We start from the raw sequence: 144,179 nt of genomic DNA, 5'->3' as shown, positions 1-144,179 counted from the left end.
AGTACCAACCAGGGCAGAAAGTGTGGGTCTTGGAGCCTGTGGCCCCAAGAGCACTCCAAGATAAATGGAGTGGACCCCACATAATTGTTGAAAAGAAGGGTGAAGTCACCTACTTAGTTGACTTAGGTACTGCCAGGAGTCCCCTTAGGGTGCTCCATGTCAATCGCCTGAAACCATACTATGACAGGGCTGATCTCACCCTGCTCATGGCAACTGATGAGGGACAGGAAGAAGACAGTGATCCTCTACCTGATCTCTTCTCTTCCACAGAACAAGATGCTCTAGTGGAAGGTGAAGTTTTGGCTGATTGTCTTACTGCTGAGCAGAAAGACCATTGCATAAATCTCCTGGGTCACTTTTCTGAACTCTTCTCTACTGTGCCAGGTACCACTTCTTGTGAGCACACTATAGATACTGGAGACAGCTTGCCTGTCAAAAGTAAGATCTATAGGCAGCCTGACCATGTCAGAGACTGCATAAAGCAAGAGATGCAGAAAATGTTAGAACTGGGAGTGGTTGAGCACTCTGAAAGTCCATGGGCCTCTCCTGTGGTACTTGTACCAAAACCTCATTCCAAGGATGGAAAGAAGGACATGCGGTTTTGTGTAGATTATAGAGGTCTCAACCAAGTAACCAAAACTGATGCTCACCCTATACCCAGGGCAGATGAGCTCATAGATACACTGGCATCTGCCAAGTATCCAAGCACTTTTGATTTGACTGCAGGGTATTGGCAGATCAAATTATCAGAAGATGCTAAACCTAAAACCGCATTTTCAACCATTGGAGGCCATTACCAGTTCACAGTAATGCCTTTTGGATTGAAAAATGCACCTGCCACTTTTCAGAGGTTGGTGAACACAGTCCTGCAAGGGCTGGAAGCTTTTAGTGCAGCATATTTGGACGATATAGCTGTCTTTAGCTCCAGTTGGGATGATCACCTGGTCCACCTATGGAAAGTGTTGGTGGCCCTGCAAAAGGCAGGCCTCACTATCAAGGCTTCAAAGTGCCAGATAGGGCAGGGGAAGGTGGTTTATCTGGGACACCTTGTTGGTGGGGAACAGATTGCACCACTTCAGGGGAAAATCCAAACTATTATAGATTGGGTTCCCCTTACTACTCAGACTCAGGTGAGAGCCTTCCTAGGCCTCACTGGGTATTACAGGAGGTTCATTTAGAACTATGGCTCCATTGCAGCCCCTCTTAATGACCTCACATCCAAAAAGATGCCTAAAAAGGTATTGAGGACAGCTAGCTGTCAGAAAGCTTTTGAGGAACTGAAGCAGGCCATGTGCTCTGCACCTGTCCTGAAAAGCCCTTGTTACTCTAGAAAATTCTATGTCCAAACTGATGCATCTGAATTAGGAGTAGGGGCAGTCCTAACACAACTTAATTCTGAGGGCCAGGATCAACCTGTTGCTTTTATTAGTAGGAGGTTGACCCCTAGAGAAAAGTGTTGGTCTGCCATAGAGAGGGAGGCCTTTGCTGTGGTCTGGGCACTGAAGAAGTTGAGGCCATACTTGTTTGGCACTCACTTCATTGTTCAGACAGACCACAAACCTCTACTTTGCCTAAAACAAATGAAAGGTGAAAATCCTAAATTATTGAGGTGGTCCATATCCCTACAGGGAATGGACTATACAGTGGAACATAGACCTGGGAGTAGCCACTCCAATGCAGATGGACTCTCCAGATATTTCCACTTAGACAATGAAGACTCATCAGGTCATGGCTAGTCTTATTGTCCTTCGTTTGGGGGGGGGGGGTTGTGTAGGAAAGTACCATCTTGCCTGGCATGTTACCCCCATTTTTCACTGTATATATGTTGTTTTAGTTGTATGTGTCACTGGGACCCTGCTAGTCAGGGCCCCAGTGCTCATAAGTGTGCCTGAATGTGTTACCTGTGTTATGACTAACTGTCTCACTGAGGCTCTGCTAACCAGAACCTCAGTGGTTATGCTCTCTCATTACTTTCAAATTGTCACTAACAGGCTAGTGACCAATTTTACCAATTTACATTGGCTTACTGGAACACCCTTATAATTCCCTAGTATATGGTACTGAGGTACCCAGGGTATTGGGGTTCCAGGAGATCCCTATGGGCTGCAGCATTTCTTTTGCCACCCATAGGGAGCTCTGACAATTCTTACACAGGCCTGCCACTGCAGCCTCAGTGAAATAACGTCCACGTTATTTCACAGCCATTTTACACTGCACTTAAGAAACTTATAAGTCACCTATATGTCTAACCTTTACCTAGTAAAGGTTGGGTGCTAAGTTACTTAGTGTGAGGGCACCCTGGCACTAGCCAAGGTGCCCCCACATTGTTCAGGGCCAATTCCCCAGACTTTGTGAGTGCGGAGACACCATTACACGAGTGCACTACATATAGGTCACTACCTATATGTAGCTTCACAATGGTAACTCCGAATATGGCCATGTAATATGTCTATGATCATGGAATTGCCCCCTCTATACCATCCTGGCATAGTTGGCACAATCCCATGATCCCAGTGGTCTGTAGCACAGACCCTGGTACTGCCAAACTGCCTTTCCCGGGGTTTCACTGCAGCTGCTGCTGCTGACAACCCCTCAGACAGGCATCTGCCCTCCTGGGGTCCAGCCAGGCCTGGCCCAGGATGGCAGAACAAAGGACTTCCTCTGAGAGAGGGTGTTACACCCTCTCCCTTTGGAAAATGGTGTGAAGGCAGGGGAGGAGTAGCCTCCCCCAGCCTCTGGAAATGCTTTCATGGGCACATTTGGTGCCCATTTCTGCATAAGCCAGTCTACACCGGTTCAGGGACCCCTTAGCCCTGCTCTGGCGCGAAACTGGACAAAGGAAAGGGGAGTGACCACTCCCCTGACCTGTACCTCCCCTGGGAGGTGCCCAGAGCTCCTCCAGTGTGCTCCAGACCTCTGCCATCTTGGAAACAGAGGTGCTGCTGGCACACTGGACTCCTCTGAGTGGCCAGGGCCAGCAGGTGACGTCAGAGACTCCTTCTGATAGGCTCCTTCAGGTGTTGCTAGCCTATCCTCTCTCTTAAGTAGCCAAACCCTCTTTTCTGGCTATTTAGGGTCTCTGCTCTGGGGAATTCCTTAGATAACGAATGCAAGAGCTCATCAGAGTTCCTCTGCATCTCTCTCTTCACCTTCTGCCAAGGAATCGACTGCTGACCGCGCTGGAAACCTGCAAAACTGCAACAAAGTAGCAAAGACGACTACTGCGACACTGTAACGCTGATCCTGCCGCCTTCTCGACTGTTTTCCTGGTGGTGCATGCTGTGGGGGTAGTCTGCCTCCTCTCTGCACTAGAAGCTCCGAAGAAATCTCCTGTGGGTCGACGGAATCTTCCCCCTGCAACCGCAGGCACCAAAGAACTGCATCACCGGTCCTCTGGGTCTCCTCTCAACACAACGAGCGAGGTCCCTTGAACTCAGCAACTCTGTCCAAGTGACTCCCACAGTCCAGTGACTCTTCAGTCCAAGTTTTGTGGAGGTAAGTCCTTGCCTCCCCACGCCAGACTGCATTGCTGGGAACCGCGTCTTTTTCAGCTACTCCGGCTCCTGTGCACTTTTCCAGGATTTCCTTGGTGCACAACTGTAGGAGGCTGGACTGGCTTGTAGTGAGTACCAAGGGGTACTTGCACCTTGCACCAGGCCCAGTTATCCCTTATTAGTGTATAGGGTGTCTAGCAGCTTAGGCTGATAGATAATGGTAGCTTAGCAGAGCAGCTTAGGCTGAACTAGGAGACGTGTGAAGCTACTACAGTACCACTTAGTGTCATATGCACAATATCATAAGAAAACACAATACACAGTTATACTAAAAATAAAGGTACTTTATTTTTATGACAATATGCCAAAGTATCTTAGAGTGTACCCTCAGTGAGAGGATAGGAAATATACACAAGATATATATACACAATAGCAAAAATATGCAGTATAGTCTTAGAAAACAGTGCAAACAATGTATAGTTACAATAGGATGCAATGGGGAAACATAGGGATAGGGGCAACACAAACCATATACTCCAGAAGTGGAATGCGAACCACGAATGGACCCCAAACCTATGTGACCTTGTAGAGGGTCGCTGGGACTATTAGAAAATAGTGAGAGTTAGCAAAATAACCCTCCCCAAGACCCTAAAAAGTGAGTGCAAAGTGCACTAAAGTTTCCCTAAGGACAAAATAGTCGTGTTAGAGGGAAAATGCAAGGAAAACACAAATCAGCAATGCAACAACGATGGATTCCTTACTGAGGGTACCTGTGGAACAAGGGGACCAAGTCCAAAAGTCACAAGCAACTCGGAGATGGGCAGATGCCCAAGAAATGCCAGCGGTTGGTGCAAAGAAGCTCTTACTAGGCTGAAGAACTGTGAATACTGCAGGAACGACAAGGGCTAGAGACTTCCCCTTTGGAGGATGGATCCCCCACGACTTGAAGAGTCGTGCAGAAGTGTTTTCCCGCCGGATGGACGCCAACAAGCCTTGCTACACGCAAATCGTATGTTTGGCGTTTTTGGACGCTGCTGGGGCCCAGGAGGGACCAGGAGGTCTCAAATTGGACCTGCAGAGAGAAGGGACGTCGAGCAAGACAAAGAGCCCTCACTGAAGCAGGTAGCTCCCGGAGAAGTGCCAGAAAAAGGCACTATGAGGATGCGAGAAACGGTGCTCGCCGAAGTTGCACAAAGGAGTCCCACGTCGCCGGAGACCAACTTAGAAAGTCGTGCAATGCAGGTTAGAGTGCCGTGGACCCAGGCTTGGCTGTGCATGAAGGATTTCCGCCGGAAGTGCACAGGGGCCGGAGTAGCTTGCAAAGTCGCGGTTCCCAGCCATGCAGCCCAGCGAGGTGAGGCAAGGACTTACCTCCACCAAACTTGGGCTGAAGAGTCACTGGACTGTGCGGGTCACTTGGACAGCGTCGCTGGATTCGAGGGACCTCGCTCGTAGTGCTGAGAGGAGACCCAAGGGACCGGTAATGCAGTTTTTTGGTGCCTGCGGTTGCAGGGGGAAGATTCCGTCGACCCACGGGAGATTTCTTCGGAGCTTCTGGTGCAGAGAGGAGGCAGACTACCCCCACAGCGTGCACAAGCAGGAAAACAGTCGAGAAGGCGGCAGGATCAGCGTTACAGAGTTGCAGTAGTCGTCTTTGCTACTATGTTGCAGGTTTGCAGGCTTCCAGCGCGGTCAGCGGTCGATTCCTTATCAGAAGGTGAAGAGAGAGATGCAGAGGAACTCGGCTGAGCTCATGCATTCGTTATCTAAAGTTTCCCCAGAGACAGAGACCCTAAATAGCCAGAAAAGAGGGTTTGGCTACCTAGGAGAGAGGATAGGCTACTAACACCTGAAGGAGCCTATCAGCAGGAGTCTCTGACGTCACCTGGTGGCACTGGCCACTCAGAGCAGTCCAGTGTGCCAGCAGCACCTCTGTTTCCAAGATGGCAGAGGTCTGGAGCACACTGGAGGAGCTCTGGACATCTCCCAGGGGAGGTGCAGGTCAGGGGAGTGGTCACTCCCCTTTCCTTTGTCCAGTTTCGCGCCAGAGCAGGGGCTAAGGGGTCCCTGAACCGGTGTAGACTGGCTTATGCAGAATTGGGCACATCTGTGCCCAACAAAGCATTTCCAGAGGCTGGGGGAGGCTACTCCTCCCCTGCCTTCACACCATTTGCCAAAGGGAGAGGGTGTCACACCCTCTCTCAGAGGAAGTTCTTTGTTCTGCCATCCTGGGCCAGGCCTGGCTGGACCCCAGGAGGGCAGCTGCCTGTCTGAGGGGTTGGCAGCAGCAGCAGCTGCAGAGAAACCCCAGGAAGGGCAGTCTGGCAGTACCAGGGTCTGTGCTACAGACCACTGGGATCATGGAATTGTACCAACAATGCCAGGATGGCATAGAGGGGGCAATTCCATGATCATAGACATGTTACATGGCCATATTCGGAGTTACCATGGTGAAGCTACATATAGGTAGTGACCTATATGTAGTGCACGCGTGTAATGGTGTCCCCGCACTCACAAAGTTCAGTGAATTGGCTCTGAACAATGTGGGGGCACCTTGGCTAGTGCCAGGGTGCCCTCACACTAAGTAACTTTGCACCTAACCTTTACCAGGTAATGGTTAGACATATAGGTGACTTATAAGTTACTTAAGTGCAGTGTAAAATGGCTGTGAAAGAACGTGGACGTTATTTCACTCAGGCTGCAGTGGCAGGCCTGTGTAAGAATTGTCAGAGCTCCCTATGGGTGGCAAAAGAAATGCTGCAGCCCATAGGGATCTCCTGGAACCCCAATACCCTGGGTACCTCAGTACCATATACTAGGGAATTATAAGGGTGTTCCAGTAAGCCAATGTAAATTGGTAAAAATGGTCACTAGCCAGTCAGTGACAATTTGGAAAGAAATGAGAGAGCATAACCACTGAGGTTCTGATTAGCAGAGCCTCAGTGAGACAGTTAGTCACTACACAGGTAACACATTCAGGCACACTTATGAGCACTGGGGCCCTGGGTTACCAGGGTCCCAGTGACACATACAACTAAAACAACATATATACAGTGAAAAATGGGGGTAACATGCCAGGCAAGATGGTACTTTCATACACAACCCCCCCCCAAACGAAGGACAATAAGACTAGCCATTACCTGATGAGTCTTCATTGTCTAAGTGGAAATATCTGGAGAGTCCATCTGCATTGGAGTGGCTACTCCCAGGTCTATGTTCCACTGTATAGTCCATTCCCTGTAGGGATATGGACCACCTCAACAATTTAGGATTTTCACCTTTCATTTGTTTTAGCCAAAGTAGAGGTTTGTGGTCTGTCTGAACAATGAAGTGAGTGCCAAACAGGTATGGCCTCAACTTCTTCAGAGCCCAGACCACAGCAAAGGCCTCCCTCTCAATGGCAGACCAACGCTTTTCTCTAGGGGTCAACCTTCTACTAATAAAAGCAACAGGTTGATCCTGGCCCTCAGAATTAAGTTGTGATAGGACTGCCCCTACTCCTAATTCAGATGCATCAGTTTGGACATAGAATTTTTTAGAGTAACAAGGGCTTTTCAGGACAGGTGCAGAGCACATGGCCTGCTTTAGCTCCTCAAAAGCTTTCTGACAGCTTGCTGTCCATAATACCTTTTTAGGCATTTTCTTGGATGTGAGATCATTAAGAGGGGCTGCAATGGAGCCATAGTTCTTAATGAACCTCCTGTAATACCCAGTGAGGCCTAGGAAGGCTCTCACCTGAGTCTGAGTGGTAGGGGGAACCCAATCAATAATAGTTTGGATTTTCCCCTGAAGTGGTGCAATCTGTTCCCCACCAACAAGGTGTCCCAGATAAACCACCTTACTCTGCCCTATCTGGCACTTTGAAGCCTTGATAGTGAGGCCTGCCTTTTGCAGGGCCTCCAAAACTTTCCAAAGGTGGACCAGGTGATCATCCCAGCTGGAGCTAAAGACAGCTATATCATCCAAATATGCTGCACTGAAAGCTTCCAGCCCTTGCAGGACTGTGTTCACCAACCTCTGAAAAGTGGCAGGTGCATTTTTCAAACCAAAAGGCATTACAGTAAACTGGTAATGTCCTCCAATGGTAGAAAATGCAGTCTTAGGTTTAGCATCTTCTGACAATTTGATCTGCCAATACCCCGCAGTCAAATCAAAAGTGCTTAGATACTTGGCAGATGCCAGTGTATCTATAAGCTCATCTGCCCTGGGTATAGGGTGAGCATCAGTTTTGGTTACCAAGTTGAGACCTCTATAGTCTACACAAAACCTCATTTCCTTCTTTCCATCTTTAGAATTGGGTTTTGGTACCAGTACCACAGGAGAAGCCCATGGACTGTCAGAGTGCTCAACTACTCCTAGTTCCAACATTTTCTGAACTTCTTGCTTTATGCAGTCCCTGACATGGTCAGGCTGCCTATAGATCTTACTTTTGACAGGTAAACTGTCTCCAGTATCTATAGTGTGCTCACACCAAGAAGTGGTGCCTGGCACAATGGAGAAGAGTTCTGAAAATTGTCCTAGGAGATTTATGCAATTATCTTTCTGCTCAGCAGTAAGACAATCAGCCAAAACTACACCTTCCACAAGAGCATCTTGTTCTGTGGAAGAGAAGAGATCAGGTAGAGGATCACTGTCTTCTTCCTGTCCCTCATCTGTTGCCATGAGCAGGGTGAGATCAGCCCTGTCATAGTAGGGTTTCAGGCGGTTGACATGGAGCACCCTAAGGGGACTCCTGGCAGTGCCTAAGTCAACCAAGTAGGTGACTTCACCCTTCTTTTCAACAATTGTGTGGGGTCCACTCCATTTATCTTGGAGTGCTCTTGGGGCCACAGGCTCCAAAACCCACACTTTCTGCCCTGGTTGGTACTGAACCAAAACAGCCTTCTGATCATGCCATTGCTTCTGGAGCTCTTGGCTGGCCTGAAGGTTTTTACTGGCCTTTTTCATGTACTCAGCCATCCTTGATCTGAGGCCAAGTACATAATCCACAATATCCTGCTTAGGAGCTTTTAAAGGTTGTTCCCAACCCTCCTTTACAAGTGTGAGTGGACCCCTAACAGGGTGTCCAAAAAGTAGTTCAAAGGGGCTGAAGCCCACTCCTTTCTGGGGTACCTCCCTGTAGGCAAAAAGGAGGCATGGTAGAAGGATATCTGTGAGAAGGTAGCCTCTTTCTAGCCTTGTTACCCCCACTTTTGGCCTGTTTGTGAGTGTATGTCAGGGTGTTTGTCACTGTTTTCACTGTCTCACTGGGATCCTGATAGCCAGGCCTCAGTGCTCATAGTGAAAACACCATGTTTTCAGTATGGTTGTTATGTGTCACTGGGATCCTGCTGGTCAGGACCCCAGTGCTCATAGGTTTGTGGCCTATATGTATGTGTCACTGGGACCCTGTCACACAGGGCCCCAGTGCTCATAGGTGTGCATGTATATGTTCCCTGTGTGGTGCCTAACTGTCTCACTGAGGCTCTGCTAACCAGAACCTCGGTGGTTATGCTCTCTCATTACTTTCAAATTGTCACTGACAGGCTAGTGACCATTTTTACCAATTTACATTGGCTTACTGGAACACCCTTATAATTCCCTAGTATATGGTACAGAGGTACCCAGGGTATTGGGGTTCCAGGAGATCCCTATGGGCTGCAGCATTTATTTTTGCCACCCATAGGGAGCTCTGACAATTCTTACACAGGCCTGCCACTGCAGCCTGAGTGAAATAACGTCCACGTTATTTCACAGCCATTTTACACTGCACTTAAGTAACTTATAAGTCACCTATATGTCTAACCTTTACCTGGTAAAGGTTAGGTGCAAAGTTACTTAGTGTGAGGGCACCCTGGCACTAGCCAAGGTGCCCCCACATTGTTCAGAGCCAATTCACTGAACTTTGTGAGTGCGGGGACACCATTACACGCATGCCCTACATATAGGTCAGTACCTATATGTGGCTTCACCATGGTAACTCCGAATATGGCCATGTAACATGTCTATGATCATGGAATTGCCCCCTCTATGCCATCCTGGCATTGTTGGTACAATTCCATGATCCCAGTGGTCTGTAGCACAGACCCTGGTACTGCCAGACTGCCCTTCCTGGGGTTTCACTGCAGCTGCTGCTGCTGCCAACCCCTCAGACAGGCAGCTGCCCTCCTGGGGTCCAGCCAGGCCTGGCCCAGGATGGCAGAACAAAGAACTTCCTCTGAGAGAGGGTGTGACACCCTCTCCCTTTGGAAAATGGTGTGAAGGCAGGGGAGGAGTAGCCTCCCCCAGCCTCTGGAAATGCTTTGTTGGGCACAGATGTGCCCAATTCTGCATAAGCCAGTCTACACCGGTTCAGGGACCCCTTAGCCCCTGCTCTGGCGCGAAACTGGACAAAGGAAAGGGGAGTGACCACTCCCCTGACCTGCACCTCCCCTGGGAGGTGTCCAGAGCTCCTCCAGTGTGCTCCAGACCTCTGCCATCTTGGAAACAGAGGTGCTGCTGGCACACTGGACTGCTCTGAGTGGCCAGTGCCACCAGGTGACGTCAGAGACTCCTGCTGATAGGCTCCTTCAGGTGTTAGTAGCCTTTCCTCTCTCCTAGGTAGCCAAACCCTCTTTTCTGGCTATTTAGGGTCTCTGTCTCTGGGGAAACTTTAGATAACGAATGCATGAGCTCAGCCGAGTTCCTCTGCATCTCTCTCTTCACCTTCTGATAAGGAAACGACCGCTGACCGCGCTGGAAGCCTGCAAACCTGCAACATAGTAGCAAAGACGACTACTGCAACTCTGTAACGCTGATCCTGCCGCCTTCTCGACTGTTTTCCTGCTTGTGCATGCTGTGGGGGTAGTCTGCCTCCTCTCTGCACCAGAAGCTTCGAAGAAATCTCCCGTGGGTCGACGGAATCTTCCCCCTGCAACCGCAGGCACCAAAAGCTGCATTACCGGTCCCTTGGGTCTCCTCTCAGCACGACGAGCGAGGTCCCTCGAATCCAGCGACACCGTCCAAGTGACCCCCACAGTCCAGTGACTCTTCAGCCCAAGTTTGGTGGAGGTAAGTCCTTGCCTCACCTCGCTGGGCTGCATTGCTGGGAACCGCGACTTTGCAAGCTTCTCCGGCCCCGGTGCACTTCCGGCGGAAATCCTGTGTGCACATCCAAGCCTGGGTCCACGGCACTCTAACCTGCATTGCACGACTTTCTAAGTTGGTCTCCGGCGACGTGGGACTCCTTTGTGCAACTTCGGCGAGCACCGTTTCACGCATCCTCGTAGTGCCTGTTTCTGGCACTTCTCCGGGAGCTACCTGCTTCAGTGAGGGCTCTTTGTCTTGCACGATGTCCCCTCTCTCTGCAGGTCCAATTTGCGACCTTCTGGTCCCTCCTGGGCCCCAGCAGCGTCCAAAAACGCCAAACGCACGATTTGCGTGTAGCAAGGCTTGTTGGCGTCCTTCCGGCGGGAAAACACTTCTGCACGACTCTCCAAGGCGTGGGGGATCCATCCTCCAAAGGGGAAGTCTCTAGCCCTTGTCGTTCCTGCAGTATTCACAGTTCTTCAGCCTAGTAAGAGCTTCTTTGCACCAACCGCTGGCATTTCTTGGGCATCTGCCCATCTCCGAGCTGCTTGTGACTTTTGGACTTGGTCCCCTTGTTCCACAGGTACCCTCAGTCAGGAATCCATCGTTGTTGCATTGCTGATTTGTGTTTTCCTTGCATTTTCCCTCTAACACGACTATTTGGTCCTTAGGGGAACTTTGGTGCACTTTGCACTCACTTTTCAGGGTCTTGGGGAGGGTTATTTTTCTAACTCTCACTATTTTCTAATAGTCCCAGCGACCCTCTACAAGGTCACATAGGTTTGGGGTCCATTCGTGGTTCGCATTCCACTTCTGGAGTATATGGTTTGTGTTGCCCCTATCCCTATGTTTCCACATTGCATCCTATTGTAACTATACACTGTTTGCACTGTTTTCTAAGACTATACTGCATATTTTTGCTATTGTGTATATATATCTTGTGTATATTTCCTATCCTCTCACTGAGGGTACACTCTAAGATACTTTGGCATATTGTCATAAAATAAAGTACCTTTATTTTTAGTATAACTGTGTATTGTGTTTTCTTATGATATTGTGCATATGACACTAAGTGGTACTGTAGTAGCTTCACACGTCTCCTAGTTCAGCCTGAGCTGCTTTGCTAAGCTACCATTATCTATCAGCCTAAGCTGCTAGACACCCTATACACTAATAAGGGATAACTGGGCCAGGTGCAAGGTGCAAGTACCCCTTGGTACTCACTACAAGCCAGTCCAGCCTCCTACAATATCCCATCTCCTGCGGAGTTTTTCAGGGAGTCCCATAATCATGCCTTTGAGAGTTTTATTAAATCTCTCCACCAGTCCATTTGTTTGTGGATGATAGGGTGTTGTGAACTTGTAAGTTACACCACACTCCTTCCACATGGCCTTTAAGTATGCAGACATGAAATTGCTTCCTCTGTCTGATACTACTTCCTTTGGGAAGCCCACCCTGGAAAATATTCCCAGGAGGGCCTTTGCCACTGCAGGAGCTGTAGTGGTCCTTAAAGGAATAGCTTCAGGATATCTTGTGGCATGGTCCACTACCACTAAGATAAACCTATTGCCTGAAGCAGTAGGAGGGTCAAGGGGGCCAACTATGTCAACCCCTACCCTTTCAAAGGGAACCCCAACCACAGGCAGTGGGATAAGGGGTGCCTTTGGAGTGCCACCTGTCTTGCCACTGGCTTGACAGGTTTCACAGGACTTACAAAATTCCTTTGTGTCCTCAGACATCCTAGGCCAATGAAACAATGGTACCAATCTGTCCCAAGTTTTCATTTGACCCAGGTGTCCAGCTAAGGGAATGTCATGTGCCAGTGTTAGGAGGAACTTTCTGTACTCCTGAGGAATCACTAGTCTCCTGGCAGCTCCAGGTTTAGGATCCCTATGCTCAGTGTACAAGAGGTTGTCCTCCCAGTAAACTCTGTGAGAGTCACTGGCATCCCCATTAGCCTGTTTGACAGCTTGCTGTCTGAGACCCTCTAATGTGGGACAGGTTTGCTGTGCCACACTCAGCTCCTCTCTGGCAGCCCCCCCTTCACCCAAAAGCTCAGCAGTGTCTGCTTCCAGCTCCTCTGGTGTAGGTTCTGCACAGGGAGGGAATTCTTCTTCCTCAGAATTAGAATCCACTGTAGAGGGAGGGATAGTAGGAAGTGGTTTGCTTCTACTAGCCCTAGCTTTAGGGAGCACTTGGTCCATTGTTCCAGGATCCAAGCTTCCCTGTCCTTTTTGCTTTTTGGCCTGAGCCCTTGTCATAGCAAAAATATGCCCTGGGATGCCCAGCATTGCTGCATGGGCCTCCAACTCCACATCTGACCAAGCTGATGTCTCCAAATCATTCCCTAATAGACAGTCTACAGGTAAATCTGAAGCTACCACAACTTTCTTTGGACCAGTTACCCCCCCCCAGTTGAGATTTACAACAGCCATGGGGTGGCTTTGTGTTATGTTGTGAGCATTGGTTACTTGGTACTGGTGTCCAAGTATGTGTTGTTCAGGGTGCACCAGTTTCTCAATCACCATTGTGACACTGGCACCTGTGTCCCTGTAGGCCTGGACCTCAACACCATTTATTAGGGTTAGTTGCTTGTACTTCTCCAAGTTATGGGGGCAAGCAACCAAAGTGGCTAAATCAATAGCCCCTTCAGAGACTAAAGTAGCCTCTGTGGTCTCCCTAATCAGACCAACCCCAACTAAATTACCAAAAGTGAGCCCAGCTACTCCCTTGGATTGGCTATTAGTAGGTTTGCTCCCACCACCACTGCTATTAGTAGGGACACTAGGTGTAGCAGTAGGGGTTGTAGTGGTAGGAGCTGTGGTGCCTTTCTTTGGACAACTGGGATCTGTTGTCCAATGGCCTTTTATTTTACATAAATAGCACCATGGTTTCTTTTCCTTGTTCTGATTGAAGGAGGATTTGGACCCACCACCCCCACCAGAGTGTTTTTGTGGGCCTGATGAAGACTAATTTTTAGATTTGTCCCCACCCTTGTCAGAAGACTTACCATCCTTCTTTTTGTTGCCATCTTTGTCACCCCCTGTATGAACTTTTCTGTTCACTCTTGTTCTGACCCATTTGTCTGCCTTCTTTCCCAATTCTTGGGGAGAGGTCAGATCAGAGTCCACCAAGTACTGGTGCAACAAATCAGACACACAATTGTTAAGAATATGCTCTCTCAGGATTAAGTTATACAGGCTGTCATAATCAGTAACTTTACTGCCATGTAACCACCCCTCCAAGGCCTTCACTGCCTGGTCAATGAAATCAACCCAGTCTTGTGAAGACTCCTTTTTGGTCTCTCTGAACTTTATCCTGTACTGTTCAGTGGTTAAGCCATAACCATCCAGGAGTGCATTCTTAAGAACTTGGAAATTATTGGCATCATTTTCTTTCACTGTAAGGAGCCTATCCCTACCTTTTCCACTAAATGATAGCCATAGGATAGCAGCCCACTGCTTTTGAGGGACATCCTGTACAGCACAGGCCCTCTCAAGTGCAGCAAACCACTTGTTAATGTCATCCCCCTCCTTATAAGGGGGAACTATCTTGTGCAGATTCCTGGAATCATGCTCTTTTGCAGGATGACTATGGGGAATACTGCTGCTGCCACCATGGGTATCTAAACCCAACTTCTGTCTTTCCCTCTCTATTTCTAAAGACTGTCTATCCAAATCCAGCTGTTGCTTCTTGAGCTTCAGTCTGGTTTGTTCCACTCTCAATCTATTGAGCTCCCTTTCTAACAATCTGTCATCAGGGTGGGTGGGAGGGACATTTCTAGATACAGAGGAATGATGGGAATGAACAGAAGGAGACCTGTCCCTTACAGAGGGCACCCTAACAGCTTGGCTACCAGCATAATGTGAGATCACATCATCAGTATGGTGTGATTCAACCTCTGTACCAACTATGCTAGACTGTCTAGTAATGGGCAGGCTGAGAAGTTTCTTTCCTGAACCTTTTCCTGGGGGAGTCCCTGGATCAGATTGAGAACCATTAGCTACTTTTTCTACAGATTGGGCACTTATGGCCTTATCCTGTACTCTAAGCATATTAATTAACAGTTCTAAGGAAGGATTCTTCCCTACACTCAAACCTCTCTCTATGCAGAGACTCCTTGCTCCTTTCCAGCTAAGGTGATCATATGCAAGTTTGGACAGTTCAACATTTTTTCCTGTACCAGACATTTTTTTTTTTTTTTTTTGAGAGAGTTGAAGTGATAAAAAAAGAGAAAAAAGTTTTCAGAACTTTTTGGAAAGACAGAAAAAACTTTTTAAACTTTTAAGAACTTTTTGAAAGTTTAGAAGTACTTTTCAGCACTTAGAAAAGAGTGAAAAGAGGAAATGCAAAACTTTTTGGCTATGTGTATATACACTGACCTTGTTTTGTATATTTTTCTCTTATGAAAAGTACAATGACAAGAGTGGTAAGTAGTCTCAAGCACTTATCCCACCACTGCACAACCAATGTAGGAGGCTGGACTGGCTTGTAGTGAGTACCAAGGGGTACTTGCACCTTGCACCAGGCCCAGTTATCCCTTATTAGTGTATAGGGTGTCTAGCAGCTTAGGCTGATAGATAATGGTAGGAGACGTGTGAAGCTACTACAGTACCACTTAGTGTCATATGCACAATATCATAAGAAAACACAATACACAGTTATACTAAAAATAAAGGTACTTTATTTTTATGACAATATGCCAAAGTATCTTAGAGTGTACCCTCAGTGAGAGGATAGGAAATATACACAAGATATATATACACAATAGCAAAAATATGCAGTATAGTCTTAGAAAACAGTGCAAACAATGTATAGTTACTATAGGATGCAATGGGGAAACATAGGGATAGGGGCAACACAAACCATATACTCCAGAAGTGGAATGCGAACCACGAATGGACCCCAAACCTATGTGACCTTGTAGAGGGTCGCTGGGACTATTAGAAAATAGTGAGAGTTAGCAAAATAACCCTCCCCAAGACCCTAAAAAGTGAGTGCAAAGTGCACTAAAGTTTCCCTAAGGACAAAATAGTCGTGTTAGAGGGAAAATGCAAGGAAAACACAAATCAGCAATGCAACAACGATGGATTCCTGACTGAGGGTACCTGTGGAACAAGGGGACCAAGTCCAAAAGTCACAAGCAACTCGGAGATGGGCAGATGCCCAAGAAATGCCAGCTGTTGGTGCAAAGAAGCTCTTACTAGGCTGAAGAACTGTGAATACTGCAGGAACGACAAGGGATAGAGACTTCCCCTTTGGAGGATGGATCCCTCACGCCTTGGAGAGTCGTGCAGAAGTGTTTTCCCGCCGGATGGATGCCAACAAGCCTTGCTACACGCAAATCGTGCGTTTGGCATTTGTGGACGCTTCTGGGGCCCAGGAGGGACCAGGAGGTCGCAAATTGGACCTGCAGAGAGAGGGGACGTCGTGCAAGACAAAGAGCCCTCACTGAAGCAGGTAGCACCCGGAGAAGTGCCAGAAACAGGCACTACGAGGATGCGTGAAACGGTGCTCGCCAAAGTTGCACAAAGGAGTCCCACGTCGCCGGAGACCAACTTAGAAAGTCGTGCAATGCAGGTTAGAGTGCCGTGGACCCAGGCTTGGCTGTGCACGAAGGATTTCCGCCGGAAGTGCACAGGGGCCGGAGTAGCTTGCAAAGTCGCGGTTCCCAGCCATGCAGCCCAGCGAGGTGAGGCAAGGACTTACCTCCACCAAACTTGGGCTGAAGAGTCACTGGACTGGGGGGTAACTGGGACAGCATCGCTGGATTCGAGGGACCTCGCTCGTAGTGCTGAGAGGAGACCCAAGGGACCGGTAATGCAGCTTTTTGGTGCCTGCGGTTGCAGGGGGAAGATTCCGTCGACCCACAGGAGATTTCTTCGGAGCTTCTGGTGCAGAGAGGAGGCAGACTACCCCCACAGCATGCACAAGCAGGAAAACAGTCGAGAAGGCGGCAGGATCAGCGTTACAGAGTTGCAGTAGTCGTCTTTGCTACTATGTTGCAGGTTTGCAGGCTTCCAGCGCGGTCAGCGGTCGATTCCTTATCAGAAGGTGAAGAGAGAGATGCAGAGGAACTCGGCTGAGCTCATGCATTCGTTATCTAAAGTTTCCCCAGAGACAGAGACCCTAAATAGCCAGAAAAGAGGGTTTGGCTACCTAGGAGAGAGGATAGGCTACTAACACCTGAAGGAGCCTATCAGCAGGAGTCTCTGACATCACCTGGTGGCACTGGCCACTCAGAGCAGTCCAGTGTGCCAGCAGCACCTCTGTTTCCAAGATGGCAGAGGTCTGGAGCACACTGGAGGAGCTCTGGACACCTCCCAGGGGAGGTGCAGGTCAGGGGAGTGGTCACTCCCCTTTCCTTTGTCCAGTTTCGCGCCAGAGCAGGGGCTAAGGGGTCCCTGAACCGGTGTAGACTGGCTTATGCAGAATTGGGCACATCTGTGCCCAACAAAGCATTTCCAGAGGCTGGGGGAGGCTACTCCTCCCCTGCCTTCACACCATTTTCCAAAGGGAGAGGGTGTCACACCCTCTCTCAGAGGAAGTTCTTTGTTCTGCCATCCTGGGCCAGGCCTGGCTGGACCCCAGGAGGGCAGCTGCCTGTCTGAGGGGTTGGCAGCAGCAGCAGCTGCAGAGAAACCCCAGGAAGGGCAGTCTGGCAGTACCAGGGTCTGTGCTACAGACCACTGGGATCATGGAATTGTACCAACAATGCCAGGATGGCATAGAGGGGGCAATTCCATGATCATAGACATGTTACATGGCCATATTCGGAGTTACCATGGTGAAGCTACATATAGGTAGTGACCTATATGTAGTGCACGCGTGTAATGGTGTCCCCGCACTCACAAAGTTCAGTGAATTGGCTCTGAACAATGTGGGGGCACCTTGGCTAGTGCCAGGGTGCCCTCACACTAAGTAACTTTGCACCTAACCTTTACCAGGTAAAGGTTAGACATATAGGTGACTTATAAGTTACTTAAGTGCAGTGTAAAATGGCTGTGAAATAACGTGGACGTTATTTCTCTCAGGCTGCAGTGGCAGGCCTGTGTAAGAATTGTCAGAGCTCCCTATGGGTGGCAAAAGAAATGCTGCAGCCCATAGGGATCTCCTGGAACCCCAATACCCTGGGTACCTCAGTACCATATACTAGGGAATTATAAGGGTGTTCCAGTAAGCCAATGTAAATTGGTAAAAATGGTCACTAGCCTGTCAGTGACAATTTGGAAAGAAATGAGAGAGCATAACCACTGAGGTTCTGATTAGCAGAGCCTCAGTGAGACAGTTAGTCACTACACAGGTAACACATTCAGGCACACTTATGAGCACTGGGGCCCTGGGTTACCAGGGTCCCAGTGACACATACAACTAAAACAACATATATACAGTGAAAAATGGGGGTAACATGCCAGGCAAGATGGTACTTTCCTACAACAACCAAGCCTGGGTCCACGGCACTCTAACCTGCATTGCACGACCTCCTGAGTTGTCCTCCGGCGGCGTGGGATTCTCTTGTGCAACTTCGGGTGAGCACTGTTTCACTCCACTTCGTAGTGCCTGTTCCGGCACTTCTGCGGGTGCTGCTTGCTTCTGATAGGGCTCCTTGTCTTGCTGGACGCCCCCTCTGTCCCCTCACGCAATTGGCGACAGCCTGGTCCCTCCTGGGCCACAGCAGCATCCAAAAACCCTAACTGCGAGCTTTGCAGCTAGCAAGGCTTGTTTGCGGTCTTTCTGCGGGAAAACACGTCTGCACGACTCTTCATGACGTAGGACATCCATCCTCCAAAGGGGAACTTTCTAGCCCTTGTCGTTCTTGCAGAACCCTCAGCTTCTACCATCCGGTGGCAGCTTCTTCGCACCCACAGCTGGCATTTCCTGGGCATCTGCCCACTCCCGACTTGATCGTGACTTTTGGACTTGGTCCCCTGTAGGAGGCTGGACTTGCTTGTAGTGAGTACCTAGGGGTACTTACACCTTGCACCAGGCCCAATTATCCCTTATTAGTGTGTAGGGTGTCTAGCAGCTTAGGCTGATAGATAATGGTAGCTTAGCAGAGCAGCTTAGGCTGAACTAGGAGACGAGTGAAGCTCCTACAGTACCACTAGTGTCATATGCACAATATCATAAGAAAACACAATACACAGATATACTAAAAATAAAGGTACTTTATTTTTATGACAATATGCCAAAAGTATCTAAGTGAGTACCCTCAGTATGAGGATAGCAAATATACACAAGATATATGTACACAATACCAAAATATGCAGTAACAGTATTAGAAAACAGTGCAAACAATGTATAGTTACAATAGGAGGCAATGGGGACACATAGGGATAGGGGCAACACAAACCATATACTCCAAAAGTGGAATGCGAACCACGAATGGACCCCAAACCTATGTGACCTTGTAGAGGGTCGCTGGGACTATTAGAAAATAGTAAGGGTTAGAAAAATAGCCCAACCCAAGACCATGAAAAGTGAGTGCAAAGTGCACTAAAGTTTTCCAAAGGACATAGAAGTCGTGATAGGGGAATTCTGCAGGAAAGACACAAACCAGCAATGCAACAACGATGGATTTCCAGTCGAGGGTACCTGTGGAACAAGGGGACCAAGTCCAAAAGTCACAAGCAAGTCGGAGATGGGCAGATGCCCAGGAAATGCCAGATGTGGGTGCAAAGAAGCTGCTACTGGACAGTAGTAGCTGAGGTTTCTGCAGGAAAAACAAGGGCTAGGAACTTCCCCTTTGGAGGACGGATCCCTCACGCCATGGAGAGTCGTGCAGATGTGTTTTCCTGAAGAAAGACCACCAACAAGCCTTGCTAGCTGCAAGTCGTGGGGTTAGCATTTTTGGATGCTGCTGTGGCCCAGGAGGGACCAGGATGTCGCCAATTGCGCCTGGGGACAGAGGGGGCGTCGAGCAAGACAAGGAGCCCTCTCAGCAGCAGGCAGCACCCGCAGAAGTGCCAGAACAGGCACTACAAAGATGCATGACACAGTGCTCACCCGAAGTCGCACAAAGGAGTCCCACGTCGCCGGAGGACAACTTAGGAAGTCGTGCAATCCAGGCTAGAGTGCCGTGGACCCAGGCTGGACTGTGCACAAAGGATTTCCGCCGGAAGTGCACGGAGGCCGGAGTAGCTGCAAAAGTCGCTGTTCCCAGCAGTGCAGTCTGGCGTGGGGAGGCAAGGACTTACCTCCACCAAACTTGGACTGAAGAGTCACTGGACTGTGGGAGTCACTTGGACAGAGTTGCTGGATTCAAGGGACCTCGCTCGTCGTGCTGAGAGGAGACCCAGGGTACCAGTGATGCAGTTCTTTGGTGCCTGCGGTTGCAGGGGGACGATTCCGTCGACCCACGGGAGATTTCTTCGGAGCTTCTAGTGCAGAGAGAAGGCAGACTACCCCCACAGCATGCACCACCAGGAAAGCAGTCGAGAAGGCGGCAGGATCAGCGTTACAGAGTTGCAGTAGTCGTCTTTGCTACTTGGTTGCAGTTTTCCAGGCTTCCAGCGCGGTCAGCAGTCGATTCCTTGGCAGAAGGTGAAGAGAGAGATGCAGAGGAACTCGGATGAGCTCTTGCATTCGTTATCTAAAGAATCCCCAAAGACAGAGACCCTAAATAGCCAGAAAAGAGGGTTTGACTACTTAGGAGAGAAGATAGGCTTGCAACACCTGAAGGAGCCTATCAGAAGAAGTCTATGACGTCACCTGCTGGCACTGGCCACTCAGAGCAGTCCAGTGTGCCAGCAGCACCTCTGTTTCCAAGATGGCAGAGGTCTGGAGCACACTGGAGGAGCTCTGGGCACCTCCCAGCGGAGGTGCAGGTCAGGGGAGTGGTCACTCCCCTTTCCTTTGTCCAGTTTCGCGCCAGAGCAGGGCTGAGGGGTCCCTGAACTGGTGTAGACTGGCTTATGCAGAAATGGGCACCATGTGTGCCCATGAAAGCATTTCCAGAGGCTGGGGGACGCTACTCCTCCCCTGCCTTCACACCATTTTCCAAAGGGAGAGGGTGTAACACCCTCTCTCAGAGGAAGTCCTTTGTTCTGCCATCCTGGGCCAGGCCTGGCTGGACCCCAGGAGGGCAGAAGCCTGTCTGAGGGGTTGGCAGCAGCAGCAGCTGCAGTGAAACCCCGGGAAAGGCAGTTTGGCAGTACCAGGGTCTGTGCTACAGACTACTGGGATCATGGGATTGTGCCTACTATGCCAGGATGGCATAGAGGGGGCAATTCCATGATCATAGACATGTTACATGGCCATATTCGGAGTTACCCTTGTGAAGCTACATATAGGTAGTGACCTATATGTAGTGCACGCGTGTAATGGTGTCCCCGCACTCACAAAGTCCGGGGAATTGGCCCTGAACAATGTGGGGGCTCCTTGGCTAGTGCCAGGGTGCCCACACACTAAGTAACTTAGCACTCAACCTTTACCAGGTAAAGGTTAGACATATAGGTGACTTATAAGTTACTTAAGTGCAGTGTAAAATGGCTGTGAAATAACGTGGACGTTATTTCACTCAGGCTGCAGTTGCAGGCCTGTGTAAGAATTGTCAGAGCTCCCTATGGGTGGCAAAAGAAATGCTGCAGCCCATAGGGATCTCCTGGAACCCCAATACCCTGGGTACCTCAGTACCATATACTAGGGAATTATAAGGGTGTTCCAGTAAGCCAATGTAAATCGGTAAAATTGGTCACTAGCCTGTTAGTGACAATTTGAAAGGAATGAGAGAGCATAACCACTGAGGTTCTGGTTAGCAGAGCCTCAGTGAGACAGTTAGTCATAACACAGGTAACACATTCAGGCACACTTATGAGCACTGGGGCCTTGGCTGGCAGGGTCCCAGTGACACATACAACTAAAACAACATATATACAGTGAAAATTGGGGGTAACATGCCAGGCAAGATGGTACTTTCCTACACAACCCCCCCCCCCCAAAGGAAGGACAATAAGACTAGCCATGACCTGATGAGTCTTCATTGTCTAAGTGGAAATATCTGAAGAGTCCATCTGCATTGGAGTGGCTACTCCCAGGTCTATGTTCCACTGTATAGTCCATTCCCTGTAGGGATATGGACCACCTCAATAATTTAGGATGTTCACCTTTCATTTGTTTTAGCCAAAGTAGAGGTTTGTGGTCTGTCTGAACAATGAAGTGAGTGCCAAACAAGTATGGCCTCAACTTCTTCAGTGCCCAGACCACAGCAAAGGCCTCCCTCTCAATGGCAGACCAACGCTTTTCTCTAGGGGTCAACCTCCTACTAATAAAAGCAACAGGTTGATCCTGGCCCTCAGAATTAAGTTGTGATAGGACTGCCCCTACTCCTAATTCAGATGCATCAGTTTGGACATAGAATTTTTTAGAGTAACAAGGGCTTTTCAGGACAGGTGCAGAGCACATGGCCTGCTTCAGCTCCTCAAAAGCTTTCTGACAGCTAGCTGTCCACAATACCTTTTTAGGCATTTTCTTGGATGTGAGGTCATTAAGAGGGGCTGCAATGGAGCCATAGTTCTTAATGAACCTCCTGTAATACCCAGTGAGCCCTAGAAAGGCTCTCACCTGGGTCTGAGTGGTAGGGGGAACTCAATCTGTAATAGCTTGGATTTTCCCCTGAAGTGGTGCAATCTGGTCTCCACCAACCAGGTGTCCCAGATAAACCACTTTCCCCTGCCCTATCTGGCACTTTGAAGCCTTGATAGTGAGGCCTGCCTTTTGCAGGGCCTCTAAAACTTTCCATAGGTGGACCAGGTGATCATCCCAACTAGAGCTAAAGACAGCTATATCGTCCAAATATGCTGCACTAAAAGCTTCCAGCCCTTGCAGGACTGTGTTCACCAACCTTTGAAAAGTGGCAGGTGCATTTTTCAATCCAAAAGGCATTACTGTGAATTGGTAATGGCCTCCAATGGTTGAAAATGCAGTTTTTGCTTTTGCATCTTCTGATAATTTGATCTGCCAATATCCTGCAGTCAAGTCAAAAGTGCTTAGATACTTGGCAGATGCCAGTGTATTTATCAGCTCATCTGCCCTGGGTATAGGGTGAGCATCAGTTTTGGTTACCTGGTTGAGACCTCTGTAGTCAACACAAAACCGCATTTCCTTCTTTCCATCCTTGGAATGAGGTTTTGGTACAAGTACCACAGGAGAAGCCCATGGACTTTCAGAGTGCTCAACCACTCCCAGTTCTAACATTTTCTGCACCTCTTGCTTTATGCAGTCTCTGACATGGTCAGGCTGCCTATAGATTTTACTTTTGACAGGCAAGCTGTCTCCAGTATCTATAGTGTGCTCACACCAAGAAGTGGTACCTGGCACAGTAGAGAAGAGGTCAGAAAACTGACCCAGGAGATTTATGCAATGGTCTCTCTGCTCAGCAGTGAGACAATCAGCCAAAACTACACCTTCCACTAGAGCATCTTGCTCTGTGGAAGAGAAGAGATCAGGGAGAGGGTCACTCTCTTCTTCCTGTCCCTCATCAATTGCCATGAGCAGGGTGAGATCAGCCCTGTCATAGTAGGGTTTCAGGCGATTGACATGGAGCACCCTAAGGGGACTCCTGGCAGTGCCTAGGTCAACTAAGTAGGTGACTTCACCCTTCTTTTCAACAATTATGTGGGGTCCACTCCATATATCTTGGAGTGCTCTTGGGGCCACAGGCTCCAAGACCCACACTTTCTGCCCTGGTTGGTACTGAACCAAAACAGCCTTCTGGTCATGCCGTTGCTTTTGGAGCTCTTGGCTGGCCTGAAGGTTTTTACTGGCCTTTTTCATGTACTCAGCCATCCTTGATCTGAGGCCAAGTACATAATCCACAATATCTTGTTTTGGAGCTTTTAAAGGTTGTTCCCAACCCTCCTTGACAAGTGTTAGTGGACCCCTAACAGGGTGTCCAAAGAGGAATTCAAAGGGGTTGAAGCCCACTCCTTTCTGGGGTACCTCCCTGTAGGCAAAAAGTAGGCATGGTAAAAGGATATCCCATCTCCTGCGGAGTTTTTCAGGGAGTCCCATAATCATGCCTTTGAGAGTTTTGTTAAATCTCTCCACCAGTCCATTTGTTTGTGGATGATAGGGTGTAGTGAACTTGTAAGTCACACCACACTCCTCCACATGGCCTTTAAGTAAGCAGACATGAAATTGATTCTCCTGTCTGATACCATCTCTTTTGGGAAGCCCACCCTGGAAAATATTCCCAGGAGGGTCTTTGCCACTGCAGGTGCTGTAGTGGTCCTTAGAGGAATAGCTTCAGGATATCTTGTGGCATGGTCCACTACCACCAAGATAAACCTATTGCCTGAAGCAGTAGGAGGGTCAAGGGGGCCAACTATGTCAACCCCTACCATTTCAAAGGGAACCCCAACCACAGGCAGTGGAATAAGGGGTGCCTTTGGGGTGCCACCTGTCTTGCCACTGGCTTGACAGGTTTCAAAGGACTTACAAAATTATTTTGTGTCCTCAGACATTCTAGGCCAATGAAACAAGGGAACAAGCATGTCCCAAGTTTTCATTTGTCCCAGATGTCCAGCTAAGGGAATGTCGTGGGCTATAGTTAGGAGGAACTTTCTGTACTCCTGAGGAATCACTAACCTCCTGGCAGTTCCAGGTTTAGGATCCCTTGCTTCAGTGTACAAGAGGTTGTCCTCCCAGTAAACTCTGTGAGAGTCACTGACATCCCCATTTGCTTGTTTGACAGCTTGCTGTCTTAGACCCTCTAGTGTGGGACAGGTATGCTGTGCCACACTCAGCTCCTCCCTGGCAGGCCCCCCTTCACCCAAAAGCTCAGCAGTGTCTGCTTCCAGCTCCTCTGGTGTAGGTTCTGCACAGGGTGGAAATTCTTCTTCCTCAGAAGTAGAATCCACTGTAGAGGGAGGGATAGTAGGTAGTGCTTGTGAGAAAGTAGCCTCTTTCTAGCCTTGTTACCCCCACATTTGGCCTGTTTGTGAGTGTATGTCAGGGTGTTTTCACTGTCTCACTGGGATCCTGCTAGCCAGGGCCCAGTGCTCATAGTGAAAACCCTATGTTTTCAGTATGTTTGTTATGTGTCACTGGGACCCTGCTAGTCAGGACCCCAGTGCTCATAAGTTTGTAACCTATAGGTATGTGTTCCCTGTGTGATGCCTAACTGTCTCACTGAGGCTCTGCTAACCAGAACCTCAGTGGTTATGCTCTCTCTTTACAAATTGTCACTAACAGGCTAGTGACCAATTTCACCAATTTACATTGGCATACTGGAACACCCTTATAATTCCCTAGTATATGGTACTGAGGTACCCAGGGTATTGGGGTTCCAGGAGATCCCTATGGGCTGCAGCATTTCTTTTGCCACCCATAGGGAGCTCTGAGAATTCTTACACAGGCCTGCCACTGCAGCCTGAGTGAAATAACGTCCACGTTATTTCACAGCCATTTTACACTGCACTTAAGTAACTAATAAGTCACCGATATGTCTAACCTTTACCTGGTAAAGGTTGGGTGCTAAGTTACTTAGTGTGTAGGCACCCTGGCACTAGCCAATGTGCCCCCACATTGTTCAGGGCCAATTCCCCGGACTTTGTGAGTGCGGGGACACCATTACACGCGTGCAGTACATATAGGTCACTACCTATATGTAGCTTCACAATGGTAACTCCGAATATGGCCATGTAACATGTCTATGATCATGGAATTGCCCCCTCTATGCCATCCTGGCATAGTTGGCACAATCCCATGATCCCACAGGTCTGTAGCTCAGACCTGGGTACTGCCAAACTGCCTTTCCCGGGGTTTCACTGCAGCTGCTGCTGCTGCCAACCCCTCAGACAGGTTTCTGCCCTCCTGGGGTCCAGCCAGGCCTGGCCCAGGAAGGCAGAACAAACGACTTCCTCAGAGAGAGGGTGTTACACCCTCTCCCTTTGGAAAATGGAGTTGGGGCTGGGGAGGAGTAGCCTCCCCCAGCCTCTGGAAATGCTTTCATGGGCACAGATGGTGCCCATTTCTGCATAAGCCAGTCTCCACCGGTTCAGGGACCCCTCAGCCCTGCTCTGGCGCGAAACTGGACAAAGGAAAGGGGAGTGACCACTCCCCTGACCTGCACCTCCCCTGGGAGGTGCCTAGAGCTCCTCCAGTGTGCTCCAGACCTCTGCCATCTTGGAAACAGAGGTGCTGCTGGCACACTGGACTGCTCTGAGTGGCCAGTGCCATCAGGTGACGTCAGAGACTCCTTCTGATAGGCTCCTTCAGGTGTTGCTAGCCTATCCTCTCTCCTAAGTAGCCAAACCCTCTTTTCTGCCTATTTAGGGTCTCTATATTTGGGGATTCCTTAGATAACGAATGCAAGAGCTCATCCGAGTTCCTCTGCATCTCTCTCTTCACCTTCTGCCAAGGAATCGACTGCTGACCGCGCTGGAAGCCTGCAAAACTGCAACAAAGTAGCAAAGACGAGTACTGCAACTCTGTAACGCTGATCCTGCCGCCTTCTCAACTGCTTTCCTGGTGGTGCATGCTGTGGGGGTAGTCTGCCTCCTCTCTGCACTAGAAGCTCCGAAGAAATCGCCTGTGGGTCGACGGAATCGTCCCCCTGCAACCGCAGGCACCAAAGAACTGCATCACTGGTTCCCTGGGTCTCCTCTCAGCACGACGAGCGAGGTCCCTTGAATCCAGCAACTCTGTCCAAGTGACTCCCACAGTCCAGTGACTCTTCAGTCCAAGTTTCGTGGAGGTAAGTCCTTGCCTCCCCACGCCAGACTGCATTGCTGGGAACCGCAACTTTTGCAGCTACTCCGGCCTCCGTGCACTTCCGGCGGAAATCCTTTGTGCACAGTCCAGCCTGGGTCCACAGCACTCTAACCTGCATTGCACGACTTCCTAAGTTGTCCTCCGGCGACGTGGGACTTCTTTGTGCGACTTTGAGTGAGCACCATTTCACTCCACTTTGTGGTGCCTGATCCAGCACTTCTGCGGGTGCTGCCTGCTTCTGAGAGGGTTCCTTGTCATGCTCGATGCCCCTTCTGTCCCCAGACGCAATTGGCGACATCCTGGTCCCTCCTGGGCCACAGCAACATCCAAAAACGCTAATCGCATGACTTGCAGATAGCAAGGCTTGTTTGTGGTCTTTCTTCTGGAAAACACTTCTGCACGACTCTCCACGGCGTGAGGGATCCGTTCTCCAAAGGGAAAGTTCCTAGCCCTTGTCGTTCCTGCAGAATCTTCAGCTTCTACTGTCCAGTAGCAGCTTCTTTGATAGTGTGGTCTCACATCCCAGTAAGAGTATTCCTTCTCATCATAGTAGAAGTGCTGTTTCTGTGAGCCAAGCTGTTAGGGTGCCTTCTGTTAGGGACAGGTCTCCTTCTGTCCTTTCTCATCATACTTCTGTTTCTAGACATGTCCCTCCCACCCACCCTGATGACAGATTGTTAGGAAGGGAGCTCAATAAATTGAGAGTGGACCAAACCAGACTGAGGCTCAAGAAGCAACAGCTGGATTTGGATAGACAGTCCTTTGAACTAGAAAAAGAAAGACATAAGTTGGGTTTAGAAACCCATGGTGGCAGCAGCAGTGTTCCCAATAGTCATCCTGCAAAAGAGCATGATTCTAGGAATCTGCGCAAGATAGTTCCCCCTTATAAGGAGGGGGATGACATTAACAAGTGGTTTGCTGCACTTGAGAGGGCCTGTGTTGTACAGGATGTCCCTCAAAGGCAGTGGGCTGCTATCCTTTGGCTATCATTTAGTGGAAAGGGTAGGGATAGGCTCCTTACTGTCAAAGAAAGTGATGCCAATAATTTTGCAGTTCTTAAGAATGCACTCCTGGATGGTTATGGCTTAACCACTGAACAGTACAGGATAAAGTTCAGAGAGACCAAAAAGGAGTCTTCACAAGACTGGGTTGATTTTGTTGACCATTCAGTGAAGGCCTTGGAGGGGTGGTTACATGGCAGTAAAGTTACTGATTATGAAAGCCTGTATAACTTGATCCTGAGAGAGCATATACTTAATAACTGTGTGTCTGATTTGTTGCACCAGTACCTGGTGGACTCTGATCTGACCTCTCCCCAAGAATTGGGAAAGAAGGCAGACAAATGGGTCAGAACAAGGGTGAACAGAAAAGTTCATACAGGTGGTGACAAGGATGGCAAGAAGAAAGATGGTGAAAAATCTCAAGATAAGCATGGGGATAAGGGTAAAACCAAAGATCCCACTTCAAATCTTAAACACTCTTCAGAGGGTGGGGATAAAACAAATTCTTCCTCTTCTTCTCAACCTGCACACATTAAAAAGCCCTGGTGCTTTGTGTGTAAAAACAGAGGCCATAGGCCAGGGGATAAGTCCTGTCCAGGTAAACCCCCTGAGCCTACCACCACTAATACATCAAGCTCTAGTGCCCCTAGCAGTAGTGGTACTAGTGGTGGGACTGCTGGCAACAGTCAATTTAATTGTGTAGTTGGGTTCACTTATGGGTCCATAATAGAAACTGGGGTAGTCAGTCCCAAGACAGTTTCTGTCACACCTAGTGGCATTGGCCTTGCCACACTGGCTGCTTGTCCCCTTACAATGGATAAGTACAGGCAGACAGTTTCAATAAATGGTGTTGAGGCCTTGTCCTACAGGGACACAGGTGCCAGTATCACTTTGGTGACTGAAAACCTAGTGGCTCCTGAGCAACACATCATTGGACAACAGTATAAGATTATTGATGTCCATAACTCCACTAAGTTTCTTCCCTTAGCTATAATTCAGTTTAGTTGGGGTGGAGTTACTGGCCCTAAGCAGGTGGTGGTATCACCTAGCTTACCTGTAGACTGTCTCTTAGGTAATGACCTAGAGGCTTCAGGTTGGGCTGATGTAGAGTTTTATGCCCATGCAGCCATGCTGGGCATCCCAGAGGAATTGTTCCCTCTCATTTCTACTGAAATGAAAAAGCAAAGGAGAGAAGGCCTGAAAACTCAGGATCCCTCTCCAACAACAGGTAAAAAGGGTACCACAGTATCCCCTAACCACCCTGCCAATCAGGATATAATTCCTGTGGTAGGAGAAACCTCTCCTGGGGTGGCACCTGTTCCAAGGGAATCATCAGCTGGCAAAGCTGTACTCCCTGAGGTAGAAGTACCTCTCTGTGGGATAACTAACATTGGTGAGAAAAAGAGCACCATTTTAGTTAACATGGAGCATCCCTCCAACCCTCCCAGAGAAACTTAAGTGCAGAAACCCTGCACTGCCTCACAACACTTAGGACAGCATCCCTGCCCTAGTGTGGAGCTCACAGGACAGCATCCCTGCCCTGCTCCAACTCAAGAGAAACAGCATCCCTGTTCTCCCTTCCCGCCATATGGACAACGTTTTTGCCCAGCTATGGCTTTTCTGAGACAGCATCCCTGTCTGGCATTTCCATCACTACAAATAGGTTCGGTGGACAATTCCCACTGCTCTAAACTAAAACTTACTGATAGAAACTCTGAAAATACATCTTCACAATGTTGCTTAGCTAAAAAACTTCAAACAGGGTGGTTTACATCCCCACAGGGAAGTAACCATATAGTGGATGATAAAGGGAGTAACCAGTCTATTGCAGAACTACTCTCTACTTATCACCACTTAGACAATAAAGTCTCAACTGGCCAAGGTTAGCCTTATTGTCCTTCGTTTGGGGGGGGGGGGTTGTGTGAGAAAGTAGCTTCTTTCTAGCCTTGTTACCCCCACTTTTGGCCTGTTTGTGAGTGTATGTCAGGGTGTTTTCACTGTCTCACTGGGATCCTGCTAGCCAGGGCCCAGTGCTCATAGTGAAAACCCTATGTTTTCAGTTTGTTTGTTATGTGTCACCGGGACCCTGCTAGTCAGGACCCCAGTGCTCATAAGTTTGTGACCTATAGGTATGTGTTCCCTGTGTGATGCCTAACTATCTCACTGAGGCTCTGCTAACCAGAACCTCAGTGGTTATGCTCTCTCTTTACAAATTGTCACTAACAGGCTAGTGACCAATTTCACCAATTTACATTGGCATACTGGAACACCCTTATAATTCCCTAGTATATGGTACTGAGGTATCCAGGGTATTGGGGTTCCAGGAGATCCCTATGGGCTGCAGCATTTCTTTTGCCACCCATAGGGAGCTCTGACAATTCTTACACAGGCCTGCCACTGCAGCCTGAGTGAAATAACGTCCACGTTATTTCACAGCCATTTTACACTGCACTTAAGTAACTTATAAGTCACCTATATGTCTAACCTTTACCTGGTAATGGTTGGGTGCTAAGTTACTTAGTGTGTGGGCACCCTGGCACTATCCAAGGTGCCCCCACATTGTTCAGGGCCAATTCACCGGACTTTGTGAGTGCGGGAACACCATTACACGCGTGCACTACATATAGGTCACCAGGAAGGCAGAACAAAGGACTTCCTCAGATAGAGGGTGTTACACCCTCTCCCTTTGGAAAATGGTGTTAGGGCAGGGGAGGAGTAGCCTCCCCCAGCCTCTGGAAATGCTTTCATGGGCACCCATGGTGCCCATTTCTGCATAAGCCAGTCTACACCGGTTCAGGGACCCCTTAGCCCTGCTCTGGCGCGAAACTGGACAAAGGGAAGGGGAGTGACCACTCCCCTGACCTGTACCTCCCCTGGGAGGTGCCCAGAGCTTCTCCAGTGTGCTCCAGACCTCTGCCATCTTGGAAACAGAGGTGCTGCTGGCACACTGGACTGCTCTGAGTGGCCAGTGCCATCAGGTGACGTCAGAGACTACTTCTGATAGGCTCCTTCAGGTGTTGCTAGCCTATCCTCTCTCCCAGGTAGCCAAACCCTCTTTTCTGGCTACTTAGGGTCTCTGTCTCTTGGGATTCCTTAGATAACGAATGCAAGAGCTCATCCGAGTTCCTCTGCATCTCTCTCTTCACCTTCTGCCAAGGAATCGACTGCTGACCGCGCTGGAAGCCTGCAAAACTGCAACATAGTAGCGAAGACGATTACTGGAACTCTGTAACGCTGATCCTGCCGCCTTCTCGACTGTTTTCCTGGTGGTGCATGCTGTGGGGGTAGTCTGCCTCCTCTCTGCACTAGAAGCTCCGAAGAAATCTCCCGTGGGTCGACGGAATCGTCCCCCTGCAACTGCAGGCACCAAAGAACTGCATCACCGGTACCTTGGGTCTCCTCTCAGCACAACGAGCGAGGACCCTTGAATCCAGCAACTCTGTCCAAGTGACTCCCACAGTCCAGTGACTCTTCAGTCCAAGTTTGGTGGAGGTAAGTCCTTGCCTCCCCACGCCAGACTGCATTGCTGGGAACCGCGACTTTTGCAACTACTCCGGCCTCCGTGCACTTCCGGAGGAAATCCTTTGTGCACAGTCCAGCCTGGGTCCACAGCACTCTAACCTGCATTGCACGACCTTCTAAGTTGTTCTCCGGCGACGTGGGACTCCTTTGTGCGACTTCGGGTGAGCACTGTTTCATGCATCCTTGTAGTGCCTGTTTATGGCACTTCTGTGGGTGCTGCCTGCTGCTGAGAGGGCTCCTTGTCTTGCTCGACGCCCCCTCTGGCACCTGTCGCAATTGGCGATATCCTGGTCCCTCCTGAGCCACAGCAGCATCCAAAAACATTAACCACATGATTTGCAGCTAGCAAGGCTTGTTGACGGTTTTTCGGCGGGAAAACACTTCTGCACAACTCTCCACAGCGTGAGAAATGCGTCCTCCAAAGGGAAAGTCTCTAGCCCTTGTCATTCCTGCAGAAACCTAAGCTTCTACTGTCCAGTAGCAGCTTCTTTGCACCCACAGCTGGCATTTCCTGGGCATCTGCCCATCTCCGACTTGCTTGTGACTTTTGGACTTGGTCACCTTGTTCCACAGGTACCCTCGACTGGAAATCCATCGTTGTTGCATTGTTGGTTTGTGTCTTTCCCGCAGAATTCCCCTATCACGACTTCTTTGTCCTTTGGGGAACTTCAGTGCACTTTGCACTCACTTTTCAGGGTCTTGGGGTGGGTTATTTTTCTAACCCTTACTATTTTCTAATAGTCCCAGCGACCCTCTACAAGGTCACATAATTTTGGGGTCCATTCGTGGTTCGCATTCCACTTTTGGAGTATATGGTTTGTGTTGCCCCTATCCCTATGTGTCCCCATTGCATCCTATTGTAACTATACATTGTTTGCACTGTTTTCTAATACTATTACTGCATATTTTGGTATTGTGTACATATATCTTGTGTAAATTTGCTATCCTCATACTGAGGGTACTCACTGATATACTTTTGGCATATTGTCATAAAAATAAAGTACCTTTATTTTTAGTATATCTGTGTATTGTGTTTTCTTATGATATTGTGCATATGACACTAGTGGTACTGTAGGAGCTTCACTCGTCTCCTAGTTCAGCCTAAGCTGCTCTGCTAAGCTACCATTATCTATCAGCCTATGCTGCTAGACACCCTATACACTAATAAGGGATAACTGGGCCTGGTGCAAGGTGTAAGTACCCCTAGGTACTCACTACAAGCCAGTCCAGCCTCCTACATTGGTTGTGCAGCGGTGGGATAAGTGCTTTGAGACTACTTACCACTCTTGTCATTGTACTTTTCATAAGAGAAAAATATACAAAACAAGTTCAGTGTATGTACACCTAAGCAAAAAGTTTTGCATTTCTTTTCTCACCTCTTTTCTAAAGTGCTGAAAAGTACCTCTAAACTTTCTAAAAAGTTCTAAAAAGTTTTAAAAGTTTTTTTTTTTTTACTGTCTTTCTAAAAATTCTGAAAACTTTTTTCTCTTTTTCTATCACTTAAACTCTTTCTAAAAATGTCTGGCACAGGCCAAAATGTTGATCTGTCCAAACTTGCATATGACAACCTTAGCTGGAAAGGAGCAAGGAGTCTCTGTGTAGAAAGAGGTTTGAGTGTAGGGAAGAATCCTTCTTTGGAATTATTGCTTAACATGCTTAGAGAACAAGATAAGGCCAGAAGGGCCCCATCTGTTGAAAAAGTAGCTAATGGTTCTCATTCTGATCCAGGGACTCCCCTAGGAAAAGATTCAGGAAAGAAACTTCCTAGCCTGCCCAATACTAGACAGCCTAGCATAGTTGGTACTGAGGTTGAGTCACACCATACAGATAGTGTTGTCTCACATCATAGCAAGAGCATTCATTCTCACCACAGTAGAAGTGATGTTTCTGTTAACCAAGCTGTTAGGGTGCCTTCTGTAAGGGACAGGTCTCCTTCTGTCCATTCTCATCATACTTCTGTTTCTAGACATGTCCCTCCCACCCACCCTGATGACAGATTGTTAGAAAGGGAGCTCAATAGATTGAGAGTGGAACAAACCAGACTGAAGCTCAAGAAGCAACAGCTGGATTTAAATAGACAGTCCTTAGAAGTAGAGAAGGAAAGACAGAAGTTGGGTTTTGAAACCCATGGTGGCAGCAGCAGTATTCCCAATAGTCATCCTGCAAAAGAGCATGATTCTAGGAATCTGCACAAGATAGTTCCCCCTTATAAGGAGGGGGATGACATTAACAAGTGGTTTGCTGCACTTGAGAGGGCCTGTGTTGTACAGGATGTCCCTCAAAGGCAGTGGGCTGCTATCCTATGGCTATCATTTAGTGGAAAGGCTAGGGATAGGCTCCTTGCTGTGAAAGAAAGTGATGCCAATAATTTTACAGTTCTTAAAAATGCACTCCTGGATGGTTATGGCTTAACCACTGAACAGTACTGGATAAAGTTCAGAGAGACCAAAAAGGAGTCTTCACAAGACTGGGTTGATTTCATTGACCATTCAGTGAAGGCCTTGGAGGGGTGGTTACATGGCAGTAAAGTTACTGATTATGACAGCCTGTATAACTTGATCCTGAGAGAGCATATTCTTAATAATTGTGTGTCTGGTTTGTTGCACCAGTACTTGGTGGACTCTGATCTGACCTCTCCCCAAGAATTGGGAAAGAAGGCAGACAAATGGGTCAGAACAAGGGTGAACAGAAAAGTTCATACAGGGGGTGACAAAGATGGCAACAAGAAGAAGGATGGTAAGTCTTCTGACAAGGGTGGGGACAAATCTAAAAATGAGTCTTCATCAGGCCCACAAAAACACTCTGGTGGGGGTGGTGGGCCCAAATCCTCTTCAAATCAAAACAAAGAAAACAAACCATGGTGCTATTTATGTAAAATAAAAGGCCATTGGGCAACAGATCCCAGTTGTCCAAAGAAAAGCACCAAGCCTCCTACCACTACAACCCCTACTGCTACACCTAGTGTCCCTACTAATAGCAGTGGTGGTGGGAGCAAACCTACTAATAGCCAATCCAAGGGAGTAGCTGGGCTCACTATTGGTAACTTAGTTGGGGTTAGTCGGATTAGGGAGATCACAGAGGCTGTGTTAGTCTCTGAGGGGGCTATTGATTTAGCCACCTTGGTTGCTTGTCCCCTTAACATGGATAAGTACAAGCAACTACCCCTAATAAATGGTGTTGAGGTTCAGGCCTACAGGGACACTGGAGCCAGTGTGACTATGGTCATAGAGAAACTGGTCCACCCTGAACAACACCTACTTGGTCACCAGTACCAAGGAACCGATGCTCACAACAACACACTTAGCCACCCCATGGCTGTTGTAAATCTCAACTGGGGGGGGGTTACTGGTCCAAAGAAAGTTGTGGTAGCCTCAGATTTACCTGTAGACTGTCTACTAGGAAATTATTTGGAGACAAAAGCTTGGTCAGATGTGGAGTTGGAGGCCCATGCAGCAATGCTGGGCATCCTAGGGCATATTGTTGCTTTAACCAGGGCTCAGGCCAAAAAGCAAAAAGGACAGGGTGACTTGGATCCTGGAACAATGGACCAAGTGCTCCCTAAAGCTAGGGCTAGTAGAAGTAAAACACTTCCTACTATCCCTCCCTCTACAGTGGATTCTACTTCTGAGGAAGAAGAATTTCCACCCTGTGCAGAACCTACACCAGAGGAGCTGGAAGCAGACACTGCTGAGCTTTTGGGTGAAGGGGGGCCTGCCAGGGAGGAGCTGAGTGTTGCACAGCATACCTGTCCCACACTAGAGGGTCTAAGACAGCAAGCTGTCAAACAAGCTAATGGGGATGTCAGTGACTCTCATAGAGTTTACTGGGAGGACAACCTCTTGTACACTGAAGCAAGGGATCCTAAGCCTGGAACTGCCAGGAGGTTAGTGATTCCTCAGGAGTACAGAAAGTTCCTCCTAACTCTAGCCCACGACATTCCCCTAGCTGGACATCTGGGACAAATGAAAACTTGGGACAGGCTTGTTCCCTTGTTTCATTGGCCTAGAATGTCTGAGGACACAAAAGAGTTTTGTAAGTCCTGTGAAACCTGTCAAGCCAGTGGCAAGACAGGTGGCACCCCAAAGGCACCCCTTATTCCACTGCCTGTGGTTGGGGTTCCCTTTGAAAGGGTAGGGGTTGACATAGTTGGCCCCCTTGACCCTCCTACTGCTTCAGGCAATAGGTTTATCTTGGTGGTAGTGGACCATGCCACAAGATATCCTGAAGCAATTCCTTTAAGGACCACTACAGCACCTGCAGTGGCAAAGGCCCTCCTGGGAATATTTTCCAGGGTGGGCTTCCCAAAGGAAGTAGTATCAGACAGGGGAAGCAATTTCATGTTGTGAGAAGGTAGCCTCTTTCTAGCCTTGTTACCCCCACTTTTGGCCTGTTTGTGAGTGTATGTGAGAGTGTTTGTCACTGTTTTCACTGTCTCACTGGGATCCTGATAGCCAGGCCTCAGTGCTCATAGTGAAAACACCATGTTTTCAGTATGTTTGTTATGTGTCACTGGGATACTGCTGGTCAGGACCCCAGTGCTCATAGGTTTGTGGCCTATATGTATGTGTCACTGGGACCCTGTCACACAGGGCCCCAGTGCTCATAGGTGTGCATGTGTATGTTCCCTGTATGGTGCCTAACTGTCTCACTGAGGCTCTGCTAACCAGAACCTCAGTGGTTATGCTCTCTCATTACTTTTAAATTGTCACTAACAGGCTAGTGACCAATTTTACCAATTCACATTGGCTTACTGGAACACCCTTATAATTCCCTAGTATATGGTACTGAGGTACCCAGGGTATTGGGGTTCCAGGAGATCCCTATGGGCTGCAGCATTTCTTTTGCCACCCATAGGGAGCTCTGACAATTCTTACACAGGCCTGCCACTGCAGCCTGAGTGAAATAACGTCCACGTTATTTCACAGCCATTTTACACTGCACTTAAGTAACTTATAAGTCACCTATATGTCTAACCTTTACCTGGTAAAGGTTAGGTGCAAAGTTACTTAGTGTGAGGGCACCCTGGCACTAGCCAAGGTGCCCCCACATTGTTCAGAGCCAATTCCCTGAACTTTGTGAGTGCGGGGACACCATTACACGCGTGCACTACATATAGGTCACTACCTATATGTAGCTTCACAATGGTAACTCCGAATATGGCCATGTAACATGTCTATGATCATGGAATTGCCCCCTCTATGCCATCCTAGCATGGTTGGCACAATCCCATGATCCCAGTGGTGTGTAGCACAGACCCTGGTACTGCCAAACTGCCCTTCCTGGGGTTTCACTGCAGCTGCTGCTGCTGCCAACCCCTCAGACAGGCAGCTGCCCTCCTGGGGTCCAGCCAGGCCTGGCCCAGGATGGCAGAACAAAGAACTTCCTCTGAGAGAGGGTGTGACACCCTCTCCCTTTGGAAAATGGTGTGAAGGCAGGGGAGGAGCAGCCTCCCCCAGCCTCTGGAAATGCTTTGTTGGGCACAGATGTGCCCAATTCTGCATAAGCCAGTCTACACCGGTTCAGGGACCCCTTAGCCCCTGCTCTGGCGCGAAACTGGACAAAGGAAAGGGGATTGACCACTCCCCTGACCTGCACCTCCCCTGGGAGGTGTCCAGAGCTCCTCCAGTGTGCTCCAGACCTCTGCCATCTTGGAAACAGAGGTGCTGCTGGCACACTGGACTGCTCTGAGTGGCCAGTGCCACCAGGTGACGTCAGAGACTCCTGCTGATAGGCTCCTTCAGGTGTTAGTAGCCTTTCCTCTCTCCTAGGTAGCCAAACCCTCTTTTCTGGCTATTTAGGGTCTCTGTCTCTGGGGAAACTTTAGATAACGAATGCAAGAGCTCATCCGAGTTCCTCTGCATCTCCCTCTTCACCTTCTGATAAGGAAACGACCGCTGACCGCGCTGGAAGCCTGCAAACCTGCAACATAGTAGCAAAGACGACTACTGCAACTCTGTAACGCTGATCCTGCCGCCTTCTCGACTGTTTTCCTGCTTGTGCATGCTGTGGGGGTAGCCTGCCTCCTCTCTGCACCAGAAGCTCCGAAGAAATCTCCCGTGGGTCGACGGAATCTTCCCCCTGCAACCGCAGGCACCAAAAAGCTGCATTACCGGTCCCTTGGGTCTCCTCTCAGCACGACGAGCGAGGTCCCTCGAATCCAGCGATGCTGTCCAAGTGACCCCCACAGTCCAGTGACTCTTCAGCCCAAGTTTGGTGGAGGTAAGTCCTTGCCTCACCTCGCTGGGCTGCATTGCTGGGAACCGCGACTTTGCAGCTGCTCCGGCTCCTGTGCACTTCCGGTGGAAATCCTTTGTGCACAGCCAAGCCTGGGTCCACGGCACTCTAACCTGCATTGCACGACTTTCTAAGTTGGTCTCCGGCGACGTGGGACTCCTTTGTGCAACTTCGGCGAGCACCGTTTCACGCATCCTCGTAGTGCCTGTTTCTGGCACTTCTCTGGGAGCTACCTGCTTCAGTGAGGGCTCTTTGTCTTGCATGACGTCCCCTCTCTCTGCAGGTCCAATTTGCGACCTCCTGGTCCCTCCTGGGCCCCAGCAGCGTCCAAAAACGTCAAACGCACGATTTGCGTGTAGCAAGGCGTGTTGGCGTCCTTCCGGCGGGAAAACACTTCTGTACGACTCTCCAAGGCGAGAGGGATCCGTCCACCAAAGGGGAAGTCTCTAGCCCTTTTCGTTCTTGCAGAAACCTCAGCTTCTTCTGTCCAGTCGAAGCTTCTTTGCACCCGCAGCTGGCATTTCCTGGGCATCTGCCCATCTCCGACTTGCTTGTGACTTTTGGACTTGGTCCCCTTGTTCCACAGGTACCCTAGATTGGAAATCCACAGTTGTTGCATTGCTGGTTTCTGTCTTTCCTGCATTATTCCTCTAACACGACTCTTTTGTCCTTAGGGGAACTTTAGTGCACTTTGCACTCACTTTTCAGGGTCTTGGGGAGGGTTATTTTTCTAACTCTCACTATTTTCTAATAGTCCCAGCGACCCTCTACAAGGTCACATAGGTTTGGGGTCCATTCGTGGTTCGCATTCCACTTTTGGAGTATATGGTTTGTGTTGCCCCTATCCCTATGTTTCCCCATTGCATCCTATTGTAACTATACATTGTTTGCACTGTTTTCTAAGACTATACTGCATATTTTTGCTATTGTGTATATATATCTTGTGTATATTTCCTATCCTCTCACTGAGGGTACACTCTAAGATACTTTGGCATATTGTCATAAAAATAAAGTACCTTTATTTTTAGTATAACTGTGTATTGTGTTTTCTTATGATATTGTGCATATGACACTAAGTGGTACTGTAGTAGCTTCACACGTCTCCTAGTTCAGCCTAAGCTGCTCTGCTAAGCTACCATTATCTATCAGCCTAAGCTGCTAGACACCCTATACACTAATAAGGGATAACTGGGCCTGGTGCAAGGTGCAAGTACCCCTTGGTACTCACTACAAGCCAGTCCAGCCTCCTACACATGTCTGCTTACTTAAAGGCCATGTGGAAGGAGTGTGGTGTGACTTACAAGTTCACTACACCCTATCATCCACAAACAAATGGACTGGTGGAGAGATTTAACAAAACTCTCAAAGGCATGATTTTGGGACTCCCTGAAAAACTCCGCAGGAGATGGGATATCCTTTTACTATGCCTCCTTTTTGCCTACAGGGAGGTACCCCAAAAAGGAGTGGGCTTCAGTGTAGGAAAGTACCATCTTGCCTGGCATGTTACCCCCATTTTTTCACTGTATATATGTTGTTTTAGTTGTATGTGTCACTGGGACCCTGTTCTCCAGGGCCCCAGTGCTCATAAATGTGCCTGAATGTGTTACCTGTGTAGTGACTAACTGTCTCACTGAGGCTCTGCTAATCAGAACCTCAGTGGTTATGCTCTCTCATTTCTTTCAAATTGTCACTGACAGGCTAGTGACCAATTTAACCAATTTACATTGGCTTACTGGAACACCCTTATAATTCCCTAGTATATGGTACTGAGGTACCCAGGGTATTGGGGTTCCAGGAGATCCCTATGGGCTGCAGCATTTCTTTTTCCACCCATAGGGAGCTCTGACAATTCTTACACAGGCCTGCCACTGCAGCCTGAGTGAAATAACGTCCACGTTATTTCACAGCCTTTTTACACTGCACTTAAGTAACTTATAAGTCACCTATATGTCTAACCTTTACCTGGTAAAGGTTAGGTGCAAAGTTACTTAGTGTGAGGGCACCCTGGCACTAGCCAAGGTGCCCCCACATTGTTCAGGGCCAATTCCCCGGACTTTGTGAGTGCGGGGACACCATTACACACGTGCACTACATATAGGTCACTACCTATATGTAGCTTCACAATGGTAACTCCGAATATGGCCATGTAACATGTCTATGATCATGGAATTGCCCCCTCTATGCCATCCTGGCATAGTTGGCACAATCCCATGATCCCAGTGGTCTGTAGCACAGACCCTGGTACTGCCAAACTACCTTTCCTGGGGTTTCACTGCAGCTGCTGCTGCTGCCAACCCCTCAGACAGGCATCTGCCCTCCTGGGGTCCAGCCAGGCCTGGCCCAGGATGGCAGAACAAAGAACTTCCTCTGAGAGAGGGTGTTACACCCTCTCCCTTTGGAAAATGGTGTGAAGGCAGGGGAGGAGTAGCCTCCCCCAGCCTCTGGAAATGCTTTCTTGGGCACAGATGTGCCCAATTCTGCATAAGCCAGTCTACACCGGTTCAGGGGACCCCTTAGCCCTGCTCTGGCGCGAAACTGGACAAATGAAAGGGGAGTGACCACTCCCCTGACCTGCACCTCCCCTGGGAGATGTCCAGAGCTCCTCCAGTGTGCTCCAGACATCTGCCATCTTGGAAACAGAGTTGCTGCTGGCACACTGGACTACTCTGAGTGGCCAGTGCCACCAGGTGACGTCAGAGACTCCTTGTGATAGGCTCCTTCAGGTGTTGCTAGCCTATCCTCTCTCCTAGGTAGCCAAACCCTCTTTTCTGGCTATTTAGGGTCTCTGTCTCTGGGGAAACTTTAGATAACGAATGCAAGAGCTCATCCGAGTTCCTCTGCATCTCTCTCTTCACCTTCTGCCAAGGAATCGACTGCTGACCACGCTGGAAGCCTGCAAAACTGCAACATAGTAGCAAAGACGACTACTGCAACTCTGTAACGCTGATCCTGCCGCCTTCTCGACTGTTTTCCTGGTGGTGCATGCTGTGGGGGTAGTCTGCCTCCTCTCTGCACTAGAAGCTCCGAAGAAATCTCCCGTGGGTCGACGGAATCTTCCCCCTGCAACCGCAGGCACCAAAAAGCTGCATTACCCGTCCCTTGGGTCTCCTCTCAGCACGACGAGCGAGGTCCCTCGAATCCAGCAACTCTGTCCAAGTGACTCCCACAGTCCAGTGACTGTTCAGTCCAAGTTTGGTGGAGGTAAGTCCTTGCCTCACCTCGCTAGACTGCATTGCTGGGAACCGCGACTTTTGCAGCTACTCCGGCCCTTGTGCACTTCCGGCGGAAATCCTTTGTGCACAGCCAAGCCTGGGTCCACGGCACTCTAACCTGCATTGCACGACTTTCTAAGTTGGTTTCCGGCGACGTGGGACTCCTTTGTGTAACTTCGGGTGAGCACCGTTTCATGCATCCTCGTAGTGCCTGTTTCTGGCCCTTCTCCGGGTGCCACCTGCTACTAATAGGACTTCTTTTCTTGCTCAACGTCCTCTCTACCTCCTGGTCCAATTTGCGACCTCCTGGTCCCTCCTGGGCCACAGCAGCATCCAAAAACTTTAACCGCACGATTTGCAGCTAGCAAGGCTTGTTGGCATTCTTTCGGCGGGAAAACACTGTTGCACGACTCTCCACGGCGAGAAGGATCTGTCCACGAAAGGGGAAGTCTCTAGCCCTTTTCGTTCCTGCAGAAACCTCAGCTTCTTCTGTCCAGTAGAAGCTTCTTTGCACCCACAGCTGGCATTTCCTGGGTATCTGCCCATCTCCGACTTGCTTGTGACTTTTGGACTTGGTCCCCTTGTTCCAAAGGTACCCAAGATTGGAAATCCATCGTTGTTGCATTGTTGGTTTGTGTCTTTCCTGTATTATTCCTCTAACACGACTTCTTTGTCCTTAGGGGAACTTTAGTGCACTTTGCACTCACTTTTCAGGGTCTTGGGGAGGGTTATTTTTCTAACTCTCACTATTTTCTAATAGTCCCAGCGACCCTCTACAAGGTCACATAGGTTTGGGGTCCATTCGTGGTTCGCATTCCACTTTTGGAGTATATGGTTTGTGTTGCCCCTATCCCTATGTGTCCCCATTGCATCCTATTGTAACTATACATTGTTTGCACTGTTTTCTAAGACTATACTGCATATTTTTGCTATTGTGTATATATATCTTGTGTATATTTCCTATCCTCTCACTGAGGGTACACTCTAAGATACTTTGGCATATTGTCATAAAAATAAAGTACCTTTATTTTTATATAACTGTGTATTGTGTTTTCTTATGATATTGTGCATATGACATTAAGTGGTACTGTAGTAGCTTCACACGTCTCCTAGTTCAGCCTAAGCTGCTCTGCTAAGCTACCATTATCTATCAGCCTAAGCTGCTAGACACCCTATACACTAATAAGGGAGAACTGGGCCTGGTGCAAGGTGCAAGTACCCCTAGGTACTCACTACAAGCCAGTCCAGCCTCCTACATTGGTTGTGCAGCGGTGGGATAAGTGCTTTGAGACTACTTACCACTCTTGTCATTGTATTTTTCATAAGAGAAAAATATACAAAACAAGTTCAGTGTATATACACATAACCAAAAAGTTTTGCATTTCCTCTTTTCACTCTTTTCTAAGTGCTGAAAAGCACTCCTAAACTTTCTAAAAAGATCTAAAAAGTTCTAAAAGTTTTTTTCTGTCTTTCTAAAAAGTTCTGAACATTTTTTTTCTTTGTCTATCACTTTAAATCTCTCTAAAAATGTCTGGCACAGGCCAAAATGTTGATCTGTCCAAACTTGCATATGATCACCTTAGCTGGAAAGGAGTAAGGAGTCTCTGCATAGAGAGAGGTTTGAGTGTAGGGAAGAATCCTTCCTTGGAACTGTTACTTAACATGCTTAGAGAACAAGATAAGGCTAAAAGTGCCCCATCTGTTGAAAAAGTAGCTAATGGTTCACAATCTGATCCAGGGACTCCCCCAGGAAAAAGTTCAGGAAAGAAACTTCCTAGCCTGCCCATTACTAGACAGTCTAGCATAGTTGGTAATGATGAAGAGCCACACCATACTAATAGTGTTGTCTCACATCATAGCAAAAGCATTTATTCTCACCACAGTGGTACTGATGTTTCTGTTAGCCAAGCTGTTAGGGTGCCCTCTGTAAGGGACAGGTCTCCTTCTGTTCATTCCCATTATACCTCTGTATCTAGGAATGTCCCTCCCACCAACCCTGATGACAGATTGTTAGAGAGGGAACTCCATAAGTTGAGGGTGGAACAAACCAGACTGAAGCTTAAAAAGCAACAGCTGGATTTGGATAGACAGTCATTAGAATTAGAGAAGGAAAGACAGAAGTTGGGTTTAGAAACCCATGGTGGCAGCAGCAGTATTCCCCATAGTCATCCTGCAGAAGAGCATGATTCCAGGAATCTGCACAAGATAGTTCCCCCTTATAAGGAGGGGGATGACATTAACAAGTGGTTTGCTGCACTTGAGAGGGCCTGTGTTGTACAGGATGTCCCTCAAAGGCAGTGGGCTGCTATCCTATGGCTATCATTTAGTGGAAAAGGTAGGGATAGGCTCCTTACTGTGAAAGAAAGTGATGCCAATAATTTTACAGTTCTTAAGAATGCACTCCTGGATGGTTATGGCTTAACCACTGAACAATACAGGATAAAGTTCAGAGAGACCAAAAAGGAGTCTTCACAAAACTGGGTTGATTTCATTGACCATTCAGTGAAGGCCTTGGAGGGGTGGTTACATGGCAGTAAAGTTACTGATTATGACAGCCTGTATAACTTGATCCTGAGAGAGCATATTCTTAATAATTGTGTGTCTGATTTGTTGCACCAGTACTTGGTGGACTCTGATCTGACCTCTCCCCAAGAATTGGGAAAGAAGGCAGACAAATGGGTCAGAACAAGGGTGAACAGAAAAGTTCATACAGGGGGTGACAAAGATGGCAACAAAAAGAAGGATGGTAAGTCTTCTGACAAGGGTGGGGACAAATCTAAAAATGAGTCTTCATCAGGCCCACAAAAACACTCTCGTGGGGGTGGTCGGTCCAAATCCTCCTTTAATCAAAACAAAGAAAAGAAACCATGGTGCTATTTATGTAAAGTAAAAGGCCATTGGACAACAGATCCCAGTTGTCCAAAGAAAAGCACCAAGCCTCCTACCACTACAACCCCTACTGCTACACCTAGTGTCCCTACTAATAGCAGTGGTGGTGGGAGCAAACCTACTAATAGCCAATCCAAGGGAGTAGCTGGGCTCACTATTGGTAACTTAGTTGGGGTTGGCCTTGTTAGGGAGGCCACAGAGGCTGTGTTAGTCTCTGAGGGGGCTATTGATTTAGCCACCTTAGTTGCTTGTCCCTTTAATATGGATAAGTACAAGCAGCTACCCCTAATAAATGGTGTTGAGGTTCAGGCCTACAGGGACACTGATGCCAGTGTGACTATGGTCATAGAGAAACTGGTCCACCCTGAACAACACCTACTTGGTCACCAGTACCAAGTAACCGATGCTCACAACAACACACTTAGCCACCCCATGGCTGTTGTTAATCTCAACTGGGGGGGGTGGTTACTGGGCCAAAGAAAGTTGTGGTAGCCACAGATTTACCTGTAGACTGTCTACTAGGAAATGATTTGGAGACATCAGCTTGGTCAGATGTGGAGTTGGAGGCCCATGCAGCAATGCTGGGCATCCCAGGGCATATTTTTGCTTTAACCAGGGCTCAGGCCAAAAAGCAAAAAGGACAGGGAAGCTTGGATCCTGGAACAATGGACCAAGTGCTCCCTAAAGCTAGGGCTAGTAGAAGCAAACCACTTCCTACTATCCCTCCCTCTACAGTGGATTCTACTTCTGAGGAAGAAGAATTTCCACCCTGTGCAGAACCTACACCAGAGGAGCTTGAAGCAGACACTGCTGAGCTTTTGGGTGAAGGGGGGCCTGCCAGGGAGGAGCTGAGTGTGGCACAGCAAACCTGTCCCACACTAGAGGGTCAAAGACAGCAAGCTGTCAAACAGGCTAATGGGGATGTCAGTGACTCTCACAGAGTTTACTGGGAGGACAACCTCTTGTACACTGAAGCAAGGGATCCTAAACCTGGAACTGCCAGGAAGTTAGTGATTCCTCAGGAGTACAGAAAGTTCCTCCTAACTCTTGCCCACGACATTCCCCTAGCTGGACATCTGGGTCAAATGAAAACTTGGGACAGGCTTGTTCCCTTGTTTCATTGGCCTAGGATGTCTGAGGACACAAAAGAGTTTTGTAAGTCCTGTGAAACCTGTCAAGCCAGTGGCAAGACAGGTGGCACTCCAAAGGCACCCCTTATTCCACTGCCTGTGGTTGGGGTTCCCTTTGAAAGGGTAGGGGTTGACATAGTTGGCCCCCTTGACGCTCCTACTGCTTCAGGCAATAGGTTTATCTTGGTGGTAGTGGACCATGCCACAAGATATCCTGAAGCTATTCCTTTAAGGACCACTACAGCACCTGCAGTGGCAAAAGCCCTCCTGGGAATATTTTCTAGGGTGGGCTTCCCAAAGGAAGTAGTATCAGACAGAGGAAGCAATTTCATGTCTGCATACTTAAAGGCCATGTGGAAGGAGTGTGGTGTAACTTACAAGTTCACTACACCCTATCATCCACAAACAAATGGACTGGTGGAGAGATTTAATAAAACTCTCAAAGACATGATTATGGGTCTCCCTGAAAAACTCCGCAGGAGATGGGATATCCTGTTACCATGCCTCCTTTTTACCTACAGGGAGGAACCCCAGAAAGGAGTGGGCTTCAGCCCCTTTGAACTCCTCTTTGGTCACCCTGTTAGGGGTCCACTAACACTTGTCAAGGAGGGTTGGGAACAACCTTTACAAGCTCCAAAGCAAGATATTGTGGATTATGTACTTGGCCTCAGATCAAGGATGGCTGAGTATATGAAAAAGGCCAGTAAAAACCTTCAGGCCAGCCAAGAGCTCCAGAAGCAATGGCATGATCAGAAGGCTGTTTTGGTTCAGTACAAACCAGGGCAGAAAGTGTGGGTCTTGGAGCCTGTGGCCTCAAGAGCACTCCAAGATAAATGGAGTGGACCCCACACAATTGTTGAGAAAAAGGGTGAAGTCACCTATTTAGTTGACTTAGGCACTGCAAGGAGTCCCCTTAGGGTACTCCATGTAAACCGCCTGAAACCCTACTATGACAGGGCTGATCTCACCCTGCTCATGGCAACTGATGAGGCACAGGAAGAAGACAGTGATCCTCTACCTGATCTCTTCTCTTCCACAGAACAAGATGCTCTTGTGGAAGGTGTAGTTTTGGCTGATTGTCTTACTGCTGAGCAGAAAGACCATTGCATAAATCTCCTAGATCAATTCTCTGAACTCTTCTCTACTGTGCCAGGTACCACTTCTTGGTGTGAGCACACTATAGACACTAGAGACAGTTTACCTGTCAAAAGTAAGATCTATAGGCAGCCTGACCATGTCAGGGACTGCATAAAGCAAGAGGTATAGAAAATGTTAGAACTAGGAGTGGTTGAGCACTCTGAAAGTCCATGGGCTTCTCCTGTGGTACTTGTACCAAAACCCCATTCCAAAGATGGAAAGAAGGAAATGCGGTTTTGTGTAGACTATAGAGGTCTCAACTTGGTAACCAAAACTGATGCTCACCCTATACCCAGGGCAGATGAGCTCATAGATACACTGGCATCTGCCAAGTATCTAAGCACTTTTGATTTGACTGCAGGGTATTGGCAGATCAAATTATCAGAAGATGCTAAACCTAAAACTGCATTTTCAACCATTGGAGGCTTTTACCAATTTACAGTAATGCCTTTTGGTTTGAAAAATGCACCTGCCACTTTTCAAAGGTTGGTGAACACAGTCCTGCAAGGGCTGGAGGCATTCAGTGCAGCATATTTGGACGATATAGCTGTCTTTATCTCCAGCTGGGATGATCACCTGGTCCACCTATGGAAAGTTTTGGAGGCCCTGCAAAAGGCAGGCCTCACTATCAAGGCTTCAAAGTGCCAGATAGGGCAGGGTAAGGTGGTTTATCTGGGACACCTTGTTGGTGGGGAACAGATTGCACCACTTCAGGGGAAAATCCAAACAATTATTGATTGGGTTCCCCCTATCACTCAGACTCAGGTGAGAGCCTTCCTAGGCCTCACTGGGTATTACAGGAGGTTCATTAAGAACTATGGCTCCATTGCAGCCCCTCTTAATGACCTCACATCCAAGAAAATGCCTAAAAAGGTATTATGGACAGCAAACTGTCAGAAAGCTTTTGAGGAGCTGAAGCAGGCCATGTGCTCTGCACCTGTCCTGAAAAGCCCTTGTTACTCTAAAAAATTCTATGTCCAAACTGATGCATCTGAATTAGGAGTAGGGGCAGTCCTATCACAACTTAATTCTGAGGGCCAGGATCAACCTGTTGCTTTTATTAGTAGGAGGTTGACCCCTAGAGAAAAGTGTTGGTCTGCCATAGAGTGGGAGGCCTTTGCTGTGGTCTGGGCTCTGAAGAAGTTGAGGCCATACCTGTTTGGCACTCACTTCATTGTTCAGACAGACCACAAACCTCTACTTTGGCTAAAACAAATGAAAGGTGAAAATCCTAAATTATTGAGGTGGTCCATATCCCTACAGGGAATGGACTATACAGTGGAACAAAGACCTGGGAGTAGCCACTCCAATGCAGATGGACTCTCCAGATATTTCCACTTAGACAATGAAGACTCATCAGGTCATGGCTAGTCTTATTGTCCTTCGTTTGGGGGTGGTTGTGTAGGAAAGTACCATCTTGCCTGGCATGTTACCCCCATTTTTTCACTGTATATATGTTGTTTTAGTTGTATGTGTCACTGGGACCCTGTTCTCCAGGGCCCCAGTGCTCATAAGTGTGCCTGAATGTGTTACCTGTGTAGTGACTAACTGTCTCACTGAGGCTCTGCTAATCAGAACCTCAGTGGTTATGCTCTCTCATTTCTTTCAAATTGTCACTGACAGGCTAGTGACCAATTTTACCAATTTACATTGGCTTACTGGAACACCCTTATAATTCCCTAGTATATGGTACTGAGGTACCCAGGGTATTGGGGTTCCAGGAGATCCCTATGGGCTGCAGCATTTCTTTTGCCACCCATAGGGAGCTCTGACAATTCTTACACAGGCCTGCCACTGCAGCCTGAGTGAAATAACGTCCACGTTATTTCACAGCCTTTTTACACTGCACTTAAGTAACTTATAAGTCACCTATATGTCTAACCTTTACTTGGTAAAGGTTAGGTGCAAAGTTACTTAGTGTGAGGGCACCCTGGCACTAGCCAAGGTGCCCCCACATTGTTCAGGGCCAATTCCCCGGACTTTGTGAGTGCGGGGACACCATTACAGGCGTGCAGTACATATAGGTCACTACCTATATGTAGCTTCACAATGGTAACTCCGAATATGGCCATGTAACATGTCTATGATCATGGAATTGCCCCCTCTATGCCATCCTGGCATAGTTGGCACAATCCCATGATCCCAGTGGTCTGTAGCACAGACCCTAGTACTGCCAAACTACCTTTCCTGGGGTTTCACTGCAGCTGCTGCTGCTGCCAACCCCTCAGACAGTCATCTGCCCTCCTGGGGTCCAGGCAGGCCTGGCCCAGGATGGCAGAACAAAGAACTTCCTCTGAGAGAGGGTGTTACACCCTCTCCCTTTGGAAAATGGTGTGAAGGCAGGGGAGGAGTAGCCTTCCCCAGCCTCTGGAAATGCTTTCTTGGGCACAGATGTGCCCAATTCTGCATAAGCCAGTCTACACCGGTTCAGGGGACCCCTTAGCCCTGCTCTGGCGCGAAACTGGACAAAGGAAAGGGGAGTGACCACTCCCCTGACCTGCACCTCCCCTGGGAGGTGTCCAGAGCTCCTCCAGTGTGCTCCAGACCTCTGCCATCTTGGAAACAGAGGTGCTGCTGGCACACTTGACTGCTCTGAGTGGCCAGTGCCACCAGGTGACGTCAGAGACTCCTTCTGATAGGCTCCTTCAGGTGTTGCTAGCCTATCCTCTCTCCTAGGTAGCCAAACCCTCTTTTCTGGCTATTTAGGGTCTCTGTCTCTGGGGAAACTTTAGATAACGAATGCAAGAGCTCATCCGAGTTCCTCTGCATCTCTCTCTTCACCTTCTGCCAAGGAATCGACTGCTGACCGCGCTGGAAGCCTGCAAAACTGCAACATAGTAGCAAAGACGACTACTGCAACTCTGTAACGCTGATCCTGCTGCCTTCTCGACTGTTTTCCTGGTGGTGCATGCTGTGGGGGTAGTCTGCCTCCTCTCTGCACTAGAAGCTCCGAAGAAATCTCCCGTGGGTCGACGGAATCTTCCCCCTGCAACCGCAGGCACCAAAAAACTGCATTACTGGTCCCTTGGGTCTCCTCTCAGCACAACGAGCGAGGTCCCTCGAATCCAGCAACTCTGTCCAAGTGACTCCCACAGTCCAGTGACTCTTCAGTCCAAGTTTGGTGGAGGTAAGTCCTTGTCTCACCTCGCTAGATTGCATTGCTGGGAAACGCAACTTTTGCAGCTACTCCGGCCCCTGTGCACTTCTGGCGGAAATCCTTTGTGCACAGCCAACCCTGGGTCCACGGCACTCTAACCTGCATTGCACGACTTTCTAAGTTGGTCTCCGGCGACGTGGGACTCCTTTGTGTAACTTCGGGTGAGCACCTTTTCACGCATCCTCGTAGTGCCTGTTTCTGGCACTTCTCCGGGTGCCACCTGCTGCTAAAAGGGCTCCATGTCTTGCTGGACGTCCCCTCTCTCTCCTGATGCAATTTGCGACCTCCTGGTCCCTCCTGGGCCACAGCACTATCCAAAAATGCTAACTGCACGATTTGCAGCTAGCAAGGCTTGTTGGCGTTCTTTCGCCGGGAAAACACTTCTGCACGACTCTCCACGGCGAGTGGGATCAGTCCACCAAAGGGAAAGTCTCTAGCCCTTTTTGTTCCTGCAGAAACCTCAGCTTCTTCTGTCCAGTAGAAGCTTCTTTGCACCCACAGCTGGCATTTCCTGGGCATCTGCCCATCTCCGACTTGCTTGTGATTTTGGACTTGGTCCCCTTGTTCCACAGGTACCCAAGATTGGAAATCCATCGTTGTTGCATTGTTGGTTTGTGTCTTTCCTGCATTATTCCTCTAACACGACTTCTTTGTCCTTAGGGGAACTTTAGTGCACTTTGCACTCTCTTTTCAGGGTCTTGGGGAGGGTTATTTTTCTAACTCTCACTATTTTCTAATAGTCCCAGCGACCCTCTACAAGGTCACATACGTTTGGGGTCCATTCGTGGTTCGCATTCCACTTTTGGAGTATATGGTTTGTGTTGCCCCTATCCCTATGTGTCCCCATTGCATCCTATTGTAACTATACATTGTTTGCACTGTTTTCTAAGACTATACTGCATATTTTTGCTATTGTGTATATATATCTTGTGTATGTTTCCTATCCTCTCACTGAGGGTACACTCTAAGATACTTTGGCATATTGTCAAAAAAATAAAGTACCTTTATTTTTAGTATAACTGTGTATTGTGTTTTCTTATGATATTGTGCATATGACACTAAGTGGTACTGTAGTAGCTTCACACGTCTCCTAGTTCAGTCTAAGCTGCTCTGCTAAGCTACCATTATCTATCAGCCTAAGCTGCTAGACACCCTATACACTAATAAGGGATAACTGGGCCTGGTGCAAGCTGCAAGTACCCCTAGGTACTTACTACAAGCCAGTCCAGCCTCCTACATTCAGCCCCTTTGAACTCCTCTTTGGACACCCTGTTAGGGGTCCACTCACACTTGTCAAGGAGGGTTGGGAACAACCTTTGAAAGCTCCAAAGCAAGATATTGTGGATTATGTACTTGGCCTCAGATCAAGGATGTCTGAGTACATGAAAAAGGCCAGTAAAAACCTTCAGGCCAGCCAAGAGCTCCAGAAGCAATGGCATGATCAGAATGCTGTTTTGGTTCAGTACCAACCAGGGCAGAAAGTGTGGGTCTTGGAGCCTGTGGCCCCAAGAGCACTCCAAGATAAATGGAGTGGACCCCACATAATTGTTGAAAAGAAGGGTGAAGTCACCTACTTAGTTGAGTTAGGCACTGCCAGGAGTCCCCTTAGGGTGCTCCATGTCAATCGCCTGAAACCCTACTATGACAGGGCTGATCTCACCCTGCTCATGGCAACTGATGAGGGACAGGAAGAAGACAGTGATCCTCTACCTGATCTCTTCTCTTCCACAGAAAAAGATGCTCTAGTGGAAGGTGTAGTTTTGGCTGATTGTCTTACTGCTGAGCAGAAAGACCATTGCATAAATCTCCTGGGTCAGTTTTCTGAACTCTTTTCTACTGTGCCAGGTACCACTTCTTGGTGTGAGCACACTATGTAGGAGGCTGGACTGGCTTGTAGTGAGTACCTAGGGGTACTTGCACCTTGCACCAGGCCCAGTTATCCCTTATTAGTGTATAGGGTGTCTAGCAGCATAGGCTGATAGATAATGGTAGCTTAGCAGAGCAGCTTAGGCTGAACTAGGAGACGAGTGAAGCTCCTACAGTACCACTTAGTGTCATATGCACAATATCATAAGAAAACACAATACACAGATATACTAAAAATAAAGGTACTTTATTTTTATGACAATATGCCAAAAGTATCTCAGTGAGTACCCTCAGTATGAGGATAGCAAATATACACAAGATATATGTACACAATACCAAAATATGCAGTCATAGTATTAGAAAACAGTGCAAACAATGTATAGTTACAATAGGATGCAATGGGGACACATAGGGATAGGGGCAACACAAACCATATACTCCAAAAGTGGAATGCGAACCACGAATGGACCCCAAACCTATGTGACCTTGTAGAGGGTCGCTGGGACTATTAGAAAATAGTAAGGGTTAGAAAAATAGCCCACCCCAAGACCCTGAAAAGTGAGTGCAAAGTGCACTAAAGTTCCCCAAAGGACATAGAAGTCGTGAGAGGGGAATTCTGCAGGAAAGACACAAACCAATAATGCAACAACAATGGATTTTCAGTCGAGGGTACCTGTGAAACAAGGGGACCAAGTCCAAAAGTCCCAAGCAAGTCGGAGATGGGCAGATGCCCAGGAAATGCCAGCTGTGGGTGCAAAGATGCTGCTACTGGACAGTAGAAGCGTAAGTTTCTGCAAGAACGACAAGGGCTAGTGACTTCCCTTTTGGAGGACCGATCCCCCACGCCGTGGAGAGTCATGCAGAAGTGTTTTCCTGAAGAAAGACCTCCAACAAGCCTTGCTAGCTGCAAATTGTGCGGTTAGAGTTTTTGGATGCTGCTGTGGCCCAGGAGGGACCAGGATGTTGCCAATTGCGTCTGGGGACAGAGGGGGCGTCGAGCAAGACAAGGAGCTCTCTCAGCAGCAAGCAGCACCCGCAGAATTGCCAGAAATAGGCACTAGGAGGATGCGTGAAACGGTGCTCACCCAAAGTCGCACAAAGGAGTCCCACGTCGCCGGAGAACAACTTAGGAGGTCGTGCAATGCAGGTTAGAATGCCGTGGACCCAGGCTGGACTGTGCACAAAGGATTTCCGCCGGAAGTGCAAGGAGGCCGGAGTAGCTGCAAAAGTCGCGGTTCCCAGCAGTGCAGTCTGGCGTGGGGAGGCAAGGACTTACCTCCACCAAACTTGGACTGAAGAGTCACTGGACTGTGGGAGTCAATTGGACAGGGTTGCTGGATTCAAGGGACCTCGCTCGTCGTGCTGAGAGGAGACCCAAGGTACCGGTGATGCAGTTCTTTGGTGCCTGCGGTTGCAGGGGGACGATTCCATCGACCCACTGGAGATTTCTTCGGAGCTTCTAGTGCAGAGAGGAGGCAGACTACCCCCACAGCATGCACCACCGGGAAAAAAGTCGAGAAGGCGGCAGGATCAGCGCTACAGAGTTGCAGTAGTCGTCTTTGCTACTATGTTGCAGTTTTGCAGGCTTCCAGCGCGGTCAGCAGTCGATTCCTTGGCAGAAGGTGAAGAGAGAGATGCAGAGTGTAGGAAAGTACCATCTTGCCTGGCATGTTACCCCCATTTTTCACTGTATATATGTTGTTTTAGTTTTATGTGTCACTGGGACCCTGTTCTCCAGGGCCCCAGTTCTCATAAGTGTGCCTGAATGTGTTACCTGTGTAGTGACTAACTGTCTCACTGAGGCTCTGCTAATCAGAACCTCAGTGGTTATGCTCTCTCATTTCTTTCCAAATTGTCACTAACAGGCTAGTGACTAATTTTACCAATTTACATTGGCTTACTGGAACACCCTTATAATTCCCTAGTATATGGTACTGAGGTACCCAGGGTATTGGGGTTCCAGGAGATCCCTATGGGCTGCAGCATTTCTTTTGCCACCCATAGGGAGCTCTGACAATTCTTACACAGGCCTGCCACTGCAGCCTGAGTGAAATAACGTCCACGTTATTTCACAGCCATTTTACACTGCACTTAAGTAACTTATAAGTCACCTATATGTCTAACCTTTACCTGGTAAAGGTTAGGTGCAAAGTTACTTAGTGTGAGGGCACCCTGGCACTAGCCAAGGTGCCCCCACATTGTTCAGGGCCAATTCCCCGGACTTTGTGAGTGCGGGGACACCATTACACGTGTGCACTACATATAGGTCACTACCTATATGTAGCTTCACAATGGTAACTCCGAATATGGCCATGTAACATGTCTATGATCATGGAATTGCCCCCTCTATGCCATCCTGGCATAGTTGGCACAATCCCATGATCCCAGTGGTCTGTAGCACAGACCCTGGAACTGCCAAACTGCCTTTCCTGGGGTTTCACTGCAGCTATTGCTGCTGCCAACCCCTCAGACAGGTATCTGCCCTCCTGGGGTCCAGCCAGGCCTGGCCCAGGATGGCAGAACAAAGAACTTCCTCTGAGAGAGGGTGTTACACCCTCTCCCTTTGGAAAATGGTGTGAAGGCAGGGGAGGAGTAGCCTCCCCTAGCCTCTGGAAATGCTTTCTTGGGCACAGATGTGCCCAATTCTGCATAAGCCAGTCTACACCGGTTCAGGGGACCCCTTAGCCCTGCTCTGGCGCGAAACTGGACAAAGGAAAGGGGAGTGACCACTCCCCTGACCTGCACCTCCTCTGGGAGGTGTCCAGAGCTCCTCCAGTGTGCTCCAGACCTCTGCCATCTTGGAAACAGAGGTGCTGCTGGCACACTGGACTGCTCTGAGTGGCCAGTGCCACCAGGTGACGTCAGAGACTCCTTCTGATAGGCTCCTTCGGGTGTTGCTAGCCTATCCTCTCTCCTAGGTAGCCAAACCCTCTTTTCTGGCTATTTAGGGTCTCTGTCTCTGGGGAAACTTTAGATAACGAATGCAAGAGCTCATCCGAGTTCCTCTGCATCTCTCTCTTCACCTTCTGCCAAGGAATCGACTGCTGACCGCGCTGGAAGCCTGCAAAACTGCAACATAGTAGCAAAGACGACTACTGCAACTCTGTAATGCTGATCCTGCCGCCTTCTCGACTGTTTTCCTGGTGGTGCATGCTGTGGGGGTAGTCTGCCTCCTCTCTGCACTAGAAGCTCCGAAGAAATCTCCCGTCGGTCGACGGAATCTTCCCCCTGCAACCGCAGGCACCAAAAAGCTGCATTACCGGTCCCTTGGGTCTCCTCTCAGCATGACGAGCGAGGTCCCTCAAATCCAGCAACTCTGTCCAAGTGTCCCCCACAGTCCAGTGACTCTTCAGTCCAAGTTTGGTGGAGGTAAGTCCTTGCCTCACCTCGCTAGACTGCATTGCTGGGAACCGCGACTTTTGCAGCTACTCCGGCCTCCGTGCACTTCCGGCGGAAATCCTTAGTGCACAGTCCAGCCTGGGTCCACGGCACTCTAACCTGCATTGCACGACCTCCTAAGTTGTTCTCCGGCGACGTGGGACTCCTTTGTGTAACTTCGGGTGAGCACTGTTTCACACATCCTTGTAGTGCCTGTTTCTGGCACTTCTCTGGGAGCTACCTGCTACTAAGAGGGCTCCTTGTCTTGCTCGACGTCCCCTCTACCTCCTGGTCCAATTTGCGACCTCCTGGTCCCTTCTGGGCTACAGCAGCATCCAAAAACGCTTACCGCACGATTTGCAGCTAGCAAGGCTTGTTGGCATTTTTTCGGCGGGAAAACACTTTTGCACAACTCTCCAAAGCGAGCGGAATCAGTCCACCAAAGGGGAAGTCTCTAGCCCTTTTCGTTCCTGCAGAAACCTCAGCTTCTTCTGTCCAGTAGAAGCTTCTTTGCATCCACAGCTGGCATTTCCTGGGCATATGCCCATCTCCGACTTGCTTGTGACTTTTGGACTTGGTCCCCTTGTTCCACAGGTACCCTAGATTGGAAATCCATCGTTGTTGCACTGTTGGTTTGTGTCTTTCCTGCATTATTCCTCTAACACGACTTCTTTATCCTTAGGGGAACTTTAGTGCACTTTGCACTCACTTTTCAGGGTCTTGGGGAGGGTTATTTTTCTAACTCTCACTATTTTCTAATAGTCCCAGCGACCCTCTACAAGGTCACATAGGTTTGGGGTCCATTCGTGGTTCGCATTCCACTTTTGGAGTATATGGTTTGTGTTGCCCCTATCCCTATGTGTCCCCATTGCATCCTATTGTAACTATACATTGTTTGCACTGTTTTCTAAGACTATACTGCATATTTTTGGTATTGTGTATATATATCTTGTGTATATTTCCTATCCTCTCACTGAGGGTACACTCTAAGATACTTTGGCATATTGTCATAAAAATAAAGTAACTTTATTTTTAGTATAACTGTGTATTGTGTTTTCTTATGATATTGTGCATATGACACTAAGTGGTAATGTAGTAGCTTCACACGTCTCCTAGTTCAGCCTAAGCTGCTCTGCTAAGCTCCCATTATCTATCAGCCTAAGCTGCTAGACACCCTATACACTAATAAGGGATAACTGGGCCTGGTGCAAGGTGCAAGTACCCCTTGGTACTCACTACAAGCCAGTCCAGCCTCCTACATTGGTTGTGCAGCGGTGGGATCAGTGCTTTGAGACTACTTACCACTCTTGTCATTGTACTTTTCATAAGAGAAAAATATACAAAACAAGTTCAGTGTATATACACATAGCCAAAAAGTTTAGCATTTCCTCTTTTCACTCTATTCTAAGTGCTGAAAAGTACTTCTAACTTTCTAAAAAGTTCTAAAAAGTTTTAAAAGTTTTTTTTTCTCTGTCTTTCTAAAAGCTCTGACAAACTTTTTATATTTTGCTATTACTTTAACTCTCTCTAAAAATGTCTGGCACAGGCCAAAATGTTGATCTGTCCAAACTTGCATATGATCACCTTAGCTGGAAAGGAGCAAGGAGTCTCTGCATAGAGAGAGGTTTGAGCGTAGGGAAGAATCCTTCCTTGGAATTGTTACTTAACATGCTTAGAGAACAAGATAAGGCTAAAAGTGCCCCATCTGTTGAACAAGTAGCTAATGGTTCCCAATCTGATCCAGGGACTCCCCCAGGTAAAGGTTCAGGAAAGAAACTTCTTAGCCTTCCCATTACAAGACAGTCTAGAATAGTTGGTACTGAGGTGGAGTCACATCATACAGATGATGTGCTCTCACATTACACTGTCAGCCAAGCTGTTAGGGTGCCCTCTGTAAGGGACAGGTCTCCTTCTGTTCATTCCCATTATACCTCTGTATCCAGAAATGTCCCTCCCACCAACCCTGATGACAGATTGTTAGAAAGGGAACTCAATAAGTTGAGGGTGGAACAAACCAGACTGAAGCTTAAAAAGCAACAGCTGGATTTGGATAGACAGTCTTTGGAATTAGAGAAGGAAAGACAGAAGTTGGGTTTAGAAACCCATGGTGGCAGCAGCAGTATTCCCCATAGTCATCCTGCAAAAGAGCATGATTCCAGGAATCTGCATAAGATAGTTCCCCCTTATAAGGAGGGGGATGACATTAACAAGTGGTTTGCTGCACTTGAGAGGGCCTGTGTTGTACAGGATGTCCCTCAAAGGCAGTGGGCTGCTATCCTATGGCTATCATTTAGTGGAAAAGGTAGGGATAGGCTCCTTACTATGAAAGAAAGTGATGCCAATAATTTTACAGTTCTTAAGAATGCACTCCTGGATGGTTATGGCTTAACCACTGAACAGTACAGGATAAAGTTCAGAGAGACCAAAAAGGAGTCTTCACAAGACTGGGTTGATTTCATTGACCATTCAGTGAAGGCCTTGGAGGGGTGGTTACATGGCAGTAAAGTTACTGATTATGACAGTGTGAGAAAGTAGCCTCTTTCTAGCCTTGTTACCCCCACTTTTGGCCTGTTTGTGAGTGTATGGCAGGGTGTTTTCACTGTCTCACTGGGATCCTGCTAGCCAGGGCCCAGTGCTCATAGTGAAAACCCTATGTTTTCAGTATGTTTGTTATGTGTCACTGGGACCCTGCTAGTCAGGACCCCAGTGCTCATAAGTTTGTGGCCTATATGTATGTGTTCCCTGTGTGGTGCCTAACTGTCTCACTGAGGCTCTGCTAATCAGAACCTCAGGGGTTATGCTCTCTCATTTCTTTCCAAATTGTCACTAACAGGCTAGTGACCATTTTTACCAATTTACATTGGCTTACTGGAACACCCTTATAATTCCCTAGTATATGGTACTGAGGTATCCAGGGTATTGGGGTTCCAGGAGATCCCTATGGGCTGCAGCATTTCTTTTGCCACCCATAGGGAGCTATGACAATTCTTACACAGGCCTGCCACTGCAGCCTGAGTGAAATAACGTCCACGTTATTTCACAGCCATTTTACACTGCACTTAAGTAACTTATAAGTCACCTATATGTCTAACCTTTCCCTGGTAAAGGTTAGGTGCAAAGTTACTTAGTGTGAGGGCACCCTGGCACTAGCCAAGGTGCCCCCACATTGTTCAGAGCCAATTCCCTGAACTTTGTGAGTGCGGGGACACCATTACACGCGTGCACTACATATAGGTCACTACCTATATGTAGCTTCACAATGGTAACTCCGAATATGGCCATGTAACATGTCTATGATCAGGGAATTGCCCCCTCTATGCCATCCTGGCATAGTTGGCACAATCCCATGATCCCAGTGGTCTGTAGCACAGACCCTGGTACTGCCAAACTGCCCTTCCTGGGGTTTCACTGCAGCTACTGCTGCTGCCAACCCCTCAGACAGGCATCTGCCCTCCTGGGGTCCAGCCAGGCCTGGCCCAGGATGGCAGAACAAAGAACTTCCTCTGAGAGAGGGTGTGACACCCTCTCCCTTTGGAAAATGGTGTGAAGGCAGGGGAGGCGTAGCCTCCCCCAGCCTCTGGAAATGCTTTCTTGGGCACAGATGTGCCCAATTCTGCATAAGCCAGTCTACACCGGTTCAGGGGACCCCTTAGCCCTGCTCTGGCGCGAAACTGGACAAAGGAAAGGGGAGTGACCACTCCCCTAACCTGCACCTCCCCTGGGAGGTGTCCAGAGCTCCTCCAGTGTGCTCCAGACCTCTGCAATCTTGGAAACAGAGGTGCTGCTGGCACACTGGACTGCTCTGAGTGGCCAGTGCCACCAGGTGACGTCAGAGACTCCTTGTGATAGGCTCCTTCAGGTGTTGCTAGCCTATCCTCTCTCCTAGGTAGCCAAACCCTCTTTTCTGGCTATTTAGGCTCTCTGTCTCTGGGGAAACTTTAGATAACGAATGCAAGAGCTCAGGCGAGTTCCTCTGCATCTCTCTCTTCACCTTCTGCCAAGGAATCGACTGCTGACCGCGCTGGAAGCCTGCAAACCTGCAACATAGTAGCAAAGACGACTACTGCAACTCTGTAACGCTGATCCTGCCGCCTTCTCGACTGTTTTCCTGCTTGTGCATGCTGTGGGGGTAGTCTGCCTCCTCTCTGCACCAGAAGCTCCGAAGAAATCTCCCGTGGGTCGACGAAATCTTCCCCCTGCAACCGCAGGCACCAAAAAGCTGCATTACCCGTCCCTTGGGTCTCCTCTCAGCACGACGAGCGAGGTCCCTCGAGTCCAGCGACTCTGTCCAAGTGACCCCCACAGTCCAGTGACTCTTCAGTCCAAGTTTGGTGGAGGTAAGTCCTTGCCTCACCTCGCTGGGCTGCATTGCTGGGAACCGCAACTTTTGCAGCTACTCCGGCCCTTGTGCACTTCCGGCGGAAATCCTTTGTGCACAGCCAAGCCTGGTTCCACGGCACTCTAACCTGCATTGCACGACGTTCTAAGTTGGTCTCCGGCGACGTGGGACTCCTTTGTGCGACTTCAGGTGAGCACTTTTGCACGCATCCTCTTAGTGCCTGTTTCTGGCACTTCTCCCGGTGGTACCTGCTGCTGAGAGGGCTCCTTGACTTGCTCGACGTCCCCTCTCTCTCCTGGTCCAATTTGCGACCTCCTGGTCCCTCCAGGGCCACAGCAGCGTCCAAAAACGCTAACCGCACGATTTGCAGCTAGCAAGGCTTGTTGGCATTCTATTGGTAGGAAAACACTTCTGCACGACTCTCCACGGCGAGTGGGATCTGTCCACCGAAGGGGAAGTCTCTAGCCCTTTCGTTCCTGCAGAAACCTCAGCTTCTTCTGTCCAGTAGAAGCTTCTTTGCACCCGCAGCTGGCATTTCCTGGGCATATGCCCATCTCCGACTTGCTTGTGACTTTTGGACTTGGTCCCCTTGTTCCACAGGTACCCTACATTGGAAATCCACAGTTGTTGCATTGTTGGTTTGTGTCTTTCCTGCATTATTCCTCTAACACGACTTCTTTGTCCTGAGGGGAACTTTAGTGCACTTTGCACTCACTTTTCAGGGTCTTGGGGAGGGCTAATTTTCTAACTCTCACTATTTTCTAATAGTCCCAGCTACCCTCTACAAGGTCACATAGGTTTGGGGTCCATTCGTGGTTCGCATTCCACTTTTGGAGTATATGGTTTGTGTTGCCCCTATCCCTATGTTTCCCCATTGCATCCTATTGTAACTATACAATGTTTGCACTGTTTTCTAAGACTATACTGCATATTTTTGCTATTGTGTATATATATCTTGTGTATATTTCCTATCCTCTCACTGAGGGTACACTCTGAGATACTTTGGCATATTGTCATAAAAATAAAGTACCTTTATTTTTAGTATAACTGTGTATTGTGTTTTCTTATGATATTGTGCATATGACACTAAGTGGTACTGTAGTAGCTTCACACGTCTCCTAGTTCCGCCTAAGCTGCTCTGCTAAGCTACCATTATCTATCAGCCTAAGCTGCTAGACACCCTATACACTAATAAGGGATAACTGGGCCTGGTGCAAGGTGCAAGTACCCCTTGGTACTCACTACAAGCCAGTCCAGCCTCCTACATTGGTGGCAGCGGTGGGATAAGTGCTTTGAGACTACTTACCACTCTTGTCATTGTACTTTTCATAAGAGAAAAATATACAAAACAAGGTCAGTGTATATACACATAGCCAAAAAGTTTAGCATTTCCTCTTTTCACTCTTTTCTAAGTGCTGAAAAGTACCTCTAACTTTCTAAAAAGTTCTAAAAAGTTTTAAAAGTTTTTTTCTCTGTCTTTCTAAAAGCTCTGACAAACTGTTTTCTCTTTTTCTATCACTTTAACTCTCTCTAAAAATGTCTGGCACAGGCCAAAATGTTGATCTGTCCAAACTTGTCCAACTGTCCAAACTTGCATATGATCACCTTAGCTGGAAAGGAGCAAGGAGTCTCTGCATAGAGAGAGGTTTGAGTGTAGGGAAGAATCCTTCCTTGGAATTGTTACTTAACATGCCTAGTTGGTCCTAGCTGGCCTTGGCCTTGGACTTGGACTGGGACTTGTCGTTGTTGTTGGTGGTCTCTTCTAAAGACCAAGCAAGGAAGGAACCCAGTAAGGAACCAAGGAGCCAAGGGGAGTGGTGAACGGTGAGCAGTGAACGGTAACCGGAGGATGGTTGGGACAAGAGGAAAAACAAAGAAGGCTAGGGAGGCCAACAAGGCGCTCACTCACCTAGCGGATTCCCAAAGATCAGAGCAGGAGCTCAAAAGTCTACAAAGCCTAGGGTTAGACCAGAACCAGGATCAGGATCAGGATCAGGATCAGGACCAGGACCAGGACCAGGACCAGGACCCCAGAACCATCCAGCAATCCCAGGGGGGATTCGCAAACCTAGGTGAGGACACAGCAGACACAGCAGACACAGCAGAGGGTGTCCAATTCGGGTCTCCCGCCAACAAAAGCGATTCCGAGCCAGGAGAAGAGTCAGGCGGGACATTAGAAGTGGTGACACTGCCTTGCTTGCCAGCCTATACTGACTCTGACGATATAGGGGGTGCCCTACCGAATGCAGGAGAAACTGTAGGCGAAACTGTGGGGGGCCTTCTAATTCCTCTGTGCAGGGGACATAAGTATACACCGACGCTCCCGGGCCCGGGTGGATCTACGGGAGTAAGGAAAACTAGACCAAAAACAAACACTATCACTAACTATTACAACCAAGTGAACTTGAACTCAGAACAGCCGCAAACGCAAAGTCCTAAAGCCAGTGGCCTCCGATCACAGCCATCGGGGGAAGTGGGTGGCTACAACATGGGGGGGGGTGAACTGGAGCTACCAGCGACCGGGCTCCAGGATACTCTCCCACTTCAGCAGCAACAGCAACCGGTTGGTTTATCGCAATTATTCTGCCCAATGAGTAATCCTCTTGGGGATGGTGAAGTGGAGTTAAATAACCCCCCAAAGTGGAGCAACTTTTCGGGAGAGCAAAGAAAAGGCAACGATTCACCTTATCCTGACCCCCAAACGGGACTATTGAACTCCGGGAATTTTTCACTAACATCCTCTCCACAATGTGCCCAAGCAGAATTCACAGCACTCCAAAATGTAATGGGTCCAGAAACAGACTGCTCACCATCTAAACAGACCCATAAAACCCCAGCGCCACAGCTTCACTGCGGAAGACAAATTGTTAAAACTAATTTAATGCTGGGCAGACTCAACAGTAGTTCTTTCAGTCTGGAGCTGTCCTCACTCGACAACTCCGTTATTGGCAACACAGACCCTCAACTAAACAGCATAACATCAGAAGATCTAAACTTCCTGGAAGGTAGTATAATCATAGGCCACAGAGGAAAGGAAGGTAAAAATCCAGAAGGTCAGATAACCAACGAACAAAGTGGAAATGGAGATGACCTCTCACTAGACCAACCAATTCCTAGTATCATGAAAGTTATATGTGCAACACTGGGCTCAATCGCAACAACGATCATGGCCCAGTCTCAAAAATTTGATGATCAACTTGAACTGACCAAACAACTTACATCCTCAATACAGTCTATAGATTACAGGATGGCCGTAGTAGAGGGCGTAATTAGGGAAAACCTGTTGCATCAAGCAGTGGCCGATAAAATGGACAAGTTGGATGGACAAGTTTGTGGACCACTGCTGGAAAAACTATTGGAAGTCCCAAAAGTAATCAAAGACATAATCGAAGACTGCAAACACAACCTTAAAAGCACACAGGGGTGCATTCACGAGCTAGGAAAAACAGAATCTAGTTTAATTGAAGGGCCAGCAGACAAAGAAAATATAGAAAGGCACTTCGGCCCAGGACGAGAGAACTATCCAGATGCAAAAAATCAGACACCTAAGAGGGAGAGAACAAATGGAAGTCCTGAATTTGGAAGCAAAGTCCCAAACACAGTAGAAAAAAGGCCTCCGGGTAAAAGGCCTCAAGTAACAGGCAGATGGAAAAACACATGGAAGAAAGCTAGAGGAAAAAAAAAAGCACCAGCAGGAAAGGCCTTAAACATGTTACAACAGATAGGCCTAATAGGAGAAATCAGGAACACAGGTGATGAGAGCGCCCAACGTCAGTATAAAGATAAAAGCATTAAGTCGGAGAGTTTTGAGAAACCCACTGATAAAGTTTTTAACTTTATAAACAAAAATCCCGGATTATTGTGCGACAAAAGTTGCACTCACCATTCCCATATAAACCGCATACCCACTGGCCCCAGGGGACACCAAGCATCTGGGCATGACTTAGACAAAGAAAGGTGGTCCGGAAAAGACCCTGGAACAAATCATGGGATAAACGAGGTAAATGATCCTCCAGCCAACGAACAACCCAAATGGAGCCCAGGAACATCCAAACCTAGCATTTGTATCGATAAGCACCTCCCAGCTACAAAAACTGAACATTTAGTTCAGGTACACTACTCAAACATAGTAGAAGACCACTACGGAAAACGCCAGCAGCCTCCGAACTCCATTAGTGAGGGGGCAGAACAAGATAATAGCAAAGGCAAAAATAGAAGGGCAGAGACCCCAGAGTATATACGAAACGAACAAAGTATAAGAACAACCATGTGCGTGGACAACACAACAGCTCCAGTTCCCGCACCCCGGACAAAGGCAAAATATTGTTCTCAGGGCAGCCCTGGAAATTATAATCTCAGCAACCAGCCTGGGTGGATCACTGATTCGCCTGCACCATCGCACCCAGCACTGGACCTGGAAACCAATGAAATCAAAGGAAAAAGGGACAATTGGCCTCCAAAAAGGCAACCCTACGAAGAACAAAGGAACAAAGAAGTGCAACTGGGGAGGGAAAAAGGCCAGGTAAATCGAACACCTACTAGTCGTGCAGCTACCACTCAAGACAGACAAAATGAGAACACCCAACTCCAAGGAAGACTGTCGCAGGAAGGTGGCGGGCACACTGTGATCCGGTCTGAAACAACTAAAAAGCCCGAAGCCACGATCTTGTTCATGCCTGAGTACTCCTCAAGAGGAAGTCACGACATCCTGAACAGGTCTAACATCTTATGTCTTGTCAACTCCCTGCCAGCCTTACAGAATGTAACAACTAAAGATCTCCTTTCAGTAAGATTCATACCAAAAAAAGAATTAGAGAACGGGGAATCAACAGAAACAGTCTGGGCCTCACCTTGGATAGCAGAACAGATCTTAAAATGTTCAAACACGATGAAGACCTGGGGAATATCCATTGCTACTCCGCAAAAAGAACTATATCCAACAATACTTCTTGAAAAAGCTACAGACCGAAACATGATGCGTAGGCAAGAGGCAAAAGGCAATTCTGGCTCGATACTTCAGGGAGCAATCAGCTCCAAACAACAACTCCCTGAACGAACAAACTTGAGTAATATGAGGTTCTGCCTGGTAGCTAATTCCCCTAGAAACAGTAGGGGTAATCCCCCACAGTTACAGAATTGCAAAGAGCAATCATTTAAAAGCTCGTAGCAAAAAATGGATAACTCGAACATAAAAAATAAAATCAGTCCCATATTAAAAATTCTAAGCTGGAACATAGCAGGTTTAAAAAACAAAATGGAAGATAAAGACTGGGTTGAATTTATTAAAAAACAAGACATCAGCTGCTTCCAAGAAACTTGGTCTACTCATGCTATTGACCTAGACGGGTTCGCCACCTTCCACTCACCTGCAATTAAGCAAAAAAAAGGAAGACCCTCGGGAGGTCTGAGTATTTGGATTAGAACTTCATTACTGAGGAACTCCGTAGTAACTCACACCGTACAAAGCAAGGGAATCCAGACGCTCGCAGTCAAATACGAGGAATGGTCACTCGAAATAGTAAATGTGTACTTCCCACCTATCAGCCGGGCTCAAGTTATGCCAGGGGTGCGGCTCCTTAAAGAACATATCCTAAACAAAAGAACCATGGATCGGAGGAACCCAGTACCAGGTCACATGAACAATCGCTCTCTCCAACCTTGTAAAACCTTTTTATTGATATGTGGTGACTTCAACACTAAACCTCATTCTATCCTCTGGGACGAACAAGTAGCAGAGGAAGATTATGCTTGGAATATCCCAACGCCTCTTATCCAACGTTGTAATGACTCCAAGAAAGGAGAATTAATCTTTGAAGCATTAATAGAAGGAGGACTTCGCACATTAAATGGGAGAACAAAGTCAGATAAAACCTTTAAATCTACCTTTCGAACTGGAAAAAGGCAAAGCATAATTGACTATATGGCAATAAACATCGAAGCCTGGCATTATGTCATCGATATGGAAATAAGGGACAGAATCGAGAGTGATCACGACCCACTGCTAATGGAGATAGTCCATCCGGACGCGAGCCCAGGGAAGGCGGAGTCTCCATTCAACGGAAATAGCCTAACAATAACTATGAGACCAAACAGGAAAAACATATTAAGGTCAAATGAGGATGAACCTTATATGAGTGTTCCCAGCCAAACCTGGTTGTCATTACTTAGCACGTTCTTAAACCCATCAGTTAATGACGCTATACCCCTCCTGCATAACTTTAATAATTTGCTACTGCAAACAAAAAAGGAAAAGATCAAGCATCCTCAAATCAATCCTAAAATGATGGAGGGCTGGTTCGATGAAGAGTGTTTAAAGCTAAAAAAGACCTTATCACAAGCAATGAAGAACCGGCACTTGAATGATTCCAACGAGCAACATTTTCATGGATGTAGGCAACAGTACAAAAAATTATTAAGATACAAAAGGAAGATATTTCCACATAAACTTTGGAAAACTTTACTGCAAGCAATAACGGCAGGGAACCCCAAAAAGTTTTGGGAGATAGTCAGGTGGGGATGCGAAGGCCCCCCGAAAAACCTAGAACTGAATATTAACCCTCAACTTTGGGTAAAGCACTTTACTGCCTTGTATCAGGAAGTGGCCAAGACAGAACCAGGGATGACCATTAACCCAAACATCCTCACTCAAGGGCTGGGAGGCAGAAATCAAAGATTAAGCAAAGTATTTCCTCTTCAAAAGACCCATGCAGCATCTTCAAATTGTCTTTTTAGATCGGTAAACGGAACCCAGAATGCACTAGTCTCTAACGAATTTTCCAGCACAAATTCCACGCAAGTAGCCCACGTCATTCCACGTGCAATGAAGTTAATACCGGAATTCAGTGAAAGAGAGATTAAACAAGTTATCCTCCTTCAAAAGCCGCATAAGGCTGCAGGCCCAGATGGCATCGCTTCAGATGCTTACCGTAACCAGCTAACGTTATGGTTACCTGCTCTAGCCCGTCTATTCAACAGTGTTTGGCATTACGAGGTAATCCCTCCTTCTTGGAAGGAATCAATAATCGTTCCAATTCACAAAAAAGGGCCTCGGGACATGGTGAGCAATTATAGACCTATCTCACTGCTTGATAGTGTTGGAAAGATTTTTGCCAAATTGATTCAGTCGCGTCTAGACCAATGGCTAGAGGACGGAGATTTAATATCAACACACCAAGCTGGTTTTAGGAGAGGCCAAAGTACAACAGACCAACTTTTTAAGCTAAACATGATCTGTGCTAAATACGCCACCCTTAAAAACTGTCCATTATACCTGGTCTTTGTGGATCTCCAAACAGCCTTCGACAGCGTAAATCGCCAAACATTATGGCAGCTATTGTCGGACATGGGCATACAGGGAAAAATCTTAAGGCTGCTAATTCTATTGCATACAGGAAACACTGCCAGGGTCAGATATTCTACGAGAAATGATTATACGGCCAAAATTCCAATTGAGCGAGGTGTAAAACAAGGCTGCGTTTTGGCCCCAACCTTATTCAATTGTTATATAAATAAAGTAAGTCAAGTTTTGAAGGAATTAAATCTGGACGTGCCAAAACTAGCCAATGAAAGTATACCTATCTTGCTCTTTGCTGATGACGCCGTATTACTGGCAAGAACAGAGATAGCAATGCATGGTCTACTTAGGGGCTTCGAATCTTTCTGTACCTCAAGGAGCATGGTAATCAATGAGGGGAAAACAAAGTTTATGATTCTCAACCAAAAACAGACGTTGCAATCGACTTTTAGGGTAAATAATAAGCCTTTGGCCCGAGTGGCCACCTATGATTACCTGGGCTGCAGATTAGATGAAAAACAGACATGGAAACCACAAATCTACAAAAGCAGAATTTCCTTGGCCCAACAAGCCGGAGCAGTACTCAGATTTGCAAAGGCTACAGGCAATCACTCCGTGAGCTCCGCACTGCTTGCATACAAAACAAAAGCAAGAGCCGCAGCACTTTACAGCGCAGAGATCTGGGGATTCAGAAAGATTCCATCAATACAAGTAACCGAGAACAAATTTTTACGCCAATTACTTTGTCTAGGTAATGCTACACCAATGAACGCAATAAGAATTGATCTACAGATGAGAAAGGTTGAGGACTACATCGCTCTGGCTCCAGTAAGATACTGGATCCGTATTTGGACAAAAGAGGCTCTTAAACCATTCAGAGACGTACTTAAGGATATCATGAAGCTGCAAAACCATCGGAAACTGCCCTGGTTCAAACATATCTCAACAATCCTGGCTGGTATCGGCCAGGATGACTTTTGGCTCCATCCAGAAAAAATCGGAAGGCCTAGTCTAGCTGTCATAAAAAAGGCATATTGGGAGCGAAAGACAGAGATTATGTGCGAGTCATTTAGCCCTTTATTCAAGCGGTATATTTTGTTTAACCAAGAGCTTAAACCAGCATTATTCATAGACAGTATTTATCCGGAGGAAAAAAGGGCTCTCTACTTTAAATTCCGTATGGGCACACTACCAGTGACAGCGGTGGTCAACAGATGGCAATCCGCTCCTCTGAGTAGTTTAGAATGTTGTCCATGCCTTCATGGTGGTCCGGAAACACTTTCCCACTTCCTTTTACTATGCCACTTTACGCTCAGACTCCGTAAATTGTACCTTCGTCCACTTTTCAGAACTTCCGGAGTTAGGAAGTGCAAGGAGGCGGAAGCACTATGTATGCGTTCAGATGAGAAATACATTGTGACAAAGGTCTCAACCTATATCTTGGAAGCATGGAAATTACGTCTATCAATGCACCTACAGTTGGCACAGGCACAATAGCCTATGTTATCCCGTACCTATTTAGCTTGGGAAATCGGTGCAGGGTAGTGTAAACTGGGTTAGGCCTCGGGCTTTTATTAAATGGCTGGAAGGCAATGTAAGGCCCCAAATGACTCGTCCCATAATAAGACATTTTAAATATTAGACTCATAATGTTTTTCTAGAATAAGTTAAGTTTTTATGTAAATTATGGTCAAATCAGGTTTTACGATAATGCATGGTAAATTGGATACATTTTGGCACATGTTAAATCAAAAATTCAAGCATAGTTCCTTTTATTGAGATGTTTTATTTAATGTGATTTTTATTGAGTTCGAGGGATTGATATCTATTGTGTGATTATTGTTAAGGCCGGATAGGCTAATAACAATTAAATAAATGGTAAATGGTAAATGGTAATGGCTTAGAGAACAAGATAAGGCAAGAAGTGCCCCATCTGTTGAAAAAGTAGCTAATGGTTCCCAATCTGATCCAGGGACTCCCCCAGGAAAAGATTCAGGAAAGAAACTTCCTAGCCTGCCCATTACTAGACAGTCTAGCATAGTTGGTAATGATGATGAGCCACACCATACAAATAGTGTTGTCTCACATCATAGCAAAAGCATTTATTCTCACCATGCTGGTAGTAATGTTTCTGTTAGCCAAGCTGTTAGGGTGGCTTCTGTAAGGGACAGGTCTCCTTCTGTTCATTCCCATCATACCTCTGTATCTAGGAATGTCCCTCCCACCAACCCTGATGACAGAATGTTAGAGAAGGAACTCAATAAGTTGAGGGTGGAACAAACCAGACTGAAGCTTAAAAAGCAACAGCTGGATTTGGATAGACAGTCTTTTGAACTAGAGAAGGAAAGACAGAAGTTGGGGTTAGAAACCCATGGTGGCAGCAGCAGTATTCCCCATAGTCATCCTGCAAAAGAGCATGATTCCAGGAATCTGCACAAGATAGTTCCCCCTTATAAGGAGGGGGATGACATTAACAAGTGGTTTGCTGCACTTGAGAGGGACTGTGCTGTACAGGATGTCCCTCAAAGGCAGTGGGCTGCTATCCTATGGCTATCATTTAGTGGAAAAGGTAGGGATAGGCTCCTTACTGTGAAAGAAAGTTCAGAGAGACCAAAAAGGAGTCTTCACAAAACTGGGTTGATTTCATTGACCATTCAGTGAAGGCCTTGGAGGGGTGGTTGCATGGCAGTAAAGTTACTGATTATGACAGCCTGTATAACTTGATCCTGAGAGAGCATATTCTTAATAATTGTGTGTCTGATTTGTTGCACCAGTACTTGGTGGACTCTGATCTGACCTCTCCCCAAGAATTGGGAAAGAAGGCAGACAAATGGGTCAGAACAAGGGTGAACAGAAAAGTTCATACAGGGGGTGACAAAGATGGCAACAAGAAGAAGGATGGTAAATCTTCTGACAAGGGTGGGGACAAATCTAAAAATGAGTCTTCATCAGGCCCACAAAAACACTCTGGTGGGGGTGGTGGGCCCAAATCCTCTTCAAATCAAAACAAAGAAAAGAAAGCATGGTGCTATTTATGTAAAATAAAAGGCCATTGGACAACAGATCCCAGTTGTCCAAAGAAAAGCACCAAGCCTCCTACCACTACAACCCCTACTGCTACACCTAGTGTCCCTACTAATAGCAGTGGTGGTGGGAGCAAACCTACTAATAGCCAATCCAAGGGAGTAGCTGGGCTCACTATTGGTAACTTAGTTGGGGTTGGTCTGATTAGGGAGACCACAGAGGCTGTGTTAGTCTCTGAGGGGGCTATTGATTTAGCCACCTTGGTTGCTTGTCCCCTTAACCTTGATAAGTACAAGCAACTACCCCTAATAAATGGTGTTGAGGTTCAGGCCTACAGGGACACTGGAGCCAGTGTGACTATGGTCATAGAGAAACTGGTCCACCCTGAACAACACCTACTTGGTCACCAGTACCAAGTAACCGATGCTCACAACAACACACTTAGCCACCCCATGGCTGTTGTAAATCTCAACTGGGGGGGGGTTACTGGTCCAAAGAAAGTTGTGGTAGCCTCAGATTTACCTGTAGACTGTCTACTAGGAAATTATTTGGAGACAAAAGCTTGGTCAGATGTGGAGTTGGAGGCCCATGCAGCAATGCTGGGCATCCTAGGGCATATTGTTGATTTAACCAGGGCTCAGGCCAAAAAGCAAAAAGGACAGGGTGACTTGGATCCTGGAACAATGGACCAAGTGCTCCCTAAAGCTAGGGCTAGTAGAAGTAAAACACTTCCTACTATCCCTCCCTCTACAGTGGATTCTACTTCTGAGGAAGAAGAATTTCCACCCTGTGCAGAACCTACACCAGAGGAGCTGGAAGCAGACCCTGCTGAGCTTTTGGGTGAAGGGGGGCCTGCCAGGGAGGAGCTGAGTGTGGCACAGCATACCTGTCCCACAATAGAGGGTCTAAGACAGCAAGCTGTCAAACAAGCTAATGGGGATGTCAGTGACTCTCATAGAGTTTACTGGGAGGACAACCTCTTGTACACTGAAGCAAGGGATCCTAAGCCTGGAACTGCCAGGAGGTTAGTGATTCCTCAGGAGTACAGAAAGTTCCTCCTAACTCTAGCCCACGACATTCCCCTAGCTGGACATCTGGGACAAATGAAAACTTGGGACAGGCTTGTTCCCTTGTTTCATTGGCCTAGAATGTCTGAGGACACAAAAGAGTTTTGTAAGTCCTGTGAAACCTGTCAAGCCAGTCGCAAGACAGGTGGCACCCCAAAGGCACCCCTTATTCCACTGCCTGTGGTTGGGGTTCCCTTTGAAAGGGTAGGGGTTGACATAGTTGGCCCCCTTGACCCTCCTACTGCTTCAGGCAATAGGTTTATCTTGGTGGTAGTGGACCATGCCACAAGATATCCTGAAGCAATTCCTTTAAGGACCACTACAGCACCTGCAGTGGCAAAGGCCCTCCTGGGAATATTTTCCAGGGTGGGCTTCCCAAAGGAAGTAGTATCAGACAGGGGAAGCAATTTCATGTCTGCTTACTTAAAGGCCATGTGGAAGGAGTGTGGTGTGACTTACAAGTTCACTACACCCTATCATCCACAAACAAATGGACTGGTGGAGAGATTTAACAAAACTCTCAAAGGCATGATTTTGGGACTCCCTGAAAAACTCCGCAGTAGATGGGATATCCTTTTACTATGCCTCCTTTTTGCCTACAGGGAGGTACCCCAAAAAGGAGTGGGATTCAGTGTAGGAAAGTACCATCTTGCCTGGCATGTTACCCCCATTTTTTCACTGTATATATGTTGTTTTAGTTGTATGTGTCACTGGGACCCTGTTCTCCAGGGCCCCAGTGCTCATAAGTGTGCCTGAATGTGTTACCTGTGTAGTGACTAACTGGCTCACTGAGGCTCTGCTAATCAGAACCTCAGTGGTTATGCTCTCTCATTTCTTTCAAATTGTCACTGACAGGCTAGTGACCAATTTAACCAATTTACATTGGCTTACTGGAACACCCTTATAATTCCCTAGTATATGGTACTGAGGTACCCAGGGTATTGGGGTTCCAGGAGATCCCTATGGGCTGCAGCATTTCTTTTGCCACCCATAGGGAGCTCTGACAATTCTTACACAGGCCTGCCACTGCAGCCTGAGTGAAATAACGTCCACGTTATTTCACAGCCTTTTTACACTGCACTTAAGTAACTTATAAGTCACCTATATGTCTAACCTTTACCTGGTAAAGGTTAGGTGCAAAGTTACTTAGTGTGAGGGCACCCTGGCACTAGCCAAGGTGCCCCCACATTGTTCAGGGCCAATTCCCCGGAGTTTGTGAGTGCGGGGACACCATTACACGCGTGCACTACATATAGGTCACTACCTATATGTAGCATCACAATGGTAAATCCGAATATGGCCATGTAACATGTCTATGATCATGGAATTGCCCCCTCTATGCCATCCTGGCATAGTTGGCACAATCCCATGATCCCAGTGGTCTGTAGCACAGACCCTGGTACTGCCAAACTACCTTTCCTGGGGTTTCACTGCAGCTGCTGCTGCTGCCAACCCCTCAGACAGGCATCTGCCCTCCTGGGGTCCAGCCAGGCCTGGCCCAGGATGGCAGAACAAAGAACTTCCTCTGAGAGAGGGTGTTACTCCCTCTCCCTTTGGAAAATGGTGTGAAGGCAGGGGAGGAGTAGCCTCCCCCAGCCTCTGGAAATGCTTTCTTGGGCACAGATGTGCCCAATTCTGCATAAGCCAGTCTACACTGGTTCAGGGGACCCCTTAGCCCTGCTCTGGCGCGAAACTGGACAAAGGAAAGGGGAGTGACCACTCCCCTGACCTGCACCTCCCCTGGGAGGTGTCCAGAGCTCTTCCAGTGTGCTCCAGACCTCTGCAATCTTGGAAACAGAGGTGCTGCTGGCACACTGGACTGCTCTGAGTGGCCAGTGCCACCAGGTGACGTCAGAGACTCCTTGTGATAGGCTCCTTCAGGTGTTGCTAGCCTATCCTCTCTCCTAGGTAGCCAAACCCTCTTTTCTGGCTATTTAGGGTCTCTGTCTCTGGGGAAACTTTAGATAACGAATGCAAGAGCTCAGCCGAGTTCCTCTGCATCTCTCTCTTCACCTTCTGCCAAGGAATCGACTGCTGACCGCGCTGGAAGCCTGCAAACCTGCAACATAGTAGCAAAGACGACTACTGCAACTCTGTAACGATGATCCTGCCGCCTTCTCGACTGTTTTCCTGCTTGTGCACGCTGTGGGGGTAGTCTGCCTCCTCTCTGCACCAGAAGCTCCGAAGAAATCTCCCGTGGGTCGACGAAATCTTCCCCCTGCAACCGCAGGCACCAAAAAGCTGCATTACCCGTTCCTTGGGTCTCCTCTCAGCACAACGAGCGAGGTCCCTCGAGTCCAGCGACTCTGTCCAAGTGACCCCCACAGTCCAGTGACTCTTCAGTCCAAGTTTGGTGGAGGTAAGTCCTTGCCTCACCTCGCTGGGCTGCATTACTGGGAACCGCAACTTTTGCAGCTACTCCGGCCCCTGTGCACTTCCGGCGGAAATCCTTTGTGCACAGCCAAGCCTGGGTCTACGGCACTCTAACCTGCATTGCACGACGTTCTAAGTTGGTCTCCGGCGACGTGGGACTCCTTTGTGCAACTTCAGGTGAGCACCGTTGCACGCATCCTCTTAGTGCCTGTTTCTGGCACTTCTCCGGGTGGTACCTGCTGCTGAGAGGGCTCCTTGACTTGCTCGACGTTCCCTCTCTCTCCTGGTCCAATTTGCGACCTCCTGGTCCCTCCAGGGCCACAGCAGCGTCCAAAAACGCTAACCGCACGATTTGCAGCTAGCAAGGCTTGTTGGCATTCTTTTGGTGGAAAAACACTTCTGCACGACTCTCCACGGCGAGTGGGATCTGTCCACCGAAGGGCAAGTCTCTAGCCCTTTTCTTTCCTGCAGAAACCTCAGCTTCTTCTGTCCAGTAGAAGCTTCTTTGCACCTGCAGCTGGCATTTCCTGGGCATATGCCCATCTCCGACTTGCTTGTGACTTTTGGACTTGGTCCCCTTGTTCCACAGGTACCCTAGATTGGAAATCCACAGTTGTTGCATTGTTGGTTTGTGTCTTTCCTGCATTATTCCTCTAACACGACTTCTTTGTCCTGAGGGGAACTTTAGTGCACTTTGCACTCACTTTTCAGGGTCTTGGGGAGGGCTAATTTTCTAACTCTCACTATTTTCTAATAGTCCCAGCTACCCTCTACAAGGTCACATAGGTTTGGGGTCCATTCGTGGTTCGCATTCCACTTTTGGAGTATATGGTTTGTGTTGCACCTATCCCTATGTTTCCCCATTGCATCCTATTGTAACTATACAATGTTTGCACTGTTTTCTAAGACTATACTGCATATTTTTGCTATTGTGTATATATATCTTGTGTATATTTCCTATCCTCTCACTGAGGGTACACTCTGAGATACTTTGGCATATTGTCATAAAAATAAAGTACCTTTATTTTTAGTATAACTGTGTATTGTGTTTTCTTATGATATTGTGCATATGACACTAAGTGGTACTGTAGTAGCTTCACACGTCTCCTAGTTCAGCCTAAGCTGCTCTGCTAAGCTACCATTATCTATCAGCCTAAGCTGCTAGACACCCTATACACTAATAAGGGATAACTGGGCCTGGTGCAAGGTGCAAGTACCCCTTGGTACTCACTACAAGCCAGTCCAGCCTCCTACATTGGTGGCAGCGGTGGGATAAGTGCTTTGAGACTACTTACCACTCTTGTCATTGTACTTTTCATAAGAGAAAAATATACAAAACAAGGTCAGTGTATATACACATAGCCAAAAAGTTTTGCATTTCCTCTTTTCACTCTTTTCTAAGTGCTGAAAAGTACCTCTAACTTTCTAAAAAGTTCTAAAAAGTTTTAAAAGTTTTTTTCTCTGTCTTTCTAAAAGCTCTGACAAACTGTTTTCTCTTTTTCTATCACTTTAACTCTCTCTAAAAATGTCTGGCACAGGCCAAAATGTTGATCTGTCCAAACTTGCATATGATCACCTTAGCTGGAAAGGAGCAAGGAGTCTCTGCATAGAGAGAGGTTTGAGTGTAGGGAAGAATCCTTCCTTGGAATTGTTAATTAACATGCTTAGAGAACAAGATAAGGCAAGAAGTGCCCCATCTGTTGAAAAAGTAGCTAATGGTTCCCAATCTGATCCAGGGACTCCCCCAGGAAAAGATTCAGGAAAGAAACTTCCTAGCCTGCCCATTACTAGACAGTCTAGCATAGTTGGTAATGATGATGAGCCACACCATACAAATAGTGTTGTCTCACACCATAGCAAAATCATTTATTCTCACCATGCTGGTAGTAATGTTTCTGTTAGCCAAGCTGTTAGGGTGGCTTCTGTAAGGGACAGGTCTCCTTCTGTTCATTCCCATCATACCTCTGTATCTAGGAATGTCCCTCCCACCAACCCTGATGACAGAATGTTAGAGAAGGAACTCAATAAGTTGAGGGTGGAACAAACCAGACTGAAGCTTAAAAAGCAACAGCTGGATTTGGATAGACAGTCTTTTGAACTAGAGAAGGAAAGACAGAAGTTGGGTTTAGAAACCCAGGGTGGCAGCAGCAGTATTCCCCATAGTCATCCTGCAAAAGAGCATGATTCCAGGAATCTGCACAAGATAGTTCCCCCTTATAAGGAGGGGGATGACATTAACAAGTGGTTTGCTGCACTTGAGAGGGCCTGTGCTGTACAGGATGTCCCTCAAAGGCAGTGGGCTGCTATCCTATGGCTATCATTTAGTGGAAAAGGTAGGGATAGGCTCCTTACTGTGAAAGAAAGTTCAGAGAGACCAAAAAGGAGTCTTCACAAAACTGGGTTGATTTCATTGACCATTCAGTGAAGGCCTTGGAGGGGTGGTTGCATGGCAGTAAAGTTACTGATTATGACAGCCTGTATAACTTGATCCTGAGAGAGCATATTCTTAATAATTGTGTGTCTGATTTGTTGCACCAGTACTTGGTGGACTCTGATCTGACCTCTCCCCAAGAATTGGGAAAGAAGGCAGACAAATGGGTCAGAACAAGGGTGAACAGAAAAGTTCATTCAGGGGGTGACAAAGATGGCAACAAGAAGAAGGATGGTAAATCTTCTGACAAGGGTGGGGACAAATCTAAAAATGAGTCTTCATCAGGCCCACAAAAACACTCTGGTGGGGGTGGTGGGCCCAAATCCTCTTCAAATCAAAACAAAGAAAAGAAAGCATGGTGCTATTTATGTAAAATAAAAGGCCATTGGACAACAGATCCCAGTTGTCCAAAGAAAAGCACCAAGCCTCCTACCACTACAACCCCTACTGCTACACCTAGTGTCCCTACTAATAGCAGTGGTGGTGGGAGCAAACCTACTAATAGCCAATCCAAGGGAGTAGCTGGGCTCACTATTGGTAACTTAGTTGGGGTTGGTCTGATTAGGGAGACCACAGAGGCTGTGTTAGTCTCTGAGGGGGCTATTGATTTAGCCACCTTGGTTGCTTGTCCCCTTAACCTTGATAAGTACAAGCAACTACCCCTAATAAATGGTGTTGAGGTTCAGGCCTACAGGGACACTGGAGCCAGTGTGACTATGGTCATAGAGAAACTGGTCCACCCTGAACAACACCTACTTGGTCACCAGTACCAAGTAACCGATGCTCCCAACAACACACTTAGCCACCCCATGGCTGTTGTAAATCTCAACTGGGGGGGGGTTACTGGTCCAAAGAAAGTTGTGGTAGCCTCAGATTTACCTGTAGACTGTCTACTAGGAAATTATTTGGAGACAAAAGCTTGGTCAGATGTGGAGTTGGAGGCCCATGCAGCAATGCTGGGCATCCTAGGGCATATTGTTGCTTTAACCAGGGCTCAGGCCAAAAAGCAAAAAGGACAGGGTGACTTGGATCCTGGAACAATGGACCAAGTGCTCCCTAAAGCTAGGGCTAGTAGAAGTAAAACACTTCCTACTATCCCTCCCTCTACAGTGGATTCTACTTCTGAGGAAGAAGAATTTCCACCCTGTGCAGAACCTACACCAGAGGAGCTGGAAGCAGACACTGCTGAGCTTTTGGGTGAAGGGGGGCCTGCCAGGGAGGAGCTGAGTGTGGCACAGCATACCTGTCCCACAATAGAGGGTCTAAGACAGCAAGCTGTCAAACAAGCTAATGGGGATGTCAGTGACTCTCATAGAGTTTACTGGGAGGACAACCTCTTGTACACTGAAGCAAGGGATCCTAAGCCTGGAACTGCCAGGAGGTTAGTGATTCCTCAGGAGTACAGAAAGTTCCTCCTAACTCTAGCCCACGACATTCCCCTAGCTGGACATCTGGGACAAATGAAAACTTGGGACAGGCTTGTTCCCTTGTTTCATTGGCCTAGAATGTCTGAGGACACAAAAGAGTTTTGTAAGTCCTGTGAAACCTGTCAAGCCAGTCGCAAGACAGGTGGCACCCCAAAGGCACCCCTTATTCCACTGCCTGTGGTTGGGGTTCCCTTTGAAAGGGTAGGGGTTGACATAGTTGGCCCCCTTGACCCTCCTACTGCTTCAGGCAATAGGTTTATCTTGGTGGTAGTGGACCATGCCACAAGATATCCTGAAGCAATTCCTTTAAGGACCACTACAGCACCTGCAGTGGCAAAGGCCCTCCTGGGAATATTTTCCAGGGTGGGCTTCCCAAAGGAAGTAGTATCAGACAGGGGAAGCAATTTCATGTCTGCTTACTTAAAGGCCATGTGGAAGGAGTGTGGTGTGACTTACAAGTTCACTACACCCTATCATCCACAAACAAATGGACTGGTGGAGAGATTTAACAAAACTCTCAAAGGCATGATTTTGGGACTCCCTGAAAAACTCCGCAGTAGATGGGATATCCTTTTACTATGCCTCCTTTTTGCCTACAGGGAGGTACCCCAAAAAGGAGTGGGCTTCAGTGTAGGAAAGTACCATCTTGCCTGGCATGTTACCCCCATTTTTTCACTGTATATATGTTGTTTTAGTTGTATGTGTCACTGGGACCCTGTTCTCCAGGGCCCCAGTGCTCATAAGTGTGCCTGAATGTGTTACCTGTGTAGTGACTAACTGTCTCACTGAGGCTCTGATAATCAGAACCTCAGTGGTTATGCTCTCTCATTTCTTTCAAATTGTCACTGACAGGCTAGTGACCAATTTAACCAATTTACATTGGCTTACTGGAACACCCTTATAATTCCCTAGTATATGGTACTGAGGTACCCAGGGTATTGGGGTTCCAGGAGATCCCTATGGGCTGCAGCATTTCTTTTGCCACCCATAGGGAGCTCTGACAATTCTTACACAGGCCTGCCACTGCAGCCTGAGTGAAATAACGTCCACGTTATTTCACAGCCTTTTTACACTGCACTTAAGTAACTTATAAGTCACCTATATGTCTAACCTTTACCTGGTAAAGGTTAGGTGCAAAGTTACTTAGTGTGAGGGCACCCTGGCACTAGCCAAGGTGCCCCCACATTGTTCAGGGCCAATTCCCTGGACTTTGTGAGTGCGGGGACACCATTACACGCGTGCACTACATATAGGTCACTACCTATATGTAGCATCACAATGGTAACTCCGAATATGGCCATGTAACATGTCTATGATCATGGAATTGCCCCCTCTATGCCATCCTGGCATAGTTGGCACAATCCCATGATCCCAGTGGTCTGTAGCACAGACCCTGGTACTGCCAAACTACCTTTCCTGGGGTTTCACTGCAGCTGCTGCTGCTGTCAACCCCTCAGACAGGCATCTGCCCTCCTGGGGTCCAGCCAGGCCTGGCCCAGGATGGCAGAACAAAGAACTTCCTCTGAGAGAGGGTGTTACACCCTCTCCCTTTGGAAAATGGTGTGAAGGCAGGGGAGGAGTAGCCTCCCCCAGCCTCTGGAAATGCTTTCTTGGGCACAGATGTGCCCAATTCTGCATAAGCCAGTCTACACCGGTTCAGGGGACCCCTTAGCCCTGCTCTGGCGCGAAACTGGACAAAGGAAAGGGGAGTGACCACTCCCCTGACCTGCACCTCCCCTGGGAGGTGTCCAGAGCTCTTCCAGTGTGCTCCAGACATCTGCCATCTTGGAAACAGAGGTGCTGCTGGCACACTGGACTACTCTGAGTGGCTAGTGCCACCAGGTGACGTCAGAGACTCCTTGTGATAGGCTCCTTCAGGTGTTGCTAGCCTATCCTCTCTCCTAGGTAGCCAAACCCTCTTTTCTGGCTATTTAGGGTCTCTGTCTCTGGGGAAACTTTAGATAACGAATGCAAGAGCTCATCCGAGTTCCTCTGCATCTCTCTCTTCACCTTCTGCCAAGGAATCGACTGCTGACCGCGCTGGAAGCCTGCAAACCTGCAACATAGTAGCAAAGACGACTACTGCAACTCTGTAACGATGATCCTGCCGCCTTCTCGACTGTTTTCCTGCTTGTGCACGCTGTGGGGGTAGTCTGCCTCCTCTCTGCACCAGAAGCTCCGAAGAAATCTCCCGTGGGTCGACGAAATCTTCCCCCTGCAACCGCAGGCACCAAAAAGCTGCATTACCCGTTCCTTGGGTCTCCTCTCAGCACAACGAGCGAGGTCCCTCGAGTCCAGCGACTCTGTCCAAGTGACCCCCACAGTCCAGTGACTCTTCAGTCCAAGTTTGGTGGAGGTAAGTCCTTGCCTCACCTCGCTGGGCTGCATTACTGGGAACCGCAACTTTTGCAGCTACTCCGGCCCCTGTGCACTTCCGGCGGAAATCCTTTGTGCACAGCCAAGCCTGGGTCCACGGCACTCTAACCTGCATTGCACGACGTTCTAAGTTGGTCTCCGGCGACGTGGGACTCCTTTGTGCAACTTCAGGTGAGCACCGTTGCACGCATCCTCTTAGTGCCTGTTTCTGGCACTTCTCCGGGTGGTACCTGCTGCTGAGAGGGCTCCTTGACTTGCTCGACGTCCCCTCTCTCTCCTGGTCCAATTTGCGACCTCCTGGTCCCTCCAGGGCCACAGCAGCGTCCAAAAACGCTAACCGCACGATTTGCAGCTAGCAAGGCTTGTTGGCATTCTTTTGGTGGAAAAACACTTCTGCACGACTCTCCACGGCGAGTGGGATCTGTCCACCGAAGGGCAAGTCTCTAGCCCTTTTCTTTCCTGCAGAAACCTCAGCTTCTTCTGTCCAGTAGAAGCTTCTTTGCACCTGCAGCTGGCATTTCCTGGGCATATGCCCATCTCCGACTTGCTTGTGACTTTTGGACTTGGTCCCCTTGTTCCACAGGTACCCTAGATTGGAAATCCACAGTTGTTGCATTGTTGGTTTGTGTCTTTCCTGCATTATTCCTCTAACACGACTTCTTTGTCCTGAGGGGAACTTTAGTGCACTTTGCACTCACTTTTCAGGGTCTTGGGGAGGGCTAATTTTCTAACTCTCACTATTTTCTAATAGTCCCAGCTACCCTCTACAAGGTCACATAGGTTTGGGGTCCATTCGTGGTTCGCATTCCACTTTTGGAGTATATGGTTTGTGTTGCACCTATCCCTATGTTTCCCCATTGCATCCTATTGTAACTATACAATGTTTGCACTGTTTTCTAAGACTATACTGCATATTTTTGCTATTGTGTATATATATCTTGTGTATATTTCCTATCCTCTCACTGAGGGTACACTCTGAGATACTTTGGCATATTGTCATAAAAATAAAGTACCTTTATTTTTAGTATAACTGTGTATTGTGTTTTCTTATGATATTGTGCATATGACACTAAGTGGTACTGTAGTAGCTTCACACGTCTCCTAGTTCAGCCTAAGCTGCTCTGCTAAGCTACCATTATCTATCAGCCTAAGCTGCTAGACACCCTATACACTAATAAGGGATAACTGGGCCTGGTGCAAGGTGCAAGTACCCCTTGGTACTCACTACAAGCCAGTCCAGCCTCCTACATTGGTGGCAGCGGTGGGATAAGTGCTTTGAGACTACTTACCACTCTTGTCATTGTACTTTTCATAAGAGAAAAATATACAAAACAAGGTCAGTGTATATACACATAGCCAAAAAGTTTTGCATTTCCTCTTTTCACTCTTTTCTAAGTGCTGAAAAGTACCTCTAACTTTCTAAAAAGTTCTAAAAAGTTTTAAAAGTTTTTTTCTCTGTCTTTCTAAAAGCTCTGACAAACTGTTTTCTCTTTTTCTATCACTTTAACTCTCTCTAAAAATGTCTGGCACAGGCCAAAATGTTGATCTGTCCAAACTTGCATATGATCACCTTAGCTGGAAAGGAGCAAGGAGTCTCTGCATAGAGAGAGGTTTGAGTGTAGGGAAGAATCCTTCCTTGGAATTGTTAATTAACATGCTTAGAGAACAAGATAAGGCAAGAAGTGCCCCATCTGTTGAAAAAGTAGCTAATGGTTCCCAATCTGATCCAGGGACTCCCCCAGGAAAAGATTCAGGAAAGAAACTTCCTAGCCTGCCCATTACTAGACAGTCTAGCATAGTTGGTAATGATGATGAGCCACACCATACAAATAGTGTTGTCTCACACCATAGCAAAATCATTTATTCTCACCATGCTGGTAGTAATGTTTCTGTTAGCCAAGCTGTTAGGGTGGCTTCTGTAAGGGACAGGTCTCCTTCTGTTCATTCCCATCATACCTCTGTATCTAGGAATGTCCCTCCCACCAACCCTGATGACAGAATGTTAGAGAAGGAACTCAATAAGTTGAGGGTGGAACAAACCAGACTGAAGCTTAAAAAGCAACAGCTGGATTTGGATAGACAGTCTTTTGAACTAGAGAAGGAAAGACAGAAGTTGGGTTTAGAAACCCAGGGTGGCAGCAGCAGTATTCCCCATAGTCATCCTGCAAAAGAGCATGATTCCAGGAATCTGCACAAGATAGTTCCCCCTTATAAGGAGGGGGATGACATTAACAAGTGGTTTGCTGCACTTGAGAGGGCCTGTGCTGTACAGGATGTCCCTCAAAGGCAGTGGGCTGCTATCCTATGGCTATCATTTAGTGGAAAAGGTAGGGATAGGCTCCTTACTGTGAAAGAAAGTTCAGAGAGACCAAAAAGGAGTCTTCACAAAACTGGGTTGATTTCATTGACCATTCAGTGAAGGCCTTGGAGGGGTGGTTGCATGGCAGTAAAGTTACTGATTATGACAGCCTGTATAACTTGATCCTGAGAGAGCATATTCTTAATAATTGTGTGTCTGATTTGTTGCACCAGTACTTGGTGGACTCTGATCTGACCTCTCCCCAAGAATTGGGAAAGAAGGCAGACAAATGGGTCAGAACAAGGGTGAACAGAAAAGTTCATTCAGGGGGTGACAAAGATGGCAACAAGAAGAAGGATGGTAAATCTTCTGACAAGGGTGGGGACAAATCTAAAAATGAGTCTTCATCAGGCCCACAAAAACACTCTGGTGGGGGTGGTGGGCCCAAATCCTCTTCAAATCAAAACAAAGAAAAGAAAGCATGGTGCTATTTATGTAAAATAAAAGGCCATTGGACAACAGATCCCAGTTGTCCAAAGAAAAGCACCAAGCCTCCTACCACTACAACCCCTACTGCTACACCTAGTGTCCCTACTAATAGCAGTGGTGGTGGGAGCAAACCTACTAATAGCCAATCCAAGGGAGTAGCTGGGCTCACTATTGGTAACTTAGTTGGGGTTGGTCTGATTAGGGAGACCACAGAGGCTGTGTTAGTCTCTGAGGGGGCTATTGATTTAGCCACCTTGGTTGCTTGTCCCCTTAACCTTGATAAGTACAAGCAACTACCCCTAATAAATGGTGTTGAGGTTCAGGCCTACAGGGACACTGGAGCCAGTGTGACTATGGTCATAGAGAAACTGGTCCACCCTGAACAACACCTACTTGGTCACCAGTACCAAGTAACCGATGCTCCCAACAACACACTTAGCCACCCCATGGCTGTTGTAAATCTCAACTGGGGGGGGGTTACTGGTCCAAAGAAAGTTGTGGTAGCCTCAGATTTACCTGTAGACTGTCTACTAGGAAATTATTTGGAGACAAAAGCTTGGTCAGATGTGGAGTTGGAGGCCCATGCAGCAATGCTGGGCATCCTAGGGCATATTGTTGCTTTAACCAGGGCTCAGGCCAAAAAGCAAAAAGGACAGGGTGACTTGGATCCTGGAACAATGGACCAAGTGCTCCCTAAAGCTAGGGCTAGTAGAAGTAAAACACTTCCTACTATCCCTCCCTCTACAGTGGATTCTACTTCTGAGGAAGAAGAATTTCCACCCTGTGCAGAACCTACACCAGAGGAGCTGGAAGCAGACACTGCTGAGCTTTTGGGTGAAGGGGGGCCTGCCAGGGAGGAGCTGAGTGTGGCACAGCATACCTGTCCCACAATAGAGGGTCTAAGACAGCAAGCTGTCAAACAAGCTAATGGGGATGTCAGTGACTCTCATAGAGTTTACTGGGAGGACAACCTCTTGTACACTGAAGCAAGGGATCCTAAGCCTGGAACTGCCAGGAGGTTAGTGATTCCTCAGGAGTACAGAAAGTTCCTCCTAACTCTAGCCCACGACATTCCCCTAGCTGGACATCTGGGACAAATGAAAACTTGGGACAGGCTTGTTCCCTTGTTTCATTGGCCTAGAATGTCTGAGGACACAAAAGAGTTTTGTAAGTCCTGTGAAACCTGTCAAGCCAGTCGCAAGACAGGTGGCACCCCAAAGGCACCCCTTATTCCACTGCCTGTGGTTGGGGTTCCCTTTGAAAGGGTAGGGGTTGACATAGTTGGCCCCCTTGACCCTCCTACTGCTTCAGGCAATAGGTTTATCTTGGTGGTAGTGGACCATGCCACAAGATATCCTGAAGCAATTCCTTTAAGGACCACTACAGCACCTGCAGTGGCAAAGGCCCTCCTGGGAATATTTTCCAGGGTGGGCTTCCCAAAGGAAGTAGTATCAGACAGGGGAAGCAATTTCATGTCTGCTTACTTAAAGGCCATGTGGAAGGAGTGTGGTGTGACTTACAAGTTCACTACACCCTATCATCCACAAACAAATGGACTGGTGGAGAGATTTAACAAAACTCTCAAAGGCATGATTTTGGGACTCCCTGAAAAACTCCGCAGTAGATGGGATATCCTTTTACTATGCCTCCTTTTTGCCTACAGGGAGGTACCCCAAAAAGGAGTGGGCTTCAGTGTAGGAAAGTACCATCTTGCCTGGCATGTTACCCCCATTTTTTCACTGTATATATGTTGTTTTAGTTGTATGTGTCACTGGGACCCTGTTCTCCAGGGCCCCAGTGCTCATAAGTGTGCCTGAATGTGTTACCTGTGTAGTGACTAACTGTCTCACTGAGGCTCTGATAATCAGAACCTCAGTGGTTATGCTCTCTCATTTCTTTCAAATTGTCACTGACAGGCTAGTGACCAATTTAACCAATTTACATTGGCTTACTGGAACACCCTTATAATTCCCTAGTATATGGTACTGAGGTACCCAGGGTATTGGGGTTCCAGGAGATCCCTATGGGCTGCAGCATTTCTTTTGCCACCCATAGGGAGCTCTGACAATTCTTACACAGGCCTGCCACTGCAGCCTGAGTGAAATAACGTCCACGTTATTTCACAGCCTTTTTACACTGCACTTAAGTAACTTATAAGTCACCTATATGTCTAACCTTTACCTGGTAAAGGTTAGGTGCAAAGTTACTTAGTGTGAGGGCACCCTGGCACTAGCCAAGGTGCCCCCACATTGTTCAGGGCCAATTCCCTGGACTTTGTGAGTGCGGGGACACCATTACACGCGTGCACTACATATAGGTCACTACCTATATGTAGCATCACAATGGTAACTCCGAATATGGCCATGTAACATGTCTATGATCATGGAATTGCCCCCTCTATGCCATCCTGGCATAGTTGGCACAATCCCATGATCCCAGTGGTCTGTAGCACAGACCCTGGTACTGCCAAACTACCTTTCCTGGGGTTTCACTGCAGCTGCTGCTGCTGTCAACCCCTCAGACAGGCATCTGCCCTCCTGGGGTCCAGCCAGGCCTGGCCCAGGATGGCAGAACAAAGAACTTCCTCTGAGAGAGGGTGTTACACCCTCTCCCTTTGGAAAATGGTGTGAAGGCAGGGGAGGAGTAGCCTCCCCCAGCCTCTGGAAATGCTTTCTTGGGCACAGATGTGCCCAATTCTGCATAAGCCAGTCTACACCGGTTCAGGGGACCCCTTAGCCCTGCTCTGGCGCGAAACTGGACAAAGGAAAGGGGAGTGACCACTCCCCTGACCTGCACCTCCCCTGGGAGGTGTCCAGAGCTCTTCCAGTGTGCTCCAGACATCTGCCATCTTGGAAACAGAGGTGCTGCTGGCACACTGGACTACTCTGAGTGGCCAGTGCCACCAGGTGACGTCAGAGACTCCTTGTGATAGGCTCCTTCAGGTGTTGCTAGCCTATCCTCTCTCCTAGGTAGCCAAACCCTCTTTTCTGGCTATTTAGGGTCTCTGTCTCTGGGGAAACTTTAGATAACGAATGCAAGAGCTCATCCGAGTTCCTCTGCATCTCTCTCTTCACCTTCTGCCAAGGAATCGGCTGCTGACTGCGCTGGAAGCCTGCAAAACTGCAACATAGTAGCAAAGACGACTACTGCAACTCTGAAACGCTGATCCTGCCGCCTTCTCGACTGTTTTCCTGGTGGTGCATGCTGTGGGGATAGTCTGCCTCCTCTCTGCACTAGAAGCTCCGAAGAAATCTCCCGTGGGTCGACGTAATCTTCCCCCTGCAACCGCAGGCACCAAAAAGCTGCATTACCCGTCCCTTGGGTCTCCTCTCAGCACGACGAGCGAGGTCCCTCGAATCCAGCAACTCTGTCCAAGTGACTCCCACAGTCCAGTGACTGTTCAGTCCAAGTTTGGTGGAGGTAAGTCCTTGCCTCACCTCGCTAGACTGCATTGCTGGGAACCGCGACTTTTGCAGCTACTCCGGCCCTTGTGCACTTCCGGCGGAAATCCTTTGTGCACAGCCAAGCCTGGGTCCACGGCACTCTAACCTGCATTGCACGACTTTCTAAGTTGGTTTCCGGCGACGTGGGACTCCTTTGTGTAACTTCGGGTGAGCACCGTTTCACGCATCCTTGTAGTGCCTGTTTCTGGCCCTTCTCCGGGTGCCACCTGCTACTAAGAGGACTCCTTGTCTTGCTCAACGTCCTCTCTACCTCCTGGTCCAATTTGCGACCTCCTGTGTCACAGCAGCATCCAAAAACTTTAACCGCACGATTTGCAGCTAGCAAGGCTTGTTGGCGTTCTTTCGGCGGGAAAACACTGTTGCACGACTCTCCACGGCGAGAGGGATCCGTCCACCAAAGGGGAAGTCTCTAGCCCTTTTCGTTCCTGCAGAAACCTCAGCTTCTTCTGTCCAGTAGAAACTTCTTTGCACCCACAGCTGGCATTTCCTGGGCATCTGCCCATCTCCGACTTGCTTGTGACTTTTGGACTTGGTCCCCTTGTTCCACAGGTACCCAAGATTGGAAATGCATCGTTGTTGCATTGTTGGTTTGTGTCTTTCCTGCATTATTCCTCTAACACGACTTCTTTGTCCTTCGGGGAACTTTAGTGCACTTTGCACTCACTTTTCAGGGTCTTGGGGAGGGTTATTTTTCTAACTCTCACTATTTTCTAATAGTCCCAGCGACCCTCTACAAGGTCACATAGGTTTGGGGTCCATTCGTGGTTCGCATTCCACTTTTGGAGTATATGGTTTGTGTTGCCCCTATCCCTATGTGTCCCCATTGCATCCTACTGTAACTATACATTGTTTGCACTGTTTTCTAAGACTATACTGCATATTTTTGGTATTGTGTACATATATCTTGTGTATATTTCCTATCCTCTCACTGAGGGTACACTCTAAGATACTTTGGCATATTGTCATAAAAATAAAGTACCTTTATTTTTAGTATAACTGTGTATTGTGTTTTCTTATGATATTGTGCATATGACACTAAGTGGTACTGTAGTAGCTTCACACGTCTCCTAGTTCAGCCTAAGCTGCTCTGCTAAGCTCCCATTATCTATCAGCCTAAGCTGCTAGACACCCTATACACTAATAAGGGATAACTGGGCCTGGTGCAAGGTGCAAGCACCCCTAGGTACTCACTACAAGCCAGTCCAGCCTCCTACATTGGTTGTGCAGCGGTGGGATAAGTGCTTTGAGACTACTTACCACTCTTGTCATTGTATTTTTCATAAGAGAAAAATATACAAAACAAGTTCAGTGTATATACACATAACCAAAAAGTTTTGCAATTCCTCTTTTCACTCTTTTCTAAGTGCTGAAAAGTACTCCTAAACTTTCTAAAAAGTTCTAAAATGTTTTAAAAGTTTTTTTCTGTCTTTCTAAAAAGTTCTGAACATTTTTTTTCTTTGTCTATCACTTTAAATCTCTCTAAAAATGTCTGGCACAGGCCAAAATGTTGATCTGTCCAAACTTGCATATGATCACCTTAGCTGGAAAGGAGTAAGGAGTCTCTGCATAGAGAGAGGTTTGAGTGTAGGGAAGAATCCTTCCTTGGAACTGTTACTTAACATGCTTAGAGAACAAGATAAGGCTAAAAGTGCCCCATCTGTTGAAAAAGAAGCTAATGGTTCACAATCTGATCCAGGGACTCCCCCAGGAAAAAGTTCAGGAAAGAAACTTCCTAGCCTGCCCATTACTAGACAGTCTAGCATAGTTGGTAATGATGAAGAGCCACACCATACTAATAGTGTTGTCTCACATCATAGCAAAACCATTTATTCTCACCACAGTGGTACTGATGTTTCTGTTAGCCAAGCTGTTAGGGTGCCCTCTGTAAGGGACAGGTCTCCTTCTGTTCATTCCCATCATACCTCTGTATCTAGGAATGTCCCTCCCACCAACCCTGATGACAGATTGTTAGAGAGGGAACTCCATAAGTTGAGGGTGGAACAAACCAGACTGAAGCTTAAAAAGCAACAGCTGGATTTGGATAGACAGTCATTAGAATTAGAGAAGGAAAGACAGAAGTTGGGTTTAGAAACCCATGGTGGCAGCAGCAGTATTCCCCATAGTCATCCTGCAAAAGAGCATGATTCCAGGAATCTGCACAAGATAGTTCCCCCTTATAAGGAGGGGGATGACATTAACAAGTGGTTTGCTGCACTTGAGAGGGCCTGTGTTGTACAGAATGTCCCTCAAAGGCAGTGGGCTGCTATCCTATGGCTATCATTTAGTGGAAAAGGTAGGGATAGGCTCCTTACTGTGAAAGAAAGTGATGCCAATAATTTTACAGTTCTTAAGAATGCACTCCTGGATGGTTATGGCTTAACCACTGAACAATACAGGATAAAGTTCAGAGAGACCAAAAAGGAGTCTTCACAAAACTGGGTTGATTTCATTGACCATTCAGTGAAGGCCTTGGAGGGGTGGTTACATGGCAGTAAAGTTACTGATTATGACAGCCTGTATAACTTGATCCTGAGAGAGCATATTCTTAATAATTGTGTGTCTGATTTGTTGCACCAGTACTTGGTGGACTCTGATCTGACCTCTCCCCAAGAATTGGGAAAGAAGGCAGACAAATGGGTCAGAACAAGGGTGAACAGAAAAGTTCATACAGGGGGTGACAAAGATGGCAACACAAAGAAGGATGGTAAGTCTTCTGACAAGGGTGGGGACAAATCTAAAAATGAGTCTTCATCAGGCCCACAAAAACACTCTGGTGGGGGTGGTCGGTCCAAATCCTCCTTTAATCAAAACAAAGAAAAGAAACCATGGTGCTATTTATGTAAAGTAAAAGGCCATTGGACAACAGATCCCAGTTGTCCAAAGAAAAGCACCAAGCCTCCTAACACTACAACCCCTACTGCTACACCTAGTGTCCCTACTAATAGCAGTGGTGGTGGGAGCAAACCTACTAATAGCCAATCCAAGGGAGTAGCTGGGCTCACTATTGGTAACTTAGTTGGGGTTGGCCTTGTTAGGGAGGCCACAGAGGCTGTGTTAGTCTCTGAGGGGGCTATTGATTTAGCAACCTTAGTTGCTTGTCCCTTTAATATGGATAAGTACAAGCAGCTACCCCTAATAAATGGTGTTGAGGTTCAGGCCTACAGGGACACTGATGCCAGTGTGACTATGGTCATAGAGAAACTGGTCCACCCTGAACAACACCTACTTGGTCACCAGTACCAAGTAACCGATGCTCACAACAACACACTTAGCCACCCCATGGCTGTTGTTAATCTCAACTGGGGGGGGGGGTTAATGGGCCAAAGAAAGTTGTGGTAGCCACAGATTTACCTGTAGACTGTCTACTAGGAAATGATTTGGAGACATCAGCTTGGTCAGATGTGGAGTTGGAGGCCCATGCAGCAAAGCTGGGCATCCCAGGGCACATTTTTGCTTTAACCAGGGCTCAGGCCAAAAAGCAAAAAGGACAGGGAAGCTTGGATCCTGGAACAATGGACCAAGTGCTCCCTAAAGCTAGGGCTAGTAGAAGCAAACCACTTCCTACTATCCCTCCCTCTACAGTGGATTCTACTTCTGAGGAAGAAGAATTTCCACCCAGTGCAGAACCTACACCAGAGGAGCTTGAAGCAGACACTGCTGAGCTTTTGGGTGAAGGGGGGCCTGCCAGGGAGGAGCTGAGTGTGGCACAGCAAACCTGTCCCACACTAGAGGGTCAAAGACAGCAAGCTGTCAAACAGGCTAATGGGGATGTCAGTGACTCTCACAGAGTTTACTGGGAGGACAACCTCTTGTACACTGAAGCAAGGGATCCTAAACCTGGAACTGCCAGGAGGTTAGTGATTCCTCAGGAGTACAGAAAGTTCCTCCTAACTCTTGCCCACGACATTCCCCTAGCTGGACATCTGGGTCAAATGAAAACTTGGGACAGGCTTGTTCCCTTGTTTCATTGGCCTAGGATGTCTGAGGACACAAAAGAGTTTTGTAAGTCCTGTGAAACCTGTCAAGCCAGTGGCAAGACAGGTGGCACTCCAAAGGCACCCCTTATTCCACTGCCTGTGGTTGGGGTTCCCTTTGAAAGGGTAGGGGTTGACATAGTTGGCCCCCTTGACCCTGCTACTGCTTCAGGCAATAGGTTTATCTTGGTGGTAGTGGACCATGCCACAAGATATCCTGAAGCTATTCCTTTAAGGACCACTACAGCACCTGCAGTGGCAAAAGCCCTCCTGGGAATATTTTCTAGGGTGGGCTTCCCAAAGGAAGTAGTATCAGACAGAGGAAGCAATTTCATGTCTGCATACTTAAAGGCCATGTGGAAGGAGTGTGGTGTAACTTACAAGTTCACTACACCCTATCATCCACAAACAAATGGACTGGTGGAGAGATTTAATAAAACTCTCAAAGGCATGATTATGGGACTCCCTGAAAAACTCCGCAGGAGATGGGATATCCTGTTACCATGCCTCCTTTTTGCCTACAGGGAGGTACCCCAGAAAGGAGTGGACTTCAGCCTCTTTGAACTCCTCTTTGGTCACCCTGTTAGGGGTCCACTAACACTTGTCAAGGAGGGTTGGGAACAACCTTTAAAAGCTCCAAAGCAAGATATTGTGGATTATGTACTTGGCCTCAGATCAAGGATGGCTGAGTATATGAAAAAGGCCAGTAAAAACCTTCAGGCCAGCCAAGAGCTCCAGAAGCAATGGCATGATCAGAAGGCTGTTTTGGTTCAGTACAAACCAGGGCAGAAAGTGTGGGTCTTGGAGCCTGTGGCCCCAAGAGCACTCCAAGATAAATGGAGTGGACCCCACACAATTGTTGAGAAAAAGGGTGAAGTCACCTATTTAGTTGACTTAGGCACTGCAAGGAGTCCCCTTAGGGTACTCCATGTAAACCGCCTGAAACCCTACTATGACAGGGCTGATCTCACCCTGCTCATGGCAACTGATGAGGCACAGGAAGAAGACAGTGATCCTCTACCTGATCTCTTCTCTTCCACAGAACAAGATGCTCTTGTGGAAGGTGTAGTTTTGGCTGATTGTCTTACTGCTGAGCAGAAAGACCATTGCATAAATCTCCTAGATCAATTCTCTGAACTCTTCTCTACTGTGCCAGGTACCACTTCTTGGTGTGACCACACTATAGACACTAGAGACAGTTTACCTGTCAAAAGTAAGATCTATAGGCAGCCTGACCATGTCAGGGACTGCATAAAGCAAGAGGTATAGAAAATGTTAGAACTAGGAGTGGTTGAGCACTCTGAAAGTCCATGGGCTTCTCCTGTGGTACTTGTACCAAAACCCCATTCCAAAGATGGAAAGAAGGAAATGCGGTTTTGTGTAGACTATAGAGCTCTCAACTTGGTAACCAAAACTGATGCCCTATACCCAGGGCAGATGAGCTCATAGATACACTGGCATCTGCCAAGTATCTAAGCACTTTTGATTTGACTGCAGGGTATTGGCAGATCAAATTATCAGAAGATGCTAAACCTAAAACTGCATTTTCAACCATTGGAGGCCATTACCAATTTACAGTAATGCCTTTTGGTTTGAAAAATGCACCTGCCACTTTTCAAAGGTTGGTGAACACAGTCCTGCAAGGGCTAGAGGCATTCAGTGCAGCATATTTGGACGATATAGCTGTCTTTATCTCCAGCTGGGATGATCACCTGGTCCACCTATGGAAAGTTTTGGAGGCCCTGCAAAAGGCAGGCCTCACTATCAAGGCTTCAAAGTGCCAGATAGGGCAGGGTAAGGTGGTTTATCTGGGACACCTTGTTGGTGGGGAACAGATTGCACCACTTCAGGGGAAAATCCAAACAATTATTGATTGGGTTCCCCCTACCACTCAGACTCAGGTGAGAGCCTTCCTAGGCCTCACTGGGAATTACAGGAGGTTCGTTAAGAACTATGGCTCCATTGCAGCCCCTCTTAATGACCTCACATCCAAGAAAATGCCTAAAAAGGTATTATGGACAGCAAACTGTCAGAAAGCTTTTGAGGAGCTGAAGCAGGCCATGTGCTCTGCACCTGTCCTGAAAAGCCCTTGTTACTCTAAAAAATTATATGTCCAAACTGATGCATCTGAATTAGGAGTAGGGGCAGTCCTATCACAACTTAATTCTGAGGGCCAGGATCAACCTGTTGCTTTTATTAGTAGGAGGTTGACCCCTAGAGAAAAGTGTTGGTCTGCCATAGAGAGGGAGGCCTTTGCTGTGGTCTGGGCTCTGAAGAAGTTGAGGCCATACCTGTTTGGCACTCACTTCATTGTTCAGACAGACCACAAACCTCTACTTTGGCTAAAACAAATGAAAGGTGAAAATCCTAAATTATTGAGGTGGTCCATATCCCTACAGGGAATGGACTATACAGTGGAACATAGACCTGGGAGTAGCCACTCCAATGCAGATGGACTCTCCAGATATTTCCACTTAGACAATGAAGACTCATCAGGTCATGGCTAGTCTTATTGTCCTTCGTTTGGGGGGGTTGTGTAGGAAAGTACCATCTTGCCTGGTATGTTACCCCCATTTTTTCACTGTATATATGTTGTTTTAGTTGTATGTGTCACTGGGACCCTGTTCTCCAGGGCCCCAGTGCTCATAAGTGTGTCTGAATGTGTTACCTGTGTAGTGACTAACTGTCTCACTGAGGCTCTGCTAATCAGAACCTCAGTGGTTATGCTCTCTCATTTCTTTCAAATTGTCACTGACAGGCTAGTGACCAATTTTACCAATTTACATTGGCTTACTGGAACACCCTTATAATTCCCTAGTATATGGTACTGAGGTACCCAGGGTATTGGGGTTCCAGGAGATCCCTATGGGCTGCAGCATTTCTTTTGCCACCCATAGGGAGCTCTGACAATTCTTACACAGGCCTGCCACTGCAGCCTGAGTGAAATAACATCCACGTTATTTCACAGCCTTTTTACACTGCACTTAAGTAACTTATAAGTCACCTATATGTTTAACCTTTACCTGGTAAAGGTTAGGTGCAAAGTTACTTAGTGTGAGGGCACCCTGGCACTAGCCAAGGTGCCCCCACATTGTTCAGGGTCAATTCCCCGGACTTTGTGAGTGCGGGGACACCATTACACACGTGCACTACATATAGGTCACTACCTATATGTAGCTTCACAATGGTAACTCCAAATATGGCCATGTAACATGTCTATGATCATGGAATTGCCCCCTCTATGCCATCCTGGCATAGTTGGCACAATCCCATGATCCCAGTGGTCTGTAGCACAGACCCTGGTACTGCCAAACTACCTTTCCTGGGGTTTCACTGCAGCTGCTGCTGCTGCCAACCCCTCAGACAGTCATCTGCCCTCCTGGGGTCCAGCCAGGCCTGGCCCAGGATGGCAGAACAAAGAACTTCCTCTGAGAGAGGGTGTTACACCCTCTCCCTTTGGAAAATGGTGTGAAGGCAGGGGAGGAGTAGCCTCCCCCAGCCTCTGGAAATGCTTTCTTGGGCACAGATGTGCCCAATTCTGCATAAGCCAGTCTACACCGGTTCAGGGGACCCCTTAGCCCTGCTCTGGCGCGAAACTGGACAAAGGAAAGGGGAGTGACCACTCCCCTGACCTGCACCTCCCCTGGGAGGTGTCCAGAGCTCCTCCAGTGTGCTCCAGACCTCTGCCATCTTGGAAACAGAGGTGCTGCTGGCACACTTGACTGCTCTGAGTGGCCAGTGCCACCAGGTGACGTCAGAGACTCCTTCTGATAGGCCCCTTCAGGTGTTGCTAGCCTATCCTCTCTCCTAGGTAGCCAAACCCTCTTTTCTGGCTATTTAGGGTCTCTGTCTCTGGGGAAACTTTAGATAACGAATGCAAGAGCTCATCCGAGTTCCTCTGCATCTCTCTCTTCACCTTCTGCCAAGGAATCGACTGCTGAACGCGCTGGAAGCCTGCAAAACTGCAACATAGTAGCAAAGACGACTACTGCAACTCTGTAACGCTGATCCTGCCGCCTTCTCGACTGTTTTCCTGGTGGTGCATTCTGTGGGGGTAGTCTGCCTCCTCTCTGCACCAGAAGCTCCGAAGAAATCTCCCGTGGGTCGACGGAATCTTCCCCCTGCAACCGCAGGCACCAAAAAGCTGCATTACCGGTCCCTTGGGTCTCCTCTCAGCACAACGAGCGAGGTCCCTCGAATCCAGCAACTCTGTCCAAGTGACTCCCACAGTCCAGTGACTCTTCAGTCCAAGTTTGGTAGAGGTAAGTCCTTGTCTCACCTCGCTAGACTGCATTGCTGGGAACCGCAACTTTTGCAGCTACTCCGGCCCCTGTGCACTTCAGGCGGAAATCCTTTCTGCACAGCCAACCCTGGGTCCACGGCACTCTAACCTGCTTTGCACGACTTTCTAAGTTGGTCTCCGGCGACGTGGGACTCCTTTGTGTAACTTCGGGTGAGCACCTTTTCACGCATCCTCGTAGTGCCTGTTTTTGGCACTTCTCCGGGTGCCACCTGCTGCTAAGAGAGCTCCTTGTCTTGCTCGACGTCCCCTCTCTCTCCTGACGCAATTTGCGACCTCCTGGTCCCTCCTGGGCCACAGCACTATCCAAAAATGCTAACCGCACGATTTGCAGCTAGCAAGGCTTGTTGGCGTTCTTTCGGCGGGAAAACACTTCTGCACGACTCTCCACGGCGAGAGGGATCCGTCCACCAAAGGGGAAGTCTCTAGCCCTTTTTGTTCCTGCAGAAACCTCAGCTTCTTCTGTCCAGTTGAAGCTTCTTTGCACCCACAGCTGGCATTTCCTGGGCATCTGCCCATCTCCGACTTGCTTGTGACTTTTGGACTTGGTCCCCTTGTTCCACAGGTACCCAAGATTGGAAATCCATTGTTGTTGCATTGTTGGTTTGTGTCTTTCCTGCATTATTCCTCTAACACGACTTCTTTGTCCTTAGGGGAACTTTAGTGCACTTTGCACTCACTTTTCAGGGTCTTGGGGAGGGTTATTTTTCAAACTCTCACTATTTTCTAATAGTCCCAGCGACCCTCTACAAGGTCACATAGGTTTGGGGTCCATTCGTGGTTCGCATTCCACTTTTGGAGTATATGGTTTGTGTTGCCCCTATCCCTATGTGTCCCCATTGCATCCTGTTGTAACTATACATTGTTTGCACTGTTTTCTAAGACTATACTGCATATTTTTGGTATTGTGTATATATATCTTGTGTATATTTCCTATCCTCTCACTGAGGGTACACTCTAAGATACTTTGGCATATTGTCATAAAAATAAAGTACCTTTATTTTTAGTATAACTGTGTATTGTGTTTTCTTATGATATTGTGCATATGACACTAAGTGGTACTGTAGTAGCTTCACACGTCTCCTAGTTCAGTCTAAGCTGCTCTGCTAAGCTACCATTATCTATCAGCCTAAGCTGCTAGACACCCTATACACTAATAAGGGATAACTGGGCCTGGTGCAAGGTGCAAGTACCCCTAGGTACTCACTACAAGCCAGTCCAGCCTCCTACATTCAGCCCCTTTGAACTCCTCTTTGGACACCCTGTTAGGGGTCCACTCACACTTGTCAAGGAGGGTTGGGAACAACCTTTGAAAGCTCCAAAGCAAGATATTGTGGATTATGTACTTGGCCTCAGATCAAGGATGTCTGAGTACATGAAAAAGGCCAGTAAAAATCTTCAGGCCAGCCAAGAGCTCCAGAAGCAATGGCATGATCAGAAGGCTGTTTTGGTTCAGTACCAACCAGGGCAGAAAGTGTGGGTCTTGGAGCCTGTGGCCCCAAGAGCACTCCAAGATAAATGGAGTGGACCCCACATAATTGTTGAAAAGAAGGGTGAAGTCACCTACTTAGTTGAGTTAGGCACTGCCAGGAGTCCCCTTAGGGTGCTCCATGTCAATCGCCTAAAACCCTACTATGACAGGGCTGATCTCACCCTGCTCATGGCAACTGATGAGGGACAGGAAGAAGACAGTGATCCTCTACCTGATCTCTTCTCTTCCACAGAACAAGATGCACTAGTGGAAGGTGTAGTTTTGGCTGATTGTCTTACTGCTGAGCAGAAAGACCATTGCATAAATCTCCTGGGTCAGTTTTCTGAACTCTTCTCTACTGTGCCAGGTACCACTTCTTGGTGTGAGCACACTATGTAGGAGGCTGGACTGGCTTGTAGTGAGTACCTAGGGGTACTTGCACCTTGCACCAGGCCCAGTTATCCCTTATTAGTGTATAGGGTGTCTAGCAGCATAGGCTGATAGATAATGGTAGCTTAGCAGAGCAGCTTAGGCTGAACTAGGAGACGAGTGAAGCTCCTACAGTACCACTTAGTGTCATATGCACAATATCATAAGAAAACACAATACACAGATATACTAAAAATAAAGGTACTTTATTTTTATGACAATATGCCAAAAGTATCTCAGTGAGTACCCTCAGTATGAGGATAGCAAATATACACAAGATATATGTACACAATACCAAAATATGCAGTCATAGTATTAGAAAACAGTGCAAACAATGTATAGTTACAATAGGATGCAATGGGGACACATAGGGATAGGGGCAACACAAACCATATACTCCAAAAGTGGAATGCGAACCACGAATGGACCCCAAACCTATGTGACCTTGTAGAGGGTCGCTGGGACTATTAGAAAATAGTAAGGGTTAGAAAAATAGCCCACCCCAAGACCCTGAAAAGTGAGTGCAAAGTGCACTAAAGTTCCCCAAAGGACATAGAAGTCGTGAGAGGGGAATTCTGCAGGAAAGACACAAACCAATAATGCAACAACAATGGATTTTCAGTCGAGGGTACCTGTGAAATAAGGGGACCAAGTCCAAAAGTCCCAAGCAAGTCGGAGATGGGCAGATGCCCAGGAAATGCCAGCTGTGGGTGCAAAGATGCTGCTACTGGACAGTAGAAGCGTAAGTTTCTGCAAGAACGACAAGGGCTAGTGACTTCCCCTTTGGAGGACCGATCCCTCACACCGTGGAGAGTCATGCAGAAGTGTTTTCCTAAAGAAAGACCGCCAACAAGCCTTGCTAGCTGCAGATTGTGCGGTTAGAGTTTTTGGATGCTGCTGTGGCCCAGGAGGGACCAGGATGTTGCCAATTGCGTATGGGGACAGAGGGGGCGTCGAGCAAGACAAGGAGCCCTCTCAGCAGCAAGCAGCACCCGCAGAATTGCCAGAAATAAGCACTAGGAGGATGCGTGAAACGGTGCTCACCCAAAGTCGCACAAAGGAGTCCCACGTCGCCAGAGAACAACTTAGGAGGTCGTGCAATGCAGGTTAGAATGCCGTGGACCCAGGCTGGACTGTGCACAAAGGATTTCCGCCGGAAGTGAACGGAGGCCGGAGTAGCTGCAAAAGTCGCTGTTCCCAGCAATGCAGTCTGGCGTGGGGAGGCAAGGACTTACCTCCACCAAACTTGGACTGAAGAGTCACTGGACTGTGGGAGTCACTTGGACAGGGTTGCTGGATTCAAGGGACCTCGCTCGTCGTGCTAAGAGGAGACCCAAGGTACCGGTGATGCAGTTCTTTGGTGCCTGCGGTTGCAGGGGGACGATTCCATCGACCCACGGGAGATTTCTTCTGAGCTTATAGTGCAGAGAGGAGGCAGACTACCCCCACAGCATGCACCACCGGGAAAACAGTCGAGAAGGCGGCAGGATCAGCGTTACAGAGTTGCAGTAGTCGTCTTTGCTACTATGTTGCAGTTTTGCAGGCTTCCAGCGCGGTCAGCAGTCGATTCCTTGGCAGAAGGTGAAGAGAGAGATGCAGAGTGTAGGAAAGTACCATCTTGCCTGGCATGTTACCCCCATTTTTTACTGTATATATGTTGTTTTAGTTTTATGTGTCACTGGGACCCTGTTCTCCAGGGCCCCAGTGCTCATAAGTGTGCCTGAATGTGTTACCTGTGTAGTGACTAACTGTCTCACTGAGGCTCTGCTAATCAGAACCTCAGTGGTTATGCTCTCTCATTTCTTTCCAAATTGTCACTAACAGGCTAGTGACTAATTTTACCAATTTACATTGGCTTACTGGAACACCCTTATAATTCCCTAGTATATGGTACTGAGGTACCCAGGGTATTGGGGTTCCAGGAGATCCCTATGGGCTGCAGCATTTCTTTTGCCACCCATAGGGAGCTCTGACAATTCTTACACAGGCCTGCCACTGCAGCCTGAGTGAAATAACGTCCACGTTATTTCACAGCCATTTTACACTGCACTTAAGTAACTTATAAGTCACCTATATGTCTAACCTTTACCTGGTAAAGGTTAGGTGCAAAGTTACTTAGTGTGAGGGCACCCTGGCACTAGCCAAGGTGCCCCCACATTGTTCAGGGCCAATTCCCCGGACTTTGTGAGTGCGGGGACACCATTACACGCGTGCACTACATATAGGTCACTACCTATATGTAGCTTCACAATGGTAACTCCGAATATGGCCATGCAACATGTCTATGATCATGGAATTGCCCCCTTTATGCCATCCTGGCATAGTTGGCACAATCCCATGATCCCAGTGGTCTGTAGCACAGACCCTGGTACTGCCAAACTGCCTTTCCTGGGGTTTCACTGCAGCTATTGCTGCTGCCAACCCCTCAGACAGGTATCTGCCCTCCTGGGGTCCAGCCAGGCCTGGCCCAGGATGGCAGGACAAAGAAGTTCCTCTGAGAGAGGGTGTTACACCCTCTCCCTTTGGAAAATGGTGTGAAGGCAGGGGAGGAGTAGCCTCCCCCATCCTCTGGAAATGCTTTCTTGGGCACAGATGTGCCCAATTCTGCATAAGCCAGTCTACACCGGTTCAGGGGACCCCTTAGCCCTGCTCTGGCGCGAAACTGGACAAAGGAAAGGGGAGTGACCACTCCCCTGACCTGCACCACCTCTGGGAGGTGTCCAGAGCTCCTCCAGTGTGCTCCAGACCTCTGCCATCTTGGAAACAGAGGTGCTGCTGGCACACTGGACTGCTCTGAGTGGCCAGTGCCACCAGGTGACGTCAGAGACTCCTTCTGATAGGCTCCTTCAGGTGTTGCTAGCCTATCCTCTCTCCTAGGTAGCCAAACCCTCTTTTCTGGCTATTTAGGGTCTCTGTCTCTGGGGAAACTTTAGATAACGAATGCAAGAGCTCATCCGAGTTCCTCTGCATCTCTCTCTTCACCTTCTGCCAAGGAATCGACTGCTGACCGCGCTGGAAGCCTGCAAAACTGCAACATAGTAGCAAAGACGACTACTGCAACTCTGTAACGCTGATCCTGCCGCCTTCTCGACTGTTTTCCTGGTGGTGCATGCTGTGGGGGTAGTCTGCCTCCTCTCTGCACTAGAAGCTCCGAAGAAATCTCCCTTCGGTCGACGGAATCTTCCCCCTGCAACCGCAGGCACCAAAAAGCTGCATTACCGGTCCCTTGGGTCTCCTCTCAGCACGACGAGCGAGGTCCCTCAAATCCAGCAACTCTGTCCAAGTGTCCCACACAGTCCAGTGACTCTTCAGTCCAAGTTTGGTGGAGGTAAGTCCTTGCCTCACCTCGCTAGACTGCATTGCTGGGAACGGCGACTTTTGCAGCTACTCCGGCCTCCGTGCACTTCCGGTGGAAATCCTTAGTGCACAGTCCAGCCTGTGTCCACGGCACTCTAACCTGCATTGCACGACCTCCTAAGTTGTTCTCCGGCGACGTGGGACTCCTTTGTGTAACTTCGGGTGAGCACTGTTTCACGCATCCTTGTAGTGCCTGTTGCTGGCACTTCTCTGGGTGCTACCTGCTACTAAGAGGGCTACATGTCTTGCTCGACGTCCCCTCTACCTCCTGGTCCAATTTGCGACCTCCTGGTCCCTCCTGGGCTACAGCAGCGTCCAAAAACGCTTACCGCACGATTTGCAGCTAGAAAGGCTTGTTGGCATTCTTTCGGCGGGAAAACACTATTGCACGACTCTCCAAAGCGAGTGGGATCCGTCCACCAAAGGGGAAGTCTCTAGCCCTTTTCGTTCCTGCAGAAACCTCAGCTTCTTCTGTCTAGTAGAAGCTTCTTTGCATCCACAGCTGGCATTTCCTGGGCATATGCCCATCTCCAACTTGCTTGTGACTTTTGGACTTGGTCCCCTTGTTCCACAGGTACCCTAGATTGTAAATCCATCGTTGTTGCACTGTTGGTTTGTGTCTTTCCTGCATTATTCCTCTAACACGACTTCTTTATCCTTAGGGGAACTTTAGTGCACTTTGCACTCACTTTTCAGGGTCTTGGGGAGGGTTATTTTTCTAACTCTCACTATTTTCTAATAGTCCCAGCGACCCTCTACAAGGTCACATAGGTTTGGGGTCCATTCGTGGTTCGCATTCCACTTTTGGAGTATATGGTTTGTGTTGCCCCTATACCTATGTGTCCCCATTGCATCCTATTGTAACTATACATTGTTTGCACTGTTTTCTAAGACTATACTGCATATTTTTGCTATTGTGTATATATATCTTGTGTATATTTCCTATCCTCTCACTGAGGGTACACTCTAAGATACTTTGGCATATTGTCATAAAAATAAAGTACCTTTATTTTTAGTATAACTGTGTATTGTGTTTTCTTATGATATTGTGCATATGACACTAAGTGGTAATGTAGTAGCTTCACACGTCTCCTAGTTCAGCCTAAGCTGCTCTGCTAAGCTACCATTATCTATCAGCCTAATCTGCTAGACACCCTATACACTAATAAGGGATAACTGGGCCTGGTGCAAGGTGCAAGTACCCCTTGGTACTCACTACAAGCCAGTCCAGCCTCCTACATTGGTTGTGCAGCGGTGGGATCAGTGCTTTGAGACTACTTACCACTCTTGTCATTGTACTTTTCATAAGAGAAAAATATACAAAACAAGTTCAGTGTATATACACATAGCCAAAAAGTTTAGCATTTCCTCTTTTCACTCTATTCTAAGTGCTGAAAAGTACTTGTAACTTTCTAAAAAGTTCTAAAAAGTTTTAAAAGTTTTTTTTTCTCTGTCTTTCTAAAAGCTCTGACAAACTTTTTATCTTTTGCTATCACTTTAACTCTCTCTAAAAATGTCTGGCACAGGCCAAAATGTTGATCTGTCCAAACTTGCATATGATCACCTTAGCTGGAAAGGAGCAAGGAGTCTCTACATAGAGAGAGGTTTGAGTGTAGGGAAGAATCCTTCCTTGGAATTGTTACTTAACATGCTTAGAGAACAAGATAAGGCTAAAAGTGCCCCATCTGTTGAACAAGTAGCTAATGGTTCCCAATCTGATCCAGGGACTCCCCCAGGTAAAGGTTCAGGAAAGAAACTTCTTAGCCTTCCCATTACAAGACAGTCTAGCATAGTTGGAACTGAGGTGGAGTCACATCATACAGATGATGTGCTCTCACATTACACTGTCAGCCAAGCTGTTAGGGTGCCCTCTGTAAGGGACAGGTCTCCTTCTGTTCATTCCCATCATACCTCTGTATCTAGAAATGTCCCTCCCACCAACCCTGATGACAGATTGTTAGAAAGGGAACTCAATAAGTTGAGGGTGGAACAAACCAGACTGAAGCTTAAAAAGCAACAGCTGGATTTGGATAGACAGTCTTTGGAATTAGAGAAGGAAAGACAGAAGTTGGGTTTAGAAACCCATGGTGGCAGCAGCAGTATTCCCCATAGTCATCCTGCAAAAGAGCATGATTCCAGGAATCTGCATAAGATAGTTCCCCCTTATAAGGAGGGGGATGACATTAACAAGTGGTTTGCTGCACTTGAGAGGGCCTGTGTTGTACAGGATGTCCCTCAAAGGCAGTGGGCTGCTATCCTATCGCTATCATTTAGTGGAAAAGGTAGGGATAGGCTCCTTGCTGTGAAAGAAAGTGATGCCAATAATTTTACAGTTCTTAAGAATGCACTCCTGGATGGTTATGGCTTAACCACTGATCAGTACAGGATAAAGTTCAGAGAGACCAAAAAGGAGTCTTCATAAGACTGGGTTGATTTCATTGACCATTCAGTGAAGGCCTTGGAGGGGTGGTTACATGGCAGTAAAGTTACTGATTATGACAGTGTGAGAAAGTAGCCTCTTTCTAGCTTTGTTACCCCCACTTTTGGCCTGTTTGTGAGTGTATGGCAGGGTGATTTCACTGTCTCACTGGGATCCTGCTAGCCAGGGCCCAGTGCTCATAGTGAAAACCCTATGTTTTCAGTATGTTTGTTATGTGTCACTGGGACCCTGCTAGTCAGGACCTCAGTGCTCATAAGTTTGTGGCCTATATGTATGTGTTCCCTGTGTGGTGCCTAACTGTCTCACAGAGGCTCTGCTAATCAGAACCTCAGGGGTTATGCTCTCTCATTTCTTTCCAAATTGTCACTAACAGGCTAGTGACCATTTTTACCAATTTACATTGGCTTACTGGAACACCCTCATAATTCCCTAGTATATGGTACTGAGGTACCCAGGGTATTGGGGTTCCAGGAGATCCCTATGGGCTGCAGCATTTCTTTTGCCACCCATAGGGAGCTATGACAATTCTTACACAGGCCTGCCACTGCAGCCTGAGTGAAATAACGTCCATGTTATTTCACAGCCATTTTACACTGCACTTAAGTAACTTATAAGTCACCTATGTGTCTAACCTTTACCTGGTAAAGGTTAGGTGCAAAGTTACTTAGTGTGAGGGCACCCTGGCACTAGCCAAGGTGCCCCTACATTGTTCAGAGCCAATTCCCTGAACTTTGTGAGTGCGGGGACACCATTACACGCGTGCACTACATATAGGTCACTACCTATATGTAGCTTCACAATGGTAACTCCGAATATGGCCATGTAACATGTCTATGATCAGGGAATTGCCCCCTCTATGCCATCCTGGCATAGTTGGCACAATCCCATGATCCCAGTGGTCTGTAGCACAGACCCTGGTACTGCCAAACTGCCCTTCCTGGGGTTTCACTGCAGCTGCTGCTGCTGCCAACCCCTCAGACAGGCATCTGCCCTCCTGGGGTCCAGCCAGGCCTGGCCCAGGATGGCAGAACAAAGAACTTCCTCTGAGAGAGGGTGTGACACCCTCTCCCTTTGGAAAATGGTGTGAAGGCAGGGGAGGCGTAGCCTCCCCCAGCCTCTGGAAATGCTTTGTTGGGCACAGATGTGCCCAATTCTGCATAAGCCAGTCTACACCGGTTCAGGGGACCCCTTAGCCCTGCTCTGGCGCTAAACTGGACAAAGGAAAGGGGAGTGACCACTCCCCTGACCTGCACCTCCCCTGGGAGGTGTCCAGAGCTCCTCCAGTGTGCTCCAGACCTCTGCCATCTTGGAAACAGAGGTGCTGCTGGCACACTGGACTGCTCTGAGTGGCCAGTGCCACCAGGTGACATCAGAGACTCCTTGTGATAGGCTCCTTCAGGTGTTGCTAGCCTATCCTCTCTCCTAGGTAGCCAAACCCTCTTTTCTGGCTATTTAGGGTCTCTGTCTCTGGGGAAACTTTAGATAACGAATGCAAGAGCTCAGCCGAGTTCCTCTGCATCTCTCTCTTCACCTTCTGCCAAGGAATCGACTGCTGACCGCGCTGGAAGCCTGCAAACCGGCAACATAGTAGCAAAGACGACTACTGCAACTCTGTAATGCTGATCCTGCCGCCTTCTCGACTGTTTTCCTGCTTGTGCATGCTGTGGGGGTAGTCTGCCTCCTCTCTGCACCAGAAGCTCCGAAGAAATCTCCCGTGGGTCGACGGAATCTTCCCCCTGCAACCGCAGGCACCAAAAAGCTGCATTACCGGTCCCTTGGTTCTCTTCTCAGCACGACGAGCGAGGTCCCTCGAATCCAGCATCTCTGTCCAAGTGACCCCCACAGTCCAGTGACTCTTCTGTCCAAGTTTGGTGGAGGTAAGTCCTTGCCTCACCTCGCTGGGCTGCATTGCTGGGAACCGCGACTTTTGCAGCTACTCCGGCCCCTGTGCACTTCCGGCGGAAATCCTTTGTGCACAGCCAAGCCTGGGTCCATGGCACTCTAACCTGCATTGCACGACGTTCTAAGTTTGTCTCCGGCGACGTGGGACTCCTTTGTGCGATTTCGGGTGAGCACCGTTTCATGCATTCTCGTAGTGACTGTTTCTGGCACTTCTCTGGGTGCTACCTGCTGCTGAGAGGGCTCCTTGTCTTGCTCGACGTCCCCTCTCTCTCCTGGTCCAATTTGCGACCTCCTGGTTCCTCCAGGGCCACAGCAGCGTCCAAAAACGCTAACCACATGATTTGCAGCTAGCAAGGCTTGTTGGCATTCTTTCGGTGGGAAAACACTTCTGCACGACTTTCCGCGGCAAGAGGGATCCGTCCACCAAAGGGGAAGTCTCTAGCCTTTTTCGTTCCTGCAGAAACCTCAGCTTCTTCTGTCCAGTAGAAGCTTCTTTGCACCCGCAGCTGGCATTTCCTGGGCATATGCCCATCTCCGACTTGCTTGTGACTTTTGGACTTGGTCCCCTTGTTCCACAGGTACCCTAGATTGGAAATCCACAGTTGTTGCATTGTTGGTTTGTGTCTTTCCTGCATTATTCCTCTAACACGACTTCTTTGTCCTGAGGGGAACTTTAGTGCACTTTGCACTCACTTTTCAGGGTCTTGGGGAGGGGTAATTTTCTAACTCTCACTATTTTCTAATAGTCCCAGCTACCCTCTACAAGGTCACATAGGTTTGGGGTCCATTCGTGGTTCGCATTCCACTTTTGGAGTATATGGTTTGTGTTGCCCCTATCCCTATGTTTCCCCATTGCATCCTATTGTAACTATACATTGTTTGCACTGTTTTCTAAGACTATACTGCATATTTTTGCTATTGTGTATATATATCTTGTGTATATTTCCTATCCTCTCACTGAGGGTACACTCTGAGATACTTTGGCATATTGTCATAAAAATAAAGTACCTTTATTTTTAGTATAACTGTGTATTGTGTTTTCTTATGATATTGTGCATATGACACTAAGTGGTACTGTAGTAGCTTCACACGTCTCCTAGTTCAGCCTAAGCTGCTCTGCTAAGCTACCATTATCTATCAGCCTAAGCTGCTAGACACCCTATACACTAATAAGGGATAACTGGGCCTGGTGCAAGGTGCAAGTACCCCTTGGTACTCACTACAAGCCAGTCCAGCCTCCTACATTGGTGGCAGCGGTGGGATAAGTGCTTTGAGACTACTTACCACTCTTGTCATTGTACTTTTCATAAGAGAAAAATATACAAAACAAGGTCAGTGTATATACACATAGCCAAAAAGTTTTGCATTTCCTCTTTTCACTCTTTTCTAAGTGCTGAAAAGTACCTCTAACTTTCTAAAAAGTTCTAAAAAGTTTTTAAAGTTTTTTTCTCTGTCTTTCTAAAAGCTCTGACAAACTTTTTTCTCTTTTTCTATCACTTTAACTCTCTCTAAAAATGTCTGGCACAGGCCAAAATGTTGATCTGTCCAAACTTGCATATGATCACCTTAGCTGGAAAGGAGCAAGGAGTCTCTGCATAGAGAGAGGTTTGAGTGTAGGGAAGAATCCTTCCTTGGAATTGTTACTTAACATGCTTAGAGAACAAGATAAGGCAAGAAGTGCCCCATCTGTTGAAAAAGTAGCTAATGGTTCCCAATCTGATCCAGGGACTCCCCCAGGAAAAGATTCAGGAAAGAAACTTCCTAGCCTGCCCATTACTAGACAGTCTAGCATAGTTGGTAATGATGATGAGCCACACCATACAAATAGTGTTGTCTCACATCATAGCAAAAGCATTTATTCTCACCATGCTGGTAGTAATGTTTCTGTTAGCCAAGCTGTTAGGGTGGCTTCTGTAAGGGACAGGTCTCCTTCTGTTCATTCCCATCATACCTCTGTATCTAGGAATGTCCCTCCCACCAACCCTGATGACAGAATGTTAGAGAAGAACGAGTTACTTACCTTCGGTAACGACTTTTCTGGTGGATACATTAGCTACCTGTGGATTCCTCACCTAATGAATACTCCCATGGCGCCAGCATTCGACGGAAATCTTCTTACTAGTCTCTGCACGTCGACGAGGACGTCACTCTAGCCCACGCGACGCCGTCTGACGTCATACAGGCAATAAGAGGTCCTCGACGACGTGCGGACGTCAGTACCAATCATTTTTTACGTGCATGAGAACAACCAGGCAATGCAATGAAAGAGCAAGGCAACATCCCATTACATTGTAAAAATACACAACATTGCATGAATAACTGTAAATCTTTTATATATATATATAACTCTCTCTTTTTAAAATATATATCTACACATCAAGTATATACACAAAGATATATACATATATACATATAATATATACAACGTCCATTGCACCCTCAAAGACCAAGAGGAGCGTACTCAAGGATTACTTGGCAAGACCAGAAAGGCAACGGGGAGGCGGGTGGGACCGTGAGGAATCCACAGGTAGCTAATGTATCCACCAGAAAAGTCCTTAGCGAAGGTAAGTAACTCGTTCTTCTGATGGATACAACTACCTGTGGATTCCTCACCTAATGAATAGAGTCCCAAAGCAGTACCACGCCCAGCGGTGGGTGCCTAAATGGTCAAACCAAGAAATCCTGCAGCACTGACCGTGCAAAATGGCCGCCCCTTCTAACCTCAGAATCCAAACAGTAATGTTTTGCAAAAGTGTGAAGGGACGACCAAGTTGCGGCCTTGCAGATGTCGACCACAGGAACACCTCTTGCCAAGGCCGAAGTGGCCGACTTAGCTCTGGTGGAATGAGCTCTAATGCCCTCAGGAGGATCCTTCTTTGCCAAAGAGTAACAGATTTTAATGCAAAGAACAACCCACCTGGATAGTGTTCTCTTGTGGACTGCCTTTCCTCTCCTCTTGCCCACGTATCCAATAAACAGCTGATCCTCCAGCCTGAAATCCTTTGTTCTATCAATAAAGAAGCTCAACGCTCTCTTTGGGTCCAGACGGTGCAGTCTTTCTTCCTCTTTGGAAGGATGAGGCGGAGGATAGAACGTGGACAAAGTAATTGCCTGAGCCAAATGGAAGGGTGAAACAACCTTCGGGAGGAAAGCAGCCTTGGTCCTCAACACCACCTTATCCCCATAAAAAGTTGTATAAGGGGGCTTTACTGATAAGGCCTGCAACTCACTCACTCTCCTTGCTGATGTTATAGCTATCAGGAAGACTGTTTTTAAAACCAAATACCTTAAGGGGCAAGAATGCATAGGTTCAAAAGGGGACCCCATAAGGAAAGTCAGGACCAAGGACAAATCCCATTGCGGCATAACGAATGGCTTTGGAGGATATTTATTTAGAAGACCTTTCAAGAATCTGATAACAATAGGGGATTTAAATAAAGATGGTTGGTCTGGAAGACATATGAAGGCTGACAAGGCCGATAAATAACCCTTAATGGTAGCCACTGCACAACCTTTCTGCGCTAGAGACAGAGCAAAAGACAAAACGTCCGATAGATGAGCATGCAAAGGATCAATCTGCCTCTCTCCACACCACGCAACAAATTTAGACCATCTATTAGCATAGATAGATTTAGTGGAGTGTCGCCTGGCCGCTAATATAACATCCACTACCTCAGGCGGGAGAGAGAAGGAACTCAGGTTGCCCCGTTCAATCTCCAGGCATGTAGGTGCAGACTCTGGAGGTTGGGGTGTAGAACCTGCCCCTGTGACTGCGAGAGGAGGTCTGCCCTGAAAGGGAGACGGAGCGGAGGGCACATTGAGAGTTGGAGAAGGTCGGAGTACCATACCCTCCTTGGCCAATCCGGAGCTATTAGGATGACTAGAGCCCGGTCCTGGCGAATCTTCCTCAATACTCGAGGAATCAAGGGTATGGGAGGAAACGCGTAAAGCAACTGGCTGCACCAGGATATTTGAAACGCGTCCCCCAACGCTCCCTGCATCGGATACTGGAGGGTGCAGAACAACGGACAATGCGCGTTCTCTCGAGTGGCAAACAGATCTACCCGAGGAAACCCCCACCTCTGGAAGATTAAACGGACTTGATCTGGATGGAGACGCCACTCGTGGTCTGCCGAGAAATGGCGACTGAGACTGTCCGCACGCACGTTCAAGACTCCGGCCAGATGGTTTGCTATCAAGCAAATCTGATGGTCCTTTGCCAAGGACCATAATCGAAGAGCTTCTCTGCAGAGAAGGTACGACCCCACTCCTCCCTGCTTGTTTATGTACCACATCGTGGTAGTATTGTCCGTTAGGACCTGTACCGACTGACCACGAAGGGAAGGGAGGAAGGCCTTGAGAGCCAGACGTACAGCCCGTAACTCTAACAGATTGATGTGAAACATCTGTTCCTCTGGAGACCAAAGACCTTTGATCTCCAGATCCCCCAGATGAGCTCCCCACCCTAGAGTGGAAGCATCCGTTATGACTGTGGCCACTGGTGGCGACTGCTGGAACGGCTTTCCTTGTGAAAGATTGTTGCTTGCAATCCACCACTTCAAATCCACAGCAGCATCTCTGGAGATCTTGACAGTACCCTCTAGATCCCCTTTGTGTTGAGACCACTGCCTTCGGAGGCACCACTGAAGAGCCCTCATGTGCCAGCGAGCATGCGTGACCAACAGAATGCAGGAGGCAAACAGACCGAGCAGACGAAGGACCTTGAGGACTGGAACTACCGCTCCATTTTGAAACATTGGGACCAAATCCTGAATATCTTGAATCCGCTGAGGCGGAGGAAAGGCCCGACCCAATGTTATATCCAGTACTGCCCCTATGAACAGGAGGCGCTGAGAGGGCTCTAGGTGAGATTTGGGCTCGTTCACCGAAAAACCCAGGTCGAACAACAACTGGGTTGTTGACTGCAGATGATGCGACACAAGCTCCGGGGACTTGGCTTTGATCAACCAGTCGTCCAAGTAAGGGAATACTGCTATCCCCTTCCTTCTGAGTTCTGCCGCAACCACCGACATCACCTTCGTGAAGACTCGAGGTGCTGAAGTAAGACCAAACGGAAGGACCGCAAACTGATAGTGTTGCGATCCCACCACAAACCGGAGATACTTCCTGTGTGACTTGAGTATCGGGATATGAAAGTAAGCATCCTGCAAGTCGACAGACACCATCCAGTCTTCCTTGTTCAACGCCAAAAGCACCTGTGCTAGGGTCAGCATCTTGAACTTTTCCTGCTTGAGGAACCAATTCAAGATCCTCAGGTCCAGAATTGGTCTCAAACGACCATCCTTGTTGGGAATCAGGAAATACCTTGAGTAACATCCTCGACCCCTTTCCTGCTCTGGGACCAACTCCACCGCGCCCTTGGAAAGGAGGGCTTGTACCTCCTGTTCTAGCAACAGGAGGTGTTCTTCTGAACAATAAGAAGGGCGGGCGGGATGAGGGGCGGGAACTCCTGAAAGGGAAGGGTGTAGCTTTTTCCCACAATACTGAGAACCCAAGTGTCCGTTGTAACAGTCTTCCATTTGGTGAGAAAATGCTGTAATCTTCCCCCTACAGGAGAGGAGTGAGTGGGAAATGGTGGAAGCCTAAGGCTGCTTCCCCTGCTGCACCCCGCCAGAGGATGAGGAAGAGGCAGAGTGCTGCTGAGAGGCTCCTCTGGTGCGGACCCTACCTCTCCCCCTGAAAGATCTATAGGGATGGGAAGAGGCAGGTTGCTGATATCTTCCCCGAAAGGAAGAGGAGGAAGAGCCACGCCCAAATCCACGAAACCTCCTGAAAAATCTGGAAGAGGCCGTGGAAGAAGGAGCTTGGAGCCCTAACGACTTAGCCGTGGCCCTGCTTTCCTTAAAACGTTCCAAGGCCGAATCAGCCTTGGCTCCAAACAGTTTGTCCCCATCAAACGGGAGATCCAACAATGTGGACTGTACATCTGCAGAAAAGCCCGAGTTACGGAGCCAGGCCTGTCTCCTTGCCACCACAGTTGTGCCCATTGCTCTGGCTACCGAGTCGGTGGTATCCAGTCCCATCTGGATAATCTGGGTCGCAGCAGCCTGGGCATTTGAAACAAGATCCAAAAGACCCTGGGGAAGCTCTGTAAACAATGAGGAAATGTCATCCATCAGAGCATGAATATACCTCCCCAGGATACAGGTTGCATTGGTGGCTTTTAACGCCAGACTGCAGGACGAAAAAATCTTCTTGGACTGCGCCTCTAGTTTCTTTGAATCTCTGTCCCCAGACACCGTCGGGAAAGAACCAGGCGCTGACTTGGATGAACAGGAGGCCTGTACCACCAAGCTCTCCGGCGTAGGGTGCCTAGATAGAAAACCAGGGTCAGTCGGAGCCGCCCGATACCTCCTGGCCACGGCTCTGTGAACTGCTGGGGAAGATGCCGGCCTCTTCCACACCTCTAACACCGGATCCAGCAGAGCGTCATTAAATGGCAACAGAGGCTCCGCCGCAGCTGAGGCCGGATGTAGCACCTCTGTTAAAAGGTTTTGTTTAGCCTCCACCACCGGCAAAGGCAGGTCCAAAAAACTAGCTGCCTTCCGTACCACTGCATGAAAGGAAGCAGCCTCCTCAGTATATTCCCCCGGGGACGAAAGATCCCACTCAGGGGAAGTGTCCAGCCCACTGGCCGACTCCAGTCCACGCAGCCCATCACCCGAGTCCTCTAGCTCTCCTTCCTCCAGGGCTCGTTGGTACTCCTGCTCTTCTAATACACGGAGAGCACGTCTCCTCGAATGAAGTCGTTGTTCAATACGCGGAGTCGACAATGCCTCCGCCGAAGTCGAAGCAGATGGACCCACAGGAGTCACAGGCCGAAATCCCGACGTCGACGTCGACGGGATGGAAATCCCCGGGGCCAATCCTTCTGACGCCACCGGAGCGGCCACCGGTGCCGACACTGGCGCCGAGCCCACGTTCCCAAAAGGGAGAAAGGGCATAAAGGGTGTCGGCCGAAGAGGCGCAGGATCACCCAAAGAAAAGGCCAAAGGCCCAGCCGGAGCACCCCCTGGAGCCATCTGTTGGAAGATGGCATACATCGCATTCAAGAATGCGGAACTATCGGCTCCAGGGGTGGGAAAAGCCGGATACTGAGGTGCCTGTCTCGGAGGCGACCCCGACCTCGACGTCTGCGCCGGAGAAAACACCTGAGGCTCCAATACCTCAATCACCGACGCCTGTCCAGGTGAAGTTGGAGACGCCGGAGAGGGCAACGGCATCGAAGGATGCGGCGTAACCGTGGGACTGATCTCCCATGTCCTTCGGCGCCGATCCGAAGACCTGGAACGAGTCTCCTTCGAATGACGCCGAGATTCTCTACGGCGCCGGGAGTCTCGATGACGCCGATGTCTTGGAGAAGAAGACTTCTTGTGATGCTTCTCCTTCGATTTTGCCATAAACAGCTTCGCCTCACGTTCTTTGAGGGCCTTTGGATTCATGTGCTGGCATGAATCACAAGTCGAGACGTCGTGGTCGGAGCTCAAACACCAAAGGCAATCGGAATGAGGATCCGTCACCGACATCTTGCCTCCACACTCACGACAAGGCTTAAATCCAGACTTTCTCTGCGACATTATTACCACAGCGAAAGACTACGCAGCAAAAATACACTGTAACCACAAAAGTAACAGTTGCTCCCTCGAAGATAACCGTTTCGAATGCACGGAAAAAAGGGAACTGACGTCCGCACGTCGTCGAGGACCTCTTATTGCCTGTATGACGTCAGACGGCGTCGCGTGGGCTAGAGTGACGTCCTCGTCGACGTGCAGAGACTAGTAAGAAGATTTCCGTCGAATGCTGGCGCCATGGGAGTATTCATTAGGTGAGGAATCCACAGGTAGTTGTATCCATCAGAAGGAACTCAATAAGTTGAGGGTGGAACAAACCAGACTGAAGCTTAAAAAGCAACAGCTGGATTTGGATAGACATTCTTTTGAACTAGAGAAGGAAAGACAGAAGTTGGGTTTAGAAACCCATGGTGGCAGCAGCAGTATTCCCCATAGTCATCCTGCAAAAGAGCATGATTCCAGGAATCTGCACAAGATAGTTCCCCCTTATAAGGAGGGGGATGACATTAACAAGTGGTTTGCCGCACTTGAGAGGGCCTGTGCTGTACAGGATGTCCCTCAAAGGCAGTGGGCTGCTATCCTATGGCTATCATTTAGTGGAAAAGGTAGGGATAGGCTCCTTACTGTGAAAGAAAATGATGCTAATAATTTCCAAGTTCTTAAGAATGCACTCCTGGATGGTTATGGCTTAACCACTGAACAATACAGGATAAAGTTCAGAGAGACCAAAAAGGAGTCTTCACAAGACTGGGTTGATTTCATTGACCATTCAGTGAAGGCCTTGGAGGGGTGGTTGCATGGCAGTAAAGTTACTGATTATGACAGCCTGTATAACTTGATCCTGAGAGAGAATATTCTTAATAATTGTGTGTCTGATTTGTTGCACCAGTACTTGGTGGACTCTGATCTGACCTCTCCACAAGAATTGGGAAAGAAGGCAGACAAATGGGTCAGAACAAGGGTGAACAGAAAAGTTCATACAGGGGGTGACAAAGATGGCAACAAAAAGAAGGATGGTAAGTCTTCTGACAAGGGTGGGGACAAATCTAAAAATGAGTCTTCATCAGGCCCACAAAAATACTCTGGTGGGGGTGGTGGGTCCAAATCCTCCTTTAATCAAAACAAAGAAAAGAAACCATGGTGCTATTTATGTAAAGTAAAAGGCCATTGGACAACAGATCCCAGTTGTCCAAAGAAAAGCACCAAGCCTCCTACCACTACAACCCTTACTGCTACCCATAGTGTCCCTACTAATAGCAGTGGTGGTGGGAGCAAACCTACTAATAGCCAATCCAAGGGAGTAGCTGGGCTCACTATTGGTAACTTAGTTGGGGTTGGCCTTGTTAGGGAGGCCACAGAGGCTGTGTTAGTCTCTGAGGGGGCTATTGATTTAGCCACCTTAGTTGCTTTTCCCCTTAATATGGATAAGTACAAGCAGCTACCCCTAATAAATGGTGTTGAGGTTCAGGCCTACAGGGACACTGGTGCCAGTGTGACTATGGTCATAGAGAAACTGGTCCACCCTGAACAACACCTACTTGGTCAACAGTACCAAGTAACCGATGCTCACAACAACACACTTAGCCACCCCATGGCTGTTGTTAATCTCAACTGGGGGGGGGTTACTGGTCCAAAGAAAGTTGTGGTAGCCACAGATTTACCTGTAGACTGTCTACTAGGAAATGATTTGGAGACATCAGCTTGGTCAGATGTGGAGTTGGAGGCCCATGCAGCAATGCTGGGCATCCCAGGGCATATTTTTGCTTTAACCAGGGCTCAGGCCAAAAAGCAAAAAGGACAGGGAAGCTTGGATCCTGGAACACTGGACCAAGCGCTCCCTAAAGCTAGCGCTAGTAGAAGCAAACCACTTCCTACTATCCCTCCCTCTACAGTGGATTCAACTTCTGAGGAAGAAGAATTCCCTCCCTGTGCAGAACCTACACCAGAGGAGCTTGACGCAGACACTGCTGAGCTTTTGGGTGAAGGGGGGCCTGCCAGAGAGGAGCTGAGTGTGGCACAGCAAACCTGTCAAACACTAGAGGGTCTAAGACAACAAGCTGTCAAACAGGCTAATGGGGATGTCAGTGACTCTCACAGAGTTTACTGGGAGGAAACCTCTTATACACTGAAGCAAGGGATCCTAAACCTGGAACTGCCAGGAGATTAGTGATTCCTCAGGAGTACAGAAAGTTCCTCCTAACTCTTGCCCACGACATTCCCCTAGCTGGACAGCTGGGACAAATGAAAACTTGGGACAGACTTGTTCCCTTGTTTCATTGGCCTAGAATGTCTGAGGACACAAAGGAATTTTGTAAGTCCTGTGAAACCTGTCAAGCCAGTGGCAAGACAGGTGGTACCCCAAAGGCACCCCTTATCCCACTGCCTGTGGTTGGGGTTCCCTTTGAAAGGGTAGGGGTTGACATAGTTGGCCCCCTTGACCCTCCTACTGCTTCAGGCAATAGGTTTATCTGAGTGGTAGTGGACCATGCCACAAGATATCCTGAAGCAATTCCTTTAAGGACCACTACAGCACCTGCAGTGGCAAAGGCCCTCCTAGGAATATTTTCTAGGGTGGGCTTCCCAAAGGAAGTAGTATCAGACAGGGGAAGCAATTTCATGTCTGCATTCTTAAAGGCCATGTGGAAGGAGTGTGGTGTAACTTACAAGTTCACGACACCCTATCATCCACAAACAAATGGACTGGTGGAGAGATTTAATAAAACTCTCAAAGGCATGATTATGGGTCTCCCTGAAAAACTCCGCAGGAGATGGGATATCCTGTTACCATGCCTCCTTTTTGCCTACAGGGAGGTACCCCAAAAAGGAGTGGGCTTCAGCCCCTTTGAACTTCTTTTTGGTCACCCTGTTAGGGGTCCACTAACACTTGTCAAGGAGGGTTGGGAACAACCTTTAAAAGCTCCAAAGCAAGATATTGTGGATTATGTACTTGGCCTCAGATCAAGGATGGCTGAGTACATGAAAAAGGCCAGTAAAAACCTTTAGGCCAGCCAAGAGCTCCAGAAGCAATGGCATGATCAGAAGGCTGTTTTGGTTCAGTACAAACCAGGGCAGAAAGTGTGGGTCTTGGAGCCTGTGGCCCCAAGAGCACTCCAAGATAAATGGAGTGGATCCCACACAATTGTTGAAAAGAAGGGAGAAGTCACCTACTTAGTTGACTTAGGCACTGCCAGGAGTCCACTTAGGGTGCTCCATGTCAACCGCCTGAAACCCTACTATGACAGGGCTGATCTCACCCTGCTCATGGCAACTGATGAGGGACAGTGATCCTCTACCTGATCTCTTCTCTTCCACAGAACAGTAAGCCAATGTAAATTTGGTAAAATTAGTCACTAGCCTGTTAGTGACAATTTGGAAAGAAATGAGAGAGCATAATCACTGAGGTTCTGATTAGCAGACCCTCAGTGAGATAGTTAGTCACTACACAGGTAACACATTCAGGCACACTTATGAGCACTGGGGCCCTGGAGAACAGGGTCCCAGTGACACATACAACTAAAACAACATATATACAGTGAAAAATGGGGGTAACATGCCAGGCAAGATGGTACTTTCCTACACAACCCCCCCCCCCCCAAACGAAGGACAATAAGACTAGCCATGACCTGATGAGTCTTCATTGTCTAAGTGGAAATATCTGGAGAGTCCATCTGCATTGGAGTGGCTACTCCCAGGTCTATGTTCCACTGTATAGTCCATCCCCTGTAGGGATATGGACCACCTCAACAATTTAGGGTTTTCACCTTTCATTTGTTTTAGCCAAAGTAGAGGTTTGTGGTCTGTCTGAACAATGAAGTGAGTGCCAAACAGGTATGGCCTCAACTTCTTCAGAGCCCAGACCACAGCAAAGGCCTCCCTCTCTATGGCAGACCAACGCTTTTCTCTAGGGGTCAACCTCCTACTAATAAAAGCAACAGGTTGATCCTGGCCCTCAGAATTAAGTTGTGATAGGACTGCCCCTACTCCTAATTCAGATGCATCAGTTTGGACATAGAATTTTTTAGAGTAACAAGGGCTTTTCAGGACAGGTGCAGAGCACATGGCCTGCTTCAGCTCCTCAAAAGCTTTCTGACAGTTTGCTGTCCATAATACCTTTTTAGGCATTTTCTTGGATGTGAGTTCATTAAGAGGGGCTGCAATGGAGCCATAGTTCTTAATGAACCTCCTGTAATACCCAGTGAGGCCTAGGAAGGCTCTCACCTGAGTCTGAGTGGTAGGGGGAACCCAATCAATAATTGTTTGGATTTTCCCCTGAAGTGGTGCAATCTGTTCCCCACCAACAATGTGTCCCAGATAAACCACCTTACCCTGCCCTATCTGGCACTTTGAAGCCTTGATAGTGAGGCCTGCCTTTTGCAGGGCCTCCAAAACTTTCCATAGGTGGACCAGGTGATCATCCCAGCTGGAGCTAAAGACAGCTATATCGTCCAAGTATGCTGCACTGAAAGCTTCCAGGACTGTGTTCACCAACCTCTGAAAAGTGGCAGGTGCATTTTTCAATCCAAAAGGCATTACAGTAAACTGGTAATGGCCTCCAATGGTTGAAAATGCAGTTTTAGGTTTAGCATCTTCTGACAATTTGATCTGCCAATACCCTGCAGTCAAATCAAAAGTGCTTAGATACTTGGCAGATGCCAGTGTATCTATGAGCTCATCTGCCCTGGGTATAGGGTGAGCATCAGTTTTGGTTAGCAGGTTGAGACCTCTATAGTCTACACAAAACCGCATTTCCTTCTTTCCATCTTTGGAATGAGGTTTTGGTACAAGTACCACAGGAGACGCCCATGGACTTTCAGAGTGCTCAACCACTCCCAGTTCTAACATTTTCTGCACCTCTTGCTTTGTGCAGTGTCTGACATGGTCAGGCTGCCTATAGATCTTACTTTTGACAGGCAAGCTGTCTCCAGTATCTATAGTGTGCTCACACCAAGAAGTGGTACCTGGCACAGTAGAGAAGAGTTCAGAAAACTGACCCAGGAGATTTATGCAACGGTCTTTCTGTTCAGCAGTAAGACAATCTACACCTTCCACTAGAGCATATTGTTCTGTGGAAGAGAAGAGATCAGGTAGAGGATCACTGTCCCTCATCAGTTGCCATGAGCAGGGTGAGATCAGCCCTGTCATAGTAGGGTTTCAGGCGATTGACATGGAGCACCCTAAGGGGACTCCTGGCAGTGCCTAAGTCAACTAAGTAGGTGACTTCACCCTTTTTCTCAACAATTGTGTGGGGTCCACTCCATTTATCTTGGAGTGCTCTTGGGGCCACAGGCTCCAAGACCCACACTTTCTGCCCTGGTTGGTACTGAACCAAAACAACCTTCTGATCATGCCATTGCTTCTGGTGCTCTTGGCTGGCCTGAAGGTTTTTACTGGCCTTTTCATGTACTCAGCCATCCTTGATCTGAGGCCAAGTACATAATCCACAATATCTTGCTTTGGAGCTTTTAAAGGTTGTTCCCAACCCTCCTTGACAAGTGTTAGTGGACCCCTCACAGGGTGTCCAAAGAGGAGTTCAAAGGGGCTGAAGCCCACTCCTTTCTGTGGTACCTCCCTGTAGGCAAAAAGGAGGCATGGTAAAAGGATATCCCATCTCCTGCGGAGTTTTTCAGGGAGACCCATAATCATGCCTTTGAGAGTTTTGTTAAATCTCTCCACCAGTCCATTTGTTTGTGGATGATAGGGTGTAGTGAACTTGTAAGTTACACCACACTCCTTCCACATGGCCTTTAAGTATGCAGACATGAAATTGCTCCCTCTATCTGATACTACTTCCTTTGGGAAGCCCACCCTAGAAAATATTCCAAGGAGGGCCTTTGCCACTGCAGGTGCTGTAGTGGTCCTTAAAGGAATTGCTTCAGGGTATCTTGTGGAATGGTCCACTACCACCAAGATAAACCTATTGCCTGAAGCAGTAGGAGGGTCAAGGGGGACAACTATGTCAACCCCTACCCTTTCAAAGGGAACCCCAACCACAGGCAGTGGGATAAGGGGTGCCTTTGGAGTGCCACCTGCCTTGCCACTGGCTTGACAGGTTTCACAGGACTTACAAAATTCTTTTGTGTCCTCAGACATCCTAGGCCAATGAAACAAGGGGACAAGTCTGTCCCAAGTTTTCATTTGTTCCAGGTGTCCAGCTAGGGGAATGTCGTGGGCTAGAGTTAGGAGGAACTTTCTGTACTCCTGAGGAATCACTAATCTCCTGGCAGCTCCAGGTTTAGGATCCCTATGCTCAGTGTACAAGAGGTTGTCCTCCCAGTAAACTCTGTGAGAGTCACTGACATCCCCATTAGCCTGTTTGACAGCTTGCTGTCTTAGACCCTCTAATGTGGGACAGGTTTGCTGTGCCACACTCAGCTCCTCCCTGGCAGGCCCCCCTTCACCCAAAAGCTCAGCAGTGTCTGCTTCAAGCTCCTCTGGTGTAGGTTCTGCACAGGGAGGGAATTATTCTTCCTCAGAAGATGAATCCACTGTAGAGGGAGGGATAGTAGGAAGTGGTTTGCTTCTGCTAGCCCTAGCTTTAGGGAGCACTTGGTCCATTGTTCCAGGATCCAAGCTTCCCTGTCCTTTTTGCTTTTTGGCCTGAGCCCTGGTTAAAGCAAAAATATGCCCTGGGATGCCCAGCATTGCTGCATGGGCCTCCAACTGCACATCTGACCAAGCTGATGTCTCCAAATCATTTCCTAGTAGACAGTCTACAGGTAAATCTGTGGCTACCACAACTTTCTTTGGACCAGTAACCCCTCCCCAGTTGAGATTAACAACAGCCATGGGGTGGCTAAGTGTGTTGTTGTGAGCATCGGTTACATGTTACTGGTGACCAAGTAGGTCTTGTTCAGGGTGGACCAGTTTCTCTATGACCATAGTCACACTGGCTCCAGTGTCCCTGTAGGCCTGAACCTCAACACCATTTATTAGGGGTAGCTGCTTGTACTTATCCATATTAAGGGGACAAGCAACAAAGGTGGCTAAATCAATAGCCCCCTCAGAGACTATTATAGCCTCTGTGGTCTCCCTAACCAGACCAACCCCAACTAAGTTACCAATAGTGAGCCCAGCTACTCCCTTGGATTGGCTATTAGTAGGTTTGCTCCCACCACCACTGCTATTAGTAGGGACACTAGGTGTAGCAGTAGGGGTTGTAGTGGTAGGAGGTTTGGTGCTTTTCTTTGGACAACTGGGATCTGTTGTCCAATGGCCTTTTACTTTACATAAATAGCACCATGGTTTCTTTTCTTTGTTTTGATTAAAGGAGGATTTGGACCCACCACCCCCACCAGAGTGTTTTTGTGGGCCTGATGAAGACTCATTTTTAGATTTGTCCCCACCCTTTTCAGAAGTATTACCATCCTTCTTTTTGTTGCCATCTTTGTCACCCCCTGTATGAACTTTTCTGTTCACCCTTGTTCTGACCATTTGTCTGCCTTCTTTCCCAATTCTTGGGGAGAGGTCAGATCAGAGTCCACCAAGTACTGGTGCAACAAATCAGACACACAATTATTAAGAATATGCTCTCTCAGGATCAAGTTATACAGGCTGTCATAATCAGTAACTTTACTGCCATGTAACCACCCCTCCAAGGCCTTCACTGAATGGTCAATGAAATCAACCCAGTCTTGTGAAGACTCCTTTTTGGTCTCTCTGAACTTTATCCTGTATTGTTCAGTGGTTAAGCCATAACCATCCAGGAGTGCATTCTTAAGAACTGTAAAATTATTGGCATCACTTTCTTTCACAGTAAGGAGCCTATCCCTACCTTTTCCACTAAATGATAGCCATAGGATAGCAGCCCACTGCCTTTGAGGGACATCCTGTACAACACAGGCCCTCTCAAGTGCAGCAAACCACTTGTTAATGTCATCCCCCTCCTTATAAGGGGGAACTATCTTATGCAGATTCCTGGAATCATGCTCTTTTGCAGGATGACTATGGGGAATACTGCTGCTGCCACCATGGGTTTCTAAACCCAGTTTCTGTCTCTCCTTCTCTACTTCTAAAGTCTGTCTATCCAAATCCAGCTGTTGCTTCTTAAGCTTCAGTATGGTTTGTTCCACTCTCAATCTATTGAGCTCCCTTTCTAACAATCTGTCATCAGGGTGGGTGGGAGGGACATGCCTTGAAACAGAAGTATGGTGAGAATGGACAGAAGGAGACCTGTCCCTTACAGAGGGCACCCTAACAGCTTGGCTAACAGAAACATCAGTACCACTGTGGTGTGAATAAATCCTTTTGCTATGATGTGAGACAACACTATTTGTATGGTGTGGCTCTTCATCATTACCAACTATGCTAGACTGTCTAGTAATGGGCAGGCTAGGAAGTTTCTTTCCTGAATCTTTTCCTGGGGGAGTCCTTGGATCAGATTGGGAACCATTAGCTACTTTTTCAACAGATGGGGCACTTCTAGCCTTATCCTGTTCTCTAAGCATGTTAAGTAACAATTCCAAGGAAGGATTCTTCCCTACACTCAAACCTCTCTCAATGCAAAGACTCCTTGCTCCTTTCCAGCTAAGGTGATCATATGCAAGTTTGGACAGATCAACATTTTGGCCTGTGCCAGACATTTTTAGAGAGAGTTAAAGTGATAGAAAAAGAGAAAAAAGTTTGTCAGAGCTTTTAGAAAGACAGAGAAAAAAAACTTTTTAAACTTTTTAGAAAGTTAGAAGTACTTTTCAGCACTTTAGAAAAGAGTGAAAAGAGGAAATGCAAAACGTTTTGGCTATGTGTATATACACTGAACTTGTTTTGTATATTTTTCTCTTATGAAAAGTACAATGACAAGAGTGGTAAGTAGTCTCAAAGCACTTATCCCACCGCTGCACAACCAATGTAGGAGGCTGGACTGGCTTGTAGTGAGTACCAAGGGGTACTTGCACCTTGCACCATGCCCAGTTATCCCTTATTAGTTTATAGGGTGTCTAGCAGCTTAGGCTGATAGATAATGGTAGCTTAGCAGAGCAGCTTAGGCTGAACTAGGAGACGTGTGAAGCTACTACAGTACCACTTAGTGTCATATGCACAATATCATAAAAAAACACAATACACAGTTATACTAAAAATAAAGGTACTTTATTTTTATGACAATATGCCAAAGTATCTTAGAGTGTACCCTCAGTGAGAGGATAGGAAATATACACAAGATATATATACACAATAGTAAAAATATGCAGTATAGTCTTAGAAAACAGTGCAAACAATGTATAGTTACAATAGGATGCAATGGGGAAACATAGGGATAGGGGCAACACAAACCATATACTCCAAAAGTGGAATGCGAACCACGAATGGACCCCAAACCTATGTGACCTTGTAGAGGGTCGCTGGGACTATTAGAAAATAGTGAGAGTTAGAAAAATAACCCTCCCCAAGACCCTGAAAAGTGAGTGCAAAGTGCACTAAAGTTCCCCTAAGGATAAAGAAGTCGTGTTAGAGGAATAATGCAGGAAAGACACAAACCATCAATGCAAAAATGATGGATTTCCAATCTAGGGTACCTGTGGAACAAGGGGACCAAGTCCAAAAGTCACAAGCAAGTCGGAGATGGGCAGATGCCCAGGAAATGCCAGCTGTGGGTGCAAAGAAGCTTCTACTGGACAGAAGAAGCTGAGGTTTCTGCAGGAACGAAAAGGGCTAGAGACTTCCTCTTTGGTGGACGGATCCCACTCACTGTAGAAAATTGTGCAGAAGTGTTTTCCCACCGCAAGAAAGCCAACAAGCCTTGTGTAGGAGGCTGGACTGGCTTGTAGTGAGTACCAAGGGGTACTTGCACCTTGCACCAGGCCCAGTTATCCCTTATTAGTGTATAGGGTGTCTAGCAGCTCAAGCTGATAGATAATGGTAGCTTAGCAGAGCAGCTTAGGCTGAACTAGGAGACGTGTGAAGCTACTACAGTACCACTTAGTGTCATATGCACAATATCATAAGAAAACACAATACACAGTTATACTAAAAATAAAGGTACTTTATTTTTATGACAATATGCCAAAGTATCTTAGAGTGTACCCTCAGTGAGAGGATAGGAAATATACACAAGATATATATACACAATAGAAAAAATATGCCGTATAGTCTTAGAAAACAGTGCAAACAATGTATAGTTACAATAGGATGCAATGGGGAAACATAGGGATAGGGGCAACACAAACCATATACTCCAAAAGTGGAATGCGAACCACGAATGGACCCCAAACCTATGTGACCTTGTAGAGGGTCGCTGGGACTATTAGAAAATAGTGAGAGTTAGAAAAATAACCCTCCCCAAGACCCTGAAAAGTGAGTGCAAAGTGCACTAAAGTTCCCCTAAGGACAAAATAGTCGTGTTAGAGGGAAAATGCAAGGAAAACACAAATCAGCAATGCAACAACGATGGATTCCTGACTGAGGGTACCTGTGGAACAAGGGGACCAAGTCCAAAAGTCACAAGCAGCTCGGAGATGGGCAGATGCCCAAGAAATGCCAGCGGTTGGTGCAAAGAAGCTCTTACTAGGCTGAAGAACTGTGAATACTGCAGGAACGACAAGGGCTAGAGACTTCCCCTTTGGAGGATGGATCCCCCACGCCTTGGAGAGTCGTGCAGAAGTGTTTTCCCGCCGGATGGATGCCAACAAGCCTTGCTACACGCAAATCGTACGTTTGGCGTTTTTGGACGCTGCTGGGGCCCAGGAGGGACCAGGAGGTCGCAAATTGGACCTGCAGAGAGAGGGGACGTCGAGCAAGACAAAGAGCCCTCACTGAAGCAGGTAGCACCCGGAGAAGTGCCAGAAACAGGCACTACGAGGATGCGTGAAACGGTGCTCGCCGAAGTTGCACAAAGGAGTCCCACGTCGCCGGAGACCAACTTAGAAAGTCGTGCAATGCAGGTTAGAGTGCCGTGGACCCAGGCTTGGCTGTGCACACAGGATTTCCGCCGGAAGTGCACAGGGGCCGGAGAAGCTTGCAAAGTCGCGGTTCCCAGCAATGCAGCCCAGCGAGGTGAGGCAAGGACTTACCTCCACCAAACTTGGGCTGGAGAGTCACTGGACTGTGGGGGTCACTTGGACGGTGTCGCTGGATTCGAGGGACCTCGCTCGTCGTGCTGAGAGGAGACCCAAGGGACCGGAGATGCAGCTTTTTGGTGCCTGCGGTTGCAGGGGGACGATTCCGTCGACCCACGGGAGATTTCTTCGGAGCTTCTGGTGCAGAGAGGAGGCAGACTACCCCCACAGCATGCACAAGCAGGAAAACAGTCGAGAAGGCGGCAGGATCAGCGTTACAGAGTTGCAGTAGTCGTCTTTGCTACTATGTTGCAGGTTTGCAGGCTTCCAGCGCGGTCAGCGGTCGATTCCTTATCAGAAGGTGAAGAGGGAGATGCAGAGGAACTCGGCTGAGCTCATGCATTCGTTATCTAAAGTTTCCCCAGAGACAGAGACCCTAAATAGCCAGAAAAGAGGGTTTGGCTACCTAGGAGAGAGGAAAGGCTACTAACACCTGAAGGAGCCTATCAGAAGGAGTCTCTGACGTCACCTGGTGGCACTGGCCACTCAGAGCAGTCCAGTGTGCCAGCAGCACCTCTGTTTCCAAGATGGCAGAGGTCTGGAGCACACTGGAGGAGCTCTGGACACCTCCCAGGGGAGGTGCAGGTCAGGGGAGTGGTCACTCCCCTTTCCTTTGTCCAGTTTCGCGCCAGAGCAGGGGCTAAGGGGTCCCTGAACCGGTGTAGACTGGCTTATGCAGAATTGGGCACATCTGTGCCCAACAAAGCATTTCCAGAGGCTGGGGGAGGCTACTCCTCCCCTGCCTTCACACCATTTTCCAAAGGGAGAGGGTGTCACACCCTCTCTCAGAGGAAGTTCTTTGTTCTGCCATCCTGGGCCAGGCCTGGCTGGACCCCAGGAGGGCAGCTGCCTGTCTGAGGGGTTGGCAGCAGCAGCAGCTGCAGTGAAACCCCAGGAAGGGCAGTCTGGCAGTACCAGGGTCTGTGCTACAGACCACTGGGATCATGGAATTGTACCAACAATGCCAGGATGGCATAGAGGGGGCAATTCCATGATCATAGACATGTTACATGGCCATATTCGGAGTTACCATGGTGAAGCTACATATAGGTAGTGACCTATATGTAGTGCACGCGTGTAATGGTGTCCCCGCACTCACAAAGTTCAGTGAATTGGCTCTGAACAATGTGGGGGCACCTTGGCTAGTGCCAGGGTGCCCTCACACTAAGTAACTTTGCACCTAACCTTTACCAGGTAAAGGTTAGACATATAGGTGACTTATAAGTTACTTAAGTGCAGTGTAAAATGGCTGTGAAATAACGTGGACGTTATTTCACTCAGGCTGCAGTGGCAGGCCTGTGTAAGAATTGTCAGAGCTCCCTATGGGTGGCAAAAGAAATGCTGCAGCCCATAGGGATCTCCTGGAACCCCAATACCCTGGGTACCTCAGTACCATATACTAGGGAATTATAAGGGTGTTCCAGTAAGCCAATGTAAATTGGTAAAAATGGTCACTAGCCTGTCAGTGACAATTTGAAAGTAATGAGAGAGCATAACCACTGAGGTTCTGGTTAGCAGAGCCTCAGTGAGACAGTTAGGCACCACACAGGGAACATATACATGCACACCTATGAGCACTGGGGCCCTGTGTGACAGGGTCCCAGTGACACATACATATAGGCCACAAACCTATGAGCACTGGGGTCCTGACCAGCAGGATCCCAGTGACACATAACAACCATACTGAAAACATAGTGTTTTCACTATGAGCACTGAGGCCTGGCTATCAGGATCCCAGTGAGACAGTGAAAACAGTGACAAACACCCTGACATACACTCACAAACAGGCCAAAAGTGGGGGTAACAAGGCTAGAAAGAGGCTACCTTCTCACACCTTGCTAGCTGCAAATCGTGCGGTTAGCGTTTTTGGACGCTGCTGTGGCCCAGGAGGGACCAGGAGGTCGCAAATTGGACCAGGAGGTAGAGGGGACGTCGAGCAAGACAAGGAGCCCTCTTAGCAGCAGGTAGCACCCGGAGAAGTGCCAGAAACAGGCACTACAAGGATGCGTGAAACGGTGCTCACCCGAAGTTACACAAAGGAGTCCCACGTCGCCGGAGACCAACTTAGAAAGTCGTGCAATGCAGGTTAGAGTGCCGTGGACCCAGGCTTGGCTGTGCACACAGGATTTCCGCCGGAAGTGCACAGGGGCCGGAGTAGCTGCAAAAGTCGCGGTTCCCAGCAATGCAGTCTAGCGAGGTGAGGCAAGGACTTACCTCCACCAAACTTGGACTGAAGAGTCACTGGACTGTGGGAGTCACTTTGACAGAGTTGCTGGATTCGAGGGACCTCACTCATCGTGCTGAGAGGAGACCCAAGGGACCGGTAATGCAGCTTTTTGGTGCCTGCAGTTGCAGGGGGAAGATTCCGTCGACCCACAGGAGATTTCTTCGGAGCTTCTAGTGCAGAGAGGAGGCAGACTACCCCCACAGCATGCACCACCAGGAAAACAGTCGAGAAGGCGGCAGGATCAGCGTTACAGAGTTGCAGTAGTCGTCTTTGCTACTATGTAGCAGGTTTGCAGGCTTCCAGCGCGGTCAGCAGTCGATTCCTTGGCAGAAGGTGAAGAGAGAGATGCAGAGGAACTCGGATGAGCTCTTGCATTCGTTATCTAAAGTTTCCCCAGAGACAGAGACCCTAAATAGCCAGAAAAGAGGGTTTGGCTACCTAGGAGAGAGGATAGGCTACTAACACCTGAAGGAGCCTATCAGAAGGAGTCTCTGACGTCACCTGGTGGCACTGGCCACTCAGAGCAGTCCAGTGTGCCAGCAGCACCTCTGTTTCCAAGATGGCAGAGGTCTGGAGCACACTGGAGGAGCTCTGGGCACCTCCCAGCGGAGGTGCAGGTCAGGGGAGTGGTCACTCCCCTTTCCTTTGTCCAGTTTCGCGCCAGAGCAGGGCTAAGGGGTCCCCTGAACCGGTGTAGACTGGCTTATGCAGAATTGGGCACATCTGTGCCCAAGAAAGCATTTCCAGAGGCTGGGGGAGGCTACTCCTCCCCTGCCTTCACACCATTTTCCAAAGGGAGAAGGTGTAACACCCTCTCTCAGAGGAAGTCCTTTGTTCTGCCATCCTGGGCCAGGCCTGGCTGGACCCCAGGAGGGCAGCTGCCTGTCTGAGGGGTTGGCAGCAGCAGTAGCTGCAGTGAAACCCCAGGAAGGGCAGTTTGGCAGTACCAGGGTCTGTGCTACAGACCACTGGGATCATGGGATTGTGCCAACTATGCCAGGATGGCATAGAGGGGGCAATTCCATGATCATAGACATGTTACATGGCCATATTCGTAGTTACCATGGTGAAGCTACATATAGGTAGTGACCTATATGTAGTGCACGCGTGTAATGGTGTCCCCGCACTCACAAAGTCCGGGGAATTGGCCCTGAACAATGTGGGGGCACCTTGGCTAGTGCCAGGGTGCCCTCACACTAAGTAACTTTGCACCTAACCTTTACCAGGTAAAGGTTAGACATATAGGTGACTTATAAGTTACTTAAGTGCAGTGTAAAATGGCTGTGAAATAACGTGGACGTTATTTCACTCAGGCTGCAGTGGCAGGCCTGTGTAAGAATAGTCAGAGCTCCCTATGGGTGGCAAAAGAAATGCTGCAGCCCATAGGGATCTCCTGGAACCCCAATACCCTGGGTACCTCAGTACCATATACTAGGGAATTATAAGGGTGTTCCAGTAAGCCAATGTAAATTGGTAAAATTGGTCACTAGCCTGTTAGTGACAATTTTGGAAAGAAATGAGAGAGCATAACCACTGAGGTTCTGATTAGCAGAGCCTCAGTGAGACAGTTTGTCACTACACAGGTAACACATTCAGGCACACTTATGAGCACTGGGGCCCTGGGTTACCAGGGTCCCAGTGACACATACAACTAAAACAACATATATACAGTGAAAAATGGGGGTAACATGCCAGGCAAGATGGTACTTTCCTACACTAACCTCCTGGCAGTTCCAGGTTTAGGATCCCTTGCTTCAGTGTACAAGAGGTTGTCCTCCCAGTAAACTCTGTGAGAGTCACTGACATCCCCATTAGCTTGTTTGACAGCTTGCTGTCTTAGACCCTCTAGTGTGGGACAGGTTTGCTGTGCCACACTCAGCATCTCCCTGGCAGGACCCCCTTCACCCAAAAACTCAGCAGTGTCTGCTTCCAGCTCCTCTGGTGTAGGTTCTGCACAGGGTGGACATTCTTCTTCCTCAGAAGTAGAATACACTGTAGAGGGAGGGATAGTAGGTAGTGCTTTACTCCTACTAGCCCTAGCTTTAGGGAGCACTTGGTCCATTGTTCCAGGATCCAAGTCACCCTGTCCTTTTTGCTTTTTGCCCTGAGCCCTGGTTAAAGCAAAAATATGCCCTGGGATGCCCAGCATTGCTGCATGGGCCTCCAACTCCACATCTGACCAAGCTGATGTCTCCAAATCATTTCCTAATAGACAGTCTACAGGTAAATCTGAGGCTACCACAACTTTCTTTGGACCAGTAACCCCCCCCCCCCCCCCAGTTGAGATTTACAACAGCCATGGGGTGGCTAAGTGTGTTGTTGTGAGCATCGGTTACTTGGTACTGGTGACCAAGTAGGTGTTGTTCAGGGTGGACCAGCTTCTCTATGACCATAGTCACACTGGCACCAGTGTCCCTGTAGGCCTGAACCTCAACACCACTTATGAGGGGTAGTTGCTTGTACTTATCCATGTTAAGGGGACAAGCAACCAAGGTGGCTAAATCAATAGCCCCCTCAGAGACTGACACAGCCTCTGTGGTCTCCCTAATCAGACCAACCCCAACTAAGTTACCAAAAGTGAGCCCAGCTACTCCCTTGGATTGGCTATTAGTAGGTTTGCTCCCACCACCACTGCTATTAGTAGGGACACTAGGTGTAGCAGTAGGGGTTGTAGTTGTAGGAGGCTTGGTGCTTTTCTTTGGACAACTGGGATCTGTTGTCCAATGGCCTTTTATTTTACATAAATAGCACCATGATTTCTTTTCTTTGTTTTTATTAGAAGAGGATTTGGGCCCACCACCCCCACCAGAGTGTTTTTGTGGGCCTGATGAAGTCTCATTTTTAGATTTGTCCCCACCCTTGTCAGAAGACTTACCATCCTTCTTCTTGTTGCCATCTTTGTCACCCCCTGTATGAACTTTTCTGTTCACCCTTGTTCTGACCCATTTGTCTGCCTTCTTTCCCAATTCTTGGGGAGAGGTCAGATCAGAGTCCACCAAGTACTGGTGCAACAAATCAGACACACAATTATTAAGAATATGCTCTCTCAGGATCAAGTTATACAGGCTGTCATAATCAGTAACTTTACTGCCATGTAACCACCCCTCCAAGGCCTTCACTGAATGGTCAATGAAATCAACCCAGTCTTGTGAAGACTCCTTTTTGGTCTCTCTGAACTTTATCCTGTATTGTTCAGTGGTTAAGCCATAACCATCCAGGAGTGCATTCTTAAGAACTGTAAAATTATTGGCATCACTTTCTTTCACAGTAAGGAGCCTATCCCTACCTTTTCCACTAAATGATAGCCATAGGATAGCAGCCCACTGCCTTTGAGGGACATCCTGTACAACACAGGCCCTCTCAAGTGCAGCAAACCACTTGTTAATGTCATCCCCCTCCTTATAAGGGGGAACTATCTTGTGCAGATTCCTAGGATCATGCTCTTTTGCAGGATGACTATTGGGAATACTGCTGCTGCCACCATGGGTTTCTAAACCCAATTTCTGTCTCTCCTTCTCTACTTCTAAGGACTGTCTATCCAAATCCAGCTGTTGCTTCTTGAGCTTCAGTCTGGTTTGTTCCACTCTCAATCTATTGAGCTCCCTTTCTAACAATCTGTCATCAGGGTGGGTGGGAGGGACATGTCTAGAAACAGAAGTATGGTGAGAATGGACAGAAGGAGACCTATCCCTTAGAGAAGGCACCCTAACAGCTTGGTTAACAGAAACATCACTTCTACTGTGGTGAGAAGGAATATTCTTGCTATGATGTGAGATAACACTATCTGTATGGTGTACCTCTACATCAGTACCAACTATGCTAGACTGTCTACTAATGGGCAGGCTCAGAAGTTTCTTTCCTGAATCTTTTCCTAGGGGAGTCCCTGGATCAGATTGGGAACCATTAGCTACTTTTTCAACAGATGGGGCGGTTCTGGCCTTATCTTGTTCTTTAAGCATGTTAAGCAATAATTCCAAGGAAGGATTCTTCCCTACACTCAAACCTCTTTCTATGCAGAGACTCCTTGCTCCTTTCCAGCTAAGGTGATCATATGCAAGTTTGGACAGATCAACATTTTGGCCTGTGCCAGACATTTTTAGAAAGAGTTTAAGTGACAGAAAAAGAGAAAAAAGTTTTCAGAACTTTTTAGAAAGACAGAAACAAAAACTTTTACAACTTTTAAGAACTTTTAGAAAGTTTAGAGGTACTTTTCAGCACTTTAGAAAAGAGGTGAGAAAAGAAATGCAAAACCTTTTGGTTAGGTGTACATACACTGAACTTGTTTTGTATATTTTTCTCTTATGAAAAGTACAATGACAAAAGTGGTAAGTAGTCTCAAAGCACTTATCCCACCGCTGCAGAACCAATGTAGGAGGCTGGACTGGCTTGTAGTGAGTACCTAGGGGTACTTGTACCTTGCACCAGGCCCAGTTATCCCTTATTAGTGTATAGGGTGTCTAGCAGCATAGGCTGATAGATAATGGTAGCTTAGCAGAGCAGCTTAGGCTGAACTAGGAGACAAGTGAAGCTCCTACAGTACCACTAATGTCATATGCACAATATCATAAGAAAACACAATACACAGATATACTAAAAATAAAGGTACTTTATTTTTATGACAATATGCCAAAAGTATCTCAGTGAGTACCCTCAGTATGAGGATAGCAAATATACACAAGATATATGTACACAATACCAAAATATGCAGTCATAGTATTAGAAAACAGTGCAAACAATGTATAGTTACAATAGGATGCAATGGGGACACATAGGGATAGGGGCAACACAAACCATATACTCCAAAAGTGGAATGCGAACCACGAATGGACCCCAAACCTATGTGACCTTGTAGAGGGTCGCTGGGACTATTAGAAAATAGTAAGGGTTAGAAAAATAGCCCACCCCAAGACCCTGAAAAGTGAGTGCAAAGTACACTAAAGTTCCCCAAAGGACATAGAAGTCGTGATAGGGGAATTCTGCAGGAAAGACACAAATCAGCAATGCAACAACGATGGATTTCCAGTCGAGGGTACCTGTGGAACAAGGGGACCAAGTCCAAAAGTCACAAGCAAGTCGGAGATGGGCAGATGCCCAGGAAATGCCAGCTGTGGGTGTAAAGAAGCTGCTACTGGACAGTAGAAGCTGAAGATTCAGCAGGAACGACAAGGGCTAGGAACTTCCCCTTTGGAGGACGAATCCCGCACGCCGTGGAGAGTCGTGCAGAAGTTTTCCTGAAGAAAGACCGCCAACAAGCCTTGCGAGCTGCAAATCGTGCGGTTAGGGTTTTTGGATGCTGCTGTGGCCCAGGAGGGACCAGGATGTCGCCAATTGCGTCTGGGGACAGAGGGGGCATCGAGCAAGACAAGTAGCCCTCTCAGCAGCAGGCAGCACCCGCAGAAGTGCCCGAAACAGGCACTACGAAGATGTGTGAAACGGTGCTCACCCGAAGTCGCACAAAGGAGTCCCACATTGCCGGAGGACAACTTAGGAGGTCGTGCAATGCAGGTTAGAGTGCCGTGGACCCAGGCTGGACTGTGCACAAAGGATTTCCGCCGGAAGTGCACGGAGGCCGTAGTAGCTGCAAAAGTCACGGTTCCCAGCATTGCAGTCTGGCGTGGGGAGGCAAGGACTTACCTCCACCAAACTTGGAATGAAAAGTCACTGGACTGTGGGAGTCACTTGGACAGAGTTGCTGGATTCAAGGGACCTCGCTCGTTGTGCTGAGAGGAGACCCAGGGTACCGGTAATGCAGTTCTTTGGTGCCTGCGGTTGCAGGGGGACAATTCCGTCGACCCACGGGAGATTTCTTCGGAGCTTCTAGTGCAGAGAGGAGGCAGACTACCCCCACAGCATGCAATACCAGGAAAGCAGTCGAGAAGGCGGCAGGATCAGCGTTACAGAGTTGCAGTAGTCGTCTTTGCTACTTTGTTGCAGTTTTGCAGGCTTCCAGCGCGGTCAGCAGTCGATTCCTTGACAGAAGGTGAAGAGAGAGATGCAGATGAACTCGGATGAGCTCTTGCATTCGTTATCTAAGGAATCCCAATAGACAGAGACCCTAAATAGCCAGAAAGGAGGTTTGGCTACCTAGGAGAGAGAATAGGCTAGCAACACCTGAAGGAGCCTATCAGAAGGAGTCTCCGACGTCACCTGATGGCACTGGCCACTCAGAGCAGTCCAGTGTGCCAGCAGCACCTCTGTTTCCAAGATGGCAGAGGTCTGGAGCACACTGGAGGAGCTCTGGGCACCTCCCAGGGGAGGTACAGGTCAGGGGAGTGGTCACTCCCCTTTCCTTTGTCCAGTTTCGCGCCAGAGCAGGGCTGGGGGGTCCCTGAACCGGTGTAGACGGGCTTATGCAGAAATGGGCACCATGTGTGCCCATGAAAGCATTTCCAGAGGCTGGGGGAGGCTACTCCTCCCCTGCCTTCACACCATTTTCCAAAGGGAGAGGGTGTAACACCCTCTCTCAGAGGAAGTCCTTTGTTCTGCCATCCTGGGCCAGGCCTGGCTGGACTCCAGGAGGGCAGAAGCCTGTCTGAGGGGTTGGCAGCAGCAGCAGCCTGGATGTTATTTCACTCAGGCTGCAGTGTCAGGCCTCTGGAAGAATTGTCAGAGCTCCCTATGGGTGGCAAAAGAAATGCTGCAGCCCATAGGGATCTCCTGGAACCCCAATACCCTGGGTACCTCAGTACCATATACTAGGGAATTATAAGAGTGTTCCAGTATGCCAATGTAAATTGGTGAAATTGGTCACTAGCCTGTTAGTAACAATTTGGAAAGAAATGAGAGAGCATAACCACTGATGTTCTGGATAGCAGAGCCTCAGTGAGACAGTTAGTCATAACACAGGTAACACATACAGGGCACACTTATGAGCACTGAGGCCCTGGCTGGCAGGGTCCCAGTGACACATACAACTAAAACAACATATATACAGTGAAATATGGGGGTAACATGCCAGGCAAGATGGTACTTTCCTACAGCTGCCAATATGGATTCTGGTACAGATGAGACAAATGGTGGTCAATATGTTCTTCCAGGAACGGAGGAAGGGTGCTTGTGCCCTATTCGGGGATTTGTACCCTGGAGAGAATTTTATCACTTTTGATGAGACTTGCATGGAGTTTGCACTAGGTCCAGTCTGTGAGCTTACTCGGTTGGTCTCTAGTAATGGCTGCTTCAAGCTGGTACACCATAATTTTGTGCACTGTACCAATTTGACCTTTTGGGATCTCCATCGCATGATACCGGCTCAACTGGATGACTGCCCACGTTGCGGCACTAGAGGGGTGGGCTTCTTTCATCTGGCCTGCTACTGCCGTTGGTGCAGAGTTTCTGGACTAGAGTGGTGGGCGAGTTAACACAGGCTACACATCTAAGAATAGAGGGAAAGCCCCAGTGCTGTCTGTTGGAAAAATTAAAAGGACCAAAATTTACAAGATGGCGTACAAATGCCTAGAGTTGATGCTGGTGCTGGCTAGGCACAGGGTCGCCATCACTTGGATGGGCCAGCGAGCTTCTGAGAACGAACACTGGCATAGGAACATGGCAAAGAGGTCTCTAGCCAAGGAGGTCTATATGAAGCTAAGTAAGGGAGATGAAAAAGTGGATGAGGAACTTCTTGTCTGGAGAGGTTTGTGTGATAGGTTCCTGGACCCGGATACTGCTTCAGTGATGGATGATAGCGACAGATCTAATGACAATGTGGACTTTAGTACTGAACCTGTGGATGGAGCGAACACCCCATACACCAAGAGACCGGAATGTGTGTCGGGTGTGGAATTCCAACTCATTACCCTGCGAGAAACTGAAACTGCGAGTGAATGTCGGATGCAGTGGTGAGTGCTTTCCTCTGCTTTACTCACTGTAGGATGAGAATCATACTAATATTACTGCTGTGTTGTATTCGGAAAAAACTGAAAAATGAAGGTTTCTTTTTTTTTAAAAAGTGTCCTGTTCAGAAATGTTTATCCTATGTAGGAAAGCATGAATGGTACTTACATGAAATCGTAGAGCCCCATATGAGGGTTGACTATTTTAGAAAATGCTTGCAGACTGAAACGTGTATTGGATGGGGGCTGTTGGGTTATCGTGGACAAAGAGGTGCCCTTTTCAGACATTTGCCTACACAAGAGACTCCATGTTCGTGTACCAGCATCTATGGACCCATGTTGATTTATATGGTATCACCAGGGAGGACAAATGCTAGTTCGTAATTTTCTCTCAAACCCTTCAGCCCCCTTTTTTATTTGTATTGAGCTAATTATGCACCTCTTAAATGCCTCCCATAGTATCCAGGGTGGCTGGACGGAACCATTATTTGTTGTAAAGTAGGAATTTGTTGCCCCTGTGATGTGTGTCCTAAAGTCATGCTTTGACAACAACCAAGCATCCAGGCACCACCTTCATCTTGCACCCCCTAGGCCCACCAAATCTCAATGAGGGGGTGATCAGACAGACCTCGAGTGACAATATGAACTTCAGTCACTCTATGAGACTCCGAGTTGGGTAGCAAAACAAATTGACCCAGAAGTAAGCCCTGGGCGTACATGAGTATTATGTGTAGTCAAACACACCCACAGGTAGGGCTCTACTGGCATCTGTTATGCCCAGAGCATTTAGGAATTTAGCAAGGATAGGCAGACCTCGGTGGATGTGCCCGGTCCCATTTGAGCAATCTCAAAACCAGTAGGTCACTCCATTCAAATTGTCTCCCAAAATCCATGACCCTGGAGGAAACAAACAAGGTGAGTGCGCAGAGATTAAAGGACACCACATAATGGGGAAGAAGCAGGGGGGCGGTCTACATATACATAGCAGAGACAATTGTTTGTCATTCAGCCACTCTACTACTGACACATATCTGCCTAAGTTGTCTTGTTAATTGGCCTTGCCTTCCCTCAGTGTTGTCAGCTAACAGGGGGAATGTGAGTCAGCATGGGTATGTGGAACCTGCGTTGTCTGAACTTGTACCATAACAACCTCCTGCACAGAGCCTTTTATGTGTTTGTTTGAAGTCAGCTGGGCTTTTGAGGCGCACTGTGACATAATTTACCGGATGTGCACGTCTATAACTTATTGTGTATGTTTACGAGGTTCTTTATCTTCACCCTTGGCTCTAGACCCAAACCAGTTTCAAGATATGTTATAAAAGAAGCAGCCAAACTGGGTCACTTGGGATGTTTTCATGTTGTCGCCATGTAGGGAAAGAGGACCAACCGTTTTCCATGAAGACATCTTCTCGGTATAACCCAGTTACAAAATTCATTGAGCTGTCAATATGAGGTTTTAAAGATTCAGACAGGCACACAGTTTTATGCAAAATTAATAGTTGTCAGAAATCTAATCATCAACATTCTATTTTTCTTCCAAATGTAATAGATTTACCTCCATAGCTAACAGGAGCCCATCCGGTGGTCCAGCACGTTGCTCCAAACTGGAAACGATGTGTTGCATAGGGGGCGCAGATTGGTTGGATGAAGATGTTGAACAAGACGGGCCCAAACAGCTCCAACAGGGCGATGTCATTGCCCATGTAGGAGCTTGAGTAATTCTCATGGACAATGATTTGGTTGACACGCCGTTTATACCTGAAGGGGATGCTCATATCGAGCAGGTGTGCTCCGAGATAAACTGTCCATTCAGAGGCATAGAAGACGTCTTCCCTAAGGAAAGAACAAAAGAGTAGTCTGTTACACTACCAAACATATGGGCTAAACAAGACAAAGGATGGGGGAAGGTGCAGTTATTGTCATTTGTCGTGCCCACCCCAGAATTCAAAAAAGCCTTTTGCTCCTGAAGGTGTCAACGTTTAGGATCAGTGAAGGGAAGTGAACCTTTGAGGCAGCACTTCTCTAAGCGGCTTTTAAATTGCTTAAGAGAACTCAATATCCATCACAATAGCATCAGGAGGTTTTGTGTTCTTAGAGGAAAGTGCCATCTTGCCTGGCATGTTACCACCATTTTTACATGTATGTAAGTTTGTTTTTGCCTGTCTCACTGGGATTCTGCTAGCCATGACCCCAGTGCTCATAGCTTGTGGCCTAACTGTGTCACTGAGGCTCTGCTAACCAGAACCTCAGTGCTTATGCTCTCTCTGCCTTTAAAATTGGCACTATAGGCTGATGACCATTTTCACAAATTCTAATTGCCACATGGGAACACCCTTATAATTCCCTAGTATATGGTACCTAGGTACCCAGGGTATTGGGGTTCCAGGAGAGCCTATGCCACCCATAGGGAGCTCAGACAAATCTTACACAGGACTGCCACTACAGCCACGTTATTTCACAGCCATTTTACACTGCACTTAAGTAACTTATAAGTCACCTATATGTCTTATCTTCACTTAGTGAAGGTTAGGTGCAAAGTCACTAAATGTGAGGGCACCCAGGCACTAGCCAAGGTGCCCCCACATAGTTCAGGGCAATTTCCCCAGACTTTGTGAGTGTGGGGACACCATTACACGTGTTCACTACATATAGGTCAATACCTATATGTAGCTTCACAATGGTAACTCCGAATATGGCCATGTTACATGTCTAAGATGGGTGCTACCTTCTTGTGCATGAGCTCTCTGTGTTGTAGAGGGCCCCCTCTGTCTCCTCTCCCAAGTAGCGACATCATGGTCCTTCCTGGGCGCGGGCAGCACCCTTTTTCTTTAACCACGACTCTTGCAGCTAGAAAGGCTTGCTTACGGTCTTTCTCCAAAGAAACAACTCTGCATCCTCCAGCACTCCATTGGACATCTTCTGCATGAAGGAAAAGTTCCTAGTCCCTTTCGTTGTTGCAGAATCTTCAGCTTCTTCCATCCGGAGGCAGCCATTTTGCAGCTTCATTGGGGGTTTAGTGGGCTCTTGCTCCCCCTGGATACTTTCACGACTCTTGGACTTGGTCCCCTTCCTTGGCAGGTCCTCAGGTCCAGGAATCCGTCTTCAGTGCTTTGCAGTCTGTTGTGGTCTTTCCAGAATCCTCTATCACAAGTTTAGTGTGTTTCTGGGGAAGTAGTATCACTTTACTCCTACTTTTCAGGGTCTTTAGGTGGGGTATCTTGGACACCCTTAGTGTTTTCTTACACTCCCAGTGACCCTCTACACACTACACTAGCCTAAGGGTCCATTCGTGGTTCGCATTCCACTTTCAGAGTATATGGTTTGTGTTGCTCCTAGGCCTATTGCATCCTACTGTATTCTCCAATGTCTGCACTATTTTTCTAACTGTTTACTTACCTGATTTTGGTTTGTGTGTATATTTTGTGCATTTTACTTACCTCCTAAGGGAGTATATCCTCTGAGATACTTTTGGCACATTGTCACTAAAATAAAGTACCTTTATTTTTAGTAACTCTGAGTATTGTCTTTCTTATGATACTACCTATATGATGTAAGTGGTATAGTAGGAGCTTTGCATGTCAACTAGCTCAGCCTAAGCTGCTATGCTATAGCTATCTCTATCAGCCTAAACTGCTAGAACACTACTAATCTATTAATAGGGGCTAACTGGACCTGGCACAAGGTGTAAGTACCATCAGGTACCCACTATAAGCCAGGCCAGTCTCCTACATTGGTGGTGCAGCGGTGGGATAAGTACTTGTTACTGCTTTACCACTTTGTCATTGGTGCTTTTCATAAGAAAAACATATTCCAAATACTTAAGAATATACACAGTTAACCTAAACAGTATAATTCTCTTTCTGAAAACTTTCTAAAAAGTTTGTAAACGTTTTGAAAAGTTCAAGAAAGATTTTCTCTTTTAGTAAAAAAGTTTCTAAACTTTTTCTCATTATCTTAAACTCTTTCTTGCAACTATGTCTGTACTAGAGGCCACTCCCAAAGTTGTCCAGACAACTTATGGCAATTTAAACTTTAAACGTTTGAAGGGTCTCTGCATAGAAAGAAGTTTAAGCATTGGTAAGAACCCTACCAAAGATCTTCTCCTTAGCCTTCTCCTAAAAAGTGACCAGACCCTGTCTGGCCCATCCCAGGATCAGGAGGTAGAGGAGGAGGGTACCCAGGTAGAATCAGGGGAGGGCCCTGAGGACTCTGGGGAAGGTTCCTCCAAAGACCTGCCAGCTAACAGGCCATCTAGTGAAGCTGGTAGTAGGAGGGGATCACACATCAGTAGGACACCTTTCACTCCTAAAGGCCAGGTAACTAGAGTTCAGCCAGTTAGAGACATGTCCACTTCTGCCAATTCCCACATCACCTCTGTGTCAGAACATTCCCATGCCTCCTACCCTAAAGATAACACCCTAGACAGGGAACTCAAAAAGCTGAGGTTGGAAGAGGCTAGACTGAAGCTGAGACAGCAGCAGTTAGCCTTAGACAGGGAGTCTCTAGATGTAGAGAGGGAAAGACAGAAGTTGAGGTTAGTTGCCCATGGTGGCAGCAGCAGTGTTCTTGACAGCCATATTGTAAGAGAAACAGATTCAAGACACCTGCAAAAAATTGTCCCCCCTTACAAGGACGGGGATGACATACACAAGTGGTTTGCTGTACTTGAGAGGGCCTGTATGGTACAGTTGGTCCCTCAAAGGCAGTGGGCTGCTATCTTGTGGCTATCTTTCACTGGTAAGGGGAGGGATAGGCTCCTTACTGTCAGAGAAAGGGATGCCAACAACTGAAAAGTTTTGAAAGATGCACTCTTAGATGGATTTGGCTTAATCACTGAACAATTCAGGATAAAGTTCAGAGATACCAGAAAAGAGTCCTGTCAAGACTGGACAGACTTTGTGGACTGTTCAGTCAAGGCCTTGGAGGGATGGTTGCATGGCAGTAAGGTGACTGATTATGAAAGTCTATATAATCTTATTTTGAGAGGGCATATTTTGAATAATTGTGGGTCTGACTTGTTACATCAGTACTTGGTAGACTCAGATCTGACCTCTCCCCAAGAATTGGTAAAGAAGGCAGACAAATGGGTAGGAACAAGAGTGAGCAGAAAAGCTCATACAGGTGGTGACAAGGATGGCAAGAAGAAGAGGTAAGGCTTCTGACAAGGGTGGGGACAAAGATAAAAAGCATTCTGAGTCTTCATCAGGCGCACAAAAATCCTCTGGGGGAGGTAGGTCAAAATCCTCTTCTAACAATCAAAAGAAGCCATGGTTTTATTTATGTAAAAGTAAAGGCCATTGGGCAAGTGATCCCACTTGTCCAAAGAAAAACACCAAGGCTGCCACTACCAAAATCTCAACTGCATCCTCTAGTGCCCCTGTAAGAGCAGTGGTGGTGGGAAGAATACTACAAATAGCCAATCAAAGGGTGTATGCAAGGAAATGCCTCCTTGGCATGGTTACCCCCTGACTTTTTGCCTTTGCTGATGCCAAGTTATGATTTGAAAGTGTGCTGGGACCCTGCTAACCAGGCCCCAGCACCAGTGTTCTTTCCCTAAACTGTACCTTTGTCTCCACAACTGGCGAAACCCCGGCACCCAGGTAAGTCCCTTGTAACTGGTACCCCTGGTACCAAGGGCCCTGATGCCAGGGAAGGTCTCTAAGGGCTGCAGCATGTCTTATGCCACCCTAGGGACCCCTCACTCAGCACATACACACTGCCTCACAGCTTGTGTGTGCTATTGGGGAGAAAATGACTAAGTCGAAATGGCTCTCCCCTCAGAGTGCTATGCCAACCTCACACTGCCTGTGGCATAGGTAGGTCACCCCCTCTAGCAGGTCTTACAGCCCTAAGGCAGGGTGCACTATACCACAGGTGAGGGCATAAGTGCATGAGCACTATGCCCCTACAGTCTCTAAGCAAAACCTTAGAAATTGTAAGTGTAGGGTAGCCATAAGATTATATGGTCTGGGAGTTTGTCAAATACGAACTCCACAGCACCATAATGGCTACACTGAAAACTGGGAAGTTTGGTATCAAACTTCTCAGCACAATAAATGCACACGGATGCCAGTGTGCACCTTATTGTAAAATACACCCAGAGGGCATCTTAGAAATGCCCCCTGAAAACATACCCGACTTCCAGTATTGGCTGACTAGTTTTCGCCAGCCTGCCACACACCAGACATGTTGCTGGCCACATGGGGAGAGTGCCTCTGTCACTCTGTGGCCAGGAACAAAGCCTGTGTTGGGTGGAGGTGCTTCTCACCTCCCCCTGCAGAAACTGTAACACCTGGTGGTGAGCCTCAAAGGCTCACCACCTTTGTTACAGCACCACAGGGCATCCCAGCTAGTGGAGATGCCTGCCCCTCCGGCCACTGCCCCCACTTTTGGCGGCAAGGCTGGAGGAGATAATGAGGAAAACAAGGAGGAGTCACTCCCCAGTCAGGACAGCCCCTAAGGTGTCCTGAGCTGAAGTGACTCTTACTTTTAGAAATCCTCCATATTGCAGATGGAGGATTCCCTCAATAGGATTAGGGATGTGCCCCCCTCCCCACAGGGAAGAGGCACAAAGAAGGTGTAGCTACCCTCAGGGTCAGTAGCCATTGGCTACTGCCCTCCCAGACCTAAACACACCCATAAATCCAGTATTTAGAGGCTCCCAGAACAGCGGAGAACAGACTCCTACAACCTAAAGAAGAAGAAGGACTGCTGACCTGAAGCCCTGCAGTGAAGGCGGAGACGACAACTGATTTGGCCCCAGCCCCACCGGCCTGTCTCCCTACTTCGAAGAAAACTGCAACAGCGACGCATCCAACAGGGTCCAGCGACCTTTGGAGCCTCAGAGGACGACCCTGCATCTAAAGGACCAAGAATCTCCCGAGAACAGCGGCCCTGTTCAAGAAACTGCAAGTTTCTGCAACAAAGAAGCAACTTTTAAAGACCACATGTTTCCCGTCGGAAGCGTGAGACTTTCCACTCTACACCCGACGCCCCCGGCTCGACCTGCAGAAAACTAACACTACAGGGAGGACTCCCCGGTGACTGCGAGCCCGTGAGTAGCCAGAGTTGAGCCCCCTGAGCCCCCACAGCGACGCCTGCAAAGGAAATCCAGGGGCTCTCCAAGACCGAGACTGCCTGCTTCAAGGAACCCAATGCCTGGAACCAGCACTGCACCCGCAGCCCCCAGGACCTGAAGGAACTGAACTCCAGTGCAGGAGCAACCCCCAGGCGACCCTCTGCCTAGCCCAGGTGGTGGCTACCCCGAGCCCCTCCTGTGCCTGCCTGCATCGTTGAAGAGACCCCCGGGTCTCCCAATTGATTCCTATCTGAAACCCGACGCCTGTCTGCACTCTGCACCCGGCTGCCCCTGTGCCACTGAGGGTGTACTTTCTGTGCCTGCTTGTGTCCCCCCGGTGCCCTACAAATCCCCCCTGGTCTGCCCTCCGAGGACACAGGTACTTACCTGCTGGCAGACTGGAACCGGGGCACCCCTGTTTCCATTGAAGCCTATATGTTTTGGGCACCACTTTGACCTCTGCACCTGACCGGCCCTGAGCTGCTGGTGTGGTAACTTTGGGGCTGCCTTGAACCCCCAACTGTGGGCTACCTTGGACCCAACTTTGAACCCTGTAAGTGTTTTACTTACCTGTGAACTTAACAAATACTTACCTCCCCCAGGAATTGTTGATTTTTGCAGTGTCGACTTTTAAAATATCTTATTGCCATTTTTGTCAAAGCTGTACATGCTATTGTGATTATTCAAAGTTACCAAGATGCCTGAGTGAAATACCTTTCATTTAAAGTATTACTTGTAAATCTTGAATCTGTGGTTCTTAAAATAAACTAAGAAAAAATACTTTTCTATGTAAAACCTATTGGCCTGGAATCAGTCTTTGAGTGTGTGTTCCTCATTTATTGCTTGTGTGTGTACAACAAATGCTTAACAGTACCCTCTGATAAGCCTACTGCTCGACCACACTACCACAAAATAGAGCATTAGAATGATCTCTTTTTGCCACTATCTTACCTCTAAGGGGAACCCTTGGACTCTGTGCACACTATTTCTTACTTTGAAATAATATTGTAGGAGGCTGGCCTGGCTTGTAGTGGGTACCAAGGGGAATTTACACTCTGTACCAGGTCCAGTTATCCCTTATTAGAGTAGAAGAGGTGTATCTAGCAGCTGAGGCTGATAGAAGGTAGCTATAGCAGAGCAGCTTAGGCTGAACTGGGAGACATGCAAAGCTCCTACTATACCACTGGTGTCATATGCACAATATCATAAGAAAACACAATACACAGATATACTAAAAATAAAGGTACTTTATTTTTATGACAATATGCCAAAAGTATCTCAGTGAGTACCCTCAGTATGAGGAAGACAAATATACACAAGATATATGTACACAATACCAAAATTATGCAGTACTAGCAAAAGGAAATAATGCAAGCAGTGTAAAGTTACAGTAAATTGCAATAGGAGCACATAGGTATAGGGGCAACACAAACCATATACTCCAAAAGTGGAATGCGAACCACGAATGGACCTCAAACCTATGTGAACTTGTAGAGGGTCGCTGGGACTGTAAGAAAACAGTGAGGGTTAGAAAAATAGCCCACCCCAAGACCCTGTAACATAGGTGTAAAGTGCACCTGCAAACCCCAGAGAGCACAGAAGTCGTGATAGGGGGATTCTGCAAGGAAAACCAACACCAGCAATGCAACAACAGTGGATTTCCGGACCTGAGTACCTGTAAGACAAGGGAACCAAGTCCAAGAGTCGCGACAGTGTTGAGAGTGGGCAGATGCCTAGGAAATGCCAGCTGAGGGTGCAAAGGAGCTGCCACCAGATGGAAGAAGCTTGGTGTTTTGCACGAACGAAGAGGACTAGGTACTTCCTCTTTGGAGGATGGATGTCCCACGTTGTGAAGAAGCTTGCAGAGGTGTTCCCCCGCAGAAAGTCCACAAACAAGCCTTGCTAGCTGCATAGGTCGTGGTTAGGGTTTTTGGATGCTGCTGTGGCCCAGGAGGGACCCAGATGTTGCCACTTGGATGAGGAGACAGAGGGGGCACCAGCAAGTCAGGGAGCCCTCACAGAAGCAGGCAGCACCCGCAGAAGTACCAGATCAGGCACTTAGAAGAGGAGTGAACCGAAGTCCACCTGAAGTCAGAAAAGGGAGTCCCAGGACGCCAGAGGACAACTCAGAAGGTTGTGCACTGCAGGTTAGAGTGTCGGGGACCCAGGCTTGGCTGTGCACGAAGGAAATCGTGGAAGAGTGCACAGGAGCCGGAGCAGCTGCAAATCACGCGGTACCCAGCAATGCAGTCTAGCGTGGGGAGGCAAGGACTTACCTCCACCAAACTTGGACTGAAGAGTCACTGGACTGTGGGAGTCACTTTGACAGAGTTCCTGAGTTCCAGGGACCACGCTCGTCGTGCTGAGAGGGGACCCAGAGGACCGGTGATGCAGTCCTTTGTTGCCTGCGGTTGCAGAGGGAAGATTCCGTCGACCCACGGGAGATTTCTTCAGAGCTCCTGGTGCAAGAAGGAGGCAGGCTACCCCCAGAGCATGCACCACCAGAAAACAGTTGAGAAAGCCGGCAGGATGAAGCGATACAAGGTTGCAGTAGTCGTCTTTGCTACTTTGTTGCGGTTTTGCAGGCATCCTGAGCAGTCAGCGGTCGATCCTTTCGCAGAAGGTGAAGAGGGAGATGAAGAGGAACTCTGGTGAGCTCTTGCATTCTGTATCTGAAGAATTCCCCAAAGCAGAGACCCTAAATAGCTAGAAAAGGAGGTTTGGCTACCTAGGAAGGAGGATAGGCTGGTAAGAAAGGTAAGAGCCTATCAGAAGGAGTCTCTGACGTCACCTTCTGGCCCTGGCCACTCAGAGCAGTCCAGTGTGCCAGCACACCTCTGAATCCAAGATGGCAGAGGTCTGGGGCATGCTGGAGGAGCTCTGGGCACCTCAACTGGGAGGTGCAGGTCAGGGGAGTAGTCACTCCCCTTTCCTTAGTCCAGTTTCGCGCCAGAGCAGGGCTGGGTGTAGGAGGCTGGACTGGCTTGTAGTGGGTACCAAGAGATACTTACACCTTGCACCAGGCCCAGGTATCCCTTATTAGTGTAGAGGGGTGTCTAGCAGCTTAGGCTGATAGAAAAGGTAGCTTAGCAGAGCAGCTTAGGCTGAACTAGGAGACGAGTGAAGCTCCTACAGCACCACTAGTGTCATATGCACAATATCATAAGAAAACACAATACACAGATATACTAAAAATAAAAGGTACTTTATTTTTATGACAATATGCCAAAGTATCTCAGTGAGTACCCTCAGTATGAGGATAACAAATATACACAATATATATGTACACAATACCAAAATATGCAGTAATAGCAATAGAAAACAGTGCAAACAATGTATAGTCACAATAGAATGCAATGGGGGCACATAGGGATAGGGGCAACACAAACCATATACTCTAGAAGTGGAATGCAAACCACGAATGGACCCCAAACCTATGTGACCTTGTAGAGGGTAGCTGGGACTGTAAGGTAACAGTGAGGGTTAGAAAAATAGCCCACCCCAAGACCCTGAAAAGTGGGTGCAAAGTGCACCTAAGTTCCCCAAAGAGCACAGAAGTCGTGATAGGAGAATTCAGCAGGAAAGACCAACACCAGCAATGCAACAACAATGGATTTCCAGACGAGAGTACCTGTGGAACAAGGGGACCAAGTCCAAGAGTCACGATCAAGTCAGGAGTGGGCAGATGCCCAGGAAATGCCAGCTGTGGGTGCAAAGAAGCTGCCACTGGATGGTAGAAGCTGTGGATTCTGCAAGAACAACAAGGCCTAGAAACTTCCCCTTTGGAGGATGGATGTCCCACATCGTGAAGAGTCGTGCTGAGGTGTTTCCGTGCAGAAAGATTCCAAACAAGCCTTGCTAGCTGCAAGGGTCACGGTTAGGGTTTTTGGATGCTGCTGTGGCCCAGGAGAGACCAGGATGTCACCACTTGCGTAAGGAGACAGAGGGGGCGTCCAGCAAGACAAAGAGCCCAATCGGAAGCAAGCAGCACCCGCAGAAGTGCCAGAACAGGCACTACAAAGTGGAGTGAACCGGAGCTCACCCGAAGTCACAAAAGAGGGTCCCACAACGCCGGAGGACAACTCAGGAGGTCGTACACTGCAGGTTAGAGTGCCGGGGACGAAGGATTGGCTGTGCACAAAGGAAATCCTGGAAGAGTGCACAGAAGCCGGAGCAGATGCAAAACACGCGGTTCCCAGCAATGCAGTCTGGCGTGGGAAGGCAAGGACTTACCTCCACCAAACTTGGACTGAAGAGTCACTGGACTGTGGGAGTCACTAGGACAGAGTTTCTGAGTTCAAGGGACCTCGCTCGTCGTGCTGAGAGGAGACCCAGAGGACTGGTGATGCAGTTCTTTGGTGCCTGCGGTTGCAGGGGGAAGATTCCGTCGACCCACGGGAGATTTCTTCGGAGCTTCTAGTGCAGAGAGGAGGCAGACTACCCCCACAGCATGCACCATCAGGAAAACAGTCGAGAAGGCGGCAGGATCAGCGTTACAAGGTCCCAGTAGTCGTCTTTGCTACTTTGTTGCAGTTTTGCAGGCTTCCAGCACGGTCAGCAGTCGATTCCTTGGCAGAAGGTGAAGAGAGAGATGCAGAGGAACTCTGATGAGCTCTTGCATTCGTTATCTCAGGAATTCCCCAAAGCAGAGACCCTAAATAGCCAGAAAAGGAGGTTTCGATACTTAGGAGAGAGGATAGGCTAGCAACACCTGAAGGAGCCTATCAGAAGGAGTCTCTGACATCACCTGCTGGCACTGGCCACTCAGAGCAGTCCAGTGTGCCAGCAGCACCTCTGTTTCCAAGATGGCAGAGGTCTGGAGCACACTGGAGGAGCTCTGGGCACCTCCCAGGGGAGTTGCAGGTCAGGGGAGTGGTCACTCCCCTTTCCTTTGTCCAGTTTCGCGCCAGAGCAGGGCTGAGGGATCCCTGAACCGGTGCAGACTATATTATGCAGAGATGGGCACCATCTGTGCCCATCAAAGCATTTCCAGAGGCTGGGGGAGGCTACTCCTCCCAAGCCCTAACACCTTTTTCCAAAGGGAGAGGGTGTAACTCCCTCTCTCTGAGGAAGTCCTTTGTTCTGCCTTCCTGGGCCAAGCCTGGCTGGACCCCAGGAGGGCAGAAACCTGTCTGAGGGGTTGGCAGCAGCTGCAGTGAAACCCCGGGAAAGGCAGTTTGGCAGTACCCGGGTCTGAGCTAGAGACTCGGGGGATCATGGAATTGTCTCGTCAATGCCAGAATGGCATTGGGGTGACAATTCCATGATCTTAGACATGTTACATGGCCATGTTCGGAGTTACCATTGTGACGCTATACATATGTCGTGACATATGTGTAGTGCACGCATGTAATGGTGTCCCCGCACTCACAAAGTCTGGGTAATTTGCCCTGAACAATGTGGGAGCACCTTGGCTAGTGCCAGGGTGCCCAAACACTAAGTAACTTAGCACCCAACCTTTACCAGGTAAAGGTTAGACATATAGGTGACTTATAAGTTACTTAAGTGCAGTGGCAAATGGCTGTGAAATACCGTGGACGTTATTTCACTCAGGCTGCACTGGCAGGCCTGTGTAAGAATTGTCAGATCTCCCTATGGGTGGCACAAGAAATGCTGCAGCCCATAGGTGTGAGAAAGTAGCCTCTTTCTAGCCTTGTTACCCCCACTTTGGGCCTGTTTGTGAGTGTATGTCAGGGTGTTTTCACTGTCTCACTGGGATCCTGCTAGCCAGGGCCCAGTGCTCATAGTAAAAACCCTATGTTTTCAGTATGTTTGTTATGTGTCACTGGGACCCTGCTAGTCAGGACCCCAGTGCTCATAAGTTTGTGGCCTATATGTGTGTGTTCCCTGTGTAGTGCCTAACTGTCTCACTGAGGCTCTGCTAACCAGAACCTCAGTGGTTATGCTCTCTCATTTCTTTCCAAATTGTCACTAACAGGCTAGTGACCATTTTTACCAATTTACATTGGCTTACTGGAACACCCTTATAATTCCCTTGTATATGGTACTGAGGTACCCAGGGTATTGGGGTTCCAGGAGATCCCTATGGGCTGCAGCATTTCTTTTGCCACCCATAGGGAGCTCTGACAATTCTTACACAGGCCTGCCACTGCAGCCTGAGTGAAATAACGTCCACGTTTTTTCACAGCCATTTTACACTGCACTTAA

This window comes from Pleurodeles waltl, chromosome 7 (genome assembly GCF_031143425.1).
Source record: "Pleurodeles waltl isolate 20211129_DDA chromosome 7, aPleWal1.hap1.20221129, whole genome shotgun sequence".
Lineage (NCBI taxonomy): Eukaryota > Metazoa > Chordata > Amphibia > Caudata > Salamandridae > Pleurodeles > Pleurodeles waltl.
This window is presented reverse-complemented; position numbering follows the sequence as displayed.